The sequence below is a fragment of the Carassius gibelio genome, chromosome A15 (assembly GCF_023724105.1).
Source record: "Carassius gibelio isolate Cgi1373 ecotype wild population from Czech Republic chromosome A15, carGib1.2-hapl.c, whole genome shotgun sequence".
NCBI classification, from domain to species: Eukaryota; Metazoa; Chordata; class Actinopteri; order Cypriniformes; family Cyprinidae; genus Carassius; species Carassius gibelio.
In genome coordinates, this window is record NC_068385.1 from 5,043,249 (window position 1) to 5,163,327 (window position 120,079).

General features: G+C 35.4%; 6 protein-coding genes and 2 long non-coding RNA genes across 18 annotated transcripts; 5 read left to right on the forward strand and 3 right to left on the reverse strand.

Annotated features, from left to right (window-relative positions):
* Nucleotides 1–7,364: 7,364 nt before the first annotated feature.
* Nucleotides 7,365–13,995, reverse strand: LOC128028576 (myelin-associated glycoprotein). The gene is made up of 9 exons (XM_052615840.1): nucleotides 13,868–13,995; nucleotides 13,609–13,675; nucleotides 12,990–13,352; nucleotides 11,930–12,217; nucleotides 11,441–11,692; nucleotides 10,009–10,260; nucleotides 9,640–9,903; nucleotides 9,410–9,551; nucleotides 7,365–8,691 (listed from the first exon to the last, which is right to left on the reverse strand). The coding sequence occupies exons 2-8, from the start codon at nucleotides 13,652–13,654 to the stop codon at nucleotides 9,424–9,426; spliced, it is 1,593 nt and encodes a 530-aa protein (XP_052471800.1). The 5' UTR covers nucleotides 13,655–13,675; nucleotides 13,868–13,995; the 3' UTR covers nucleotides 7,365–8,691; nucleotides 9,410–9,423.
* A 5,190-nt stretch (nucleotides 13,996–19,185) lies between these two features.
* LOC128029005 (myelin-associated glycoprotein) lies at nucleotides 19,186–28,431 on the forward strand. The gene is made up of 13 exons (XM_052616438.1): nucleotides 19,186–19,284; nucleotides 20,901–20,960; nucleotides 21,788–22,168; nucleotides 22,267–22,563; nucleotides 22,669–22,768; nucleotides 23,001–23,039; nucleotides 23,944–23,976; nucleotides 24,067–24,114; nucleotides 25,789–25,815; nucleotides 25,956–25,997; nucleotides 26,722–26,790; nucleotides 27,014–27,032; nucleotides 27,204–28,431. The coding sequence occupies exons 2-13, from the start codon at nucleotides 20,921–20,923 to the stop codon at nucleotides 27,264–27,266; spliced, it is 1,158 nt and encodes a 385-aa protein (XP_052472398.1). The 5' UTR covers nucleotides 19,186–19,284; nucleotides 20,901–20,920; the 3' UTR covers nucleotides 27,267–28,431.
* Nucleotides 21,801–98,075, reverse strand: LOC128029007 (uncharacterized). The gene is made up of 2 exons (XR_008187285.1): nucleotides 97,782–98,075; nucleotides 21,801–22,014 (listed from the first exon to the last, which is right to left on the reverse strand). It is a non-coding gene; the product is annotated as an uncharacterized LOC128029007 (long non-coding RNA).
* LOC128029008 (uncharacterized) lies at nucleotides 35,667–37,807 on the forward strand. The gene is made up of 3 exons (XR_008187286.1): nucleotides 35,667–36,660; nucleotides 36,777–36,832; nucleotides 37,586–37,807. It is a non-coding gene; the product is annotated as an uncharacterized LOC128029008 (long non-coding RNA).
* LOC128029002 (sialoadhesin-like) lies at nucleotides 38,560–45,274 on the forward strand. Its single transcript, XM_052616429.1, has 18 exons — nucleotides 38,560–38,634; nucleotides 38,868–38,919; nucleotides 39,718–40,101; nucleotides 40,226–40,513; nucleotides 40,606–40,899; nucleotides 41,182–41,217; nucleotides 41,307–41,645; nucleotides 41,748–42,044; nucleotides 42,215–42,317; nucleotides 42,550–42,597; nucleotides 42,732–42,758; nucleotides 42,839–42,901; nucleotides 42,985–43,029; nucleotides 43,146–43,172; nucleotides 43,256–43,300; nucleotides 43,454–43,522; nucleotides 43,910–43,928; nucleotides 44,032–45,274. Exons 2-18 carry the CDS (start codon nucleotides 38,886–38,888, stop codon nucleotides 44,080–44,082), a joined length of 2,169 nt encoding a protein of 722 aa, XP_052472389.1. The 5' UTR covers nucleotides 38,560–38,634; nucleotides 38,868–38,885; the 3' UTR covers nucleotides 44,083–45,274.
* LOC128029004 (sialic acid-binding Ig-like lectin 14) lies at nucleotides 55,786–64,877 on the reverse strand. 2 transcript variants are annotated; one of them, XM_052616437.1, is made up of 12 exons: nucleotides 64,788–64,877; nucleotides 60,872–60,931; nucleotides 59,832–60,212; nucleotides 59,439–59,735; nucleotides 59,184–59,283; nucleotides 58,897–58,935; nucleotides 58,394–58,426; nucleotides 58,248–58,295; nucleotides 57,089–57,130; nucleotides 56,547–56,615; nucleotides 56,331–56,349; nucleotides 55,786–56,160 (listed from the first exon to the last, which is right to left on the reverse strand). In XM_052616437.1, exons 2-12 carry the CDS (start codon nucleotides 60,909–60,911, stop codon nucleotides 56,086–56,088), a joined length of 1,143 nt encoding a protein of 380 aa, XP_052472397.1. In that variant the 5' UTR covers nucleotides 60,912–60,931; nucleotides 64,788–64,877; the 3' UTR covers nucleotides 55,786–56,085. The 2 variants fall into 2 exon arrangements, with proteins under 2 accessions (XP_052472397.1, XP_052472396.1); XM_052616436.1 differs by lacking the exon at nucleotides 64,788–64,877 and adding an exon at nucleotides 61,253–61,489.
* Nucleotides 80,683–94,879, forward strand: LOC128029003 (sialoadhesin). Of its 6 annotated transcripts, XM_052616430.1 has the most exons (16): nucleotides 80,683–80,900; nucleotides 81,143–81,194; nucleotides 87,487–87,864; nucleotides 88,373–88,660; nucleotides 88,759–89,040; nucleotides 90,171–90,203; nucleotides 90,347–90,685; nucleotides 90,815–91,111; nucleotides 91,247–91,358; nucleotides 91,999–92,040; nucleotides 92,151–92,177; nucleotides 92,252–92,284; nucleotides 92,702–92,746; nucleotides 93,299–93,367; nucleotides 93,891–93,906; nucleotides 94,037–94,878. In XM_052616430.1, the coding sequence occupies exons 1-16, from the start codon at nucleotides 80,856–80,858 to the stop codon at nucleotides 94,097–94,099; spliced, it is 2,121 nt and encodes a 706-aa protein (XP_052472390.1). In that variant the 5' UTR covers nucleotides 80,683–80,855; the 3' UTR covers nucleotides 94,100–94,878. The 6 variants fall into 6 exon arrangements, 5 of the variants coding, with proteins under 5 accessions (XP_052472390.1, XP_052472393.1, XP_052472394.1 ...); XM_052616433.1 differs by lacking the exon at nucleotides 92,252–92,284 and having other exon boundaries at nucleotides 94,037–94,879; XM_052616434.1 differs by lacking the exon at nucleotides 91,999–92,040 and having other exon boundaries at nucleotides 94,037–94,879.
* On the forward strand, nucleotides 96,350–103,957 carry LOC128029006 (sialic acid-binding Ig-like lectin 14). 5 transcript variants are annotated; one of them, XM_052616439.1, is made up of 9 exons: nucleotides 96,350–96,659; nucleotides 96,816–96,949; nucleotides 97,070–97,129; nucleotides 97,555–97,935; nucleotides 98,104–98,400; nucleotides 98,468–98,570; nucleotides 98,862–98,940; nucleotides 99,826–99,915; nucleotides 102,632–103,957. In XM_052616439.1, exons 2-9 carry the CDS (start codon nucleotides 96,940–96,942, stop codon nucleotides 102,641–102,643), a joined length of 1,032 nt encoding a protein of 343 aa, XP_052472399.1. In that variant the 5' UTR covers nucleotides 96,350–96,659; nucleotides 96,816–96,939; the 3' UTR covers nucleotides 102,644–103,957. The 5 variants fall into 5 exon arrangements, with proteins under 5 accessions (XP_052472399.1, XP_052472401.1, XP_052472404.1 ...); XM_052616441.1 differs by having other exon boundaries at nucleotides 96,816–96,905; XM_052616443.1 differs by lacking the exon at nucleotides 98,862–98,940 and having other exon boundaries at nucleotides 96,352–96,659; nucleotides 102,632–102,781.
* The last annotated feature ends 16,122 nt before the right edge of the window (nucleotides 103,958–120,079 follow it).

The following is a 120,079-nucleotide window of genomic DNA, read 5'->3' on the forward strand; positions in this document are numbered from 1 at the left end:
ATGATTCAAATAATGAATAGGCCTTTTTTAAATGGATTTGAATTTTTTTTTTACAATCGGTCACTAGATGGCTCCCATTTATTTTCATACTAGTATGAAATGTGACAAAAGGTTAGTTTAGGGAGATTTTGCTACTGCAGGGTGTTATATGAGAATGTTCTCTTGTAAGTATCTTCTGCTTTTGATGTATTTGGAAATAGTGATGGTTAACACTAGGCTAAATGTGATTTCTTTCCACAGTAAAGGAAAAAAGAGCTGACTTTATTTCCTTAAAGGGGGGGTGAAATGCTATTTCATGCATAATGAGTTTTTTACACTGTTAAAGAGTTGGATTCCCATGCTAAACATGGACAAAGTTTCAAAAATTAAGTTGTACGTTTGAAGGAGTATTTCTGTTCCAAAAATACTCCTTCCGGTTTGTCACAAGTTTCGGAAAGTTTTTTTCGAGTATGGCTCTGTGTGACGTTAGTTGGAGCGGAATTTCCTTATATGGGTCCTGAAGGCACGTCTGCCGGAAGAGCGCGCGCTCCCGTATAGCAGAGCGCTGAGAGCACAGACATTCACTGATCAGAGCGAGAGCGTCGCGAAATGTCACAAAAGAAGTGTATTTTTGGTTGCCAGGGCAAGACAATCCTGCACAGATTACCAAAAAAAAAAAAAAAACAGCATTAAGGGACCAGTGGATGGAGTTTATTTTTACAGAGCATCAATGGAGTTGTGCAAGTGTTTGTGTTTGTTCCCTGCATTTCGAAGATGCTTGTTTTACAAACAAGGCCCAGTTTGACGACGGATTTGCGTATCGTTTATTTCTTAAGGATGATGCAATCCCAACGAAAAAGGGTCACGAGCGTATGTTGGAACCGCAGGCGGTGAGTAAAACTGCTTCAAATATCTCTGCCTCTTTGTTAGTGCGTCCGCCTCCCATACTGAGACCTGGGTTCGAGCCCCGCCCGGAGCGAGTCGTTGCTGCTGCTGCTCTCGTTCAGTTTCAGCCTTGGGATCTGATTCTGGATCATAAATAAACGGCTGAATCTGACTGTAAGCCATGGTTTGTTTTGGATGATGGTTTTTTCCTCACGGTAAGGTCACAGCTTCCAAACGGTTTCAATGCAAAAGCCTACTGGCGCTCGTGATTCTTTAGCTCCGCCCACACGTCACACCTCCAGCCGGTCGTGTTTTTCCGGGAAAAATCGGTACAGACTATCTTTCTCTTATGAATACTGTATAATAAAACCAAAGACTTTTTGGAGTTATGAAGGATGCAGTACTACTCTATAGGTACTCAAGATTAACAGGATATTGAGTGAAAACGAGCATCCCCCCCCCCCCCCCCCCAAAGTATTTAGCAAATATACCCAGGATATTAAGTAGTCAAATGTTAGTGAAATCTATTAACTATGCAAAATAATAATACCAGATATGGGTATCAAGTAAATATATATATATATATGACTATACTGACTTTGTCTTTAAATGTGAATTTCATAAATTTCAGTTAAATTCAATTCAAGTTTACTTGTATAGCGCTTTTCACCATGTAAATCGTTGAAAAAAAAACTTTACAGAAATGTTGTTTTTACAACATACAGGTGAATCTCAATAAATTTGAATGTCATGGAAAAAAGTTAATTTACTTCAGTAATTCAACTCAAATTAGGAAACTCGTGCATTAAATAAATTCAGTGCACACAAACTGAAGTAGTCTACGTCTTTGGTTCTTTTAACTGTGTTGATTCTGTCTCACATTTAACAAAATCCTAACAATATCAACAAATTAGAATATTTTATAAGACCAATAAAAAAAAAAACACATTCACATTTTTAGTGAATTGTTGCCCTTCTGGAAAGTATGTTAATTTACTGTAAATGTACTCAATACTTGGTTGGGTCTCCTTTGGCTTTAATTACTGCCTCAATTCAGCATGGCAACTTTTGGTTCTTTTGGCAGTGTGGACAGGAGCCAAATCCTGCTGGAAAATGAAATCAGCATCTTAAAAAAGCTGGTCAGCAGAAGAAAGCATGAAATGCTCTAAAATTTCTTGCTAAACGGGTGCAGTTCAAAAAGCAAAACGGACCAACATCAGCAGATGACATTGTACCCCAAATCATCACAGACGATGCTTTCCAAATGAAATACAAAACTTGCTCTCATCTGAAAAGAGGACTTTGGACCACTGGGCAACAGTCCAGTTCTTCTTCTCCTTAGACCAGGTAAGACACCTCTGAGGTTAACACCTCGTCTGTGGTTTAGGAGTGGCTTAACAAGAGGAATACGACAACTGTAGCCAAACTCCGTGACATGTCTGTATGCAATGTGTCTGTACGTCTGTATTCCTTGACACGTCCGTATGCCTAACATTAGTGTTACGCATTAAAGTTAACATCAAAGCATTAACATTTTCGTGGAGAAATCAGTTACAGTGTAGATAAGCAAAAATGGTTATATAGTTAAAGGGGGCCATATAACGTTTCTAAAAAGAATATTATGTTGTGTATTGTGTGTAATGCTTTTATGTGGTTTAAGCTTAAAATAACACATTATTTTCCACATATTGTAAACTTGTTGCTCCTCTATGCCCCGACTTTCTGAAGCGCATTGATTTTTACAAAGCTCATCTTTCTGAAAAGCGATGTATACACTGATTGGCCAGCTATCCAGTGCATTTTGATTGTGCGAATACCTCAAGTGTGTGACGAAAAATGTTAAGAGGCATTTGTAACATCCAGTGGGGACATAATTACGGATTATAATGACCTATACTGTGTTTTAACATGTTGCATTGCGTATCGCGCCACGGAAATATAAAACCATTTCTACATACAGTATGTGATCGAAGAAACCAAAAACAAGTTCTACTCTACATTGCTAAAAATTCATGTTTGAATCATCAGTGGCAAATTATTTAAAAATATAAATTTACTTACAGTCTGTGAGTCAGAAGTGCCAGACTGTCCTTGCAAAGTTGGAACTGCCCCACTTTATAAAACAGCCTTCAAGCACAGACCCATTGTAGGCTATTCTGCAGGGTCAGGAAACAGTCCTCCATAGAATGTGTCACACAGCATCACACACTGCAGGCTTGAGTGAGGAATGGCCGGTGGGCTATAGAAAGGCATGGCCGGCAGGCTTGCGGCAACTACATGTGACGACCCCAGACTGGACTCTGCTTCGTCCATGGTGAAAGCCGATTCGGCGATCCACAGTGCAAAGTTGATGTATTTCCTCAGCAGCTAGCACAGATCAGCTCTAGGCATGACAAATCGGATATCTACCTCTTTTGGAAGGCCAAAAAAAGCAGTTTCGCTTTCACAATGAAACACGCAGCATCTCCGCAACATGGTGGCAGCCGCAACAACAATACTACAGCAAGAATAAAAGTTATGCCTTCTTTGTGAGAAAATGTGTGTGGTGTTATGCAAATCTTCCCACACAGTGACATAGACATGTGGGGGTGTGATTAAACAAGCATTTTAGGAGGGTGTGGATGTCTTAACTTTTATAAAGAATATCTCTTTGCATTTGAGACTTTAGTCTTTGCAGCTTTACATATCTTCTTTATGCACCAAGAGCTTTTAACACTCCAAAGAGATATATTTTTTTTTAATCATATCATATGATCCCTTTTTAAAATACAATTTTGGACCAGCTCCAACACACCTGATCCAGCTTATCAAGCTCTTCGGGACAGTGGCCCTCCAGGAACTGAGTTTGACACCCCTGCCCTATAAAGTCATAAGAACAATATTGCACATACTGTACTTTACTTTGCAATCATTCACAGCTCTAAAACAACATGAGCCTGGTTTTGTGTGTAGAAGGTCTGTTGTACTGTAGGTCTGTTGTACATGTGAGCTTTCAGTGACATGCATTCTGATTTAAATTAGTAATTACTATGTTAACAAACTGACCTAATGTACAGTTCAGCATGCAGATGATTTATATGAATGTATGATCACAAGCTTGGATCTCAACTTTGTCTTTGATCTGTCAGTGCTTGAGGAAGGAAAAGTAAGTGGGGAACTGAAAAAAAAAATGAGTGAGCATAAATAGCACTCTCATTTGAGTAAACTTCTGGTTAAGTTTGAAACAAAGCCAACACTGAGCTGTTGCAGGGGTTTGAATTATATTTTCTTTTGATCTGCTGCCAATAACACCAAGTTGATTCAGGGGTTTGGTTAATAGCTTTCAAAGGTCAAAGTTGACAGAGAAAGTTCATGAGCTGTCTGATTGCATTGGTTTGGTTTTGTCAAATTAAAACTACTCCTGTAACCCTGAGTTTGTTCAGCTACCTTCTTGGTATAGGTCATTCAGCAGTTTAGCAGTACAAGTCTTATTTCCTAGCATTTTAATACTTTAAAGGGGGGGTGGGGGGGTTGGTGAAATGCTCGTTTTCACTCAATATCCTGTTAATCTTGAGTACCTATAGAGTAGTACTGCATCCTTCATAACTCCAAAAAGTCTTTAGTTTTATTGTATTCATAAGAGAAAGATAGTCTGTACCGATCTTTCCCGGAAAAACACGACCGGCTGGAGGCGTGATGTGTGGGCAGAGCTAAAGAATCACGAGCGCCAGTAGGCTTTTGCGTTGAGAGCATTTGGAAGCTGTGACATTACCGTGAGGAAAAAAACATCCAAAACAAACCATGGCTAACAGTCAGATTCAGCGTATATTTATGATCCAGAGGCTGAAATTTAACAAGAGCAGCATCAGCAACGACGTCTCTTTGTGGTATGTACTGAAACTGTATATATTTGCTTAGTGGTTTTGGAAAATGACTAAGTTCCACTTTATGTCTTCTTTTTTTTTTTTTAAGGTGTACATGTGGAAAGTGCAGTTTGATGACAACATCGCATGTTGTTTACTTGATGTGCTTACGCGCCGATAGCTAAGTTAACAACACAGAGATATTTGAAGCAGTTTTACTCACCGCATGCGGTTCCAAAACACAATCGTGACCCTTTTTCACTGGGACTGCATTATCCTTAAGAAATAAATGATGTGCGAATCTGGCGTCAAACTGGGCCTTGTTTGTAAAACAAGCATCTTCGAAATGCAGGGAACAAACACAAACACTTGCACAACTCCGTTGATGCTCTGTAAAAATAAACTCCATCCACTGGTCCCTTAATGCTGTTTTTTTTTTTTTTTTTTGGTAATCTGTGCAGGGTTGTCTTGCCCTGGCAACCAAAAACACACTCCTTTTGTGACATTTCACGACGCTCTCGCTCTGATCAGTGAAGTCTGTTGTACTCTCAGCGCTCTGCTATACGGGAGTGCGCGCTCTTCCGGCAGAAGTGCCCTTAGGACCCATATAAGGAAATTCCGCTCCATCTAACGTCACACAGAGCCATACTCGAAAAAAAACTTTCCGAAACTTGTGACAATCCTGAAGATTGAAGATTTTTGTTCCAAAAATACTCCTTCAAACGTACAACTTAATTTTTGAAACTTTGTCCATGTTTAGCATGGGAATCCAACTCTTTAACAGTGTAAAAAACTCAGTATGCATGAAATAGCATTTCACCCCCCTTTAAAAAAAAATATATATTTATAGGAATAGTCCACCCCAAAGTGAATATTTTGCCATAAAACACTCCACACCAGCGTAGAGCCATTTTGGAGAATCTGAGCTGTACACAGGCAGAATACGCTCTTTTGTGTGAGCCGTCCCACAAGAATACACTTTCTAGGTATATTTACAGTTTAGTTTGAATTAAAGCATTGCATCAGTGCAGCGTGGCTGACATTGAAGAAGGTAAGGTGCCTGCGTACTAGTCACATTCTCCAATAAAAGCTAATTTTGTTTTCCAATGACGGATTTTGACAACAAAGGTCTGTATCTTAAACCTGCACGGTTTTTAACGCATATTTCACGTGCATTTAAAATGTTAAGCTGATTTTTCACACGCAAACAACATTTATTTAAACGTGTGAAATACACATATGTAACGTGTTTGTTGACGGGTTCAAATTCACCTGTTTTTGGCCCTTTTGGCTTTCCATAATGTCTGCTCTGTTTGAATGGGCACGATGCCTTATAGCATCAAATACATACCAAGATTTAGCATTTTAACTAAAATGTATTTAGAGTTTTTTTTTATTCTTTTAATTCAGTTATTTATGATTGAATATCTATTTAATATTTAAATTATCTGCATATATTGTACACTGCTAAATACTATTTTGACATTTTCCTCTAGTGCATACAGTATACTCAAGTAACACTAAACCCCTTCCTCTAACAATACACTGATGAAGCACCAAATGACCAGTGCAGACTTTAATGTCTTTGATGGTTTCCTGTTTTGCATCTGAACGTTCATCAGCCAATCCCATACTGCATACTGCGTACTGTGTTACCTGAGTATATGCACTCGAGTAAAAAGAGTCAAGAGTCATTTACAGTGCACCATATTTGCAGAACACCCAAGTTAATATAAGGCCATTTCCTGATTTCCCCGGGGAACCAAGAAATACACAATGCACAAAATTAGAGTCAGCAATCTCCTGTTTAAGAAGAAGAAAAGGATATATATATACACACACACACACACACACACACACACACACATATATATATATATATATATATATATATATATATATATATATATATATATATATATATATATATATATATATATATATATATATATATATATATATATATATATATATATATATATATATATATATATACAGTAAATGTATTGTTCTTGGCTAATTGATTGCAAAGTTTTTTTTTTTCTTTTTTATCATACAATCTCAGAAAAAAGCCTTCACTTGGGCAGTACCCTAAGTTACTAAACTAAAAGGTTCAAAACCCCTAAATGTACTTTAAAAGTACATTAGCTTTTTATTTAGGTTTAGGTTTAGTTTGCATAGATATGTGCCATAAGTGATTTTTTTTTTTTACTTTTATTAGTTTTAATAATTACAAGGAAGGCTCAGGAATTTATGACTCATGCTTTATGTGCTTCTTATATTATGGAAGTGCTGATTTAGTCACAGAATTTCACCATGAAACTGAATTTGCCTCAGTTGACTGGAGACAATAATTAACTTTCACTTTAATTTCTGGAGAAAATATCTGTTTTCAGAATCTTGCAGGCACTTGAGTCACAATCTTGAGTTAAGCCACAATAAATGCACAGACAAAATACTTTAATACATTTTAGTAAGGATAGAGCTTTAGGTCACAATTGACCGTTAAAGACCATTATAGTACTGTGTGATTGTGCTAGTTAAGATGAGTTTTATATAGAAATATATACAAAAAATAATAGAAAATGAAACTGTTAATTTATTTAGAAACAGAAATGTTAATTTGGAATTACATAACATTCTGGTTCAGAATTGAGTATCCAGGAAACACTTAATATTGGATTACATTGAATTATTGCATAGAAGATTGCATATAATTGAACCTAATAGCAAGTCTTTAACAAGCTTGATGCAGAATTCATGCCAGGAGGTTTTGGTTTAATATTGTGTTTTATTTTCCTCCACAACTAAGCTAACTAAAACCACATAACATTAATTTACATTAAAGGAATAGTCCACCCAAAAATGACAGTCTTACAAAAAAACAAAAAACATCTTGCGAACATACAGCTTTTTACCTTGCACGGCATTAATTACTGGACTGGTGTGGATGAGTTCTGGATTATTTCAGTGTTTTTATCAAATGGTGAGCAAATTATGTAATGCTAAATTTCTTCACATCTGCTCTGATGAACACACAAACTCATCTGCATCTTGGATGGCCTGAGGGGGAGTAAATGTTCAAGAAATTTCCATTTTCGGGTAAACAATTCATTTAATGAAATACTTGTTTGTTCTCCATTTATTAATGTAAATTTTAGTCCTCCGACCCAGAGATAATTTAAGTAATTAAAGTCACATTATACATTTTATTGGTGCAATATTTTCTTTTAATTGTAAATGTTAAGGCACATGCAGTCTCCAGAGTGTTTTTATCAGTTTTAATAGCTACTGTAGCTGATGTGTGAAGGTTTCTGTTATAATGAAGTATATCCAGGTTATTGACGTGCCTCACCAGAACCCATCGCAACGCTGCGTGAATATACTGTCAGTTATCAAATCAATGGTCTGAATAGCAATGATGACATATATCTTGTATAAACAGCCCTGCAATAAGTATTGTCACAATGTGTAAAATTAGCTGTTTTGTTCTAATTTCCTGTGTTGTGCCATTTAAAATCCTTTTCTGGATTGTTAAATATGGTTTTGGTAATTGAAATGTAAACTTGCAATGATATTTTGGCTTTCTCTATCAAGATTTATTTATTTTTATTTATAGTGTTGTTTTAACATGTTTGTGTATTGTCATTGATATTCTGGATCGACAGAAGATAAGCACAGAATACTTGTGGATGTACCTCAGCAAGTTCTTTTATGGTTGTTTCCATCAAAGTGCTATGCAGGCATAATGGGAATGACTGTAACATTGTGGAGCTTGGACAAATTGTAAATGAATTTATTTACTTTATAAGTGCACATTTATTTGAGTTCGATAACTGTTAATACTGTAAGACATATTTTAACACTTCCCGTTGTTTTGATCAAAGCACACAGGTTCTGAAGAGGAATTCATCAAGGACATGACCGCTGGCATTATAGTAGTGGGTGACCAAAGTGAGTACCATCAATCTGCAGTGATGTGGTCCTGGTAACAGAAGAATAAAATCTTGGTTATCTGTGGTTGTAACACATTCAATATAGTACATAGAACGTACTGTATGTCATAATACACATTACATTCACAATACTAAAATAAAGCCAAAATAGTGTGAAAAGGATAGTTCACCCTAAAATAAAAATTTGCAAAGTGTAAGTGGATTTTTTTGCCTGAAATTGTGGTACTTGGTGATTCATTAAAATTCATTTTAATGTCAGTTTATATAAGATATTTTATTTATTTTATTTTATTATGATTCATGTTTAAAAGTTATTTCACAGTTAAACTGATAGTTCAGTTACTCATCCTCATGTTGTTCCAAACCCATAACATCTTCTAGGTAGAGCTCTTCACAGTGCATTCGAGACCCGACACCCGGGACCCGTACGGGTCTATATTTTAAATGAACAGCCGGGTCCGGGTCGGATCTGAATCTATTACTTTGGGTCCGGGTCTGTTTAACATTGTGTGTAATACCTGTGTGATCGGAGTCATCGGACTCGGAGAACACTCGGCCGTGATCAGACACTGCTCGTGTTCTGACGTGAACTGTCACATGAATGTTTTATATGACACTCAAATTGTGTTAAAAGGCATATTTTAGGTTGATCCAGCTAGCACGCATGTGCAGTCTCAAGCACATGTACATGTATATACATTTTTAGTTTCAATGAACTCTACATTTTAAGGCAATCAGGTAACTTACTTTTTTGAGTCAAACTATGATGTGTAGCTTATGAGAGAGTGACCGAGAGAGCGAGATCGTTGCCAGCGTTTTCTCACAACATACACTAAAATGCAGACTAAAACAACTGCAACAGATGCAACAGCAATGTGTATCATAATGCCTGTGAAACAAACACATATTTACAATGAATTATTTTGCAATAAAACAATGATAGAGTGTTTTAAAAAAGACTGAATATGAATTCTCACCATTTTGAGGAGCTTCTAAAGTTATGTAAGAATTTCCCAGAGTGTTATTGGCGAAGCACTGGACAGTCTCAGGGAAACCCAGCCAACCCTGGAGGGTGAATATGGTAAAAGACTCAGTTTGTTTAATGCTGGTGCTGGAGAAGGTTTCCAAGGAATCTGGACCAAACCACTTGACTTCACTGGGGGGGTTGGAGTCCACAATGCAGTCACAGACAGTCAAAGTTTTAGTCTGGCAAGAAGATTCACTTTTAATCTCAGGAGGATCTAGATAGATAGAATCAGTATTAGCTATCATAAATCATGATGATCTTCTTTTCACTAACGGTACCAATCTAAATGGTTGAACTGAGGCCTTTCACTTATACTTACACAGTATATTAAGTTTCTGTAAACCAGAACTGTTTTTTCCCTCTGTGTTAATGGCGGTACAGGAAATGGCCTCAGTATGTCGGGATACTCTCTCCAGTTTGTAAAAGGGGCTCTTTGCTAACGTTGCTCCATTTGAGCTGAACCACTGGTAGCTGTTCGCAGGAGGGTTGCTGTTACTAGAGCAGGTCAGTTCAACAGAGTCATTCTCCTTCACTGAAGGTTTAGTGACCACGTTTACATTATATGGAGGATCTGATTGGCATAAAAGATTGATAAAATTTCAAACATTCAGTCCATTTAATATGTGTTTTTACTAAAATCCATTTAAGTTAGTATGTAGAAGTTGTTTGTGGCCATAAATGCCAATGAAGTTTTACTTATTTATTTATTTTACAAATGTAGCAGCCTTTTACTGATTCAAATGCTGCAATAAACACACCTTAAAGGAATATTCCAGGTTGACTTTAAACATTTTTTGGTAGACTAAAAAGCAGTATATAAAATAAAATAAAATAAAAACTGGAAGAAAAAAAATCTGGAAAACAAAAACAAAAACAAAAAACTGTTGGTCCAGCTCCCACACACAATTTCAACATTCACCTCACTTTGTTGCAGCAAGCAAAACGGATGTGCTTTTTCCACGCTGCTGTGTTCAAATGAAAAACATTGAAAATATCCAGAACTGCGTATGTCAACTGTTTATTTTGTTGCACAGTAGACAGATCACTGATAACATTACAGACATTAAAAACATAAAACGTGACCCTGGACACAAAACCAGTCTTAGATGGAATTTTTTGAAAATTGAGATTTATACAGCATCTGCAATCTGAATAAATAAGCTTTCATTACACATGATGCTATTTGGTCGAGATTGAAAATCTGGAATCTCAGGGAACAAGAAAATCAAAATACTGAGAAAATCACCTTTAAAGTTGTCCAAATGAAGTTCTTAGCAATGCAAATTACTTATCAAAAATTAAGTTTGAATATATTTTTGGTAGGAAATTTACAAAATATCTTCATTGAACATGATCTTTACTTAATATCTTTATGATTTTTAGCATTAAAAAAATCGATAATTTTGACCCATACTATTTATTTATTTATTTATTTATTTATTTGCTTTTGCTATTGCTATTGCTACAAATATACCCCATTGACTTAAGTTTACCCGAGTTTTGTGGTCCAGGGTCACATATTTGAGTAACTTCTATTTTTCAGTTCTTTCTACCACTTCCTGTGCACTTGTGGGTCCAGTGGGAACGCAGACCACTAAAACAGATTTACAGATTAAATCAAGTTGAACTTTGACTAATCAGCTGAGTCTGAAATATTTCTTAAAATTTGACTTGTATCTTCTTCCATGTAAAAAATATTTTCTCAAATCAATAAATTGCCAATCACACACACACACACACGCTCTACTTACACAGCACATTAATTTTCTGTGGACCAGAACTGTTTTTTCCCACTGTGTTAATGACTGTACAGGAAATGGCCTCAGCATGTCGGGAGACTCTCTCCAGTCTGTGAGTATGTTCGTTTGCCAACAAAATCCCATTTGAGCTGAACCACTGGTAGCTGTTTGGAAGAGGGTTACTGTCACTGGAGCAGGTCAGTTCAACAGAGTCATTCTCCTTCACTGAGGGTTTAGAAACCACTTTTACATCATATGGAGGATCTGATTGAGACAAAATGTTGATAATGCTATTTATTACCTCAACAATGGTCTCATCAGGATTACCCTGTGCCAAACATTTATTTAATTTCATAAGACTGTGGTTTTTAACCAGGAGGCCTATGCAGGCTTTGCATAATTTGGCCACAGGATCATTTAAAAGTATTGATATTAATATATCAAAAGATACGAGTAAGCATCTGATAATTAATTTGTCTTAAACTCACATAGTCAACTTACATTTAACATTGAGTGTTGTGTAGTTTGTCACGGTCTTCCCTTTAAACGCCACAGAGCAGCTGAGATCTTTATTATGGTCTTCTCTAGATGGGGTGAAGGTCAGGGTGTAAAATGTAAGCCTCAACTGCCCTGGAATTTGCGGCTGTGATCGACTCGAGTGTGTGCCGTTGTGGTTCCAGGTGACACGGGGCAGGTTCGAGGGACAGGAATGATACACGGCACAGGTGGCAGTCACTGGTTTCACTGATGTCACTTCCTCTTCTACAGAGATAGGGATCTCTGTTGTTTCTGGTGAAGACACACAATAGGTTTTCCACCAGTTCACATACCTGACACATTGATTGAAATATTAATTTGGATAGTACACAACAAATCATTGTGATGAACCCTCATGTTGTGATCCAGTCATTTTGATCCGGAGAGGAATTTGTTCTTCCAGAAAATTCTAGTTAATGTTATGACGGGCCTCCAAACTAATTATTTATAAATGACAGATTATGCTACAGTATATTATTACCACTTACCATTATCATTTAATCTTATCAAATAGTTTTCTTAAAGTAAGCACAGGTTTTGTATTTCTATTTTGAACTGACTGATCATAGACCTAATTTTTCCTTCCTGTAGTTCTTACAGTAGAGCATGGCACTAGCATTAGCTAGGTTGTGGGTTTGATTTCTAGGCAATGCATAAACTGAAAAAAAAAAAAAAAAAAAAAAAAAAATAAAAAAAAAAAAATATATATATATATATATATATATATATATATATATATATATATATATATATATATATATATATATATATTTAATTAAATAAATACATAAAAAGTATAGCATTGAAAGCTATGTAAGTTTCTTTGGATAACAACATCTGCCAAATGCATGAATGTAAATTGGGTGTATAGATATTGAGTGAATATTGCCAAAAAAATTCACAAGTAGTGCTGTATTTTTTACTCAAAAACTACAGATGCACAAACTTAGTTCCAAAAAAGAAATGCAAAACCTGTTCTAATTGAAAGAAAACATTGGCAAACAATTGGACACATTTCTCTTACCGTTAACTGTTACAGAAGTTATGTTCTTGACATAGGTGTACTTGTCCAGATCTTTAATCTCAATCCGGAACATGAATGATCCAGCGTCACTGCTGCTCAGAGAGCTGATTTTTAAAGAACAGTCATTTTGACTCAAATCACCAGTGAGACTAGTGCGACCTTGAAATGCGCCACTGATTTCTGAGGTGTCTGTATGGTATACTGTTAATTCATAATATCCTTTGTACCAAATCCCTGTAAATTCTGTGTATGTTTTTCCATCTGCGGGGTAGCTGAAAGTACAGGGAATCACCACACATGATCCAGACAAACCCACCACTGATTCTGGCATTTCAGCACTCCATTCTGCAGCAGTCTGTGACACTAAAAGCAGAATGAATAAAATGTTGTTTTACATTTTTTTCCTTAATTTAATTGGTCGCTAAATTGTTATTTTATATGTTACAAATTTCAATGTCATACCTGTGATATTACATCATATATTTTTTTTTTTATGAATTTTCTTTCCCTAAATTATTTTCCAAGACACTGTAAAATTCACTACATAAAAAGACTAAACATTATTTACAACATAAAACTGTCATGCATAACCATTTTTATGTAGTTAGATTTTACTAACCTCTGAGCCAGAGAAAGAGTGACAGTAAACAGCTCCAGAAAAGCATCTCTGCATCAAAGTTCAGCGCCTGGGAATAAATGTTGTCATTATTAAGGGCTTCAGTTCCGAGTAATCACTAAGTAATGTTTTGGAATGACAGAGCATAGTTTCATTTCTCGCTGTTTACGGAGCATGTGCAGTGCAACATTTGCAATAAAGTAGCTATTTAATAAGGGATTTATAGTCACTGTGTAGAAAATAAAATAAATGAGTAACTTACTTAATGTTGTGTCCTCTAATGTTGCCTGAGATCATTAAAAGAAGACTGATGTGCTAAATATCCTAGAGCTTCTTTCTCCCTATATCTGGCTGAACGTGATGCTTGTGATAGTCTGGTCACTTCCAGGGCGGTGCTAGAGGTGGGCTAAGGCGGCTGAAGCCCCAGATATTTTTATTTCCATGACTTGTGCGCATCAAGACTGAGTGTAAATGCAGTGTAAATGTATGCAAGAGCTCCTTTAAAATATGTGTAGAACCCTGCCTCTATGCAAATGTAACTTTTAAACATATTTTATTTAAAGTGTATCCCCTGTATTCTTACACATGCATGGATTTCTCTGGACTCAGTTCCTATTTCAAAAACTGACTGTACACATTCAGCATAAAAGTGTCCTGAAATGTGTGCGTGGTGTGTGTATGTGTAAGCCATATATATATATATATATATATATATATATATATATATATATATATATATATATATATATATATATATATATGTTATGTTAATTCTATATAATAATTTTTTTTTTTTTTTTTTTTTTTTTGAGTGAATGCATTTGCTAAATGTAGATTAATAAGTTTTTTCAATCAATCAGTCAATGGATTCCATGTATAGTAATTGCTACCAGAATCATGAGGCACTGTGTTTGCATGTAGTAGGTGCCAAGATTTTGCTATTCAGTTGCTTAGGTGTACCTAATGGTTTTTACTACATGCTATGGGGTTGCTAAGGTGTTTTGGTTTGTTGCTTGGTGTACACACAATTTGGTTTTTAACGCATTGCTGATTGGCAAGAAGGCTATTTCAGGTGTTTGCTAGGGGATATTAGCCTTAGGGGATTGCTAAAGTCTCTCTATAGATCGAAAGATGAATGAAGATGCATGGTATTTCCCTGTGTTTTTATTACACACTGTTATGTAATTCTACAAAGGTCAGATGAAAGATATTGATTAAAACACCATTGAACAAACACAAGATGTGTAGCCTATACTGAGGCTAAAACAGGATGTATCTGAGAGAACACAGAAGGTAAATCTGAAGGGTTTTTTTTTTTTTCAATATGCATCACGGTTTTAGTTTAACCACTGTGTGGGCTTGAACTTAACCTTTGTCTTCATTTTAACAGGATGTGGACTAAAAATGATATCTTGTCATGTGACGGTATTTAATGTTCCTTTGTTCTTAAGATGTGCATTATCCAATGGCCATAAAATGTATTTGCAACACTTAAAGACATCAAACAAATTAATTGTATAATAATAATAATAAAAATATATACAAAATATTGCACCTCCACCAAAATTAATGCATATAGTAATTCATCTTTGAGAATTTAAGATACATTTAAGATTTTTTATTTATTTATTTTCCAAGATGGTTATTTTTCAGATACAACATAATTTTAATGCTGGTTTGAACAGTGATGGCAGAAATTACATTAATCTGAATTTATTGCTTCAGCTGTCAATGACAAAGTGAAAGGTCTGTTTTAAAGACAAACAGAAACTGCTCAGAAGTTATTTAAATGTTTAAATGGAACGAATGTTTCTGAATATTTCCAAAAATATTTCCAAATCACATAGTCATCTAAATCTTTTAAGAGTTTCCACGAGGTCCTTACATTTCCATTAGGCGTCAGTATATTCACTGTGAACTGAACAAGGTCTGTCAGCTTTGTGGATTTTTCTCATCTACAAATGCAAGGTTGCACTTTTCCCAGCTCTGCTTTGAAAATTGTTCCAGGTTAGACCGTGCTGATGATAGATGGCAGTAACGGATGTGATTGCTTCTTGGAAAATTTAATTTAACCAAACTATTGTCTTTCGTGGATGTCCGTTTGTCTTTCCGCAGGGCGTCTGCAAAACAAACTTCATCATCTGGGTCATGCTCAGTGAGCTTTTTATTTCTCCTTCTAATATTTTTTCCTGAGTCCTGGGTCATCAGAGGCCTTGATTTTCCATTGCCCATGATATATTGTGAAATGTAATGTTCTGAGAGGGAGAGAGAGAGAGAGAGAGAGAGAGAGACAGAGACAGAGAGAGAGAAGGAACACAATAAAAGAATTAAAAAGTTCATTTAAATTCATTCTTGCACAGTGATTATAAAACATGAACATACATACATTCAAAAGTAAAAAAGTAAAAGTGACTTTACCTGATTTTATTTTGAATTGATGTCTCTTTTGGTTTACAGTCGGTTTTGGATTTATATAGTGTTGAGTAGGCTACCTCTGTTTATTCTTTACTTCCTGTATCAGCCCTCAGTGAGTGATTTGAACAGCTTTGTGTTAGATAAGATGTTTCTGCTCTTTGACAGAATTGTGAAAATTAAATGAAGAATAGGATTAAAGAGCACAATGGATCTTCTGATCGTTTACGTCAACTGGTCAGTGATGAAGCATTATCCTCACAACCATTGATACTGTAGTAACATTAATTTGAACTGACACTGATTTAATAAGCTCTGTCTAAACATTGACTGGCTGATGTGATTGCGTCTGAGTTTTCAGAGATGGTCTTATTCAGCAGTTACATGGTGTCTACTAACCTCAACTGAGCTGAATTAGGGAAATTTAGTGCAATTTCTTGCTCAGAAAACCTTAGATCAAGAGTGTTTTTAATAAACTAAACAGTTTCTTATGAATAAATAGATGTTTCCTAATATTTCAATGTTTTTATTGTATATAATTCACTAAAATGTACAACTTGATTTACAACTTAAAGCAGCGGTCATGCAAAAATAACCAATATCTCGTTTCATTTACAGTAAATAACTTCTGAGCCAGAGAAAAACAGACATTTATGGCAAATCAGTTGCTACTTTACTACAATTTCTAATAAGCATTGAGTTTCAGAATTCCATTGTTTTCATTTTTGTTTAATTTCTCACTGTTTATAGAGCACAGTGCAACAAGTGCAATGCATAAGTTGCTTATTAAGGGATTTGTATAGACACTGTGTAGATAAAATGTGAAATATTGTCAATTAATGCTGTATCCTCAAACAGTGCGGTTCATCAGAAGATGACTGATGCTCTGAATATTTGAGAGCTTCCTTCCTCTTGTATATTGCTGAATATGACACTTGTGATCATTTGTGCACTTTCTATTTCAAAGGCTTCTGAAAGACTGGATGTACCCATTCAAACAAGTGCCCTGAAGGGTTTAATTAATTCTATATTAATACAATAAATTAATTAAATATATAGAGGAAGTTTATATATCACATTAAACCTAGCTTTGCATATAAATAAACAATAAATATAAAAAATATATTGAAAAAATAAATAGAACTGTTTAGTGGTCTAGTGGTTCTTTCATTTGGCACAAAAACTTTAATTATGTCTATTTAGGCCTTTGGAACTTCTAATGTTAGCAAAAACAGAGAAGAAAAATTTAGAAATGGTGTTCATTTAAGAAAACTGAACCTACAACTAGGCTACACATAATCATAATGCTTTATGTATGAGCTTAATATGTCTCCTTAATTAAATTTAAAGTTAGATACCGGTAAACTGTACATGGATGGATTAAATTTACAAACAAATGGCCAGCATTTTTATAAAATCAAACTTTATGATTTTTTCCGATCTGATCCTGATTAACAGCAGTATAACTATAGACAATGTGTCAAGAAGCCCATCGATACAGAACTGCATGATTTAGGAGCTATAACTGTCCAGCTGGACAGAGCAAAAATACTTGTAGGGTCAGTAATCAGTTTAATCTTAATTATATTTTCTGAAGTAAATGTCGGTACGTAAATCACCACCCTGGTATGGAATTTCCAGGGTTTTGCATGAATTTCAATGAAAGTAGATTTTAAACTCATATGTTGAATATAATTTCCCCAGCTGCAACTGTCTCCTGTTCAGACTTCACTTTTTATTGTGCTGTCTTATAATATACTGCCTAGAACACCAGAACATGACTAACTTTCATACTGATCTTGCCTGATCAGTTAGTTTCTTTTTTATTTTTCTACAGTATATTTCATTTATCTTAAAAACATTTCTGCTGTTGTTCACTGTGTGTGTCGTGGTCAGAGTGAAATTGCACAAAAATTGGTGGTACACCACAAAACATGACTTGACGCTGATTGAACTATAGATCCAGAGGCAGAACAAGCAGTGATAGCTAGCATAACACCATGGCTGAATTTGATAGAAAAAAAAATAACAACCTCTTTTGCACCTGGATGGTGTGTCACCTTGTCGTCCTAATGAAGAAACTGCACATGTGAAATGTTTTAGCATAGTGACAGACATAGTGTGAGGAAAAGCAGTTTGTCAGATTTGTGGCTACTGCACAATGAAAAAGAGGAAGTTCCATTTTTAAGACAAACAATAACTTCTCAGGATTGATTAAAAAATTTGAGTGAAATTTTCTGAAATTCATATTACACCTGACTAAATCTACAGCTTCGAGAGCTCCTCGGTATACTCATTGCTTTATGCATTTTTTCTCCTTTACAAAGGCAAAGGGTTGCACTTTTCCCAGCTGTGCATCGAAAATGGTTCATGATCAGTCTCTAGTGTTGATATATATATATATATGTATATATATATATATATATATATATATATATATATATATATATATATATATATATATATATATATATATATATATATATATATATATATATAGCTTTACTTGTTTTCTTGTTTCCTGTCTTTCTACAGGGTTTCCTCATAAGGGAATTATTTTGACACTCTTGGTGTGCTTTTCATTTGTTAAACTTATTCCTGGGTCATTTGTTTCATTACTCTTGATGTATTATGAAATATGATGCTCTAAAAAAATTACACAAAAAGGAGTATGAGTTCATTTATTTTCTTGCACTGTAATTACAAAACATGGACATGCTTAAACCATTCACAATGACCACACACTCATTACATGCGAAAGTAAATAAGTACAAATTATTCACTGACTATTTTTAGTACTGTAGCCTAGTTTTAGAGCTTAAAGTTTGAAGTTTTCAGTTTGAAATAGTTTTAGTTTTAGTTTTAATTTAGCAGTTTTAAAAGATAACAAAAAAAAAAAAAAAAAAAAAAAAAACTGGTAAAGCTAGGTAATTCAGCAAAATTATAATAATAATAATAATTAATTGTTATAATAATAATATTTATTATTTACATTGTTTCTTTCATTGTTTCATATTCTCTTCATTTCAAAGTTTGTCAAGTCAAGTACACATTCATTGACTTTTAGATCTGAACTTAAGCTCTGATGCTCTTCAGCACAGCATCCTCAAATACGAGAAATGAAAGAAGGGTCTTAATTCTCAGAGGTCTGTGGTATTAAACGTACTTCCTGTTGTTTTTTCAGGCAGTTTATATCTCTGGTTTGCGTTAAAGTTCAGTCAGTCATTCAGTCAGTCAAGGCACAATAGTCACAATCTAACAGATAAGGTAGGCTCTCTTTCTTTTTAATACTTTGTGTAATAATTATAATCATGCTAAAATAAATTGAAATTTTCCTGATAGTAAGGATATAGTATAATGCTAGTTAATGCACTAGTTAACATGAACTAACTATGAACTAACAATGATCATCTCCACTTTTCAGGATTCAGTAATGTTTTGTTAATGTTAATTTACACATTTACTAATGCATTTCTTCACAATCACAGAAAGTGTTACCAATAAATTATAATCTAGTTTAATTCATATAAGATGCATATTTATCATTCTTGCTTTTTGTTTAAAAATATTGTTTGCTCACATACATATTTCTAGAGAACTAAAAAAAAAAAATGATTTAAAACAAATAAAAAATAAAAAATCAGACTTGCTCTCCCAAGGGAGGCCCATATCTATCTTTAACCTGCTCTTGAATGGTGTTAGACTTGTATAGACTGTCTGACTCATTAGATCTCATTGGTATTCTCTGGATTCACTTCACGTAATCACTGATTACTATTATTGTTATTCTTATATCAAAAATATCACTGGTCAAAATGTTTTATTATCTACTGATTCCAATTGCATCATTACAATCAATAAATGATAATTCTTCAATTCCAATTTTTATCTCCAGGGAACCCGTTTTCTTTCTTTTTTCTTTTTTTTCATGTATCATTGAGACACTATTGTAGTTTTTATTCATATTTTGAATTAGTTTAAAATAATGATAATAATAATAAAAATATGTCCCATAATTTTGAAGTTACCGTGATAATAGTAAGTTATGAATACATAGTTTTAATGTAGTTTTATGAGTTTTTTTATATCATTTTAGTTTAGTTAGCAACTGTGAAATCTTGCAAAATAAGAACTAACTGAAATAAGACCCCTTAACTGTCACTTACATTTTTGAACATAGACTTTGTAGTGCACGATCCAAACTTAATTTTTATAATTCATGAATGAATAATTTTTTTAAATATGATATCGATGTACCATTTACATGATAATGCAATGTCTGATTTTAAAATGAGTTTTAAAGGATGAATTTTGAGATTTTAAGTTTTCAGTTGATATATAATTTCTAAAATGTGATAGAGAAAAAGACAACAACGAAGTCTTTTTTTTTTTTTAACAAAGGTAAAAACTCCTATTATGATGTAGATTTTTGACGGGTGCACTCTTGTCATAAATTAATCGATTACTTTTCCTACATAATCTTTAACAAAAAAAAAAAGCATTGGTAAAATATATATTTTGGAGTCTTAGACCTTTCCAATGATATAAAGTTTGTCAAGATTAGATTAGATTTAATTGTAATATAGTGAAGTAAATATAGGTGTCCCACATAGGGGACAGGTGACAGTTAACATTAAATAAAAAAGGATATGATATATTTTATATGTATATAATTATATATAGTTCATAAATGTATATTATGTATGTAGTAATATTATTTATTATTAGTTTTAGTTCACTATAGCGTCCCTGTTTAACTCTCAGGTTCAAGTATATAAACTCTATATAATTATCTGACCGGATGATTACTGTCTCTCCAGTGCCCTAGACAAAAATGATTGCAAGTGCAAATAAAATCAATATTGTTTTTTTTTCATCTTCAGTTTCTAGAGTCCAGTCCATCATGGATGTGCGGGCAGGAATTTTTCTCTACTGGCTTCACAGTATGTTAAAGCTTTCTTTCCATTCATTATATGAATAAATTATTCAACAACTTAAGAATGTTATTAGAAATATTTTTTTCTATTTCTTATTATTTCAATGAAAATGTAATCTCCTTTACATGTTTTTTTTATTTTATTATTATTATTATTTATTTGTATTTTTTTATTAAAGGAATATTTACTGTTAAATTACTCTCATTAACCCTGAGGCCATTCAATATAATTTTTTTCAGTGCAACAGTAAAGAGGATTTATTGTGCAAGTCCATGGCTACCATCACTTTAGAATAAAAAAAGGCAGATACAAGAACAATAAATGAATCCCCTTAACTCCATGAGATTTATTGAGGTCTTATGAGGCAAAAGGATAATTTTGTATGAGAAACTGAACATTATAAACAACATTGTTACATAATCCAGCCTCAGGCAAACGGTTCTGCAGGCTCACGCTCATTATGTACTGTACAGTTCGTTTTGCATATGAATTTTTAAAAAAAGAAATCAAAATATTGTTCTGTTTCTTTCTTCAATCAAAACAATCAAACTGATTTTTTGCTTCATAAGACAAAGTGATGGTAGCTCTGGACTTGCATTTTATGAATCAATAAGTACCACTGGGTTCAACTAAAAAATACTTTACTGTTGTAGTGAATGAAGAAAGTCACCTGCATCTTGTGTTGACTAGTAAATCAAAAGCAAATTGTTATTTTTTGGGGGGGATGAAATATTAGAAATCAGAAATTTTCACTAATTTTAAACTTATTATTTTAGTGTTATTGAAATGTATTTTATTTAAGTTTATTAACTTTTATCATTATTATTTTGCAGTTTTTTGCGCTGGCGTGTTTGCTGATGTCTGGAAGGTAACTGTAGAGCCTGAAATGCAGGCTCTGGTCTCATCTTGTGTCGTGTTGCCCTGTTCATTCAAATACCCCGTTCAAGAACAGCCCTCTGATCGTATTAGAGCTATGTGGCACAAGAAGGACAACTGGGATGATATTATTTTTCACAAAGACACTACGAGGGTTAAAGACAGTTTCAAGGGACGTACAAACCTGATTGGTTCACTGGGTGGTTCCAACTGCTCCTTGGAGATTGATGAGGTCAAAAACCACGACAACGGGCCGTATTGTTTCAGGGTGGAATTAGAAACATCTCAAAAAGACAAGTACTCCTTTGTGGAAAACTGTGTGTCGATTAAAATGATCGGTAAGTAAGTGATTTTTTAAATCTGTGATTACAACAACTAAAGAGGAAACAAAATAAGAAAACAGCCCAAAATGTGAATCATTCCAAATCATTTACAGAGCAAGCATCAAAACCAGAGCTGCAGGCCGAGCAGTCTGTGCAGGAGGGTGAAACTGCCGTCTTCACATGCTCTGTCCGGCACACCTGTCCGTCCCACCAGCCCACTCTCACCTGGAACCACACTGGAAAGGACATCAGGAGCTACAAGAACATCGGTCATGGAAACTGGGAAACACAGTCTGTGCTGACCTTTATCCCTCAAAAAGAGGACGATCACAGCGCTGTCGCATGCACAGTCAAGTACCACGGGAATGTCAAGGGAGAAATGACAGCGACTCACCGTATCTTTGTGAAAGGTATAACAATAAAACTATTCTGTGTAAATAATGTTTATATTAGTAGATAATTATTTCTAGTTTATTATTATTATTATTATTATTATCATTATTTATTTTAACCAGAACAAGCGACTCTCAGTCACATCCTCATTCCAACCATCTCTGGTCTTGGAGCTGCTCTTTTGGTTGGAGTACTGTGTTTCCTCATTGTCAAGAGATACAAGTGAGTCTGGAACTAACTTATAAATAGCATAAATATCAGTTTCTGTATATATATTTAAAAAAAAACACATTCTTAAAACTGTTTTACACTGTGAATGAAAACGATGTACAAATTAATAATTCTGTTAAAATATGTCACTTGTATGTGAGAATTTGAGAATGAATTATGACATTCTTGTATGTTTCAGTGGTTTTATTTATTAATGTATTTTTATGTCTTAAATTATATCCAGGAAGCGCATTGCAGATCTCGAATCCAGAAATGACAATGGGTGAGCATTACCAGCGGTTCTTCCTTGGAACATTATTGTTCCTCGGTCCGACTTTAAAATTCTTTTAAAATTAGGCTTTCTTGAGTCAATGTCGGTGAACTTTGAACTTTGAACTTTGATACACCATGTATATATCATCACAACTTATTATTTTGGTCCCACTTTATATTAGGTGGCCTTAACTACTATGTACTTACATAAAAAATAAGTACAATGTACTTACTGTGTTCATATTGTATTGTAAAACACTTTTGCTGCTATTGAGGTGGGATGGGGTAAGGTTAGGGAGAGGGTTGGAGGTATGGGTAAGTTTAAGGGTGGGTTAAGGTGTGAAGTATGGGTCAACAGTGTAATTATAAATGTAATTACAGAAATTAAATACAGTTGTAATTGTATGTCTTTTTTTTTCAAACATAAGTACAATGTAAAAACATGTATGTACACAATAAGTACATTGTACAAAATTATTAATTAAAATGTAAGTACATAGTAGTTAAGGCCACTTAATATAAAGTGGGTCCATTATTTTTTTAATAGAAAATTAATAGAAGATACAAAGGGAAAAAATATTGAATTCATTGGTTTATTAATACCTGTTACAATAGAGCAAAATGTATTAGTATATTATTTTTCTGTTATAAAAATAGATAAAGACAGATATTAAACTACGTTCTATGGTGGTGTGCTATTTTGAATGGGGTGGAGAGGGGAAGTACATTGTTTAAAGATGCTTCCTGCTGATAAAAGCACACAGATCTCTTTTCAATATCTAATAAAACAGTTCTTAATTAGAATAGTTAAAACACAACAATAAAACATGACAATAAGACACTGTACGTTTACAATGTGACTTAAAGTAAAAATCATCATTATTGTTTTACTAAGTCTTAAATGTTTTTTTTAGAATGTGGGGTCGACTATCAAGACTGTCTCGCAGGTAAACAGTATATATATATGATTGTTTTTAAACTGCATTGCATTGAGTAGCCTCCATCAGTTATGAGTGATCTTGTCATGTGATCACCAGGTTTCGTCCAGGTGACAGTAGCAGTGTTCCTGGTGGCAGAGAGCAGAGGCAAGTACACCACAGCTTCTAATGTGTTCTTCTGCAAAAAAAAAAAAAAAAAAAAAAAACTGGTTATAACAGATCCCCTCAAAATTCAAAATCTAAATCCAAAAAAAATACTGAATCTATGGCATGTTTTGTGTTTTAGGTATGGTTGTTTTATACAAAGACATAGTTATGTGGTATGTTGAAAATTATTAGCAGGAGTTGAAGGTGCAGGACACACTAATTATTTGAGATTAATAAGGCTGAACAAGGACAAGGGCCTCCCGTAGATAATTTATGTGTTTCTGGAAGAAAAATATCCCTATTCAAAACATAATAATCACGTTAATCTAGCTTGCCCTAACTGTTGTAAAATGGAAGCAGTTCTGAGGGAATGACGGATGAGGTCAGCACTGTGCATGCGAAGGTGAGTGCCGTGAAAACCAACATTGGTTAACAGGAGCAAAAAAGGCAAAGTTTCCTTACTTTAGCAAAGGAAAACCAGTGTTCTCTTGGCTTATATCGTCATCCTCCAACATTCCTCTTTACAAATCCTCGTTTTGAGCTTCTGTGTTTTGATCTCTCCGCTGTCTTTGTGTGTGCGTCACTTCTGCGTAAAGCTAACCTCATACGTCATTCACCAGGAACTGCTTCATTTACAACTGTGAGCGCAAACTAGATTGAAGTGATTATTACATTTTGAATATGGATTTTTTTTTTTTTTAACAAAAACTCATCGATTCACTACAGAAATCCTTTATTCACACCTCAGAGCTGTGCTAGACACTTTTTTCTTTTAATGGATGAGCTTTTTATTAAACTTCTCATTGACCAATGCAGTGCAACCCCTGCTGAGTGGCATCAAACAGCTTGAAAGATCAAAGATATATATATATATATATATATATTTTTTAATTACTCCAATTGGATCCGTCTGAAAGAAGAAAGTCATATGCACCTAGGACGACTTCAGGGTGACTGATTTATGGCTTAATTTTCATTTTTTTGGGGTGAACTAACTCTTTAATATTATATCCCATGTCTGTAGAATTAATCTATTTCTAGTAAATGTAATTTTATTATGAACATAGTGTTTATGTCTGTGTGCAAAAGATTGTTTTATCATTAAATTTGGCATACAAACAGTTAAAAGCTGTTGCAGTAACACTTTATTTGAGGCTATCTTAACTAGTTGCTTATAAGCATGCATATAACTAGAATATTAGCCATTTATTAGTCCTTATGAAGCACATATTTATGCCTCATTCCACATGACCTTATTATACATCCCTAATCCTACCCAATACCTAAACTTAACAACTACCTTACTAACTATTAATAAGCAGCAAATTAGGAATTTATTGAGGGAAAAGTAGTAATAAATAGTGAATGTGTTCCTTGTTCTAAACTGTTACCCATGTTGCTTACAGTATTTTTAGTTATTGAAATAGTCTCCCCAGTGCTGTTCTAAAGAAGTCTATATGCAGCACAGAATACAGCATTAGTTTTTAAATAGATATAGAAATGTTTCACTACTGTTTCACAAGCTGTTAAATTAACACTTTTCGATGTCTATCATTGTAGCTGTGCGTGGTAGCTGTCAAACATTAATCTGTAAATGATGATATGACTAGATAAAATATAAAAATGCATATTTTTTTCTTCATTTGCATTTTTCTGTTCCTCTTTTCGATTTAGGAGGTCTATTTGGAGTCGATTTTCAAGGTACCCACATACTGTCAATGTTTCCAATGCCTTATATATATATAATATAAGGCTGAAATCTAACTGAAATCAGTTGTCATGGAAATATATATTTAGCTTATCATGAAGTCTAATATTTATTTTTTCCCTTTATTTTCAAGGAGAGCTCAAGGGCATCAAATTGACAGGAATTTTGACAACAAGTAAGTTTCTCCATAATTATTATAGATGACTATTTGTAAATGATATACATTTTTTCAAGAATTATTTACCAGATTTGATTTATCATAGTATTATTTGTTAATAAAAATGAGGATTGATGCCAATAAATGTTTTTGTGAATGTTGTGTAAAACGGTAAAGTAATGTAATGGGTTCGCTTCTCAGAGAAGAATGCTCTGCATTTAACTCATCCAAAGTGCACAATCACAGCAGTGAACACACACAAACCGTGAACACACACCCGGAGCAGTAGGCATCCATTTATGCTGTGGCGCCCGGGGAGCAGTTGGGGGTTCGGTGCCTTGCTCAAGGGCACCTAAGTCATGGTATTGCTGGACAAAGACTCAAACCCACAACCCTAGCGATAGGAGTCATACTCTCTAACCACTAGGCCATGACTACCCCTCCCCCCACCCCCCAAAAAAAGCATAAACTCATGAAATGGTATATAAAGGAAATGTGTGTATAGATAGATAGATAGATAGATAGATAGATAGATAGATAGATAGATAGATAGATAGATAGATAGATAGATAGATAGATAGATAGATAGATAGATAGATAGATAGATAGATAGATAGATATTTATTTATTTATTTATTCATTTATAAACTTCCTTCTTTTTTGGTTATGGATAGTTACTTCAGTATACCCAAGTATTTTTTGTCATTCCTGGAGTATAACAGAGGTTTCTGAATCTTAACAGGGCAAACAACGTATGTACAGTGTCAGGAAACAAGCCTTTCTCCAAAACTCGAATGCCATCACCAAAGAGGTATGAAGCATCTCTTACTTATTGGAAAGAATCATGGCATTGAATGACTCATATTTGTACTCAGTACTCAAATATTCTCTTTAATACAACAGTCGTATCTTGTTTAAATTGATTTTTATCAGCATTTTATTTTTATTTTATTTTTTTAAGCACCCAACTGCTGTGATCAATGTATTTTTTTTTTTTTTTTTTTACAAATTCCTTTTCACATGATTCACCGCAGTGGGGCCAAATCATATTCTGTGAGTACATACTTTATCATAACCATTCCATTACTAATCTTTTTAGTATTGTTAATATCTGTTGTTTTACTGCTTGATTTCTTCTTGGTCATACATATAATCTCATTACTCTTAACTGTAATATGTTAAGTCCTATTAAATCTGATTTCTGTATCTCTCTTCTCCATTAAGGAACCCAGTTACGATGATGATTACACCAATACAGCAGACCTCAACTTATATGGAAATATCTGATGAATATGACAGATTTTAGATGAACACAGTAGACTTGACATCAGGGGAGGAACCTGTTGTATAACTGAGTGTTGGATTTTTTACTTATTTTTATGATTCTTTAATTGCAAAGTTATAACAATTTACATAATAGTTATATATAGTGCTTACATACTTTTTAATATGTGAGAAACATTGGAACTTTTAGCTGAACTTAAGATGAAAGTTAAAGGTATCACCTAATTTCCAGTTGGTCTTTTGATATATCACAGCCCAATGAACTATAAAAACATCCTGTAAGTTTCAGAACTTAAAACTTTCTTATTAGTTCAAAAACAGCTCTTATTGAAACATCATATAGTGCAAGGAAAGATCGCCTCTGCAGAAGATCAACAGCAGTTTCTATATTATTGCCTCTTTACATCCATGTAGTAAGAGAACAGGAAAAGCTAGAGAGATGAAGACACAGGATTACTCCAACAAAACCATAGAGAGATGCCTTTGTGGATTACACAATGCTGTGTAGTGTTAGTTGTGAGAAAAAAAAGTTTTATTTTATGTTATGTATTTTATAAACTTCTGTGTGATTCTAACAGCCTATTTAGCCAATCATACCAGCGAGCAATTACTTGAATGTCTTGAATGTCTATAAAAACAGACTGCTCTACAATAGCCTATTACTTCTAAATCGTTTTTTTTTTCTCGCTAACAAAATAAGTAGACCCTATGGAAGCCTTTTTCTGCCAATAAATGAACAAATATAAAACAAGGTAATTGCACCTTTTTTATTTCAGAATTGTGCGAAGAAATTGTGAGTTATAAAGTCAAAATTGTGAGTATAAACTCTTTAAATCACGCAACTCTGACTTTATAACTTGTAATTGCTTTTTATAAAGTCACGATTACCTTGTTTTATTTTTTTATTCAGTGAAAGAAATGGGCTTATAGACCTAAATGAACTTTTAATTAATAGTTTATGACACATATAGTATTTTTATTGTCATTTTTTATAAATCATTTGTGGGCCCTATTAGAACATTGCATATATGTTTTGGTGTGTTTATTTTAGTTAATTTATGGACTAAACAATACTGATATATATATTGGCTCACAAACATCTTTACATTTAATTTGTACCATGTAGTCTAAAGGTTTAATAAAGCATGATGCAATATATTCACTGTTAATCTTTTTTTGAAAGATTTCTCTTTCAATTTCACATCTTCGGTTCATTTGGTTCGAATCTAAGGCAAACAATTATACATTGTAGAATTTTCCAGCTTTTTTGGTTCATTTTCACACCACACTGATTGCTTTGGCCCGAACCAGTTGAAACGACCCAAAATGCAGTCACATGACAACATCCACATCACTCATTGGCCATGTCGTATTTCCTAAACTGCTTTTCGATTGGTCAGAATTTACGTGTGGGAATATTCCAAAATAAGAGAGAAGGCCAGCAAACAACACAGAGACAACACAACTATGGAGAGACGACTGCGCGGGGTGGTTTTGTCCTTGGCCATAATCTAGTACATTGTTCGTATACACCACAATATGCAAACAATACATTTCTATAATGAAGTGCGGATGCGGCTTGAAAACAACGTTCTAATGCACTGCAAACGGCGAGTGGGCATCGCTGGTAACTTCAAATGGGGGTGTGCATTAATTCTTCTTAACTCTGACATATTCATGGTTATCTGACCAAATTTTTATGAGGCTTCGCACCTCCTCACTACTCCAAGTTTGTCCACGAGCTGCCATGTTAAAGTGCAAACTGTCCATAGACAGTAAAAGAAATGGACACAGAGACCCCATTGGAACTCAATTGAGACAAGTGAAGCCCATTTTTAGCGTTTTTTTCGCTCTTCCGTTTCTGACACGCAGACTCAAACTAAGCCTGATGATGTCAGCAACCTGTCTGACAGATGTATATCTTCTAGTAGCTGTGCGTGCAAACTGCCATCGTTACAGTTTTTCTCAGTCACTTTGGTGCATTTTTCAAAACAGAAATGAAATTCTCAAAACTACTTGTACAACCTCCACATCATCTAGTCATTTATACACATCATAAAACCAGTTTCTCATTCTTTTGAACAAGTTGCGATTGCTTTTGTACATTCATGCAATTGATTATGCATGTTTATCGGCAGTTTCCTACATTATCAGTTGCTCATGTCATGTTGCTCAAAACGTATTGCATAGTTTTCTGTGCAACAGTCTTACCCTTCAAAACATCTAGTCTTTAGTTCATCATATAAGTCATTAAATGCAAAATGGTTAATCTAGCTGTCAAAAACTGCCTAGCACACTTTTTATATTTATTTTTACACATTATTATTAGACTTTTTGTACATTTGGCATGAATTGTCCAAGTGAATCTTGACTTATGAAGAGAATGTAGATGATAAACCAATGATAAACCCTTTCTCTGAAATAGCTCAAAGGTTCATCTCATGAATCTTCAGTTGAAAAGCTTACAGTTTTTCTCAGTCACTTTGGTGCATTTTTCAAAACAGAAATGAAATTTTCAAAACTACTTGTACAACCTCCACATCATCTAGTCATTAATACACATCATAAAACCAGTTTCTCATTCTTTTGAACAAGTTGCGATTGCTTTTGTACATTCATGCAATTGATTACGCACATTTATCTGCGGTTTCCTACATTATCAGTTGCTAATGTCATGTTGCTCAAAATGTATTATACAGTTTTCTGTGCAATAGTCTTACCCCCCAAAACATCTAGTCTTTAGTTCATCGTATAAGTCATTAAATGCAAAATGGTTAATCTAGTTGTCATAAACTGCCAAGCACACTTTTTATTTGTATTTTTACACACTATTATTAGATGTTTTGTCAATTTGGCATGAATTGTGCAAGTGAATCTTGACTAATGAAGAGAATGTAGATGATAAACCAATTATAAACCATTTCTCTGAAATAGCTCAAAGGTTCATCTCATGAATCTTCAGTAGGAAAGCTTATACTGTATAGACAAAGGACAACACAAGAGTTACAAATTCTGAAAATGGAATTATTTTCATCTTTGTTCCCATATTTCCTTTTCTATATCACAATGGCATTGTAAAAGTATTTTTTATTTTTTTATTTTTTTGGTCAGACCACTAGTAAAAGTGTAACTGGGAATTCTATCCAGTCTCTTTCAATCAACATCCCACAAACAGTAATGTGTAAATGTGTAGTTTTGAAATGGATATATGGCATACATAAGCATATGGCATACTGTTCAATACAGTAGTTTACATCAGAACATCCCTCCACTGTTAAATTGACAACATGACTAAGCAATTTGACTGTCTTATCCGTAAACTATGACACAAGGACTTGACATTCTGATGGCACTGACATGTTCATTGACACAGATATTTATTTTTGAGAGATGAACTAAGGATTTTGAGCAAGAGACTGGCTTTTGCAGGTCATCCATTGTGTTTTGATATCTGTACGAGTTGTTTTGAGAAATGCACTTACTGTTTTGCAAATCTCAAGAATGATTAGAGAAATGTACCAAAGCGACTGAGAAAAACTGTATACTGTATAGACAGAGGACAACACAAGAGTTACACATTCTGAAAATGGACTTATTTTCATATTTGTGTCCATATTTGTTTTTCCTTTTCTATATCACAATGACATTGTAAAGGTTTTTTTTTTTTTGGTCAGACTTTGTAAAAGTGTAACTGGGAATTCTATCCAGTCTCTTTCAGTCAATATCCCACATACAGTAATGTGTAAATGTGTACGTTTGAAATGGATATGGCATACATAAGCATATGGCATATTGTTCAATACAGAGGTTTACATCAGATCATCCCTCCAGAGTAAACTGTTATATTGACAACATGACTAAGCAATTTGACTGTCTTATCCGTAAACTATGACACAAGGACTTGTCATTCTGATGGCAGTGATATGTTCATTGACACAGATATTTATTTTTGAGAGATGAACTAAGGATTTTGAGCAGGAGACTGGCTTTTGCAGGTAATTCATGGTGATTTGCTATTTGTACGAGTTGTTTTGAGAAATGCACTTTATGTTTTGCAAATTGTGAGTTTGCTTCGAGAAATGTACCAAAGCGACTGAGAAAAACTGTAATCTTGCAGAGACGGCGAGCTTGAGTGGGGAGTTCTTGGCGTGAGTGAGCAGGAGTAAGTATTCGGATTTATTATTTTGTATAGTATTTTAAAATGTAACGCCAGTACGCCATATTAAGTTAATTGCCTGCCAGCTTCTCCTCCTGTCTGTACGGTAAAACGACAGAGAGTTGTGTGGTTATGACGCAATCGTTAGCCTATTTTTACAAAAACTGTTTCTATGGGGCCATAATGTAACATAGAAGGTACTGGAGCCCTTTATAAATTGTCGTGTATCTTTAGAAATAAATAATGGACAAACGGAGTCTTTAAACGCCTCAGATGTAAAGTTATTCGCTGTCAAAATGACACCAAAATGAATGGGAGTCAATGGGAATGCTAACACAAGTGAAGTTCTGCTACAAGATGGCGGCACCCGGCCGACTTCAACTTCCGGTCGACTTCCTTGCCGCCTGAAACTATTAAACAACAACTTCCTCATCCCATAATGCACAGCGCAGCTGGCTGAGGGGGCTTCTCTGGGTTCAGTTCCTGGTAGCAGGGGCGTAAGCTATAAATATGTGTATATGTTTTTGTAATTTCGGACACACCTGAAACGTCATACCATTGATATTACCTAAGAAGTTAAAATAAATAGGCTACAGTAGAAAGCTGCCCACTTTCAAGGACGCGCATCTAATACATGGGCGGAATGTAGTCGTACACCAGAGAAGCGCCGCTCATTTAGAACAACTCACATGTATTGCACCCAATTCAAGAAAGTAGTCCAAAACAGTATAAGTTTACTTCAGGAATTAACAAAGTTGCATCGATGAGTTTGAAGTACGGTTATTGACAACAGAGTAAAGGGAAACAGAAAGCGCAATCTTTGGCTATTATTAGCTCCCTATATGCCTAGAGCACGTACAGAAAAAGGTTGTGCGGAAAGATTCACAATATCTTCCAGCCTATGATAAAGTCATTATGTACATTACAAATAATTTGGAACAAATAGGATTTTATGATAAAATATGTAGCCTAAGTGGCACTCTGTGGTGCAGATTTGGAACAGTAGCCTATATCCTTAGGCGCCGAGGAAAGTATTTAACCTTAAATTAATGTTGTTCAACTGAACAGGCACGTGCACAGGTAGGGCTCAACCTGTGCAGAGCACATGCCCTTTTTGCCCTTACACTCCGAAGTGCCCTTTTTTTTTGGTGTTTTTTTTTATTATTATTTTTTTATCAATGCTATTGGTCACCCTTTACGTCTGTCTGTCTGTTTTACAAATATTTAGCAAATGAAAGTTCTTAAAACGAGCTTGTGTAAATCTTATTCGATCCTCAAGCTGTCAGTAAGCTGATAACTCCGCCCCTCTATATGCATTGAGTCAACACACAGTACAGTAGACAACAGCTGAGCTGAACAAAGTTTTGCGAAGGGTAAATAAATATCTTGTTGTTTGAATAAGTACTACTAAACACTATGTCTATAAAGGCTCATATTTTATTTATTGGATGTCTGTCTGACTGACTGAGACATGTGGGACGTCGCCTCAGAGAGAGGGCTTTATTAACATTTAGGCTAATCATGTTATGGTATACTCTCCGCTCGTCCTCACATGTATAAAATGTTGTAAAACATGGTTTTACTACAGTAATGTAGTAGTAACTAAAATAAAGTTACAGAAGATCACTGTGAAATCTTTATATTTCATCACGCAGAATGTAATTCATGATTCATTCCAAGGCTTCATTTATTTGATCCAAAATACAGCAAAAACAGTAATATTGTGTAATATTTTTACAATTTTAAATAACTGTTTTCTATTTGAATATATTTTAAAATATAATTTATTTTTGTGATCAAATCTGAATTTTCAGCATCATTACTCCAGTTCAGTACTCTTCAGTGTCACGTGATCCTTCAGAAATGCTTTTCACTGCAACTGTACTTTTCACACTATTTTTATTTATTTTTTCATTGCTGGCTTATTTTAGGGAAAGTGTAGTGAATAAGAGACCTTCAAGAGTCCAACATCCCTGGTCCACCACAGTATAATATTTTTGCCAGGTATGCAGATACATGTTGGATATGTTATAGTAACGGTATGGCTATAGTCTCTTACAATCTGGAATTGAGTTGGACATAATTACTTAAATTATATTTCAAAAAAGTTTGTCAAAAATATTTGACTCATTGCTCACCTTCCCCTCTTCTCAATGTCATTCATAATCATGTCAACCAAATAATACAAATAAGCTTATAAAACCAAACAGAATAGCTAAAAAAGAGAATATATATAATTGATATAAAAATGGGAGGGGGGGGGGGTGCCCTTTTTCAGTTTCATCACATGCCCCTCAAAAGGTCTGTGCACGGCCCTGCAACTGAATGTACAAATCAAACTGTTGGCTGAAATATCCAGAAAATAAAAAACAACAACACTGAAATAGCGTGCTGTTCATCGTTCAATCAGTTCTGCAAGAAAGTGTTTGTTACTACAGCAACAACGTGTCCTTTCAGAATCGCTCCTGGGTCCAATTCGATATTAAAATAAAGTGATAAGTGATAAAGACTCCCAGCTCTCTGATGCTGATGTTGGCTCACAAAATAAAAATTGTGCAATTATTGTCTGTTGAACAAAATTATTATTGTTATTATTGTTATTATTATTATTATTATTAATAATAATAATTATTATTAATAATAATAATAATAAAACTGTTTAGGAGTTAGGAATGTGTTGGCAAGCATACATGGGGACATTTGGTGACGTGAAACTATGATCAAAAGTCTATAGAAAAATGTGAAAATGAAAAAAAAAAAATGCGAAAATGACTGGGTGTTTAGTGGGCGGTGGGATGGAGGCGGAGTGGGCGGTATTTGGGGGTACTTGGGTTAATGTCCTCTCCAATGTAAAAAAAAAAAAAAAAAAAACTACGCCCCTTGTTTGGTAGTTTAAGGCTTTATGGTGGACGGTTTTAGTAAGACTGCTTTTTAGGAGCACGTGTATTTAATATAAAATGCACATGCGCATGCGCATGCGCATCCGTGGGCGTTTGTGGAACTAGTGTAGTGTGAGTCGGAGCGTGACCGTTTTTTTTTCTCATCTTTACGGTCTGTTACTTTTCTTTTTTTTTATGTGCATATTGTTGTTATATCTTGTTGTTTTGGTGTGTGAGTGATTTCTCAAGGGAAAGGCGGGTTTGGCTGGGTTACACAGTTATTTTTAGCCATTGATAGCTCAGTGGAAAAAGTTAGTATAGCCATTGGAAAAGCTGTTGGATAAGTTATATGGTCTCCATCAAGGATGCAGCATGCCTGTCTTCATTTTAGCAAATACTGACAAAGTAAATTAGGTTGTTGAAAAAGGAAGAACATTGAACGATAGCTTTGTGAAAGTAATCCTCTTCTTAATCCAGCAAAGAAAGTTTTGTTGTCAAATGTCCTTTCATTATAGAAAGGAAACTTTCAAGACATGGTCTGATTGTCTCAGCCATAAAAAGATCCCTCTAATATGGCTGTAAATCGCCATTATTGAAACGTTGTTTCGTTTAGAAGACAAGTATACATGGTACTGAAGAGTGGTGAAGTGGTGATATGATGTTTTGAAAATGAAAAAATCTAGCATTTGTTTAAAAACCTCATAGCACAACAGATAATGTAGTAGAGTGGCAAAAAGAATGGGATGGTCGTATCTGTCTTAGTCATAAAAGTGTTTTTTACTGAGTTGGAATTGAATTTTCAAGGAAAAATAATAGAATGAAGATTATTAAAAGTGACAGGGAAATATGAAAAGATGACACTTAAATTGATTAATGTGTGTGCACCAATAATATGAATATTTTTTTTTTTTTGATTCACTTGCTAACACAACTCAGCAATGTGAAGATCATTATTTGATACCTGGTGGAGATTTTTAAAGGTGAAGAATGTTACAACTCATTGTATCAAATGAATTCTGTGATATTTGGAGAAATTTGCATAACAATATAAGACAGTATACACATGTAAGAGAAGATCGGATAGATTCTATTGTTATAAATTACCATATCAGTGTTTAAAAAGTCATATGTTTTACAGACCATTCTTTGGTGATTTCTTCTTTTTATATCGGTTCTATAAGAAATAAAAGTGCATATTGGCATTTTAATTGTGATCTTGTTGAAGATTTTAATTTTGAGTCAGAGCACAAGGGGCAGCTGTGGCCTAATGGTTAGAGAGCCAAATTCATCTTGTTCAAGTTTCGGTGCCGGCAGGAGTTGTAGGTGGGAGGGAGTTAATGAACAGTGCTCTCTTCCACCCTCAATACCCATGGTTGAAGTGTGGCACTTAACCCCCATTTGCTCCCGGGAACTGGATCTATAGCTGCCCACAGCTCTGGGTGTGTGTTCACTTCTCACTGCTCTGTGTGTGCACTTGGATGGGTTAAATGCAGAGCACCATTTACAAGTATGGGTAACTTTCACTTTTCACTTTCACTTTCACAAGGGGGTTTGGTGAGATCAACGTAAAGAAGTGTTTTGGACAGATTGTAAGAGAAATGATTGGAAAGAAATTTTTTTATGAAGGAGTTCGGAAATCATGGTGTTTGATGAAAATAACAAGGTCTATTGATGTAAAATATTTACATTGGTTGTTAGAACCATTTGATTAATGGGTCTAGGTTGAATATGTCTTGTGAGATACCATCATGGTTTGAACAAAAAATTAAAAATGCACAGATAATAATAATGAAGGACTTGGTGGAAGTGGCTGGAAAGGATTTAAGTAATATTTTTGCATTGACTCATGAACTTGGACTTCCTTCTGAATTAATAGATTGAGAGATGTTGGACAAAATGTTAAGTTCCATATCTGAAGAATGGATACTTCTATATGATTATTCAATATTACAACAAAGACCAGAAGCAGAAGACAATTTTCCAGCAATGATTTCTCCAGACTTACCATACACTGAAATTAACTGTCCTTTGACAGTATCAAACAATTTGCAGGATATAAATATTAAACTTATATTTGGGAAATAAAGTATGTTTAAAGTTGTTGAACAAAAAACAGCTGGTACTGTATATCGTTCTGATAATTCATTGTGAAAGACATTTATGTGTTGCTTCTAATTTTAAACCAATGTGGGGTACACTTCAAAAAGTTTTTCAAGCAGTACGTCATGCAATTAATTATTTGTCTTTCAATTAAATTTACCATCATCTGTATGCAGCGGACAAAACTGCGCTTGAACCCTGTGTAATTGTTAAGTTAATTTTACTCATACAACGGAGGCGAGACGATGGTGGCATTAATATGGTGAGTGCAATAATGTAACGACCATGTTTAATAGGCATGGCTATTGTTTGAAAGTAAATTTAAAGTAATTAAGGGTATAAATACAAAATGTATAAGTATACATCTGTTCTATCTAGGTTCAGAGGCCTCTTAACGACTTTTTTGATTTAGAAGGAAGAAATGCTTTGGTAGTGTAACTGTGAAAAGAGAGCACAGCTAATGTTATATTAAAATTATCCCCCGGTTTCACTGACAAGTTTCAGACTAACATGCATGTTCAAGCTGCCTTAAATATCTTGTACTGGCACAACTTAAAATATGTCTGTGCTATTGTCGTTTTTCAAGATGCACACCAGTAAAGTTCTAAGGCATTTTTATAGAAGTTATTTAAATATCCTGATATAACTAAGACCTATTCCTGGCTTAAGCTAAGCCCTGTCTGTGAAACCCTGTTTCTATGTTCAGACATGGAATTTATAACAATGTCATTGTTCACATCAGGCATGTTCATACTGTACATTTAAATTACTTGCCACCTCACAGCAGAACTCCAGATCAGCTGTATGTCGTGTGGGTGGACTGAGACCTGTTCTGAGCAGGATCACCTTATTGAAAGCTACACTGCACAAATAAATGTAAACCCTTCAGTCGGATGCTCTTATAAAGACTGTAACTTTCAAGTTTTTTTTTTTTTTTTTTAATTTGGGAATTTTCTGAGAGTTTCTACATGTGGTACAACCACATGACCACTTTACCTGACTGTTGCAGATTAATTTAGGCCTCAATAGTGATTCCATAGAAACACACAGTTCCCGGTCCAAGGACATGAACTGCTTTAATTAGAACATGGTGTGAACGGCCGCAGCATATTGTCTTGAGTATTTGCCAGCAGCATTATCTAACTGGCTTGATAATGTCTTTATCAATCTGTTTCTTCCATTGTTAGGATGCAGCTGAAAAGACAGACTCCATGTAAGAATCCTCAGCGTTGATCAGGCAAGTCCTCATCTAACACATCTAGAGTGGGAATCATCTTAGAAGAAACTTTGTAATGGATCAACCGACCGTTCTCAGGCCTTCTATGTCCATGTTTTCAGACTGATTTATGCCCTGCACCTGGACTAAGTGTTTGAAAAGCACTTTTATTCAGCAGGTATGCTAAACCTTGGAAAAGGTGAGTTAGCACCTAAAATTCAGTAGTGCCAATACTGTGGAATAAAATCATATGGTTTTGATGCCGTTTGATTCTGATTCTGAGATAATCTTTTTTATTTTAGTTTGTTAAACATTCTTTTTTTTTCATGTTTTATGGGGAAATGTTAGGGCTGTGCAAAAAAGGAGTCTTTTTTTTTTAAGGAGTCTAAAGTAAAGAATTAAACAATTTATGAAAAAAACTACTGGATTTTGAAATGATTTGGACAAATGGAGAAGTACTCTGTAAAGTTGAAAAATTATATTTTAATATTTAGTGATATTATAAAATGATATAATAAGTGAAATAATTTAAATGTATAATAAAGATTTTATTTTTTATAAAATAAATCTCATTCCTGCTCTGTTTTGACAGGTGGTTTCAGGATAGGATTTTCACCAAGCAGAATGTCATAAAATCTTAAATTCTGGACATTTCCGAGTCAAAGATTGTACCTGCTTTTTAAAATCACAATTAAAATGAGTTCCAAAAAATAACGCATGAATAAACAACCAATCTATCATTTGTATATTCACAACTGTCTAGATCAAGACTAGAACATTTTATCTGTTTGATCATGATGCAAGACTATGTGTGACAACCTTATTTGGAAGAAAATAAAATATTCCTCTCTCTGTCACTCTCTGAGTCATAGTAAAGAGTGTTCACACCTCCTTTTATAGGTTCTTCTTCATATAACTGTGTAGTCTTTTTGTCTTTTACAGTCTCCACATTCTGCAGCGCTTGGTATAGATCTTTTTTTATCCAATCCATGTGTTTGTGAATAAGACTTCACTAAGAAGGTAAGAATGAAAATAAAAGTCTATTACATTTTATTTAACCAATGTTTTAAGGTTTCATTTTCCACACATTTTAACCCAATTTGTCTCAATTTGGTGGCTCCACTTACAGCATAAAGTGATGGAAAACAACAATTTAGCCTTGGGGGAAATTTGTTATAATCTGTTGGTCAGTTTTTTTTCTTTCCTTTGTTTTTGTACAAGTCAAACAACAGTTGTTTTTGTTTTTACTTAAGGGTTAACCCAGGAACGTGATGGGACCTCTGCTACTTAAATTGCTTTTGCACGGTATAGCATCAGTTTTCCCTCTCTTTTTCTTCATACATGTAGATGCTGTCGATAATACAGTACATAAATCTAAAAAGGCAATTTAAGAAATGTATTTAAAGCGGTGGCTTTTTTTGTGAAGGCTTTTGTTCTTTCTTTCCCAAGTGCTACTTGTGGTAATTTAACTGTTTAAGATTGTGCATAAAATCTATGTTTGCAGATAAGAAGATAAGCTATTTATATTAGATAAGGCAAGGAATTTGACAGCTTCTCAGATATTTCCAGACTGCAGACAAATGCTGATTCAACACTGGCAAAAACAAGTGCCGAGCAATGCCACCAGTTACTGATGAGGAAACAAACTGACACAACAACATCTGAAAAAAAGTGTCTGCTGCTGTTGAATTGACTTAAAATATTATGTGATGAATGCTATAATACTGATTAAATGTTGGGAAGTGTTCAAGATATAAGGTGGCATGCAATAACCAGTATAAATATAAATGCAGTAGTAAAAATTTAGTTTTGACCGAACCAGGCTAATAAGGTCATACTTCCTGGTTCTAGAGAGGACTGTAGCTGCTGTATTTTGGACCAGTTTATTAAGCGTGCAGGGCAAATCAAAATGAGTAAATAAATGAATGGTTTTTTTTTTTTCAGGTAATTTTCAACCACCACCTGACATTTGTCATTTTTTTCTGTAATAGTTTTGGATGTGCACAATATTGAGAACTTGTGATTAAAAAACTACAAAGAAATACTTTTGAAAAGTTAGTTTAATCTCCCTGCCATTAATGTTCTCCAACTTTTGTTCCACAGGTGTTCTGCTGTTTGATACTTTGGCATGGTATGTGAGTATGCCATCGGAAATTCACGGCCTCAGAGGTTCTTGTCTGGTCATACCATGTTCTTTCTACTACACATCATACCCACCCAAAGACCCACATAGGGTTGTGTGGTATCAGTGGGTCTCTAGAGGTTATCCTTTAGTTTATGATCCATGGTATCCAAGTGATGTCATTGAGAAGTTCAGATGGAAAACTGATTTATATGGTGATCCATCAAACAGGGATTGCAGTCTGTTGATTAAAAACCTAGACCTGTCTCACCATGGAGAGAAATTATATGCATGGATTGACCCTGAAAATGTTGGATGGCGCACCTACGCATTTTATGATGTCACCTCAACTATTTTTGTTGACAGTATGTAAATATTCTTGTGGTGGTCAATAATAATCATAACAATAGACCCATTGACTTTTTTCTAACCAATTTTTGGGTTTAAACTGATATGATTTTTTAATTCCAATATTTCTGTCAATTGTAGCACAGCCACAGCAGCCCAGCATTTATATTTATGGAGGTGAAAGGACGGGTGACACAGTCACAGTAGCATGTTCAGCTTTCCACACGTGTCCAAACAGCAAACCAACAATAACTCTGAATGGTGTAGAAGGATCTGACAAAATCAGCGATGAGTCTATTAAAAACAATCTGTGGAAAAGAACTCTGACACGCACAGGTGTCATAATGACAGAGCACTCGACTATTAAGTGTTCAGTAACACATTATGGTGGTATAACAGTGACCGCTACAGAGGACAAAAATGCAGAATGTGAGTAAACAGAAATTCAAACTGTTATGTAGCTATAAGTTCACTATCAATGTCACAGTGGAACCTATTACAAGTTTTCAGTTCAATTTCAGGTGTTCATTATAAAATAACGATTGAGCCTGAACTGGCAGATGTCACAGAGGGCATCGCAAAAAACTTCATTTGTAGCGTCCATCATTCCTGCCAGAAAGAGAATCCAACCATCACATGGAATTATGAGAACATGCAGGTCACGACGAGGAACAAAAAACTCTCTGGTGTAAATCAGATCAGCTATTCCAATATAACCTTTCTGGCTGCAAAAGAGGACAATAGAAGTCAACTGATTTGCACCGTAAAATTTTCAAAAGCAAACTTTAACACATCTGTTGTTTTACGTGTACAACGTGAGTAATCTTACATTATGTGTCTTGTTTTTTTTTTTTTTTTTTTTTTGATTCATTTTGAATATTATAAGGCCTGAAAAAGATATGCAATGCAAGTATATGAACACAGAGGCTTCAAGCTACTGTATGAAAGCATGTGTGCAACCAATTGTTCACATACTTGTATGACATACTGTATGTTTCTAGCCTAAAGCACAAATACAATATTTTATGTAAGAAGAACTCAACAATAAGTAAAACTCTATAAACCTAAGGCTATTTTTTCTACTAATTGTCTTACAGAGTATCAAAAACCAGCCAGTCCAATGCAGAATGAAAGTATGTATTTATGTACATTCTCAGATTTACAGTATGATTAGAAATGTAAATTTCTGTGTAAACCCATTAATCCACTCATATCATTTTAGCCTATTTCCGACATGTGGCAGAAGTGATACCCAAGATCACTACACTGCATCGTTCATGTGTGGTAATACCGTGCAGTTTCAAGATGGAGGAATATGTCACTCGTCTTCGGGTTCTTTGGGTCACTGAAAGAGGTGGCTACATGTTCCACACCGACCCAGTCGATGTCTTGGACAACTTCAAAGGACGCACAAGGCTCCTCGGAAACCCAAATGAACATAACTGTACTGTGGAGATGGATAATGTGCAATATCATGACAACGGGCCATTCTGCGTCCAAGCAGAAAGAGAAAATGAGAGATACAGCTTCAACAACAGCTGTGTGTTCCTAATAATCCGGGGTGAGGAAATATAAAGAATCACTTGGGTTCAAATACTGAAAGTGTTTTTCATCCATCACATTCCAGAACTAATTTAAACATTTTGTGATTTTTATTAAAAAGCATCTCCTGACAAACCTGTGATGTCATCCCTCCCTGAAGAGATCGAGCCCGGGACACGAGTCCCCATCAAATGCTCAGTCAACCACACATGCTCCTCTCACCCTCCCCAAATCATCTGGAGCGTCCCAACAACCCGAGAAACTATCAGCCACCGTCACATGGGTGGAGGCATCTGGGAAACAGTGTCCTCTGTGACCTTTATTCCAACTGGATATGAAGAGAAAGATGAAATTGTCTGCACTGCCAACTTTTGGGGCGGTATAACACAGGAAAACACTGGCTTCCTCAGTATTAGACGTAAGTACAGACTGAGTAACATCCAATATGTTTTGGAGGATCTTTGCATGTTCAAAATGTTGATGCTACCGGCTCATACATGTTTTCATATCACTGGTCAAAAAGAAACTGTACTTCATGATTTGTAAGAAATGTGACTTTTAACATTTTCAAAAATCGAATTATCATAGGAGTTCAAGGGGTTGGAATTGGGCCTTATGTTATTGGAACGTCACTTGTGTTCATCCTAATTTGCATATTTGCTGGAGTCTTCATTTATAAGAGACAACACAAGTAAGTTTACTTATTTATTTTTGGCTTATGCTTATTCTTCAAAATATCTGTTGTAATTGATTCTGTATCTTAAACAATCTAGCACCACTAATATTTCAGAAGTGCACCGTTTTCTGCTTATTACTCAAAAGTACACAGAGACCAATTTTACTACAGTTGTGCTTAGTTTCTGTTTTTATCAGTCAGCATTGACAACTTCTCGTTGTCTTCACATTGTCATTATCAATTATAGACGGCCTCATCAGGATATGCAAGGTTCACGAACACGATCTGAGCCAAGGTATGTATGACATACTCATTTAATTAGTTTTTACACATTGATTCGTGTTCATGAAAGTCTCTGTATGAATGTCAACAGTAAAGATTTTCTGATTTGTAGTACACTAGCAATTTTAACCCTTTTCTTTAAAATAGGAGATCAATGTGGAACAGATTCTCAAGGTTGGACTTTACATTTTCTCAGCTTTGCATCTATATCTTTTATTTTCTTATCCTGAGACTATTTTAAAATTCTCCCCCAGTCGTTTTAGTATGCCTGAAGGGAGAGCACCTTGGATTAACAGGGGAAACAGGAGTGATACCAGGCAAGCAATTTATGAAAATATAATAGAAATAAAGTCTGGTTAATGTTGGTTCTCTCCAGTGAATTAACTAGTGTTATCTACAGGTACACTGGAGATGCTCCAGGAAGACCACCAAAGCCAGAGCAAAGGCAGGTTGAAAATGTATTTAACGTAACTAAAATTAACCATAAATTACGTTAACAATTAATCATATTATATAGTACATTAACTGATTAAACATTACATCACACACACATCTCAACAGACGGAGCATCTGGAGCCGATTTTCTAGGTAATCAGTATTCACCTTTTTTTAATCATTGTGTTTCAACAAAACCCTCAAATTTGTTCATTTTTTCTCTCTTTTTGTTTTAGACACCAATCACCCAGAACCAATACAAATCTGAGAGCAGAATACAAGTCAGTATTTTATTGTTAAAAAAATGCATAATAATATCAGTTATATTTTACACTATAGAGTTTTAAAAATTAATGGTTGTCATTGTATATTAAACGGAGATGAGAAAGTATTTTCCCAAAGTGGCATTACTGATGAACCTTCTCTCTTCACAGGGCAAACAACACACATGCAGTGTCAGGAAACAAGCCTTTCTCCAAACCTCATATGCCATCACCAAAGAGGTACAGTGCATTTCAACCACATACAGTATGAATCCTTCAGTATTTACATCACACCACAAAATAATACTGAATAAAGTCAGAGTGTCAAATTAAACATCAATGCCACTTCAGGATTCCTTCCACTTCCATCTTTATAACTAAAAAAAAAATAAAAAAAAATAAAAACTGATAGATTTTCTTTAAGCTGCAGTTTGGTCATTATAAATGTACCAAATGAACACAGTTTATTGTAATATCAATGTCTTCATACATTATAATACATAAACACTGTGTGTGCCGGTCTATGAATAGTCTATTAAATGCATATAGCTTAACGGTTGTTATAATTCAAATATGATAAATGCAAACATGTGATTTTTAAATTCTTATTTTCCCCATGCACTTCAGTGAGCCAAAAACCTACCATGTGAGTACATTTATTTATGTTTGCATGAATTTACTTATGTTTACAAACATGCTTAGTTTCTTTGATTTATATGCTATTCAGTGACTTTAAATTTTCCTTTAAGGGTCATGATTATGATGATGGTTTCACCAACCTATATGGAAATGTCTTATGAAAATGTTACATCAGGGCTGTACATGTGCTCTGACAGGTGGATGACATGTCCAGATTGCATAATTTCCTCATCCTGTTTCCACTGTTCAACATTGTTTAAACACAAAAAAATATTCTGAAATTAAAAAACAGAAAAAGTCTTTTTATTGACTTTAAAATACTTGTATGTCTTAACCACTAAACAGCTTGATTGCTAAATAAATAAATAAATAAAAATAATAAATAAATAAATAGATAAATTAAAAATCTTGAGCACTTAATCAGTCAAACTTTGAATAAAATAACTTTTCGGTAAAATGGCCAGAAAGTATAAAATAACCTTTGTTACTTAACTTTTCCAAAATACACAATTTTCAAAGTTTGGATACATTTATTTTTCAAATTAAATAAATTCATTGAATTACTTAAGAATATGGAATTCTAAATACCACAAGAGAGTCCCAAAATAGCCAAAAAAACTAGAGATGTAACAATCTTAATTTTTTATATTTATTTTGCCCAAGCGTCATTTCATGTTGATTATGTGCAGATATAGTCCTGATCTGATGTTTGTATTTTCGTAGGGTTGCCTGATAACAGCTTTGTAATTTCAGGGCATTTAGTGGTAATGTAATGTCTTTTTGATAAAATGTGTTATTATTTTTTTCATTTGACATTTGAAAACTCATGTCTGAGGAATCAGTGATGAATTATTGTGTTTAACTGTATTGTGAACAGAGTATTGATTTTTTTTTTTTTTTTTTTTGTAAATACTTTGTGCCTCATTTGAAAACAAGGCAGCAAACTTTTTGTATCATTAAAATCAAATGTTATTGTTTTTGTGTAAGAATCTTCAGTGTGTTCATAAGCGACTAACACAATGTTCATTTATTTCTAAATGTTTCACTACATTTCTCCAGCTTGTGGTTCTATAAATGAATGCTCATCGGAGCAGTTGTAGGAGGTGGTTATCACACATTCATCTGTAGAAAGATAGCTATGATTAAATGTCAAACTGCATTATTTACATTTTTCAGTTCCTCGTTTTGATTTAGAAAGTCTGTTTGGAGTAGATTAAAGTACCCACACACTGCCTTGTCAGTTTGTTAAGGGCATTGTCTTGCTTGTGTCATACGCAAGAAAAGGCTTTCTATGTGAGCCTGGTATCTGCTTCTAGTCTGAAAAACAAATAAATAAATAAATATTAAACACCGGGTCACTATTGTACCAAAAATGTATTTATTTAATTTTGTTTAGAAATCAAATTAGATTCTAAAGCATGAACAATAAGCTATGCAGGCAGCCCAATGATCCTACCCGGAGAGTAAAACAAAAAACAAAAAAACTAATATAAAATATTGGTATAATTGAGCGAGTCTGATAACAGTAATATCAGTATTTTCCTCATAAAAAAATATTTGACTTAGTATAGTTTATATATATATATATATATATATATATATATATATATATATATATATATATATATATATATATATTAGGGGTGTAACGATACGCGTATTCGTATTGAACCGTTCGGTACGACGCTTTCGGTTCGGTACGCGGTACGCATTATGTATACCGAACGGTTCGTTGGAGTAATTAATTATATTTGGAAAAAAAAAAAAAAAGAGAGAGATAGAAATATAATGATATGCGTTCAACAAGGTAGCCCAATAACCCAAACAATGTAACAGGCAACGCCCCTGACACTCCCGAAGAAGAAAAAAACACCATCTTATATGTTTATGTTAGGCTACTCAGCAGGCGCTCGCTCACTCAGTACGCGCTGAAGGCTCGTTGCAAAATAGCCAATGCGTTTAACAGACTAGAAATGAGAAGATCCCCCAATAACCAACAGGTCTGGTGTTTGGGTGCACTTTGGATTCCCTTTAAGCTATAATGGTGATGGCAAGAGAGTGGTGGATAAAAAAACAACGGTATGTCGCATCTGCAACATGACAGGGTACACCAGCGGGATTACAAAAAAAAAAAAAAAAAAAAAAAAAATACCAGCGGGTATATCTGGGATATATGCGTCAGTACTATCTGGGAAAAGACGAAAAAAAGGAGAAACATGCACGCAGCAAACTATCCCTGCAGCATTTAGACACTATAGCTTACAGGGAATCCAACCCAAACACCAGACCTGTTGGTTATTTTAGGATCTTATATTTCTGGTCTGTTAAATGCATTAGACATTTTGCAACGAGCCTTCAGCGCGTGCTGAGTGAGCGAGCGCCTTAGGGGCCGTTCACATATCGTGCCTAAAAACGCGTGGAAAACGCTAAGCACGTCTTTCTCCTCCTTTCCAAAGCGCTCGGGCAGAAGCGCTCATGAGGCGTCTGTCTTTGCTAAGCAACAATGACGTGCTCTCTCCATGAGACGCGGAAATTTCAGCGAAGGATAAATGGATTTGCAAGCTCTAAAAATCGCTTGCAGTAGCTCTGCTACTAAATTTATTTCAAAATTGCAATCCATATACAACTATGATCAGCTGTTCCTTCATCTTGGCTGAGCTCTCAACCTTGTTACGGGAAAGGATGAAGCTGATTGGTTGGTTCTTGTCACATGACCCGCGGTGCGCTTGCGGCATTCTGAAAAGTTGAGATGTTTTTACATTTTGCTGTATCTAAAACGTATCGAACCGAACCGAACCGAACCGTGACATCAGTGTATCGTATCGAACCGAACCGTGAATTTTGTGAACCGTTACACCCCTAATATATATATATATATATATATCACACTACTGTATGTACATACATATAAAGTCTTACATATGAGTTTGGTTCCAAAACATTTCATTTTGGAAATTTTGTGTTCTAATGTGATATGGCTGTTCATGTTCTTGTTCATGGTGAGATTGTCTTTTACTGCTATAATTAATTTATAGTATTAACAAGATGACCCGTTTAATTCATTTTGGAAGCGATGACTGATGGATGTATTTTTAGTCCAGTATCGATTATGATATATATATATAATCAAAGGTAATGTAGAAATAGAATAAACAGTTCTATTGTATTAGGGTCGAGTGTGGAAAAAAGTGTCTTTAGCCATTTCTTGAGGATGCTGCAATCAGATCAGGCTGGTGGGTCAAGCCACCATCAGGGAAACAAACGTTTCACCTCAAAGCCTTCCTCAATGTCCAAAGCAATTGAAACCCTCCACCCCCTTTTTAAATCACTAATTATATTGATGTCATCATTCATTAGCCAATGTTCAATTACTAAAATCATTTAATCATTTCATTTAAATATTAGACAATTTATCGATTATCACCTCCAAAATTACACCACACAATATATCTGTAATAAAAACTAACAATATCTGGGATCTTATATTTATAACTATTGTAAATAAACAACCATTAGTATCTACTCCACAAATTGATTTTAATATGAAAAATTCAATGATTTAAAACTTTAGGGCCCATATTCATAAAGATTCTAAGAATCCTCTCAAAAAATTCTTAATTTAGCTTAAAAACTTTTACGTAGGAGTCTTAGGTTAAGAGCGATTCGTGGCTGATCTGAGAGCAACTCTGAGTAAGGAAAAGACAAAAACTTTCATCTTAGTGAGGAGGCGGGGTTTACACCGTTGCTATGTACTGTATGACACAATCTTTTGAAGACTGTGATTGGTTGGTTGTCCAAGCACTTTGAATTTACATGCATAATTTTTCCTATTTGACAGTTCTCTCTTTCTCTCTTTCACACACACACACACACACACACACACACACACACACACACACACACACACACACACATTATATGTGTGTATATAAATCCTTTTTTTTTATTTAACATGCTTTTAATTTCCTATAAGTTATTTGATTGGCTTAGAATGATAAAAATTGTTCCACTCTTTCCAAGAAGGGCGAGAAAACCGAACTGGACAGAGGAACAGTGTTTACTGTTAGCCCAGTTAGTGGATGAACACAAGGCCATTCTTAAAGGAAAATTTGGGCCAGGAATTACAGCAAGGGACAAGAAGCAGATATGGGAGTATATAGCACAAACTATTAACGGTTCGTTCCCCCTGCTTGTGCGCACCTATAAGCCTGCTATATTCATAAATGCAGTTTTTTGGGCCTGCAAGGTGGGAATGTCCAGTGGAAACTAAATGAACTGCGACACAATTAGATGTTCTGAAAGTGCTGTAATTTTTTGTGTGATCACTCTGCTTACAGAAGGTTGTGACAGACCAAAATCATCACTATTGCATTGTTGCATTTTCCCATTTGCCAAATATCGTAATGTAGTGATTACTTTAATTTCTGGCGCCATGGCATTTCTGTGCTGTGTCGGAGATGTTAGCACGTCTCTAATAAGATCAGTCACAAACATAATCCCTGCATGATCTAATCTATAGCGTCTTATTAACTCACTGTCATCCATTGTCTGCAACACATTTCTTCTGCCTCTTCGTCTTTCTGCCATTTTCTCCTCTGCTAAAGAAACTCTTAAGCCTCTTAAAAGTCCTCGTCTGTCCTAACAAGTTTGACCTTAAGACCTCTTTTAAGGGTTAAGATGCTTTCTGAATTACTTTTTTCTTCACTAGGATTTTTTCTTTAATTTTAAGAGTAAACGCCCACATTTCAAAGAATTTTCTTAGAATTTTGTCACTAGGAGCTAATTTTTGCATTTTAATTTTTTTCTTTATGAATACGAGCCCAGAAATACATCGCCATAAACAATCATTGTTTTCCATGCTGCAGTAGACACTCAAGATTTATTGTACAAAATATTATTGATGAATTCGTCCAATTATAATTCATTAAAGGAAGACAGAGTTCCTCAACAGTGCAATTTGGGGTCAGTGACCTATAAGTTTCTGAATACAAAATGCTTCTCGTTTCAATAGTCCTTTATTTATATTAGCTGATCTACATGACCCCAAAACTTCCTTGATTCCAGTTTTGTTCAGTCCTTAAAATTTCTCAGTGCAGTCTTACCATGTCTGTCTCTTATTCATCTTAATAACAACCCAAGTTTGTTTTTCTTAAACCTTTTTGGTATCCAACATATAACACATAACACAGTGTCATCTTGTGGCATCTTAGAGTAAATGGCACACTCACTTGATAGCATTACACCCCCCTTTTTTCAAAAAAAAAAATATATATATATAAACAGTGGCCTTAGTACAGTATTATTTTGTAACATCTTATGTTGCACTCAGTATAACATTTTAACTCGAAGTTTATGTTTGCACATTTTATATAGTTAATACAAATTATTAATTACCAACATGAAATTCAGCTTTTTCTTACAGATTTAATTTATCCATTTTTTTAATGCCTCTTGTAGATCTAAGTGTGAATGAATGGCAGTTTGATGTTTGTGTGCACTGCATATGTTCGTATCAGTTTTGCAGTCATTTGTTGTGTACAATGCAGTTGATTCTGACTTCACATTGCATTGATTTGGGTCATTCACTTCTTTTTCAGTCTTTTAAAGATCACATCTATTCTGTCTATTTGTCCATCATCTGTTTTCACAGTGTAAAATCTTAGAGCTACTTCTTGCATAACTGTGGCCTTCTTGCTCCAACTCTCGTCACTTTTGATTCTGTCAACATCATCCCTCACCAATGGCTGTAGATGCTTTGCAGCCATGTCATAGTAGAACTTTTGTCACACTTCAGTTGCTTGAGTTCCTGCTTTACTTTCACATTTGCTTTTTGTTTTGAACAAGAGAGCAGTGTAGTGCGAAGTTTCTGATTCACCATCATCTCGGCTGGGGCCATACCACACTCTACAATTCAGGGCAATTTGAGTAGTAATCAATCACCACTAGGTAGTTATTGACTTTCGGATGGAAGAGATCCATTCCCACCTTCTCCCAAGGTGATGTTGGTAAATCTGCTATTGTAATTGGCTCCTTAGTTTGTTTTTCAAAATATTTAACCTGTGTCACACTGTCTCACCATCTTTTCAACATCTTTGTTTCTTTCAGGCCAAAAAGCTGCATCTCTCGCTCTCCTTTAAAAATATTCTACACCGAGATAACCTCATGAATTCTGTGTAGTATGTCCTGTTTTAAGCTTTGTAGAATAACAAAACAGATTTTTTATTTATTTATTTATTTATTTATTTATTTATTTATTTATTTATTTATTTATTTATTTATTTTAAGAAGGATTCTATCCACCACACATAGATCACCTCTGATGTCTTGGAATCTTGGAGATGAACTTGTCGGCAACTCAGCATATTTTTTGGTTTCTTCAGCTATTTGTTTTGACTTTGCATCTGAAACGGGAAATGCAGTGCACACCATTCTCACATGAGTCTCAACATCCCCTTCTGTTGCTTTCTCATTATTTCTTGTGGGTGCTCGTGAGAGGGTATCTGCCAGAACTAAGTATTTGCCAGGCGTATATACCAAATTGAAATCGTACCTCTGCAGTTTCAACATCAGTCTTTGAATCCTTGGTGTCATTTCATTCAGATTATTTTTTATTATTGCAATTAATGGACAATGATCAGTTTTTGCAGTAAAGGGAAAGCCATATACTGTACATAGTTATGAAATTTATCCAGACCAAAAACTAATCCCAAGCACTCTTTCTCAATTTGTGCATATCGACACTCAGAATCAGTCATGGATCTGATTGCCTATGCTACTGGCTTCCAGATCTCATCATCAGCTTGCAATGACTTTGGGAAGTCGTGGCCTAATGGTTAGAGGGTTGGACTCCCAATCGAAGGGTTGTGGGTTCTAGTCTCGGGCCGGACGGAATTGTGGGTGGGGGGAGTGCATGAACAGTTCTCTCTCCACCTTCAATACCACGACTCAGGTGCCCTTGAGCAAGGCATCGAACCCCCAACTGCTCCCCGGGCGCCGCAGCATAAATGGCTGCCCACTGCTCCGGGTGTGTGCTCACAGTGTGTGTGTGTGTGTTCACTGCTCTGTGTGTGTGCATTTCGGATGGGTTAAATGCAGAGCACAAATTCTGAGTATGGGTCACCATACTTGGCTGAATGTCACTTCACACTCACAATAAAACTGCACCAAGACCATTCTTGGAGGAATCTGTGGAAACTTTTGTAATACAGGTGCAGAGGTTAATGCTATTTTCAGCTTTTGCCATTCACTCTAATGTTTGTCTGTCCATACAAAGTCTGTTTTCTTTTGTAGATGTTCTCGTAGGCATGATTTTTTTTTTTTTTTTCAGAAAGATTCAGAATGGACTTTCCTACATAAATCACCATGATGCGCTGCACTCCTTTCCTTTCTGTGGGACTTTCCATTCTTAAGAGAATGACATTGATCTTCTCACCATCTGAATGTATCCCTAGAATTGACAATTTTTCCCCAAGAAATATACTGTAAGTTCTTGCACACCAAACTGACATTTGTTTTTGTTTAGTTTCAGTCCACTCAGTCTGATTTTCTGCAGCATTCTGGTCAATCTGCTGTTGTGCTCTTGAAGCAAAGATCCCCATATGATGATGTCATCAATATATGCTCTAACACCAAGTCCTTCAATGATGTTTTCCATCACTCTGTGCAAGATTTCAGAAGCATTAACAATTACAAAAGGCAGTCTAAGAATGTAATATCTCCCAAATGGGATGTTGAAGGTACAGTACTTTGTGCTATCCTCGTCTAGACATATCTGCAAAAATCCCTTGTGAGGCATCAAGCTTAATGAAATATTTGGCACCTGACATGATTTCATTCATTATTTCTTCGCGTTTTGGTACTTGATAGTGCTCACACTTTATGTTTTCATTCAGATCTTTCGGATCCATGCACACTCTTAAGTCTCCATTCTTTTTCTTGACACACACCAAGTTCACCCATTCTTTTGATAACTCCTAATGTGTTCATTCTAGCCGCGTTTCCACCAGGAAAGTTCCGGGGGAAAAAAAAAATCCATCTTTATTCCACTCCTTGGGAAGCTCTCCCAAGTTCTTAAATCAACTTTTCCTGATAGCCTTTCCAAGGCTGTGTTCATCTCTGTTGCTTGTGAACGTTTTCCTCCCACACTTTTTTCATTCCAGTCAACTTTCAATAAATATGTTATAGCACTCTGTGAGCATCCACTTCTTTTAGAAATGACCTTCTGCAATAAAAAAAAAAAAAAAAAAAAAAAGTTCCATGAAGAACCAAAAAGGGGGTTATGCGTTGATGCCATAAAATAACTATTTTTGGTTCCCTGAAGAACCATTTTGTGAAAGGTTCTTTAAACTGCATTTCATTAGCTCTGTACTTGTACTCTGCATAATGACAATAAAGTTGAATCTAATCTAATCTAAAGAATGGGTGTTTTTCTTGGTGCCATAAAGCAATTTTTCTGTTACGACAAATCCTTTTTATAGGTTCTTCAAAGAACAACTGATGAATAGGTTTTTTATGGCCCCATTTCTTCCAGATCGATATCCTTACATTTATTATATTATCAATTATAAATCAATAATAATAAAAATACAAATATAAATCCAGAAGTAAGAAGACTTGACAAGATGTATGATTAAAATGTTCATTGTATTTACAGTATATATCAATGCAGTATATATCATATCTCAATACTGTTTATATGTGTTTAATAGGGATGTGCATAAGTATAGAGTACTCAGACCAATACTGTTTATATGTGTTTAATAGGGATGTGCACAAGTACTAGAGTACTCAGACTTGACAGCAATAATTCATCCTTTTTTTAAGTCACTACAATCACTGGTTACTTGATCAACCATTGCAGTCAAGTCTGAGTACTTGATGATAACCTGTCTTTATATATTTCTCTTTTTCTGACTGGCAATGGCAGCATTTTGGGTGGTACCTGAGCTCTGACTAGTTTGTGTTAGAACAGCATTTCCAAGACCATTTCCTTCAGAAACCTAGAAATTTTGGAGCTTCTCTTCTGTTGTAGAGATATTATATCATCACTCCTGAAACCACAAAACAATTTTTATCAATATTTGTTCACCATGAAAGATAAAATCATACTTCATGCGAGTATGTGAACATTTGGTTGCACACATGCTTTCACACATCAAAGTCTCTGTGTTCATATACTTGAATTGCATATCTTTTTCAGGCCTTATAATCTTCACCATCTTCATGGCAGTCAGCACATCATTTGTTTCTTGCTTTTGCAGATTCAAAATAAATTTTGAATTTTGTACTTGTTGTGACCTGCATGTTCTCATAGTTCCATGTGATGGTTGGATTCTCTTTCTGGCAGGAATGGTAGACACTACAAATGAAGTTGTTTGTGACACCCTCTGTGACATCTGCCAGTTCAGGCTCAATCGTTATCTTATGATGAACACCTGAAATTGAACTGAATACTTGTAATAGGTTCCACTGTGACATTGATAGTGAACTTATAGCTACATAATGGTGTTTACTCACATTCTGCATTTTTGTCTTTTGTAGCTGTCACTGTTATGCCACCATAATGTGTTACTGAACACTTAATAGTTGAGTGCTCTGTCATTATGACACCTGTTCGTGTCAAAGTGATTTTCCACAGATTGTCTTTAATATACTGTATTTCTACACCATTCAGAGGTATTTTTGGTTTGCTTTATGCAGGGTTGCCAACTCTCACGCATCTGGCATGACACTCACGCTTTCAGGATCAATCTCACGCTGGAGTCCAAGCGTGGGTGTCACGCCAGATGCATGAGAGTTGGCAACCCTGTGTATGGACACGTGTGGAAAGCTGAACAGGCAACTGTAACTGTGTCACCCGTCCTTTCACCTCCATAAATATAAATGCTGGGCTGCTGTGGCTGTGCTACAATTGACATAAACATTGGAATCAATGCATCATATCAGTTTAAACCCAAAAATTTGTTAGAAGAAAATCAATGGGTCTATTGTTATGATTATTTTGACCACCTGTAACACCAAGCCAGCAGAGGGAGCCCTCACCCAAGTACCAACCGTGCTCCACTCCCTCTGCTTTCACTTCCTGTTTGACTCTCATTTAAACTGATACCTGTCCATGTCCGAATCACAAATTATTTCCAGTTCATCTGCCTTACCAAGCGTTATTCTAACACTGTTACTGATTGCTTACCTGTGTATGATGTCTAACCAAACTCCAGAGTCTCTGGAGTCTCCACCACAATAATATATACATACTGTCAACAACAATAGTTGAGGTGATGGTATAAAATGTGAAGGTGCACCATCCAACGTTTTCAGGGTCAATCCATGCATATAATTTCTCTCCATGGTAGAACAGTTCCAGGTTTTCAATCAACAGACTGCAAACTAAAGGATAACCTCTAGAGACTGATACCACACAACTCTACGTGGGTCTTTGGGTGGGTATGATGTGTAGTAGAATGAACATGATCTATGACATGATCAAACAGCAGAACACCTGTGGAACAAAAGTTGGAGAACATTAATGGCAGGGAGATTAAGCAAACTTTTCGAAAGTATTTATTTTTGTTTCTAGCCACATATTCTCTGCACATGTTCTCAATATTGTGTACATCCAAAGCGATTACAAAAACAAAAAAAAATGTTGAGTGGACAAATGTCAGTTGGTGGTTAAAAATTACCTGAAAAATTTCACTTATTCTGATTTGCCCTGCTCGCTTAATAGATAATAGCCTACAGCTGGCCAAAATACAGCAAGTAGAGTCCACACTAGAACCCGGAAGTATGACCTTATAAAATGTATGGATATTTAAACCTTAAAGCATTTTTTAAATAAAATGTAATATACTTTTATTTTTATTCTTATCTTCTTAAAGAAGTCTCATTCACAAACAAATGGATTGGATAGAAAAGTTCTATGCCAAACGCTGCGAAATGTGGAGACAAAAACTCTACACAGTTATATGAAGCAGAACCTATAAAAGGAGGCGTGAACGCTTTTTTCTATGACTCAGAGAGTGTCAGAGAGGAACATTTTATTTTCTTCCAAATAAGGCTGTCACACCTAGTCTTGCATCACATTTTAGTCAGTCTGCTAATTAAAGCTAAGACAAACCCTTTAGATGCAAATAAAGAATAAAACAACATCAGTCATCACTCTGGTTAAGTAAGTTTAGGGATGTATGGTACATTTTACATGCTAAACTTTGACAGTTGTTAAATTGATTTGATGAGGTGTTATAAGTAACTGAATCACAAAAATCCCCTAAGATACATGTAAATACTTTTTAGTTGTGTTTAGAAAGTTGTAATGTGGTGGTATTGCTAAATGAGGTAACAGATCAAATGTTCTGGTCTTGATCTAGACAGTTGTGAATATACAAATGATAGATTGGTTGTTTATTCATGGGTTATTTTTTGTAACTCATTTCAAAAGTGATTTTAAAAAGCAGGTACATTCTTTGACTAAGAAACGTCCAGAATTTAAGATATGACATTCTGCTTAATGAAAATTCTATCCTGAAACCACCTTTGCTTCCATAGGGTCCACTTATTTTGTTATCAAGAAAAAAACTAACAATTTAGAAGTAATAGGCTATTTTCGATCCTGGTTTTGACCCTCTGTATAGCAGTCTGTTTTTTTTAGGTGGGGCCCATTCAAGAAATTCAAGTAAATGCTCAATGGTTTGATTGGCTAAATAAGCTGTTAGAATCACACAGAAGTTTATCAAATCTCCACAGAGGCATCTCTCTATGGTTTTGTTGGAGTAATCCTGTGTCTGCATCCCTCTAGCCTTTCCTCTTCTCTAACTACATGTGCATTTCAGAGGGTGGATGTAAAGAGGCAATAATATAGAGGTAGCTGTTGGTCTGCTTCTGCAGAGGTAATCTTTTATTGTAAATATATGATGCCATAATGGGAAAAAATTCCAGGACAAGACAATATTAACTCCAGCTAAAAGTTCAAATTTTTTCTCACATATTAAAATATTTAGCATTATAACTATTATGTAAATTATTTTATGCAATGTAAACATCATAGCAATATGTAAATACAGCAATACTGTAGAATATGCATGTGTAGGCATTTTAGGTCAGGCTTAAAAAGCGACACTTAGTTATAGAACAGGCTCCTCCCCTGATGTCAAGTCTACTGTGTTCATCTAAAATATGTCATTTTCATATAATTTCATATGAAGGTCTGCTGTGTTGATGTAATCATCATCATAATTGGAATCCTTAATGGAAAAGAAAAATACAGAAATCAGATTTAATATGAAATATCAAATTACAGTTAAGAGTAATGAGATAAAATGTATGAACAACAAGAAATCAAGATCTAAGCAATAGATGTTAACAATACCAAAAAGATTAGTAATGGAAAAGTTATGATAAAGTATGTACTCACAGAATATGATTTGGCCACACTTAGGTGAATCATGTGAAAAATAATTTTTAAATAAATAAATACATTGATCACAGCAGTTGGCTTATTTTTATTTATTTTTTAGTGGAGGAGGGTACAAAGACATTCTGAATGTAATTAAAATAAAACATTGATACAAATCAAATTACACAATATGTTGTAGTAAATTCTTTTCAATCAGTAAGATATGCTTCATACCTCTTTGGTGAAGGCATTCGAGCTTTGGAGAAAGGCTTGTTTCCTGACACTGTACATATGTTGTTTGCCCTGTTAAGATTCAGAAACCTCTGTCATACTCCAGTAATGACAAAAAAACAACAAAAAAACTAAGGTATATTGAAGTAATTGTCAGATGTGGAAGGAAAAAACATTTTTATATATTCATTCTGTTTATATAATCATACATTTCCATTATATGCCATTTCATCAGTTCATGCTTTCTCTGAGAAGCGAACCCATGACATTGGCTTTGCTAGGGCCATGCTTTACTGTTTTACAGGATAAACATTCACAAAAAAAATTATTGTCATCAGACCTCCACTTTTATTGACGTATAATACTTTGATAAACCAAATCTGGTAAATAATCCTTGAAATATATATATATATTTATATATATATATATATATATATATATATATATATATATATATATATATATATATATATATATATATATATATATATATATATATATTTACAAATACGGTACTCATCTATAATAAACATGCAGATACTTACTTAACGTAAAATTTCCTGTCAAATTGATGCCCTTGACCTCTCCTTGAAAATAAAGGAAAAAGTAGACATAAGTGTTTAGGATCAGCAACATATTAATACTTTGCTGTATGTCACGTCACTTTCACTTTTTTTTTTTTTTTTTTTTTTGTCACTTTATAAAAAAATTCATTGTTATATTTAATCTAGTCATATCGTCATTTACAGATTAATATTTGACAGCTACCAAGCACAGCTCAATGATAGACATTGAAAAGTGTTAATTTAACATCTTGTGAAACAGTATAGTGTAACATGTCTATCTATTTAAAAACTAATGCTGTATTCTGGGCTGTATATAGACTTCTTTAGAACAGCTATGTGGCCACTCTTTTAATAATTAAAGATACTGTAAGCAGCACATGTACTGTAACACATTATAATAGGGAACACTCATTCACTATTTTTCCCTCAATAATTCCTAATTTGCTGCTTATTAATGGTTAGTAAGGTAGTAGAACAGAGGTAGGAATATGGATGTAGAATAATGTAGAATAATAGTGAATAAGTGTAGAATAGGGCTGGCCGATATATATAATGATATGATCATGCGCACCTAGTCAGTAAATCCGGTTCCCTGATTATCGCTAAATCGCCATCACCTGCTTTCAAATGGAGCGGCATTTAATAGACAGAGCCATAGATCACTGACAAGCTACACAATATCGCGTTCATTATCGAAGGCAATTCATCTTGGATAATGAACGTAATATTACGTAGCTTGTCAGTGATCTACAGCACTGTCTATTAAATGCCTCTCCATTTAAAAGCAGGTGATGACGATTTAGCGGTAATCACGGAACCAGATTTACAGACTAGGTGCACATGATCATATCGTTAGATATATCGCCCAGCCCTAATGCAGAACAATGCATAAATCTGCTTGAAAGATCAAAGACCATTTTTAAAATAACTGTATTCTTTCATAATCATATGAAAGAATAAAGTCATATACACCTAGGATGACTTCAAGGCTAATTTTAATTTTTGGGTGAACAAACCCTTTAAACTTTAAGTGCTATTACTTTTGAAAATTACGTCAACTTTAAAAGCAAATATCAAATAGATCTGTTATGTTCTGGTTTGTTGCAGAAGAACACATTAGACGCTGTGGTGTACTTGCCTCTGCTCTCTGCCACCAGGAACACTGCCGCTGTCACCTGAACGAAACCTGGTGATCACATGACAAGATGACAAGATCATTCATAACTGATGGAGGCTACTCAATGCAATGCAGTTTAAAAACAATCATATATATATACTGATTACCTGCGAGACAGTCTTGATAGTCGTCTCCGCATTCTAAAATACATTTAAGACTTAGTAAAACAGTTATGATGATTTATACTTTCAGTTACATTGTTGACGTATGGTGTCTTATTGTCATGTTTTATTGTCGTGTTTTAACTTTTCCAATTAGGAACTGTGTTATTAGATATTGAAAACAGATCTGTGTGCTTTTATCAGCAGGAAGCATCTTTAAACAAAGATGCTCTTGTTTAAAATATCACACCATCATAGACCATAGTTTAATATCTGTCTTTATATCTTTTTATAATAGAAAAAAAAAATTACTAATACATTTTGTTATATTGTAACATATTAATAGCACAATTAATTTGATATTTCTTTCGTATGCATCTTCTATTCATTTTCTATACAAAAATTAAAAATAAAATAAAAAAGACTCAAAAAAGCCTCATTTAAAAACAATTTTAAAGTCAGACTGAGGAACAATAATGTTCCGAGGTAGAACCGCTGGTAATGCTCACCCATTGTCATTTCTGGATTCAAGATCTGCAATGCGCTTCCTGGGAATGATTTAAGATATAAAAATAGATAAATAAATATTTAAAATCACTGAAACATACAAGAATGTCATAATGCATTCTCAAATCCTCACACAGAAGTGCAGTCTTTTAACATAAATTATTCATTTGTACATTGTGTTTATTCACAGTGTACAACATGTTTGATAATGTTTGTGTGTGTGTGTGTGTGTATATATATATATAAGTCAATTATATTTATGCTATTTATAAGTTAGTTCCAGACTCACTTGAATCTCATGACAATGAGGAAACACAGTACTCCAACCAAAAGAGCAGCTCCAAGACCAGAGATGGTTGGAATGAGGATGTGACTGAGAGTTGCTTGTTCTGGTAAAAGTAAATATTAACAATAATACAACTAATAATAATAATAATTGTAATTATTGTTATTTTTATTAATATAATATTTTTATCATAATAACCTAGAAATAATTTTCTAATAATATAAACATTAATTACACAGAATAGTTTTATTGTGATACCTTTCACAAAGATACGGTGAGTTGCTGTCATTTCTCCCTTGACATTCCCATGGTGTTTAACTGTGCATGCGACAGGGCTGTGATCGTCCTCTTTTTGAGCGGTGAAGGTCAGTACAGACTGTGTTTCCCAGTTTCCATGACCAATGTCCTTGTAGCTCATAATGACTTTTCCAGTGTGGTTCCAGGTGAGAGTGGGCTGGTGGGATGGACAGGTGTGCCGGACAGAGCATGTGAAGACGGCAGGTTCACCCTCCTGCACAGACTGCTCAGCCTGCATCTCTGGTTTTGATGCTTGCTCTGTAAATGATTTGGAATGATTCACATTTTGGGCAGTTATTTTGTGTCCTCTTTAGTTGTTGTGATCACAGATTGAGAGCCCAAAAGCAAACTTACCGATCATTTTAATCGACACACAGTTTTCCACAAAGGAGTAATTGGTTTTTTTAGATGTTTCTAATTCCACCCTGAAACAATACGGCCCGTTGTCGTGGTTTTTGACCTCATCAATCTCCAAGGAGCAGTTGGAACCACCCAGTGAACCAATCAGGTTTGTACGACCCTTGAAACTGTCTTTAACCCTCGTAGTGTCTTTGTGAAAAATAATATCATCCCAGTTGTCCTTCATGTGCCATATAGCTCTAATACGATCAGATGGCTGTTCTTGAACGGGGTATTTGAATGAACAGGGCAACACGACACAAGATGAGACCAGAGCCTGCATTTCAGACTCTACAGTTACCTTCCAGACATCAGCAAACACGCCAGTGCAAAAAACTGCAAAACAGTAAGTATAAAATTACTGAAAAATTCAGATTTCAAATAGATAAATAATTTTTACAAAAAAAATGCTGTTGATTTATTAATCAACACAAGATGCAGGTGACTTTCTTCATTCAGTACAACAGTAAAGTATTTTTTAGTTGAACCCAGTGGTACTTAGTAATTCATAAAATGCAAGTCCAGAGCTACAATCACTTTGTCTTATGAAGCAAACAATCAGTTTGTGAAAGAACATTATTTGAAATTTTCTTTTTTCATATGCACAATGTACTGTTCAGTACATAATGAGCGTGAGCCTGTAGGACCGTTTGCCTGAGGCTGGATTATGTAACAATGTTGTTAATAATGTTCAGTTTCTCATACAAACTGATCCTTTTGCCTCATAAGACCTCAATAAATTGCCAGGAGTTAAGAGGATTCATTTATTGTTCTTGTATCTGCCTTTTTGACTCTGAAGTGATGGTAGCCATGGAAATCCTCTTTACTGTTCCACTGAAAAATGTAATCTTGAATGGCCTGATGGGAATTTAACAGTAAATTTTCATTTCTGGGTGAAATATTCCTTTAATAAACTTTTAAAACATTTCAATAGAAAAAATATTTCAAATAAATTCATTTATTCATATAATGGGAAGAAAGCTTTAACATCATACTATGAAGCCAGTAGAGAAAAAGTCCTGTCAGCACATCCATGATGGACTGGTCTCTAGAAACTGAAGAGGAAAAAACAATATTGATTTTTTTGCATTTACAATAATTTTTGTCTAGGGCACTGGAGAGACAGTAATTACACTGTCACATAATTATATAGAGTTTCTATACATTAACCTGAGAGTTAAACAGGGACACTAATAAATAATATGCACTTATGACCTATATATATATATATGTGTGTGTGTGTGTGTGTGTGTGTGTGTGTGTGCTTGAGAAAGCTGTTAACTAATTCCACATTGCACAAGGTGCAAACAACCTTATGCCTGTTACACACATACTCCGTCTGCAGTGCGCTTGCATTTCATATTTTTTTTACTCACCCATGTTAACAGATTCCAGCGTTCAGGCGGTTACAGTTCGTCAGTGCGTTCCAGGAGTGGTGCATCTGCAGCAGTGCAGTAATCGTTTACGTACCGAGTAGCGGACTGCAAACGCGTCCTGTGTGAAAGCACAATGAGTATGAGTCCGTGCTGCTTCTGCACCACATACGTAACGCACACGGACTGCATATGCACTGCAGACAGATTATGTGTGATACAGGCATGAGTCTTGTTGAGGTTTCCATTGGGAGGCTTCTTAAACAAAACAATTTCCCTGATGCAAACCCGGCGGCTTCAGCTGCATCCATGTAAACATATATATATATATATATATATATATATATATATATATATATATATATATAAAATAATAACAAAAAAATAGATTCTCGCAGAAATTTGTAGATGTCATGTATTTATTGGCTTTTTCTGTTTTCTGAGATTTTCAGAAATTGCAATAACCCCTAAATTAAACTCCAAACTCCACCTGACAATCTCTGAAACAATACTATCGCTTACTTCATTAAATAAAGTAAGATGGATCAAGACAGGAAAGGATGTAAAAACACGTAAAAAAAAAAAAAATCTCCATTCTCAAATTCAGCCTCATCAGGCTCTCTTTTTTATGTCCAACTCCAGAACATTCAAACTAAATCTGTGCTGGACCCTCTCTTCGTCAACGACTTTTGGTTCCAAAAACCCTTATAAACTGATCCTTGCTCAATCAGGCTTACCCGCAGAAAAATTTCCCAGCCACTCATTTCACATCGGGGCAGCAACTTCAGCAGCTCAAAAGGGCCTCTCACAAAATCAGATAGAGGTCATTGGTCATCAGACATTTAAAAATAAAAATAATAATTTCAGCGTTTTAACCCATGTTGTTTACTTGATTAATCAGAGGCTCTCCCTCCCAATGCAGCCAGTTATCGCTTCTCTGGTCAAAGTAAGGGCCCTCCGGCCATCGTTGCAAATCTCCTCGCCTATTCAGCATCGGACAGGCTCTCCCTTCTGGTGCAGCAGGGAAGTAGCTCCCTTCGATCGCAGTGTGATCCTTTCGTGTGTTATTGAGTTGCACTGCATGCTCAGTGGCAGACGGGGTTCTCCCTCCCAGTGTAGTAGAGCCACAGGCCCCCTTCGGTCGTTGTGGCAGCCCTCCATCCGATGCATCAAATCACACCTCATATCTAGTCGCAAGGGGGCTCTCCCTTCTGATGCAGCAGAGTCGCAGCTCCCTTCGGATGCAGCGAGAGTCCCTCCATCAGTCGGGTTTCTTGCTTACTCAGCATCGGACGGGGCTCCCCTACCAGTGAAGCAGACCCACGGCTCCCTTCGGTCGCATGGTGAACCCCCCGTCTGAGTTATGTTGCATGCTCAGTGGTGGACTGGGATCTCCTTCCCGGTTGAGTAGAGCCGCTGGTTCCCTTCGGTCCCAGTAGGAGACCTCCATCCAACGCATCAAACCACACCTCGAATCTTTTTGCCTATTCAGCATCTGACGGGGCTCTCCCTTCCAGTGAAGCAGACCCATGGCTCCCTTTGGTCACAGGGTGAACCCCCCGTCTGAGTTATGTCGCATGCTCAATGGGGGCCAGGGATCTTCCCCCGATGAGGTACAGCAGCTGGCTCCCATTGGTCGCAATGGGAGACCTCCATCAGTAGCATCAAACCGTGCTTCGTACTCCGCCACAAAGGGACTCTCCCTTCCATTGCTGCAGAGCCGCAGCTCCCTTTGGATGCAGCAAGAGTCGCTCATTTTTGATATCCGGCATTGTGCTCCTCTCATAGCGGCACGGAGGGCTCGCCAGTAAGACTTTGCGAGCCACAGCTCTCGTCGAACTCTGCACGGGCTCTCCCTGTTGCTCTGTGCTTTTCTCAGCATGCATATTTTGGGGGGCAACTAAATTTAGCTCTCTGGCTGTTGTCTTATGCCTTTTAAGCTTCTTTTCGGGAGTTCTTTGGGTTCGGGCTATGCTCCGGGCCCGGACCCCTCCCCCAGGACAGCACGCCAAAATATGATTACTATTCGCTTTCAGATTAGATGTAAGGGTGAACTCGTGAAATGGTGTTTTATTAACAAAGTTCAGGAGGAGCACGATCAGATAATCATCCAATTTGGCAAAGGTGCATCTCGTTTAGCTAACCATCTTAACTAGCACAACAAGTTTATATATAGATCCAGCCTTCCTACCTCCTGCCCACGACGTATTTTCGGCATCCGTCCTCCACCCCAACTCCTCACTTCTAATCTATTTTATCCCAAATTAGGGATGGGGGAGTTTTTTGGGTTTGGGCTATTCTCCGGGCCCGGACCCCTCCCCAAGGACAGCACGCCAAAATATGCTTACTATTCGCTTTCAGATTAGATGTAAGGATGAATTCTTGAACTAAAAATAAAATAAAACTCATAAAACTTCATGAAAACTATGTATTCAGATTTTTGACATTCACAAATGACAAAAACACAACTAACATCACTATAACTTTAAAATTATGGAACATTGTTTATTATTTTTATTATAAAAAAAAAAAAAGAATAAAACACTACAATAGTATCTCAATGATACCAAAATAACAAGTTTGGTCATGTTTCCTGTTCCTGTCCTAAACTCTGTTAGTTCCCCGTTTAGTTAATTTGGTTCCAGCTGTGTGTCATTTATTCGTTCATTTTTTTCCCAGGTGTGTCCCACTGTGTCATGTGTTCAAATAGTGTTGCCTGTGTTTAGTTCTCGGCCCTCCGTTAAATGTCAAATTTTTTAGGTCCTGTGTATGCCTGTTGATGATTAAATGCTATATCTTGAAGAATTTTACTGTGTCTCCTAATGCTTTCTCAAATGAAACGTGACACACTGCTTCCCTGGACATAATAATTGGAACTGAAGAATTATAATTTATTGATCATAATGATGCAAGTGGAATCAGTAGATAATGAAGGATGTTGGCCAGTGATATTTGTTGATATGAGAATAACAATAATAGTAATCAGTGATTACTTGAAGTGAATCCAGAGAATACCAAGTCTAATACAAGTCTAACACCATTATTTTCAGTTCTCTAGAAATATGTATTTGAGCAAACAATACTTTGCAAAGAAAAGGAGATGATAATTAAAGAAAGAATGATAAATGTGTCTCTAATATGAATCACACGCTAGATTATGTTTTATTTATATAGCACGTTTTTAAAAAAGGGGACGTTGACCAAAGTGTTTTACAAATCAGATAAAACATAACTGCAATAATCCATAAGCAATCAAACATGAGATAAATGAAATGGAAATTAATTGTATGATATTAATGTGTTTAAATATATGAAATGACTGCTATGTTTATTTAGAATTTTCTCATTCATCACATTTAATTACTCATAAAATAAGATAGATAGATAGATAGATAGATAGATAGATAGATAGATAGATAGATAGATAGATAGATAGATAGATAGATTCATATATTCTTATCATCAGAACAAATGTCCATTTATTTTACCACAATTTTAATAATTATTACACAAAGTATTTAAAAGAAAGAGAGCCTACCTTATCTGTTAGATTGTGACTATTGTGCCTTGACTGACTGAATGACTGACTGAACTTTAACGCAAACCAGAGATATAAACTGCCTGACAAAACAACAGGAAGTACGTTTAATACCACAACTCTCTGAGAATTAAAACCCTTATTTCATTTCTCGTATTTGGGGATGCTGTGCTGAAGAGCATCAGAGCTTAAGTTCAGATCTAAGAGTCAATGAATGTGTACTTGACTTGACAAACTTTGAAATGAAGAGAATATGAAACAATGAAAGAAACAATGTAAATGGAGAACAAGAAGACTGAGTTTGTTATGTCTCTTGAAGCTGCACACATACAGACTTGCTATTAAAAACTCAAATTACATTATTGGTGGCAAAAGAGATATTTTAGCAAAAAAACTTTTTTTTAAATAGTTTACACATCCTTATATCATTCCAAACTTGCCTGACCAGCTGGTTTTACCAGGTTTTAGTTGCTGTTTTCTCACAAAATCAGCTGGGTTTACCTTTATATATATATATATATATATATATATATATATATATATATATATATATATATATATATATATATATATATATATATATATATATATATATATAATTGGCTGGTTGTTTGCAGTTTCTATTTATTTGTATTGTTGTGCTGTGTTTAATTAATCAGCTGTTTTTTTTTTGTTTTTGTTTTTTGCTGAATCAACTGGTTTAAGCAGGGGTTTTTTTCAGCTTTAGCTGTTTTTTTTTTTTTTTTTTTTTTTTTTTTTTTTGCTACATTTATATTTTATCTTTTAAAACTACTAAATTAAAACTATTTTGTTTATACTTAACTATTTCAAACTGAAAACGGAAAACTTTTAAAACTAGGCTACAGTACTTCAAACTTTCTGGCTAGGCTTTTTCAAGCCAACTTCAAACTTTTTTTTTATCTAGTTGGGAAACTAATGAGAACATTGGTCAAGTTGAATTAGAAAACACACAAATATATTTACTGGCAAGTCCTATCAAAGCAAACATAGTAAGCAATGTTTTTTTTTATTATTAACCTAAAATATTGGGGGGGGGTTATATGTGAAAATAAAGATGTATCGTTTACATTCATCAAGAAAATGTGTGTAATACTCATCAAGAATGCACACTTTATTGCTATAGTAACTGTCAGTCTACATGGGAATAAAAAAAAAACTAAACTAAAATTTATAAAAATGTATAATTTGGAATGCTCAACACTATATAAAACCTAAAAGCAAATGTCAATCTAAAATAAACCCAGGTAAAGTCAGTGAATACCTTTTTTTTAATTTACTTTTGCATGTAATGAGTGTGTGGTCATGCTGAATGGTTTATGCATGTCCATGTTTTCTGATTACAGTGGAAGAAAACAAATGAACTTATAGTCTGTTTTGTGTCATTCCTTGATTCTCAGAGCATCACATGCCATCATGGGTAATGAAACAAAGGCCTCTGATGACCCAAGAATAGGTTTTAAAAATTAAAAAGCTCACCAAGAATGTCAGAATAAATCCCCATTTGAGGAAACCCTGCAGAAAGACAAGAAACAAGAAAACAAGACAAGCAAGAAAAATTAATAAATCTGCACTAGAAGACTGAGCAAGAACCATTTTCAGTGCACAGCTGGGAAATGTGCAACCCTTTACCTTTACAAAGGAGAAAAATGCTTTAAGCAATGAGTATATTGACTGTTGTAGGAGCTCTTGAAGCAGTAGATTTAATCAGATGTGATACAAAGTTCAGAAAATTATGTTTCACTCAAATCTTTAAATCAGCCCTGAAAAGTTCCTGTTTGTCTTAAAAATGGAACTTCCTCTTTTTCATTGTGCAGTAGCCACAAATCTGACAAACTCCTTTTCCTCACACTATGTCTGTCACTATGCTAAAACATTTCACTTGTGCAGTTTCTTCATTAGGACGACAAGGTGACACACCATCCAGGTGCAAAAGAGGTTGTTATTTTTTATATCATATTCAACCATGTTGTTGTTCTAGCTATGACTGTTCTGCCTCTGGATCTATAGTTCAATCAACATCATGTCACCTCCCCTTTTTGTGCGATCTCACTCTGACCAAGAATTGCCCAGAGTGTTCTCATAGACTTCCATACAAAGATTGATTGTTTCTTTCTGAACTGCAGGCCCTGCAATGAAATCTCTATGGGTTCCGGGAGGGCTAGCACTGACATGCTTTCTCATCATAAATAACCTTAAATTGTGCAGCGATTGGTGGGAACAAAGGACCTCTATTAATAATTTTTAGCAGGAGGCCTCAAGTTTAGGTCCTTGTCCAACAACTTATCAAAATTCTCAGGCTGAGTCTGTCTGGAGCCTGTCTTTCTCTCTCTCTCTCTCTCTCTCTCTCTCTCTCTCTCTCTCTCTCTCTCTCTCTCTTTTGCAGAAGATTAGAAGATTGTCTAGTGGCCGTGAGTGTAGTTTGTCTGAGCTAGGCAAGGCGAGGATCCCTGTTGGATGATTTCAGCAACAGTGAAGTGGAGATTGCTGAGATAGCAGCTTACGAAAATTACATGCCTGTAATCACGCAGCAAGAGTTGAGTTCAGAGTAGATTAATGTAATAGAGGTCCATGAGGAAGGGTTTAAAGTGCTTGGGGATTTCATTGGGAAAATCCATCATATGGAGAAAAATTGGGAAGGTTTAATTGACAAAGTGTCTGGCCGTTTACATAAGTGGAGGTGGATTCTCCTAAATCTCATATAGGGCTAGAGTGCTTATTATTAATAACTTGGCAGCATCTATGCTGTGGCATCGGTTAAATGTACTCGATCCACCAGAAAATCCTATTGCAACATCTGCAAAAGATTTTTGTTGATTTTTGGAGGGACCGTTTCCCCCTGCAATTATTTACTTGAAGGAGGTCAGGGGTCGATCAATTTAGCAGACAAAGTTAAAGCTAAGAGCCTGAAAGTTACTCAGACTTTACTTAATAATAGGGAGCTTTCTACACCATGGGTGTCTTTTGGCTTTGTTTTGCTTTAAACTTTTGGTGGTTTTCCCCTGACAAACAATTGTTTTTGATGTCCCAGTATAGTTGGAATTTTATATCCAATGTAAACTTCTATGTCTCCGTTTAAAATGTCTGGATCATTCTTAAAGGATTTTGATAAGAAAATTACCACTTTTGCCTGAATGAACCATTATGTTATAAACCCTATCTTGGTGGTAATGTTTGTACATCTAACTAGAGCTGTGCAATTAATCGAAAAAATTATTCGATTTCGATTTTGGCCTCCAACGATTAGGTAAATCCAATAATCGAGATAAAATGATTATTGTTCCCCATTCCTTCCCATTTTGCAGCGTTGTGCTTTTGTTCATCCATAAAAGCCCAATTTCCCATGCAAATCAGTAAAATCAATCTGTCTCCAGTGAGTGACGTAAACTTTAAATAGATGCGTATGAGTTGCGACTGATGGTGACTGAATGAACTGTAGGAGAGTTTTTATTATGCAGAAGTAAATAAATAATTTGTGACTTTTTAAAATGATTACTTTTTAAAATATTTACTTATGCCAAAAAAGCTTACATTCCTCTGCAATGCATGAAATGTGAATTTTATGTTAAAAATTGTGCATGGTTCCTTATAAATAAATAAATGAATAAATAAAATAAATGTTTGTGTCTTTTTGATAGCTGTAGCAGCCATGCCACCGAGATAATTCATACCCCTTCATTTGAAGTGTGGTCCTGAAAAATCTTGGTTTGAAGGGCTATCTGGCCCTTCCCCTTACCCTTACCCTTACCCCTCCAACCTAAAGAGAATCGAGACAGGAAAGGGGAAGGGCTAAGGGGTAGAATTGGGATTGGGCCTTAAAGTCATCTTTAAGCTAAATCGGTCAAGCACATGCAAAAATGTGTCAAAATGCTGCGCTTGGTGTTTATTCATGTATACATTCGTCGGTCATGTAATAAATTAATGTAAAGAGTTGAGAATGAAAATACGCTTGTAACAGTAATTTGGATCCGTGTGGCTCTTAAAGTGACAGCAGGCTATATTTTATTTTAAATTTGATTATTCATTTTCGGTACCACCCCTCATGAAAATTAACCATTTTCCTACAAATAAAACCAAAAAACCATAATTACTATAGTTAAACCATGGTAACCACAAATTAACCATGGTTCTGCTATATTAACCATAGTTTAACCATGGTATTTGTAGTAAATGTGTGGTTATACAAACGGTAGTCAACATGCCAAAAAACTATGGGTTATTTTTCGTAAGGTACACTACATGAATCTTTTCATATGAACTGCAATAAATACAAAACTAAAGCCAAACTTAAACTGAAATAAGACATTAATAATAAATGGTATAGTAAATAAACGAAATAATCAAACCGCTTGAGACTTGCATAAAAAAAAAAAAACCTTAAAGCACAGTTTGTTTAGTTTGTATCTTTTTATTCTATTGTATTTGTTCCTTTGCTTTTTTATTACTGACAGTTTATTTATTTTCAATAATTTTGAGGACTTTTTGTTTGTTTGAAATTCCGCTGGTCCCTACAATGTAGTCAAGTCAAGTCTGCTTTATTGTCAATTCTTCCACATGTACAGTACATGCATACAGAGAATTGAAATTGCGTTACTCTCAGACCCTTGGAGCATAAAGATAACACTAACAGTAGAACATTAAATACAGATAATAAAATATAAAGTACAACTATACAAATAGGTCATTTAAAAAGAAAGACAAGTAAAGCAGCACATGGTAGATAGAGTGCAAACCAGTGAAGTAAACAGTGCCGATATAATGATTGTAGCAACCTTATTTACAGGAAATACATATTTGATATGTATCACTATCTTTAAATAAATCACTCATATAAATGATTATTATATAATGATTACAATATTGACTAAAATAATTGTGATTATGATTTTTGCCATAATTGAGCAGCCCTACATCTAACATCATTGTTAAAACATTTATGGAGAAGTGTTTGACAAAAGTTGCACATCTGATTGATATCGATTCCAGAAAATGGAGACCAACAATTGAAATTTATGAACAAGTGGGTTTTAGGTCTGTCAAGATGGTGGAACATTTAATAAACGCTCTGAAAGCTGCTTTTTCTTCCCAATTCCTACATTTTGTATGTTTTTCATTGTAATTGATGCAATGTTACTTCCCTAAGTTATTTTTGTCCCCAAAGGGTTGCACAGACAGTGACAAATAGGGGAAGTTGTTGAAGTTCAAGGGGATACAAGTGCTTGATTTTCAAGCTGTTGGAAAAAAAACTGACTTTTATGAAATGTGTGTAAATATTGATTATTTTGAAGATATTACTCATAGATGTGATACAAAATGGAAGGAACATCTAAAGGTTTCTGATGATCTTTCTCCTTCTTGGAGATTATTGTATAAAGGTTCACTTCCCAAATGCTCTGGAGATTTGCAGTGGAGAATATTGCACTGTTTGTTAACTACAAATAGTTTTGTTTCCAAGTTCAGAATGTCTGTTTAATCACCCTGTATTTTTGTACCAAACCAGACACTGTGTTTCATGTTTTTGCTGAATATTCCAGGCTAGTGCCACTGTTTACAGTATTCGAAAGAATACTGTGGATTTAGGTTTTTGTTTTAAAAAGATGTATTTTTAATTTATGAATGCAAGTATTCGAAAACAAACAAAGAACAGTGTATTTTGGCAAATTTCATATTTGAACAAGCTAAATTAGCCATTTTGAAGACCTATATAATGGGTCTTATCAACCAATGACTGCAAATGTTTACTGCTTTGGTTGAATAGCGGGTCAGGGTGGAAAATAAATGTTATTAAATGATAAAGAATTTACTTGAATTTGAGTTTTAATGGTGTGTGAGTGGTGCTTTATTGTCAGTATGTGAAGATGAGACTATAATGTTTAACTGGTAATGTTTGTGTAACACACGGACACTGGGGCAGAAGGTAAAAGCGAGTTAAAGTTTATTGTGGGTGTTTTGAGCAGAGTATGGGAGAGATGCAGAGCATATGGTAAACTGATGAAGCTGGTTCCGGTAATAGGAATAGGATGGGGATTTCCAGAGCCGTCGGTGGGGTGACCAAGAGAACAGACACGTTGCACACACCTTGGAGAATGGGTCACAGGAGACACTCGGGAGAGACACTGGAGAACCACAGGGGTCGAGGAGAAGGAGTCAATGAAAGGTAAGTAGCAAGGTTTGTAGTGAGTCAATACAAGTAGCTTAACAACAGGAGAGGTTCCGCTATGCACCTACGAGATCGGACAACTGAGTGACTGAGGTGTGTTTTTATGTGGAGGTGATCTGATGGGACAATTGTGCACAGGTGCCAGTGTTTAGAATTCTGGTGAATTTTATTTATTTTATATACATATGTATATATACATACATATTGTTGCAGCCATGAAAAAAAATTTACAAAAATGCTTGGAGCATTTTTTGTTTAATTAAAGTTTTTCTCTTTTAAAATAACAAACAAGAGGCCTATGGAATTACATCTGCTTCAATAAAAATGAACGAAACTTTATAAAACTGAACGTAACTTTTTCAGAAATTATCAAAAATATGCCATTATAAAAGAAGAAAAACAGTATGAAAAAAAAAAAAAAAAGAACTCAGTCGCACAAATTTAAAAGGCTCTTCAAATATGCTTCATTCTTTGTTAATGTTTTTCAAAGATTCGTTTTCGCAAATTGTGGATTCTGATTGCATTGCCACAGATTACGCTTATGCTTCACAGTTTTTCTTTTGATGTTTTGACACAAACTTCTCGTGGGGGCGGTGTTAACAGTGATCTACTCTGATTGGATAGTGAGCTTTTGATGGACAGGTGCTCTCTGACCAGGAAGTAGCCTAAAGACGTCACTCAGGGGCGCGCATATTGGAAACCTCTTGCCGTGATTTGTATTAGTAAATATGTAAATAATATTTGACCTTCAATCGTCTCAGTCTGTAAAGATGAGCTCCTGTCCTTCAAGGCAACTTGAAGTAAGCTTGTGTTACTGAATGACAATAATAACCCACAACAAACTGTAGCACACTGAAACATGAAAAACTCGTATAAATGTTATTGGTTACTTCAGTAACACAAGCTTACTTCAAGCTGCCTTGAAGGACAAGCGGAGGAGGAAGACGATGCCGCTCCGTGTCTCTCCTGAGAGCTCATCTTTACAGACTGAGATGATAAAAGTTCAAATATTATTTACATATTTAGTAAAACAAAGCACGATTTGTATTGCATACAAATCACCGCAAGAGCTTTTTTTTCTTTTCTTTTTTTTTATTAATGCAGAGAACAAGAAAATACAGAAGTATAAACATACATCACATAATATCAACCACAAAAAAACAAAAACAAAATACAATAAAGATTAAAATAGAACTAAAGAAAAGAGGGACAAAATCTAAAGAAAATTACACAAGGAGATCAAAGGCAGAGCAAATTAACAGTCCTTATAGATTTCTTATTAGTAGATACTGAGATTACATTCAAATAGTTTTCCATTTCTTTTAGTAAAACAGAGAAGACAGGTGTACAGTTGGAGAATTTGCATTTGTGAATGTGAAATTTGTTTAGAACATTTTTAATTATTAACAAAACTGATATTTCCATTGGTGGGGTCAGAATCATAATACCCAAATATAATGTTTTTCATATGTACTGAGAAGCCTGGCAACATCTTACACTACCAATAGTGACAAACACACCAATATCATCCCACAGTTTCTGAGTGTAGTGTCTTGACCAAAATAAGTGTAATGTTTCTTCAGAACCGGAACAAAAAGAGAATGTAAGACGAAAGATGAAAGACTTCTTTACAGGGTAGAACCTGTGTATAAGCTTAAAAAAAATTAATATCACTTTGTGAAAAATAATTTTTGCGGTAGAGACCAGATTTTATCAACACGAGAGCTTTTCAATATGCATGCCACTGGCATCTGTACTTCCCGGTCAGAGAGCAGCTGTCCATCAAAAGCTCACTATCCAATCAGAGTAGATCACTGTTAACCCCACCCCCACAAGAAAATTTGTGTCAAAACACCAAACGAAAAACTAAGAAACGTAAGCAAAATCTGTGGCAATGCATTCAGAATCAACGATTAGCGAAAACAAATCTTTGAAAAACATTTACAAAGAATGAAGCATATTTGAAGAGCCTGTTAAATTTGTGCGACTGAGTTCTTTTTTTTTCATTTTCATTGTGTTTTTCTTCTTTTTGTAATGACATATTTTTGATAGTTTCTGAAAAAGTTACCAACAGTTTTACAAAGTTTTTTTCATTTTTCTTGAAGCAAATGTAATTCCATAGAGGCCATGGGCATGGCCAACAGTGAGTTGACAACATTTGATCTATTAAACCTCTCAAATCAACACTTGACCCACCCAAAGAGGGAGTGTAAGGTGTGTATGTGTAAATCCCTCCACCCCCTTTACAAACCACTAATTATATCGATTGAGTAATAATTTATTAGTTTTCCTCTACTTTAACTTTAAGTACTGGGTTTGTGTAGCCTACTCTGTCCACCAGGAATGCATTTTTCTTAATTAATTTCTCTTCCCATTGCTAATGATGGCTCATTTTTCAATCTTTTGTATTCTACATTCTTACCCAATTCATTGTTTGAGCAGGGAACTAAGAATGGTAAAAAAAGAAAAAAAAAAAAAAGAAAAAGGAAATTCTGTTAAATTTAAGCAAAGGACATGAGTAATAATTTATTTTGAAGCCACATTCGCTTCTCAGTATTGCAGTTTCTGATGGTTACAGAGAACAACTGGAGACCAAAATAAAACCGAAGATAGGCAGAAAGTCCCTGCAATTTAATTGGTAAACTAGTGTTTCTACAGGCGAACATTTCCATTCTTAAATCAGCAATTCTGAGAATGACAGGGCATTTGTTACTTTATTTAATTTATCAAAGTAGAGTCAGTTTTCTTTCACATTTACATTCAAAAACTTTATTTTAAAGTGTCTTTATTACACATAACATGTACTTACTATTATGATAACAATTCATTATGCATAAAAAACACAAGTAAACCTAAGACAAACCCTCCTAACCATATAGTAAGTACATGTACTTAATTCATATTACTCTGTACTTAAATGTATAATTTCACTGTGTAACTTTAAATTTTTAGCTTCTGTACATTTATTTATCCAATTAAATGATAACTAGAATGATAAATGCCACATATACAGTATAAGTGCAAAATAAAAATGCAATAATGTTAATAACAGTTCAGAAAACAATATAAACTATTCAAATGACTGCTGACTTGAATTAAGAATTCATTATAATAATTACACACTTGAAACTTTGTGTTTGCAGTGGTCACTTTTCAGCTTGCTATTTTTCATATTGTAGTGTATTATTCTAATAATAAAAGTAGTTATAATACCAATGTTATTAAACTGAATGTAAAAACAAACAGCTGCCATCAATGCTCTCCAACATCCCACATGTGTTCTGCTGTATGATGCTTTGGGATGGGAAAAAAACATTGGGAAAATCAAGGCCTCAAAGGTTCCTGTCTGGTCATACCATGTTCTTTCAGCTACACATCATACCCACCCAAAGACTATTGTGTGGTACCAGTCTGTCTCTTATGGATATCCTTTAGTTTATGATCCATGAATCCAAATTATGTCTTTGAGCAATTTAGAGGAAATAATTATTTATATGGAAACTCAAGTTGGCATTGCAGTCTGCTGATAAAAAACTGGATACGTCCCACCATGGAGAGAAAAAATATGCTATGATATGATAATGAAATGGACAATGAGTATTTTAAAAATGGCCTTTGGAAAATCACTCTAACGTGCACAGGTGTCATAAAAACAGAAAGCATTAACATTCAGTGCTCTGTAACATATCATTGTGGCATAACAGTGACAGCTACAAAAGACACAAATGCACAGTATAAGTAATGCATGAAGATACTGTATGTGGATTTTTGCTGTCAAAAATCCACTATTAGACATGTGTGTTACATTGATCCATCACTCGTGTTCCTCCTCGCTTGCTGTTTGTGTTTGTTTGTTACTTTAGGCAAACATTATGTCTTCATTAATTGAGAGTAAAGTAAATAAGTATTTCTCTTATTTATTATTTAGCTTCTCATATTGCATTTATTGATTGTAGACAGCCTATTAATGATACGCAAGATTCATTAGAACCATTTGAACAGAGTATTGCATTCACTTCTTATTAAATTAATTTACTTGAAAACCTATAAATCAACAACCTACAATTTCAAGTCATACAGTATTTGAAGTTATCCTAACAGGAGTAGGAGGGCAGTTGTTGAAGCATATTTTATAAATTAATTGTGTTCTGAAGCACAGTGTAGAAAACTGCAGCTGGAATCGCTTGCCAGGTCATTGCTGAACATGGTATGGATCTGTCTCGGACTGAAAGCGCTCTCTGCAAGTTTCTCATCAGCAGAAAAAAAATAAAAGGCACAGTGGAACTAGATCACACCAGCACAGTGTGAGAAACTAGTGATAGCCTGCGGCCGCAGATGTCCTTAGGTCATTCAAAGCAGGGGCCTCCCCTTATGAAACAAAAATACATTGCAGTATATTGGACAATATCATGTAATATATTAGGCATATATTCTTATATATATTTATTTTTTTCCAATATATTGCAATATATTGAAAGTGGCAATCATTTGTATATTTTGCAATATATTATATAATATATGTTTCATTAATATATTATTAAATGTATTCAAATATATAATATATTAGGAAATAAAAAGGGAAAATTATATATTACAATATATGACAATATATTTTAAGAAATATATTGGTAAATATATTTTCCTTTCGAATGGGTCTACACTTTCTACTAATTTCTGAAAGCGCTCCATAATTGTAGTTGTAATCTTTTTTCGTGCTACAGTGGTTACTGTTTTCTAGTTTTGATCACTGTTTCTTCCTCAAAACAAATATTTTTCCAGCATTTTATTTTATTTTGTCAAACATGTTAGTGGAACAGTGGTATACCAACAGCTAATATTCCTTTAAATTTTGAGTGATTGAGATTAACAATATGGAGTTAATTGGTATTAACAAAAGTTCGGAACAGGGGCACACCCCAAACAATCACCTGACTTCTAAAAACCTCCAGATATTGAGAGTGAGGAGTCATGTGCCGATTTGGGTTGATTTGGGCGGGGTCTGAGCCGGTCTGCCATGACCGTAGGAGATGCTATCGATTGCCTGGGGCAACTCCTTCAGAACTTCACAGAGGCATGATTAAAAATTCCAGAGCTCTTGGGTGGACGCAATCACTGAGATTCCAAACACAGTATATATTTGGGAGCGGTAATGGGGAACACCTGGTGGTGATTAGCCCTAAGCATGGGATTATGGGAAATGGAGTTGGGAATGGAAATACAAGAGTCCTGAGTGGAGTGCCCTCTACTGGAGTTCATGGGCACTCTAGATGATGATCGTGATATAGCCCATCAGGGTGGAGCAGAGGACAACCACAGCTGAGCAGCTTGGCCCGAAGCCCACCAGGGTGGAGCAGAGAACCTCCATAGTGGAGTCGATGGAACAGGAGAGCAAATCTGGTCAGGTACGACTGAAACGGAGAACATAAACAGATTAATGACAGCATCCATGGCCATGGCCATTAGAAGGTTATTAGAGAGCTCCCAAACGGCCTCCATACGAGCCTCGCCACGATTTTAAAACTAAATGATTTTCGAAAAGACTTTGTTGAATAAACTTGAGCATTTACTGGACGTTTAAAATAATAATTCCTTACATTTATATGTTTAAATATCAAAACGAGGCACAGGTGTTTTTATATCACTGTATTTCTGAAGTAAGACTTGCATGTTATATGCCTGATAAAGCAGCGTTTGTGAGCTCAGCACTGCTTTGTTTACAGCGGTTTCTGGGAAAACCTCTATTTCTCACTCTTTAAAGCATCTCCTGCTTAACATTTCTTCCATGTTTTATTTTTAATAGTAAATCCCCTTTGTTTACCAAAAAATTAAGTTTGCTTAATTTTCAATATTTAAAAGAGAATCTAAATTAATGTTTTATGCCTTCATTTGATAACCAGAAAAAATGTAAATACACAACATAATTTCTGAGGAAAAAAAACATTTCATAAGGCTATTTTAAGAAAGATTGAATAAATGAAGTTGTTTTTATTCATTTAAATAATGACACATTCTAAAAATATATATATATACACAGTATTGTTCAAAATAGCAGTACAATGTGACTAACCAGAATAATCAAGGTTTTTAGTATATTTTTTATTGCTACGTGGCAAACAAGTTACCAGTAGGTTCAGTAGATTGTCAGAAAACAAACAAGACCCAGCATTCATGATATGCACGCTCTTAAGGCTGTGCAATTGGGCAATTAGTTGAAAGGGGTGTGTTCAAAAAAATAGCAGTGTCTACCTTTGACTGTAGAAACTCAAAACTATTTTGTACAAACATTTTTTTTTTCTGGGATTTAGCAATCCTGTGAATCACTAAACTAATATTTAGTTGTATGACCACAGTTTTTTAAAACTGCTTGACATCTGTGTGGCATGGAGTCAACCAACTTGTGGCACCTCTCAGCTGTTATTCCACTCCATGATTCTTTAACAACATTCCACAATTCATTCACATTTCTTGGTTTTGCTTCAGAAACAGCATTTTTGATATCACCCCACAAGTTCTCAATTGGATTAAGGTCTGGAGATTGGGCTGGCCACTCCATAACATTAATTTTGTTGGTTTGGAACCAAGACTTTGCCCGTTTACTAGTGTGTTTTGGGTCATTGTCTTGTTGAAACAACCATTTCAAGGGCATGTCCTCTTCAGCATAGGGCAAGATGACCTCTTCAAGTATTTTAACATATGCAAACTGATCCATGATCCCTGGTATGCGATAAATAGGCCCAACACCATAGTAGGAGAAACATGCCCATATCATGATGCTTGCACCTCCATGCTTCACTGTCTTCACTGTGTACTGTGGCTTGAATTCAGAGTTTGGAGGTCGTCTCACAAACTGCCTGTGGCCCTTGGACCCAAAAAGAACAATTTTACTCTCATCAGTCCACAAAATGTTCCTCCATTTCTCTTTAGGCCAGTTGATGTGTTCTTTGGCAAATTGTAACCTCTTCTGCACATGCCTTTTTTTTAACAGAGGGACTTTGCGGGGGATTCTTGAAAATAGATTAGCTTCACACAGACGTCTTCTAACTGTCACAGTACTTACAGGTAACTCCAGACTGTCTTTGATCATCCTGGAGGTGATCATTGGCTGAGCCTTTGCCATTCTGGTTATTCTTCTATCCATTTTGATGGTTGTCTTCCGTTTTCTTCCACGTCTCTCTGGTTTTGCTCTCCATTTTAAGGCATTGGAGATCATTTTAGCTGAACAGCCTATCATTTTTTGCACCTCTTTATAGGTTTTCCCCTCTCTAATCAACTTTTTAATCAAAGTACGCTGTTCTTCTGAACAATGTCTTGAACGACCCATTTTCCTCAGCTTTCAAATGCATGTTCAACAAGTGTTGGCTTCATCCTTAAATAGGGGCCACCTGATTCACACCTGTTTCTTCACAAAATTGATGACCTCAGTGATTGAATGCCACACTGCTATTTTTTTGAACACATCCCTTTCAACTAATTCAACTAATTGCCCAATTGCACAGCCTTTAAGAGCGTGCATATCATGAATGCTGAGTCTCATTTGTTTTCTGAGAATCTACTGAACCTGCTGGTAACTTGTTTGCCACGTAGCAATAAAAAAATATACGAAAAACCTTGATTATTCTGGTTAGTCACATTGTACTGCTATTATTTTGAACAATACTGTATATATATGGTGAAGAAAAAAAAACATTTCATAGGGCCCTAAACATGTAATTTTTTTTTTTACTTTTAATAAATAGCTGTGAAAATGTATAAGTGTTATGATTTAAATTAATACAATTAAATTTAACCATTAAAAAGGACTTGATAAAATAAATCAGAAAACGATTGAATCCAGAATTGTTTTTACGGAAAACGGAATTTGGAAAAATTAAATGGATTTTATAGGGCCCTAAAAAAAGTAAACTAATGTAATAAGTAGTGAAGTTACTTTCCATATGCAGTAACTAGTAAAGTAATCTCATTACAATTTACAGAAGTAACTAGTTACATTTTTTTGTAACTACCCCAACACTGTCCACTGTACAATGAAATGAGATGCATTGGCACTGCACAGACCAATCAGTGTATGACAAAGTACCGTGAGCATGATTAAAATGCTCAAAGAGTCATCCGCTCTCCAATCACTCTCGCAGAACTTTGTCATACACAAGTGCAATGAAGATTTAATGAACCAAGTTCACAACAGAACATCAGAGAATAAACAGAAAGCCACACGAAACCAGACAGCAGGAGAGCGTGAAGCAGGGACTGAGATGGGCAATCCTGAGGTGAGTTGAGGAGGTGACAAACAAAGGTTTTCTAAACATCATATGTCATCACCAAAGAGGTACAGATGCATTTGAAACACATTTGTTACACAGCAAAATAAGACTATTAAATTTTTAGTTTTTGAACCGTTGTAATAAAAATTACTGTACCACTTCAAAGAGTATTTACCATAACAGTTGCCATAATGATTACAGTAATTTATGTGAATTTTTGTATTTTGTATTTATTTTTTATTATATTTCACCATGCACAGCAGTGAACCTAAATCCTACTCCGTGAGTATCCCATTATTAAACAGTCAAAAACTTATTCTGATTATATGATTTCAAATGCTGCCATAAAATATGTTATTGGCTGACCTCTGTATCCTTTTTATTTTCACAAATATATTAATGGTTATGATTCTGATGCTGAATACACCAACATGGATGGACTCAACGAAACGTCTAATGATGATGAAGTGTGTCACAGTTTTATTTTTTATTTATTTTTTTATGCTCAAAATACATACAAACGGAAGATGATATATATATATATATATATATATATATATATATATATTTTTTTTTTTTTTTTTTTTTTTTTACCAATCAGCCAGTCTGCTTTTCTTACTCTGTCAAGATGGTTATATTGAGTTTGTTGTTGACTTGTGTTGATTTTACATCGCTGTTGTTGTCTCTGCTATTTGCTGCTTTTTATCAATGTTTTCCAGCATATTTGTGTGAGAACATAACCATAAGCATAACAATAAAAACAGATAAGAACTTTCCATCCAAAGTATGTGGTATATATATATGGTAATACGGTCCAATTCTCACTAATAACTAGTTGCTTATTAGCATGCCTATTGTTAACATTTTGTTAGTTTATATAGTGCAGTAAAACTTTATATAGTGCAGTCAAAATCAAATTATTGGCCTACTTGTTAAAATAGTTAGATTTCACGTTCCATTTTAAGTTTTTTGGCCCCATCTTCTATATATATATAATCAGTGCAGATTGACACAGTCAAATTTCACACGCTCCGTTAAAGACTTGTGTTTCCGTCCATCTTCCATCGTATGTCAGATGAAACTATGGTATTCATTTACACAGACACAACATGCAGACTTGTTAGTAACATACACTGACTGGTTGTTGCTTTTATTTATGCTGTTTACTGTTAGAACAATTCATAAAGAGTAAAAATGTCCAAAGTTTATAATTGTTATTGACAGTTTTACTGTGATTTCAATATATCGATTTTCACCCAGCCCTAGGCCAATTAGAGCAAATTTGCAGCAAAACTTCATCCACCACTGGATGCCTTCATTGAGGCAGTTGGGTGGACCATAAAAGAGCATAACTTTTCACTTCTTCTTGTATTCAATGCATATTCAGTGTGAAAATGAAGTTGTGCAGCGTCAGGAAATTAGGCTTTATAACCTTATATGCCATCGTCAAAGGCCTTTCTTGTAATATGTATAGCTTCTGTCATGAGTAACTTTTTTTTTCAGCAATTCTAACACCCCAGCCCCAGATAAAAATAAAAAAAACACCAACAAACCCCTTCTCTATTTTCTATGACTCGGAGTCTATAGAGGTCACACTTCTTGATATTTTTTTCTCACATTTTGCAGTAGATGTTTCATCCAGTTGACTTATTTGCAAGTCAGACTGCCAACAAGGTATGTATAAAAATGATAAGAATATATTACAATTGATGTATCATTTTAAAAGTGATTTTTTTTGATAACGTAGGATAAACAAATTACTCAAGATTTTACTTTCTATAAATTTTAGCATCCCGTTTTCTTGATTTTGTGGTCAAAATTCTATTGATAGCATTCAAAAATTGAAAAGAACCATTTAGGATGTGCACCTAGACATTGTCTCTTTAAAACAACAATTGTTTTTGATTTCACCTCAGGGCCAACCTGGAAACATGATGGGACCTCTGCTACTTCATTTGCTTTTACAAGGTATAGCATGTTTTCCTCACTTCTTCATATAATAAAGGCAGCTGACAAGTGTATATAGTATTAAAAAGAATGTTGCTGTAGACTAGCAGACTAGTAAGTCTGTGGCTAAATTTAAGGCCATGCATTATTAGAATGTTGAAGTTGGTTGCTAAAACAATTCTGTATTTATGTGAGATCAGCCAAGGAATTCTTAGCCAACATAATTTTGATTTAACATAATAACACTGTACACTCTTAAGAAAAATGGTTCTAAACAGTACCAGAAAGGTTTCTTCAGCTTGTAACAATAGCAGAACCCTTTTGTGCTAAATAGAACCCTTTTTATAGGCTTCCATAAAGAACAATGAATTAAAAGTGCTACAAAGAACCTTAATGGTGCAATAAATAACATTTTTAATGATAGCTTATTTTCATTAATATTAGTATATTAGTATATTTATATAATTAATATTAGTTTTATTAATAATATTTGAATAAATTGTTTATTATGATTTGTTGGTTGTAGGATATGACAGCATCTGAAATGCTGAGTTTAGAAAAATTGAGTTTAGAGTTACAATGTGCCTCCTTCCATTTGTTTATTTAAAAACAATTGTTTATGAAGGCCAAAAGTACCATGTGAGCACTACACAATGTTGTGTTTATGCAAAAATAAATAAATACATTCAAAATAATTATATTTAACAATATGGACCAAAAAATAAATATAATTGTTACTTACTGGAAATGGAGAAAGTAGCTATCATTAACTGAACAGAGCTGGTCACAATTACACGATATTTTAAACAAAAAAGAGAAAAAGGCATGATTGGTAGGAAATCTGTTACAGTCTAAATGTAAAATAATAGACATTTAAAGAGTTCATTTGATGCTTTTTAAAAGATCATTATTTTGTGTATTTAGTGTTATAGAATATATTGACATGCTTTAATGTAAAAAAACAACAACACATCATTGTCCTTAGTTTTACCATCAGCTCAAGCCCGAAAGAGGAACAGAGTTGCGTGAAAGATGCAGTGAGGAAGCTCGTACTGTATGTGTTTGCAGTACACCAGCCACAGACATTTAAGACCGCTGATTCTACTGTGTGACCCTTTCTCTCTCACACACACACATGCACAAAACTCTGCATTTGAACATTCAATAGCAAATACTAAAACTTATAACAAAACATACTTACAGTAGCTGATTCAGAAGCGCTAGATTGTTCGTAGCAAAGTCAGAATGATCTCCTATTAGGTTCACAAGAGGGTTGTCCATAAAATATGTTGCTGTTCTGTTGTAAGTAATTATAAAGATTCCTTTCAGAGGCAAAATAAAGTGCTTTTGCTCTCACCCTAACACACAGCATCTACCTGACATGGCTGCTTCAACACTCACTGTGGTTACTGAAACCACATCTTCTTTCTTTGCGTGAACATTTGGGTGGTATTACGCAAATATTTCCACATAATGTAGCAGACATGTGGGGGTGTGTTTGAATGAGCAAATTTAGGGGGTTTTCCATCCTTGAACCTTTGTACACTGGTGCCGAAACTCAGGAAGGAAGAAGGGCCGCCACCGCCATGCAAAACCCGTCCTCCACGCCACTTGCGGACATCATCGCATCCCTCGCGGTCCTGCATCGTGAACAACATCCTAAGGTCAGCGGAAACATGCGGGTGGCCCCGCGAACAGTGGCCAATGCGCCTCATCCCCCTGCTCTCGGGCGAGGCCCAGGTGGCCGCGCAACATCTCCCGGTGGCGAACCTCCTGGTCTTCAACGACCTGAAAAGGGCCATCATCCAGCGTGTCCAAAAGCTCCGGGACTCCTGTCTTCCTCTCTCTCTCCCCCCTCCTTCCCTCTCTCGCCCTGTCCCTCTCCCTAGGTCCCGGCCACCCGGTCCACCATGGCCGCCGCAGGGGACAGCGCTTCGGTTTCTCCGCTCTCTCCACTCCAATCATTCAACTCACTCCCTGTCGCTGGGGCGGGGGGAAGGTCTGGGCTGGCCTGTTGGTGTTGCAGGGATCCGGACCATTTTGTGGACCAATGTCCAATGATGGAGGTGGGGACAATGATTCGGGTCCCGGACGTCCTGCAGGTCACCCCCGGTCAGGCCGGCGAATACCAAATACCTGTGAGTATCAAGGGGGGTATATTTTCGGCCTTGGTGGATTCAGGATGTAACCAAACCTCGATCCATCAAAGCCTGATTCAACCGGGGGCATTGGATACCAGTCGCGTGGTTAAGGTGCGGTGTGTACACGGGAATGTAGTGGAATATCCAGTAATGCCTGTCGTTATCCAATTGCAGGGTCAAAAGCATAGCTTCGAGGTGGCCATTAGTCCGCACCTCTGGCATCCGATAATTTTGGTTACGAATTGGCCTGCTTTCGCGGCTCTATTGGGGTCTCTGTGCGCAGATGCCTCTTGGGGAAATAAGCCCCGGAATGGGGGCACGCAGGTTCAGGTGGGAGAAACTGAGCCGGGACCGCCGGGCTCTGCTTCAGGGGAACCACGTGAAGTCAAGAGATGGGGTCTCTCGGAGCGCAATGACTTTCCCCTGGAGCAGTCTAGGGATGAAACATTGAAACATGCATTCCAACAGGTCCGTACCATCAACTTTTAAAAGATCGGTTGTATCGGGTGACCCAAGACGCTCGGACAAAAGAAGATACAACCCAATTGTTAGTTCCAAGGAGCCGCAGGGAAATGCTTATCCAGGCTCATTCTAATCCAATGGCGGGCCACCTGGGACAGGCTGCCACACTAAATCGCCTCATGACCCGTTTTTTTTGGCCGGGCATTCACGAGAATGTGCGCAGGTGTTGCGCGTCTTGTCCTGAATGCCAGTTGGTAAACCCACCGGCCACCCCAAAAGCGCCATTGCGCCCCCTCCCATTAATGCAGGTCCCCTTCGAGAGAATTGGCATGGACCTCATTGGGCCATTAGAGCGATCCGCAAGTGGACATCGTTTTGCATTAGTCATAGTCGACTATGCAACACAATATCCTGAAGCAGTGGCCCTCCGCAACATTTCGGCTAAGAGTGTGGCGGACGCACTGTTTCTTATACTCTCCCGGGTGGGGGTTCCAAAAGAAATCCTCACCGATCAAGGCATGGCATTTATGTAACGTACATCACACAAACTTTATGAATTATTGGGCATTAAATCGATTCGGACCAGCATTTATCACCCACAGACCGACGGCCTGGTCGAACGCTTTAATTGCATGCTTAAGTCAATGATTTGTAAATTCATGCAGGAAGACACCAAAAATTGGGATAAGTGGTTAAAACCCTTGTTGTTCGCCGTGGGAGAGTCCAGCAAGCTCCACTCCACGGGGTTTTCCCCCTTTGAGCTTCTCTACGGACCGCAGCCCCGAGGGAGAACAAAACTCCACACTTTGGGGCGGCTATCAAGGGAAAATTTGTTACAAGCTCAGGACAAACAGAACCAGCTGTACAACAGGGGCACTAAGTTACGCAAATTTGCTCCGGGAGAGAAAGTACTTGTATTGCTCCCAACATCAAGCTCCAAATTAATGGCAAGGTGGCAGGGACCGTTTGAGGTCGCACGACAAGTCGGAGAGCTCGATTATGAGGTTATACGGTCGGATAGGAATGGGGCACGTCAAATATATCACCTCAATCTCCTCAAAAAATGGAAGGAGGTGGAGCCAGTGATGTTGGCGATGGTGATTAGTGAAGAGGAAGATCTTGGACCAGAAGCAAATGTCAAATCTCAATCCCTCCCCCTGGCCCCAGGTGGAGATCACCTCTCGCCGTCCCAGCTCACTGACGTAGCAAGACTGCAGGCTCAGTCCATTTCTGTGTGGATTACCGCAAGGTGAATGCTGTGTCGAAATTCGACACGTATCCAATGCCGCGGATTGACGAGATGCTAAAAAAGGGTTATTGGCAGATCCCCTTGTCTCCTTTATCTAAAGAAAAGACAGCTTTCACAACGCCGTTTGGTTTACACCAATTTGTTACCCTTCCGTTTGGGTTGTTCAGGGATCCGACCACCTTTCAGCGGCTCATGGACAAGATCCTGCAACCCCATGCTGCATATGCAGCTGCCTACTTGGACGATATATTTATAGTAATGATTGGCAGCGGCATATGCAGCATTTGAGGGCGGTCTTGAGGTCACTGAGAGGGGCTGGACTCACGGCCAACCCGAAAAAGTGTGCGGTTGGGTGTGTGGAAGTAAGGTATCTGGGCTTCCACTTGGGGCATGGGCAGGTGCGTCCCCAAATTGACAAGACACCCGCGGTTGCGACCTGTCCACGTCCCAAGACCAAAAAGGAGGTGAGACAGTTCTTGGTGCTGGCGGGATATTATAGACGTTTGTGCCTAATTATTCGGACCTCACCAGCCCCTTGACTGACCTTACTAAAAAGGAGGCACCAGATACAGTCCAGTGGACGGAGCCGTGTCAGCAGGCCTTTACCCAAGTGAAGGCTGCTCTATGTGGCGGGCCGTTGTTACACGATCCTAATTTCTCTCTCCATTGCAGACAGACGCGTCAGACGGGGCTGGGGGCAGTCCTGCCACAGGAGATTGAGGGAGAGGAACGGCCGGTGCTGTACATTAGTCGTAAGCTCTCTTGGAGAGAGACTAAGTACAGCACCATTGAGAAAGAATGCCTTGCCATCAGGTGGGCCCTCCCCACCCTCTGCTACTATCTCCTGGGATGAGAGTTCACCCTCTGTTCGGACCACGCCCCCCTGCAATGGCTCCACTGCATGAAAGATACCAACGCGCGGATCACTTGGTGGTATCTGGCTCTACAGCCTTTTAAGTTCAAAGTGATCCACAAACCAGGTGTTCAGATGGCTGCAGCCGACTTCCTTTCCAGGCCTGAGTCGGGCAGTGGGGGTATGTGGAGGTGGAGGCATGGTTTAGCGAAGCCTGCAGCATGAGAGAGAGTCGGGAGACGAACCGTGAGTGAGCGGGTTGAACGGAAATAATCAACACCTGTCTCTTGTTTTAGTAATTGGCGTGGAGAGAGTATTTAATGCCAGGGGAAACCGGAGTAGTTGAGAGAGAGAAGGACTGCTGATGAGCGCACGAGCCGGAAGCCGCAACCCAGAAGTCTGAAGAGTTTTTGTTGTTGCCGGTGTGAGTGACACCGTTTAGATAATTGTTTATTTTAATAAAACCGTAAGAAGTCAAGCCAACCCCTCGTCCTCTTCCTTTCCATCCTTGAACCTTTGTACAATAATAATTAATAAAATGACTAAAGTTTAAATTAAGTAACATTAATTAAGTAAAAATGTGTTAATTGTGTATATTTACAGACCTCTGGACGTTTTCTTCATGTTAGCAAGTCCTCTGATAACATAGGCCTTAGTGTTAACCAGCATTAAAATCTGACACAGATCTAAGGATCAATAAAAACCCAAAAACGCAAGTACACAGTTTAATAAGAAATTATTTTATTAGTAGAGCAGTTTGATAGCTCAGTGTGACATACCTTAGTGAGGTTTTTGTGGATAAAAGCAAGCAGTCTGTATCTGCATTGACCGTCTTGACATCTTCAGTTCTGAACTCCAGAAAAAAAAAAAAAAATGACGGACGTGACCGGATTCACTCTGTGAGTGTAGTTCCCACCCACTGAATACGTGCCCGGGCTGGATCCGTGTTACAGTGATTGTAACGTGGATTTGCCGGTCTGAAAATGTATCTGGCTCGGATTTATCTGCTGTCTGGATCGAAATAAATTGCTTTCAAACTCTCTTGTGTGTTTTTGTGTGCACGCTCTAGTTTTAAATGATAAAACCAAATGTTTCTATTTACAACGTGTTTTTGCAGCATTGAGTATTGTAGCTAATCACAGGCATCTCTGTTGCAAGTACTGGCCAATCAGAGCTGATTATATCAGAAGTTTTCACGTGATTGAGCTCGGCCATTTGTGCTATAAAGGAAGTGCCTACTCAGTGTCTTTACATACTTACTACTACAGTTTGAAGAAGTTATGTTTGTCTAGGGGCCAAACGTCAATGTATACTGTTTCAGGAATGCCAAATGCGAGTGAAAAAAAAATTGCAAGTGTATCTGCTAAATTACACGGTGAATCATTTCTATGATTGACAGTGATAACTAGCAATAGACGAAATGGAACATCTGACAAGCCGATGTCAAAAATAGAGCTGTGCATTAAGGGATATCAACTTTTTCACCCATGATGAGTCCATGGATGTTTCTAATCCATTTATTCATAGCCTATAATAATTACAGAGAGAGACATGCTGTTTTCATTAATCTACCACACTTGTAACACACTTTAAACATTTGTCCCACAGGTGTTCTACTATATGATGCTGTGGGATGGGAAGTGAGAATCCCAAAGGAAATTCACGGTCTCAGAGGTTCCTGTCTGGTCATACCATGTTCTTTCAGCTACACATCATACCCACCCAAAGACCCAAATAGAGTTGTGTGGTATCAGTGGGTCTCTAGAGGTTATCCTTTAGTTTACGATCCTTTGCATGCAAACAATGTCATTGATAAATTCAAAGGTAAAACTGATTTATATAGAAAATCAGGTGAATGCAGTCTGCTGATTACCAGACTGGAACAGTCCCACCATGGAGAGAAAATATATGCATGGATTGACCCTGAAAATGTTGGATGGCGCACCTACGCATTTTATGATGTCACCTCTACAGTTCTCGTTGATGGTATGTAAATATTCTTGAATTACTTACACAATAAAACCTGTGACTGTTGCGAAATATTGTGTGTTAGTAACAATTGACATAAGAAAATGCTTCTTCCAAGTTTATGTATTTTCAAAACATCAAACATACCGTTATAACATTTTATGGAATTAATTTAAAATGTAAAGCAAAATATTGTTCAAATGAATACAAAGAGTCTTGGATACTTTCGCGCTGTACAGCTTTGTAAAAGGTGTTCATATGTTGATTAATAGAGGAACTAATTTCATACATCATGAAAAATGACCTCAAGACTAACTGGTAAAAATAATAAAAAATGAAAAACGTGTCTAAGAAAAGGGAAGTTAGTTCTTAGAAAATCTCTAGCCAAATGTATTTATTTATTTATTCCTGGTAGATGCCGATCAGTCTTGTATCTAATGCAGTGAAATTCAGATATGTGTCTAAATACTTGTTGGGGCCACTTTTTTAAAATGATATAATGTACCAATGTTTCTGTAAATTATAGCAAGTCCACAGCAGCCTAGCATCAGTATTTATGGAGGTGAGAGAATGGGTGACGCCATCACAGTAGGATGTTCAACTTTCCACACGTGTCCATACAGCAAACCAACAATCACTCTGAATGGTGCAGAAGGATCTTATCAAACAAAGGATGAACATATTAAAAACGGCCTGTGGAAAAGAACTCTGACACGCACAGGTGTGATAAGGGCAGAAAGCTTGACTATTATGTGTTCAGTAACACATTATGGTGGCATAAAAGCGACAGCTACAGAGGTCAAAAGGTCAAAATGTAAGTAGGCACAAATATGAACTGCTTTGTTATGTTAGTTATAAATTCACTTTAAATATAGCAGTTGGACCTTTTACAAGATTCCAGTTAAATTTCAGGTTTTCATAATGAAATAACGATTGAGCCTGAACTGGCAGATGTCACAGAGGGTGTCGCAAGGAGCTTCACTTGTAACGTCCATCATTCCTGCCAGAAAGAGAATCCAACCATCACATGGAACTATAAGAACATGCAAGTCACAAAGGGGAACAAAAACAATCAGAACAGCTATTCCATCATAACCTTTCTGGGTGTAAAAGAAGATCATGGGAAGAAATTGATTTGCACTGCAAAATTTTCTGGAGGAGACGTTTCAGCTTCTGTTGTTTTACGTGTACAACGTGAGTAATTTAGTCTTTGTAAATCTGTCTTTGTTTTCTAATTATTTTGATTTCTACTTTTATTTTTTAAAAGATATAAAGAACTAAATGTCACAGTCTTCAGCTGGTGTGGCCTAAATGGCCACCAGAGGACACTGTCTTTGTGAGAGCACATTGTTTGTTGTGTGTTTGTTTGTGCCACGTGCTCTTCTGTCTATTATCTGACCCTGCCTATCTTGTTACCTCATTATTGTTTCAGTGATTCCATCTGTGTCTCTCTCATTACCCTCCGCGTTAGTCTCCCTATTTATTCTCTTTGTGTCTGCTGTCCTGTGCTGGTTTGTTAATTGTTGACTGATGTATGAGTATTGATGTTGCTACCTGTTTGGTGCTGCTCTGCCTGATCCTGCTTTGTTGTGTTGTGCCTTATTTCTGACCTGCTTACTTAAACTATAACACATCTGGCTTAATGTCACAGACATTTAAAGGAAACTCTTTCGCCCTCTTGAGTATTGATGCGTGTTAACTGTGTTCACATACTTGTGTAAAGTATGCTTTCTAAGGTTTAAATAGGACTATTTTCAGAAAGCATGGCCCTGCTAACATTTTTTAGGACGCATGGTTTGTTCCATTTCTTTGCAGATGATACTCAAATCTGTTTGCCCTTAAAAACAGAGTGGTATTGAAACACAAATTACTTGCCTGTCTGATGTGAAAGCTGGGCCGTAAAACTGAAATAATTTTCAATAATGTGTAGTCTTGTCTCTCCGGTCATCCACCCAGAGATTGTTATGTATCCCAAAGTCGAAGCTAATGTGCAGGGGTGACCACGCTTTCTTATTAGCTGCCACCAGACAGTGGAATGCTCTACCCTTCAGGATTAGATCGGCATTATCGCTATCTGTTTTTCTTTGGTTTAGCATATTATTTATGATAATTACCTTTTTTTGTCAGTATTCTCTATCATCTGTTATGTCTTTTTCTCTGTTTTATCATATTCTTTTTCATTGTGCATCAACTTATGTTGTGCTTAATAGTGCTATATAATTAAAATTGACATTGACATGACAATTCATTTGCGCCAAAACCATAAATACAACCGCCTCAGAAAACTTATTGTTACTTATTGTTTTCTACTGATTCTCTCACAGAGTATAAGAAACCAGTCCAGATCCTGAATGAAAGTATGTGGGTTTTTCCCCCGGCACCAAATTTTCTTATTTATTTTATTGTCCTGTACTCATAGGCCATTTGATAATAAAAGCAACAATACCTTCAGTTATGTAATAATATTTATTAATCCACTATAATATATATATCATTTTAGCTCATTTCCACTATGAGGCAGATGTGATTCCCAATATCACTGCACTGCCTCATTCATGTGTGGTAATACCGTGTAGTTTCAAGATGGAGGAATATGTCACTCGTCTTCGGGTTCTTTGGGACACTGATGGAGGTGGCTACATGTTCCACACGGATCCAGTTGATGTCTTGAACAACTTCAAAGGCCGCACAAGACTCCTCGGAAACCCGGATGAACATAACTGTACTGTGGAGATGGATAATGTGCAAACTCATGACAACGGGCCGTTCTGCTTCCGGGCAGAAAAAGGAAACAGGAAATACATCTTCAACAACAGCTGTGTGTCCATTATTATGGAGGGTGAGGAAATATAACTAAACATTTAGGTTAGCATACTTCTGAAAACTTAACAACAACCTTTAGAATAACTGTATTTCATGCATCACATTCCAAAAAAAATATAATGTCTTTGTGTCTTTTAATATAAAGAATCTCCCGACAAACCTGTGATGTCATCCCTCCCTGAAGACATCGAGCCCAAGGCACGCATCGCTGTCAAATGCTCAGTCAACCACACATGTTCTTCTCACCCTCCCCAAATCACCTGGAGCGTCCCAACAGCCCGAGAAACTATCAGCCACCGTCACATGGGTGGAGGCGTCTGGGAAACAGTGTCTGCTGTGACCTTTATTCCAACTGGATATGAAGAGAAAGATGAAATTGTCTGCACTGCCAACTTTTGGGGCGGTATAACACAGGAAAACACTGGCTTCCTGAATATTAGAAGTAAGTACAGACTGATGTTAATGGGATTGCCTTGTGCATGTTAGACGCTTTGGTCCATTTATAATATGATTGGTCAAATAGAAACTGTATTTCATGATGTGACTGTCAATCGTTTTAACAATAATTGTATTATAGGAGTTCAGGGGCTTAGATTGGAGACTATTGGGTCTAGTATCATTGCTCCCACACTTGTGTTCGTTCTCATTTGTGTACTTGTGGGAGTCTTCATATATAAAATGCGACACAGGTATGAATTATTATTATTATTATTATTATTTTACTTATATTTTAGAATGTTCTTACATTTTTAAATAATTTTAGGTCTCTATAGCCTTATCCAGATGGGAATAGTTTTACATGGAAAGGTGGGGTTGAACAGTTATTACTAGAGCTTCTAAGATGTGCAATCTCAGTGGACCTAACTGATATAATAAGCAATATATTATAAACATCCTGTATTATAAGCAACTTAGTATATACAGGAAGCAATGTGGAATGCACATGATGACAGTGAGGAGACGGCGGTGCACATATGAAGTTACCCCTCCCACTTCTGGTAGTAAGAGATTTCTTAACCTTTGTAAATTGGTTAATAACATGACAGACAGTAAAATTGCTGCATCTACCATTGTAAAACTAATCTCCTCCAAATGGAGCTTAAGTCAAACCATCTAGAGCCACCAGCAGGTCAAAGTTGCACTGATTTCTGCTTGTAACTTACATTTTGTCAAAGACATACTTTTTGGAACTCTAGAAACTTTATCAGATCATCCCGAACTTTGGGTCAAAGAATGTGAGATGGTACCATTCTTAACCATTCTAATGTAACAGCAAGAACGCCAAAGTAAAACTGTATTTCACTTTTACATTCTCATTACTGATTGTAGACAGCTTCATCCAGATATGCAAGGGTCACAATCTGAACGGAGGTACTGTATGTACAGTATGACATTTAATTGTTAATTTTCCCTTATTAATTAATGTTAAAACCTTTGGATTTATAATACACTAGCAATTTTAACTCTGTTCTCTGATGTAGGAGGTCGGTTTGGAACAGATTATCAAGGTAACTTAACTTATATTTTTCTCTTTGTATCTTTGTATTTGTTCCTGAGACTAAATTTAACGTTTCTCTCTCAGTCGTTTAAGAACGTCTGACAGAAGCGATAAAAGGCAAGTATACCAGAGAAAGGTCAGAAAGGTTAGTGTCAGTATTTATTTCAAATGAACTAACTGTGGGAAGTCGTGGCCTAATGGTTAGAGGGTTGGACTCCCAATTGAAGGGTTGTGAGTTCTAGTCTCGGGCCGGACGGAATTGTGGGTGGGGGGAGTGCATGAACAGCTCTCTCTCCACCTTCAATACCACGACTTAGGTGCCCTTGAGCAAGGCATCGAACCCCCAACTGCTCCCCGGGTGCCGCAGCATAAATGGCTGCCCACTGCTCTGGGTGTGTGCTCACAGTGTGTGTGTGTGTTCACTGCTCTGTGTGTGTGCATTTCGGATGGGTTAAATGCAGAGCACAAATTCTGAGTATGGGTCACCATACTTGGCTGAATGTCACTTCACTCACTAACTAGTGCCATCAACAGGTACACTGGAGATGCTACTCGAAGACATATGAGGCTTGAACAAAGGCAGGTTGAAAATATAATTCTACGTATAATTATAATTTGTATTACATTTGTACTCAAACTACTTAAACGATACATCTTTCATCATACGGAGCGTCTGGAGCTGATTTTCTGGGTTATGAATATTCATATTTTTGTATTCATTTCATGCGTTTCATTATTAAAATCTTCAGGACAGTATTTCATTAAAAAATAATAACAAAAAGGATTTCCATAAGAAAGTAGTTTTTATACATAAAGTACACATATGACTGATAATTAACGTTAATAAAATGTACAGGTGAATATTGATTCAGTTATTGATTGTGCTGTACATTTAATTAACTATGAAAATCATTTCTTCATTTTCCTCGCAACATTACACTTCAGCCACTCAGGCCGTCATTTCGCACCACAGTGTTGAAATATTAAGAGGAAATCATTTTTTTCAAATGTTCTACAATTGCATTTGCACACTGAACAGAGAAAGCATTTAAACATGTTAAAAACAATCCCTCACAGCATCACACATTTTTTGCATCTATCCCCCACTGACTAATGAAACTCTCTTCACAGAACAAACAACATTTGTACAGTGTCAGGAAACAAGCCTTTCTGCAAACCTCTTATGCCATCACCAAAGAGGTCAGTGCATTGAACCACATCTATGTTTCTTAAAAGGGCCATGAAATGCATTTTTTCTTCTACTTTTTATAATGTTCTTTGAGGGCCAATTACAATGTTAGCAAGATTTTTTCATCACTTAGAAGTAATTTAGAAGTTCTGTCCTGTTTTTGAACCTGGATGCGAGCACAGTAGTGCAGTTCAACACCAACCAATTACAATCATGATTCTGTGTACACTGGATGCAGCGTTGCAAATCTCCAACACTACACAGATGCCCTGTTCTACTTCTGATGCTCATGCTACTGTACTTAGAACATAAAGAAATAGATTCTGCACTAATGAGGAACTTTGAGTTCTGAAACTTACTGATGTTTTTATATCACAATGACCCTTATGTGGATTGATTTGTCAATTCATGACCCCTTAAAGGCCTAAAATCATACTTTAGTTTCTTCCTGATAACTTTAACTCAACAGTTGCCATGATGATGAATACAGACATTCATGTTTTTTTTTCTATTCTTTTTCACCATGCACCTCAGTGAGCCAAAATCCTCAGTGAGTATATTTTTATTTCTACTTATATTCAACTGGAAATGATTTCTATGATTTCAAAAGCTGCCCCAGAATATGTTATTGACTGACTTCTTTGTCCTTTTTCTTATTTTTATTTTTATATTACATTAAGGGTTATGATTATGGGGCTGTTTACTCCAACATGGAAGATCTCAACGTGTATGGAAATATCTGATGATAATGAACAACACAAAGTTCAACAAAGTTTTTTTTTTTTTTTTAATGCTCAAAATAATATTAATCAGACTGTATGCTTTCAAATGTAATCACTCTTTTTGACTCTGTAGCTTGTGTTGACTTAACTGATTTTATTAATGTTGTTGTCTCTGTTCTACTCTGCCATTTATCAACACTTTCCAGCATTTTTGTGAAAAAATAACTATAAATATAAACATTCCATCCTATATAGCATCTTGATGATTTATCAGCTCATTATACTTACCAATATCATTCTGCATGCTAAGTTTATAAAATATGCTGCATGTTGTGAAACAAATTTGCACCAATGTATAAAATTCTTACACTGTTAGTATTGACAGAAATCTGCATGAACATAATGTGATTAAACCAAATGTTTTTAGAAATAATAATCTTTGTTACCATGATTGTAAAAGGAAACAAGTATAAACCCATCAGGCACAATAGCAGCTCCAGAATGAATGAAAAGTAGAAAGGTTAGTGAAAACAAGATTAGAAACAGGTTTGCAACCTAATCAGGAATGACAACAAATCAGGGACAAATGAAACAGGAACGAAACATGAGAAACTGAAGGATGTCAAACGTGCTGAAGTGCTTAAGAACAGGACTGAAGGGGTGAGAAAAATAGAGTATAAATGAATATGGAAATCAGCAGTATCCACCCTGTTCCAAAAGAGTGTGTTTTTAATTAAGGGTGGCACTTCCTGTTTACAGGACTTCCATAAAAAAAAAATTACTGAAACAAATAATTACAAAGCATACCCAGTGCTCACTGGACTGGAGACTATTGGTCTTTACATTGTAATGCCATCACTTGTGTTCCTTCTGGTTTGTATACTTGTTGGAGTCATCATATACATGAAGCAACGAAGGTAACTCTTTGTGCATGTTTTGTTAGGCCAGGCACTCCTAAACTTTTATTTTATTTTTATTTTTATTTTTTTCAGCTGAACCCCTTAGAGGTAAAATATTAAATATTTTTAAATATTTATTTCTGTTTCTTCTTTTAAAACTTATCATTTAACATAGGTTTCAATTACTTTGAGTAATACTGATATGATGATACTTGATGATTACTTTTAGTCAATATGCAAACAATCATGTGGATGTGGAGCAGTCAGGAATGAAAGGCACACATATCATCAGTTCTCACATATGGCATCTGTTTCCAGGTCAAAAGATGCAATGTCAGGAAACGAGCCTTTCTCCAAACCTTATATGCCATCACAAAAGAGGTACAGCACATCTGAACCCATGTACATTATTAATAATAAGATGTTTTTGGTATTTAAATGTAATAGCAACCTCAGTGATTGAAAATCCTGCTCTGCGAGTATATTATTTGCATGGCAGTAAACATCTTTGAGAAATTATTATCGAAATATGTTATTAACTTATACCTGGCTATCTGTCCTCTCTTTAAATATTTCTATTAAGGGTAATGATTAAGCTGAATACACCAACATGGACGAACTCAACATGTATGGAGATATCTGATGAAAACAACATCAATACAGTGTGCTTTTTTTTTTTAAAGATTAAAAATAGAAAACTCTAAACATAAGTGTCTTTTTTAGAATTCCAGCAAACAAGCAAAACAACTACTTTTGTTTATGTTTATGAATTATATATCTATAAGCAATATTATACTGAAGGTTTTATTTATTTATTTTGTTACTACTTTTGTACCTGACTACTAAATATGATTGAATACTATTATTACGTTCAGACAGTGACATACCAAACAAAGAGTTAGGCTTTATCTTATAAATGCTTTTAAGGAATTGAAAGAAAATAATGTGAATGTTGTCACCAGCCTGAGAGTAGCAGTAAGCGGACAGCGCCACCTACTGGTCAAGAAATCATATAAATTGGACATTCGGCGTAAATTAAAAAAACGGACCTGACACCTCTTTTTCGGTTTTCATCAGTCATCATGGCCAGTGAATTATTATTAGTCATTGTAGACACGCCATTATATGGAAGGGCACACACATAATCATACATGATTATGTACCTTTTTTCTGATGTGTCTCTCTTGGCAGGTTGTGGTGAGAAGGGATACAGCACAAACCGGAAGTATACTATGCCTATTGGATTGTATTTTATGAACGTCTACACCTACCCCAAACCTAAATCTAACCCTTAAAATAATGCAAAAAAAAATAAAGTTTTACAAGGCGGGGAAAATTGCGCTATATTGATGTGCGCATGCCCAGCAGTTTTTGTTGTATCCCATCTAGCCAGAGGGCATGTCTCATACGAAGAAAAAAAAAAGAAAAGAAAAAAAAAAACTTTTGTACGCGATTACAACCAAAGTTTACAATCAAACAAAGAAAACGTACTTATGTTGTTTTTATTTATTTATTGGATTTCATTTTGATGGCGTAACGGGGGAAATAATAACATTTTGGACCACTTCAGTTTTGCTTTCGGTTCGGTTCGGTTTTGATTTCAATAGCCTACTTACTGACTGAGCGCAGTAGACCCTGATTTACTGTTGACGTGGACCAAACAGTTTTGGAACGACACAAAGGTGAGTAAATGAAGACAGAATATTCATTTTTGGTTAAACTATTCCTTAAAATATATTTTTCAGCTCGTTTGTATATTTTGTATTTGCCCCTCTCGCATGCAAGTATAATTCCTAAAAACAAACCAGAATATGTATATTTGTGATTTTTCTTTACAGCAAAGCTTGTCCGTCGACCGCTTGGTAAATCCGCTATTCTGGAATGTGAAAAAAGGGCGTTCATCCACACTTTCCCAGCAAACAGCGAATGTTCGTATTTGGAAAATCTAGGGAACTGATCTAGATGTTAATAGGTTAATATATCTGAACATTACTGAAACATATACAGTGGCAGTGTCCTTGGAAAAATATATGTTTTGTTAAGAAATCAATAACCTAACTTTTTTTTTTTTTCTGCGTTTTTGCCTCTTTAGTTTCTAGAGTCCAGTCTAGCATGGCTGTGCGGTCAAGTGTTCTTCTGTACTGGTTTCACGGTATGTTTATAAATCATTCTTTTCATATATTATATTATTTTTAAATGTTGTGCACTGTAAATTAAAAAAAAAAAAAAAAAAAAAACACTGCTAATCCGATTGCTTTAAACTAATTTTAAGTTAATGTAATGTATTCCAATAAAATTTACTGCAGTTTTTTAGTCGTATTTACTTGAACTGTGATCAGATTTACTTATTAAAACCATGCAAACCGATTGCCTTTAAAAGACTAAGTAGCAGTACACATGCTAACATAACCAAAATATATAGAATATATATATATGTGTGTGTATATGAAAAATCAACTAATTGTTGTACTTCAAGTAAATTAAATTAAGTCTATTAAAAAGTGTTGGGACATTTGTTAGTGTTATTGAAATGTATTTTATTTAAGTTTATTAACTTTTATCATTATTATTTTGCAGTTTTTTGCGCTGGCGTGTTTGCTGATGTCTGGAAGGTAACTGTAGAGCCTGAAATGCAGGCTCTGGTCTCATCTTGTGTCGTGTTGCCCTGTTCATTCAAATACCCCGTTCAAGAACAGCCCACTGATCGTATTAGAGCTATGTGGCACAAGAAGGACAACTGGGATGATATTATTTTTCACAAAGACCCTACGAGGGTTAAAGACAGTTTCAAGGGTCGTACAAACCTGATTGGTTCACTGGGTGGTTCCAACTGCTCCTTGGAGATTGATGAGGTCAAAAACCATGACAACGGGCCGTATTGTTTCAGGGTGGAATTAGAAACATCTAAAAAAGACAAGTACTCCTTTGTGGAAAACTGTGTGTCGATTAAAATGATCGGTAAGTGTGCTTTTGAGCTCTCAATCTGTGATTACAACAATTAAATGGGGTACAAAATAAGAAAATGGCCTAAAAATGTCAAGTGACTAAATAATTATAAGGTGATCTTGTTTCTGCTTTTATTTACTAAGTGAAATATGTGTTTTTTCATTCCAAATGCATTTACAGAGCAAGCATCAAAACCAGAGCTGCAGGCCGAGCACTCTGTGCAGGAGGGTGAACCTGCCGTCTTCACATGCTCTGTCCGGCACACCTGTCCGTCCCACCAGCCCACTCTCACCTGGAACCACACTGGAAAAGTCATCATGAGCTACAAGAACATTGGTCATGGAAACTGGGAAACACAGTCTGTGCTGACCTTTAGCCCTAAACAAGAGGACGATCACAGCACTGTCGCATGCACAGTCAAGCATCACGGGAATGTCAAGGGAGAAATGACAGCAACTCACCGTATCTTTGTGAAAGGTATCACAATAAAACTGTTCTGTGTAAATATTGTTTTAAAGTAATTAAGTGTTTTTCTTTCTACCAGAACAAGCAACTCTCAGCCACATTCTCATACCAGTCATCTCTGGTCTTGGATCTGCTCTTTTGTTTGGATTACTGTGTTTCTTCATTGCCAAGAAGAGATACAGGTGAATCTGAAACAGACTTCTACATAAATATCACTGACTAATATTAGAGAAGACTTCCCTGAAAAAGGTTTACACTGTAATTGTAATGAATGAAAATGAATTAATTTGCATTTTAAAATCAAAGTCTCAAAGATAAATCTAACAGTAAAATATGAAAATATATCATAACAAATTTGGGCTCATCTGGCTACAGAACTGCTCTTCCAACATTTCTTTAGATACTCCAAAACAAAGACAAAACATTTTTCAAATGGAGGCATGAACTAACAATTAGGATTTACCATAATCAAGGTCCAGACCTGGACAGTTTACACCTCAAGGGGGACAGAATGTAATCACCAGGAAATCACAGGAAGACACACACTCCACAGTAAGCAAAATATCTCAAAACTAAAATCTTTAATACCTCATGATTTACTTCTCTTGGGATGAAGACAGGGGCAGAGTGGGACCAAAAAATCTACTGGGAAATTCCCTCGGTGCATGGCCAAAAAAAAAAAAAAATTTTTTTATATATATCAAGAAAGCCACCACTACTGGTCACATCTATCGTTAGATGCTAATTCCCATCTGTGCCTAGCTTTGACAACATCTGCTTCAGTTTATTTCACCTGTAGTATCTTATATTAGCCCAGATGGTGTTGCTAATATAATTCGCAATGTATAACTATTATCAGACCGGCCCACCAGGAAAAGTCCTGACTCTCCCGATTGCCACTCCGCTACTGGATGAAGAAGACATTACCTTTTCAAAAGGAACTAAAGTGTACACTTTAGGTACTAAAATGAACCCTTTAGAGATAAATAATATACACGTTTGTTGCCACAGTTACAGTTTCTGCACCTTTTTTCTGAGAGTGTAGTGAGTGTTAACAATTAGCAATAATGTAGATTTTGGGCAAGTTTCGGGTGATTTTAACATTTACAGAGAAAACAGAGTGTAATTGCATCTTGGGTGAGAATACTTATTTTGCAAGATAGTTTTCAAATTCTAATTTCCAGAAAAGTCATTTTCCTTCTCAGAGAGCAGCCCTCTCTGGGTGTGAGCTTTGCTCCAGCCTTACAATATAATAATACAGTCCCTAAGAAGAATGTTCAATGTAACAATAAGAACACATAAGTAAAAAAATAACTGAAAGTAAAAGGCCATCATAAGTTTTTTTATAATATGGAATCAACAGTCAAGAATGTCTTTTGTGTGTGTGTGTGTGTGTGTGTGTGTGTGTGTGTGTGTGTGTGTGTGTGTGATCACCAGGTTTTGTTCAGGTGCGAGGGAACAGAGGCAAATACCCAGCAGCTTCTAATGTATTCTTCTGCAACAAACCAGGACAAAACACCTCCTCTGGTGATTAAATACTGAGTCTATGCATGTTTTTGATTATATTCATGGTGTAGTCCAGTTATTTTATGACTGTAGTAGGAATTGAAGATGTAGGATTGGAAATCATCTGTAATCCATTATTTGCATGGAAAAAAAATGGTTTGTCAAAAGTTTATGTATCAAGGAATTATTTTAGATTAATCTGCTCTTCGTGCTCAGTTATACTTTTCAAAAAAAAGAAAAAAAAAAAAAAAAAAAAAAATATATATATATATATATATATATATATATATATATATATATATATATATATATATATATATATATATATATATTAGTGCTGTCAAAATTAGCGCGTTAACGCATTCGATTAATTTGAAATATTTAACGCGTTAAAAAAAAATAACGCAATTAACGCGGTTGCAGTTTTTTTTTATTTCCAGTTGTGGCCTATGTGTGTTCAACGTGCAAAGAAATATGGATAAGACCAAGGAAGGACTTTTAGACGGAAAGTTTCAGTATAAAACTCTGCCGGATTACTCTTCAGTCTGCCACAAGAAACATTACTCTTCATTCAGTCTGCCACAAGAAACAGCAACATTAAAATCATGAACTCAAATGTCATTGTTTTAAAAAAACAAAAAAAAACAATGACTGTAACAGTGCGTAAATCAGACCTTTCTGTAACGCTAACGTTAATAAGCTTAGACGAAAATAACGAAATAATTGTGTAGCGGAGTATTTTTTGTACACAGTGCCGCGAACTGTCAATCACTCCTGTGCGCGTGCATCACTGTCCTCCTCAGCTGCAGCAACTTGCGCTCTCTCTCTTCATCAAGCTTTAAAACAAAAAGGGGACAAAAAGATCATATTGTCTTTGTGCATAGGCTATAGATTAATTCGATAAATGAATATCTAAATTTGTGCCTTGCCGTCTACGGTATTTTTTTAGAACTTAGAAAAAAGATGCTGCAGCCAATGAACAGCCAGCGGGGGCTGCAGGACGACTCAACCTCCGCAGACAGTTTGTAATGTTTATCAGACAATAAATACTCAAGATTTTGCTTTAGTATAACTCACAACGAGTTTCACACACCTTCTCCGGCCACGTTGAGTTGTTGACACTTAACAGTGGGAAAAGCGACACATGCGCTATTCACTTGTATAACTTAAGGGTGAATGGGTAATGTAGTTTCTGCTCTGGGTGGGATGAATTAGGAAGCTTGCATTGTGAAGGGCGCTCTGAAAAGCGGCAGTGCAGGTAAAATATTAAAACCTCTATTAAAACAGATGTCCAAATGAGCGTACCGGTACGCTACAAGCACGTTCTGGGCGCACGGAGAGGTGGCGGTACGCTCAAGAGCTATATTTGGAAGTGGCGGTACTGAGTACCAGTGCATACTGGCCCACTTAAAGCACTGGCAATGACTATACTTTGGAATTTTTTTGCAGTCCACTTAGAATTCAACATGGAAATCATTTTTGTTTTTTATTGGCATTGATTGTTTTGAAATTCAAATGGTACTTACATGCCTGTGTTTTTATTTCTGTAATAAATATGGCTTTCAAGCCAACAGTTAATTTGGAGGATATTGATGGTTTATTGCAGGTATGTTGTTTACATGAGAAAATCTGTGTTACAAGTTAAACAAAAATTCCAATAAACAATCATATTTTGAATTTAAATAGTTTCTTTGTCTTGAGTTTACATTAATTATTTACATTTTACATTTACATATCCAAAAAGTTTCAGTCTTTTAATTGCGATTAATCGCGATTAATTTTAAAAAAATTGTGCGATTAATTAGTTAATTTTTTTTAATCGATTGACAGCACTAATATATATATATATATATATATATATATATATATATATATATATATATATATATATATATATATATTTATATATATATATATATATATATATATATATATATATATATATATATATATATATTTATATATATATATATATAAAACGGTCAGTCACATTAATAACGGTCATGCAGTTTGCACAAAAAGGTGTTGCCAGCACTGCCCTGTCAATTTTATCAGTTGGCTTATAGTGTAGGAACTTAAAAGCAACACATGACATTTCTCACTAGCGATGTAATAACAGCGCTGTTTAGAGACACTGCTGCAGAAGAGTGTACAGAGATGCACAGAGATACATTCGCCTAATTCACACAAGCTCTCTCTCTATTGCCTTCTCTTTTCTCTCTCTTTCTTTCTCTCTCTCTCTCTCTCTCACACACACTCAATTTTTTTAATAACTTCATTAATAACTGCATTAGAATGCTATCAAATGGCTCAAGCCTTCGTTACCAGCTTTAAAACTAAATTTTTGTACTAGCAAAAGAGGCATTGGATGAGATGTGGAAGAAATAGTCAAACTTACAATAGAAAAAAACAGAAGAATCCCTTTGAAATAAATCATCGAACCAATGTCTTGAGGTGTGGTGACCGTAGTATAAGCAGAATAATTGACTTTGGACCGTTGAATTATTAGAAAAATAATTCAGCGATCCATCGTCAATCATTCCTTTTATATATATATATATATATATATATATATATATATATATATATATATATATATATATATATATAATTTTTTTTTTTTTTAACTAAATAAGCACAAAACCACCAGACCCAAACTCAGTAGTCTGTGTGACCTTAACTTTACTGCATTCATAGCAAATAATTTGTTTTCTCATTACCCCAATCCTCTCCCCAGATTACCCTCTAGGGCACTTCCCTGAGCTTCCCTCACCTCCTAGGTGTCCTACGCCTCCGCTGGTTCCTTCCATCCCTTCTTCATCTCCTGAGCACCGCGAGTTAATCCCACGGCGGGCTCCCGGTCCCCAGTTAAGCCCATAGCCACTAGACTGAACTATTCTCGCCATCAGGAAAGTCTGGGAGCTCCAGATAAGCAATAGACGCGTTTTGATTAGAGCATGCGTGTGGTGGCTGACTTAAGGCCTGCTAGTTAACCCTGCATCCTCTGACTTGAGATCAGACCATGACATCCTGACAGGCCATGTGAGACTTGTGCAACATAACGCCTCTAACGAATGGATAATTAAAGAGAATTTACCATAATCACAGCAGAGTTTAAACATCATTTGAAATTGGAGTCGGATCAAGCGTGGAGCAAATATCAAATTGAAACTGAACTCTAATTAAGTAACTTTACAGAAGTGCAAGATATACACACAGTGTACTTTAGGGTGGTACAATGGGTGGTCTTTACAAATTCAAAACACCTAATCAACTAAAAAATGGCTTCAGCAAAGAAAGATTAATATTTTGGAATGGTGTGTCGCATGTACATCATCTCATACATTATGTTTTATTGTATGTGGGTTTGTATGCATCTATATAATGTGATTCTGTTCCATATTATACAATGTTTAAGATTCCTTCAACAAAGTAATAATTTGTACATAATTACTTGTATTATTTTGATTAACATCTCTATGTGAAAGAAATTCTCTATATCGAACATTTAAAGTGTTTTAGCAGATATCAGTGTGAACTATGTACTAGCTTGTTTTATTAATTCCTTTATTAGAGTGAAACGTGTATAAAATAATTGAGCTTTAATGCTTTGTTTTGTACTTTGTAGATGGCTGATCTTGCATAATCACTCAAGCATATACTGTTAACTTGCTGTAAGTAAATTGACAGACAGAAATCGAAAGTTCCACACTGTAAAAAATAAGTGTAATTTTTACTTAAAAATTGTGTAAAAATACTACGGGACAAAACTGTTAATAGGTTAACAGTATATATATTCAGGGAAAAACTAAAATCTAATCAGACATTTAACAGTAAAATGCAGTTAATTTTACAGTTTTTAGAAGTAAAAAACAAAAAACTAATCAATGTACAATTTCCAGTCAAATACTGTAAAATTATATTCCCAGAATTCCCTGTGTGACACTCCACATTTGAAGTATTTTGTTTAAATAATCATGTTTGTAATAGTTTTTGTTATCAGTTATGCACATTTGGGCTGTATGTTACATCTTCTGTTGTTTAATTAAAGTTTATTACATTATTTAAGTATCGTGTGTTACCATGATTTTGAGTTTGCATGAATGACTGTGCACTTTCTGTATATTAATATATACTTCTGCTTGTGGTCTTGATTATTCATGTGGCTTTCTCTTTTACCTCCTGCATTATTATGGTGGTATGTTGAAGGTACAAAACAGATTTTAATAGCAATGTGCTTTGTTGAATTTTCTGGTTTACATTCCAATTTTCAGTTTTTGCCCATAAATGTTTTTACAGTTTTTCTGTATTTAATAATATTTTATAATCATTCTGGCAACCACAGCTGGCAAAATTATTTTGTAATTACTACAGATTTTTTTACAGTGCAGATAACATGCCCCATGCATGCTCCATTTATTCATGGCTTTTATTTTCTCCTATCCTCGACACAGATTCATTTTGATCTTTTTGGCCAAACAAGACATCGTCAGGTGGTGCCTGTCCGTGTGTTCATAAAACTCCCAAAAATGTTCTCCAACCTCTTAACGTATTCTTTCAGAGCAGTTTAACTGCCAACAAGCAACAGCAAGTTGAAACATTGATACAAAAAATGAAGAAAATGACAAACAATAGGGCAAATACAATAGAAACAAAATATACAAATAAAATAAACATAATAGCCAATAGATTCAGAAATTGGTTAAAGTAATCAAATGTAAAAATAAAGCACAGACTTCACCATATAAATAAAATTTAAATAGATTCATAATTGTTCATAAGTGTTGGGGAGTGTCTCTTCGGCAACACAGTGAACCTTTTACCTTTATTTACTTTTTTTTAATCGAGCAAGGCCGTTATATTATTCGGCTGATTTGGGTGGTACGTATAAAGAGCGACAATGCACTGAATTAAAGGAAAGGAACATGGTTTTATAACCGCTGGCCAAGCTCCCGGTACATTCCTGAGTGAAGCAGGATATAGGTGTGGTCTGTAAAGTACTGTACAAAATCAAGTGCATAAACACTCAATTATTCCATCCAAATGCTTCACTCTTAAAAAAGATGCCAAATAGTGCACACTGAGCCATGAAACACACACTGTAAAAAATAAACTGTTGAAAATACTTGAAGAAAGGCAGCTTGATGCAGTACTGTTGAATTTTCTCAACAATAGATTTTTAGTTCTGCTCAATAATACCGCAACTTAGTTGCCCTTGAGCAAGGCACTGAACCCCCAACTGCTCCCCGGGCGCCGCAGCATAAATGGCTGCCCACTGCTCCGAGTGTGTGTTCACAGTGTGTGTGTGTGTTCACTGCTCTGTGTGCACTTTGGATGGATTAAAAGCAGAGTACGAATTCCGAGTATGGGTCACCATACTTGGCTGTACTGTATGTCATGTCACTTTCACTTTTAAAGAAACTTGGTTGAGCCAATGTAAATTTGTTTGCTCATGCAATGCAGATTGTCTTAATTTACTAATAGAAAATATCTTGTCACATGAGCTGAAACATCTACCATAATCAAGGTCAATTATCAATTACTGTCATTGAGGTAATTCATTTTTAATTTAAAAAAAAATCACCACATTATCGAATTTATATTCGTTTACACATGACAAATGTGAAAGGCTTAGAATAAATAAACAGACAATGTTGCCTTTGTTTGTGAAACAACTATAGACTAAGATAAAAGATAAGTTAAAAATATCTACAGTACAAAAAATACCTAAAATAATGATAAACCAATAACACAAAAGTTTAAATGAAGACAGCAAAAGCAAAAAAAATAATGCTTTAACAGTAACTGCATAATTTATCCATGCTGCAATTCATGCTGGGAACTCACAAAGCCTTTACATTTCAACGATGTGAAATTCTTTGTTCAGACAACTGTGTTTGACTAGCTGGGGCAACATTTTGGGTAATTTTGTTGGTCTGATAAAGATTTTTATGTAGTTTCAAGAAAATAGCATTTTTTAGTCACTCAAGACTCAAAAGGTTTCGTAAACTAGAAAATGAGAAGTTTCATTTTTACAGTGCTCACAAACCATACTACTTTTACCTGCTAAAAACATTTGTTAGTGCAAAATTTATATATATATATATATATATATATATATATATATATATATATATATATATATATATATACTAACAAATGTTACACAAGTTATTATTCTTAACATTAATATTACCACTGCTATTATATATAATAGCAGTGGTAATATTAATTGCATTGGTAATATTAAGTTCCCAGCATAAATTGCAGCATGAATAAATTATGCAGTTACTGTTATAGCATTATTATTTTTTTTTGCTATTTGCTGACTTTTAGCATTTAGTTTCAAATATCCTGGACAGCAGACACAAACACAATTTGAGTTTTTCCAGAGCTCCCTATAAACATTACATGCCTGAGTAATGATGCAGAATATGGGGCGTCTACAAAGTAAGAAACCAGAGCATAAATGCTCAATTAAATGTCAGCCAGAAAGATAAGGCCCTTGCTGTGTGACCAAGGAGACAAGTTAACCCCTCAGGCTACTTCAAGGACAAGTACCTTTACTTATTTTTACTTATTTTTAGTGGCGGGCCATTATCGGCGTAGGAACGGCGCATATGGTCACCCTATTAAGAAAGAGGAGTTGTCGTCATAGCACAGAGCCCCTCCCCTCGATATCACAGTCTCCGCCATGTTGGCAGGACACCAGTGGCGAAACATGATTGTTTACATGTGTTTTTAACTCGGTAGTAGAGGAGGTTCTCGCAATTCTGCACTGTTTTACCATGCCTGAAAGTTACTGCTGCGTTAAAAACTGCTCCAGTACCTCACACGATACATATGGAATGGAACACATAGGAACAGTGGAATACAGTTATTTTAGGTTACACCAAGTGCAAAACAGCGTACTATCGACCCATACAAGCTCCCTGCAGCGGAGTGGCACAGAGACCTGGACCATTTACCTCCACGCACATATACATTGTGAATAAAGTAAGTTTATTCACGTGCGTTTTAGCGTGTTGTAATTACATTGCTTTTAGCAGACACTTCTTGACCAATATGACAAAGTAACTTAATTAACTGCGACTGTTTCGTACAGACTAGATTGTAACAAGATGTTCAATGTACACAAACATTTCCAACATGTTTTGATGTAGGCTAAAGCTGTGTATGTTTAGCTATAATTTGATTTTAGCCCAATGACACATATTGTACCAGGTTTTGTGTTGGGGGCTGCAAAGTGGACAAAACAGTTCTGGGTTAGCTAGGGTAGTTAAATGTGTGATTGCAAGATGTAAATGTGCTGGTTAGATTAAAGCCATTAAAGTGTGAATGCAAGGTGACTTACACCTTAAACAAGATAATTCACAATGTCTATATGTTCATGGAGGTAAATGGTCCAGGTCTCTGTGCTGCTGCAGGGAGCTCGTATGGGTCGATATTTTTGATGCCTGAGAGCTTCTGCAAATACCGCTGTTGTGCGCGTGGTGTGAGCTTGTTCCTGTAAGGTCCCCTTTCTTTCACCTTATCTTTTTGCATTGCTTTACTTTCTTCCTTTTGTTTAGTCACGCCTCAGTCAAGTTCTGAAGGCGTTGCCCCTGGCAACCGATAGCGTGTCCTTCCATCATGGCCGACCGGCTCAGACCCCTCCCAAATCAACCCAAATTTGGCACGTGACTCCTCACTCTCAATATGGAATACAAGCTGTACATGATACTTAATGTAAGCTCGCTGATTGTGCCCAAAAGCATGATCAATTTAAGTCCACATTTCAACAAGAAACTATGTGCTTCTAACCACGGCTCAATAGATGTACTTCTAACCATGTAAGTTTGCAATGTTGTTTGCAAATGTTTATTGGAACTATTTGGTTTTAGCCAAATCTCTGAACTATGCCAGTTATGACTGAACTTGTAACAATAGTTGGCAAACAATGCCTTTGGGAAATGTTTGGGAAAGACCAGGATTGGAATCCTCTGTCTTAAGAGAAGTTTATTGAGTTTAATAAATGTTTTTCTTGATCTAGTGGTGAGAACTCCATTGAGAGCAAAAAGATTTAGAAAGTCCCTATAGGGTGACATTTCTGCTGATTTAAATTATTTTCACTTTGCATTAAAATGTTATTATTATTATTATTATTATTATTTGTTAAACAATAGTTTTTTTTGTTTTTTTTTTCAACTTTTATTTCAAGGGCAAACCCAGGAACATTATTGGACTTATGCTTTTTCAATTGCTTTTACAAGGTAAAATAATCTGTTTTCCTCACTTCTATTGTACCTATAGTGGATGCAACTGAGAAGGGTATACATCATGATAGCTGTCACTGATTTTGTAAACTGCCCCTATTATAATACTAATAAAAAGTGTAATATTTTGAAGCCATATTGACTTTATTTGAACAATGTTTTTAAATAACCTCAAAAAAAAGTCAATGCAATAGATCCTGATAAACCACATTTTAATAATTATTTCTTTTTTATCTTTATCTAAAAACAATGGCAAGCACTGGCAAATTGGAGTTTGATATCCACTGCAATATCTTGCTCAGTGTGAAGCTACAGCTAGTCAGTTTTTTCTTTCCATACTGTCATTTTTGCTGTTTGCTGAAACAGGTGCTGGTCATATAATTACAATATCATCAAAAAGTTGATTTATTTCACTAATTCCATTCAAAAAGTCTTGTATATTATATTATTAAGTCTTGAATCTTGTATATTATATTCATTCATTACACACAGGTATATTTCAAATGTTTATTCTTTTAATTTTGATGATTATAACTGACAACTAAAGAAAATCCCAAATTCAGTATCTCAGAAAATTGTAATATTGTGAAAAGGTTCAATATTGAAAACACCTGGTGCCACACTCAACCTCAGCATTGTGGAAAAGTATTAAAGCTCAGACACGTTTATGTAATGTTTATATATTTCTAAATTTCTTAAATGACTATAATCATGACTAATAATTGTTATTGTATTTTTTTTAGCAAAATAATTGGAAATATTGATTTAACCATTATTGTTCAGCCCTTGCTTATTTTACCATGACATGACATGAGAGGAACTGACTTCAAAAAATGAAGCCATGACCAGTTAGTTGAAACAATAGTGGCCCAACAAAGGGAAGAAAATTATGGAAAAGGACACTTTTTATCTAATGCAATTCAGACATTTTCAAAATACGTTTTGGAGCCACTGTATGATATTATGTAACAATTTGAATGTTTTTTGTGAATTATAGAAAAGCCACAGGAGCCCAGCATCAGTATTTATGGAGGTGAAAAGATGGGTGACGCCATCACAGTAGAATGTTCAACTTTCCACACGTGTCCATACAGAAAACCAGCAATCACTCTGAGCGGTGTAGAAGGAACTGATCAAACAAAGGATGAACATATTAAAAACGGCCTGTGGAAAAGAACTCTGACACGCACAGGTGTCTTAAAGGCAGAAAGCGTGACTATTCATTGTTCAGTAACACATTATGGTGGCATAACAGTGACAACTGAAGAAGTCAAAATGTGAGTAAACTAATATGAAATGCTTTGTGTTATGTTAGTTATAAGTTCACTTTAAACAGTTGGACCTATTACAAGTTTTCAGTTCAATTTCAGGTGTTCATTATAAAATAATGACTGAGCCTGAACTGGCAGATGTCACAGAGGGCATCACAAAGAACTAAATTTGTAACGTCCACCATTCTTGCCAGAAAGAGAATCCAACCATCACATGGAACTATGAGATCATGCAGGTCAAAACGGGGAACAAAACACTTTTAGGTTTAGATCGGATCACCTACTTTAACATAACTTTTCTGGGTGCAAAAGAAGACCATGGGAAGAAGTTGAAATATATTGCATATTTTACTGGAGGAAACATTACTATATCTGTTGTTTTACATGTACAACGTCAGTAATGTTTTAGCTTCATGTATGATATGTGCAGAGGCAACCTTTCCAATTCGGAGGCAGCACTTTCTATCTATCTTTTTAAACAGAACTATTTTAACAATCATGGACAAAAACAGTGTTCCTCTCTTAGCCCCTCAGCTCTAAGACAGTGTGATGACCTGTCCTTGAGAGCAATGAAATAAAAAATAGAGAATAATGATTAGATTTTTTTTTTTTTTTTGAGCACAGGTGGACTCCCATTCTGATGTAAGGCCCATTTTAAGTGAAATGGCTGAGAAATAGCAAAGGCCCCTGGATCGCTCAACACGTTCTAAACTGCCATCAGGCAGTGAAGCCACCAGAAGTCACAGCTAAAACAATGACCTCAAATCACCCGATGTGAAGCAAATCAGTCAAACGGGATTAGTTTTTATGTTATGTCAATGTGAATTAATGTTTACTTCAGATGTTATGTGCGGTGTTCACGGTCTTTTGGGGCAGGATAAGCGATATATTTAAACCGTTTAGGTGGATGTCTGCAGCGCACTGACGACACATGTAACAATCCTACACAAAATATAGCTTATTTCTTTATGAACATGATTATTCAGGAATTATTAAACATGAACATTTTAGTATCAGTAATGAATTTTAATTAATATATTACAATAAATAATACAATAGCCTCTATTAATATTGCTCTATAATGAAATGAAAACCTTAACTTACTATCTTAGGAATAAAACTTTCTTTTTCTATAGGAGTGGTCAAATAGAAACTGTACTTCATGATACTGTATGTGAGAGATATGACTAATAATCCTTTTATAATTATATCATCATAGGGGCTCAAGGTGTTGGATTTTGGCCATATATTGTAGTATCTTCCCTTGTCTTCATCCTTATTTGTGTAATTACTGGAGTCTTCATATATAAAAGGCGACACAGGTTTGTATGTTTTTTGGCTTCTATTTATGCTTTAGAAAAACAACAAAAATATCAAACACATCCTGTATTGAGCATTTATCAGATCATCCCAAATCTGGGTCAGACGATCTTGAGACAGTTCTGGTCAAAAATGAGTAATTTCAGACCAAGACCATAACATCAATGATCCCAAACAGAAAGGGAAGCTGTATGTATGTAATGTACCATACTGTATGCATATAACATGATATAAAAGGGCCACAAACACAATCTGAACAGAGGTATGAAAGATAATTACACAAAATGCGATATTTACCTCATGGGGGTCGTTTCATGTTTAATCATTAAATAATATAATTCTTTTTTTATTTGATTATAATTTTTTTTTTCCTTTTCTTTTTTGCAGGCACCAATCCGACAGAACATGTGCAAATATGACAGCAGAATACAAGTGAATACTATTTTTTTCTTAATAGTAAGAATACATTAGAATTTCATTACATATTTCCACCAAAAAAAAAAAAAAAAACACTTGATAAGTAACATTAATATTTAAATATACAGGTGAACATTGATTCAGTTATTGACTGTGACAGGCCATCATTTTGATATCTGCTGATGTAATGAGACAGAGACGTTCGGATCCGTATGCAGAACTTTAATTATGAGAATAGTCAGACAGGCAATGATCAGTAACGGCATCAGGTACGTTAGGGATAACCAGAATCGATAACAGAAACAAACAGATGTCGGGGCAGGCAGCAGAGAATCAGAGTAGGTATAAACAATCCAAAGGTCAGGTACAGAAGGAACAAACACAAGGAAAAATGCTCTGAAATGTCAGACTGGCTAAACAAGACTTCACAATGTGGCTGTGTGTGAGTGCTGCTTATATGTGTGTAAATGAGGTGCAGGTGTGGCAAGGAAGTTGGCTGCTGAATGAGGTGCAGGTGTGGCAAGGTGATTGTGATGCAGAGACTCATGGGAGATGTAGTTCGGGTGCGGTGCAACAGTATGAGAGGTGCTAGTGTCCAAGTGATGATATGGTGACATCTGGTGGTTGATGGGTGGAATGGTACTGAGTGGAGTGCCTTCTACTAAAGTTTGTGGGCACTCCAGCTAATGATCGTGACAGCTGACACATTTGACAAATGTTTTACAGTTGTTTTTGCATACTGAAGTAAAATTCACAGTTTCACTCATTCTTTCTTCTACACACCAATCATCGATAAACCTTCTCTCTTTACAGGTCAAACAACATTTGCATTGTGTCAGGAAACATGCCTTTATCCAAGCGTTTTATGGTGTCAACCAAAGAGGTACAGAATATTTGAACCACAAATGTCTAAATTAATTAAACAATGTGTTATACAGCAAAATAATAATATTCAATATACAGAATGATAAACATAATACAAATTCTGATGCTACTTCAAGATTCCTTTTTCTTTAGTGTGTTATGTAGCTGCAAGTTATATAGCTCAGTCTCTTCGGCTGACTGAAATCTGCCGAAAATGCCCTCAATGGATTCTCCCTCAAATCTCTATTTGAAAATATTTACACAATTTTGACCAAACTTAAACGCAAAGAAACATTAAAACATAAAAATATTTTATTACACCAAATACACAAAACAATGATCTTTGAAAATAGAATCATATGACACCTTTAACTTAACAGCTGCCATGATAAATGCAGATATACTGTAAATGTGATTTTAGGGTTAATCATACTCAGTGAGTGCATTATTTATTTTTACAATCATTTCATTAAAATGTGGAAAACATTCAATATTCTGGAATAAGTTGTTGTCTGACCTCTGTGTTATTTTTTTTACATTAAGGTTGATTATGAGGCTGTTTACAACAACATGGGCAAGCGCAGCATGTATTAAAATGCCTGATGATGATGAACAAAACAAACTATGCTCAGCATAATGCACTGTAAAAAATTATTTAGCAGTTTAGTTGTTTCAATGAATTTTTTTATGTTGACACAACTTGCAGTTACTGAATTTGTTCATTCAACTAAAAATTTTAAGTTTTCAGTGTCTCAACTAGTTTGAAAGTTGACTGAACTAGGTTATTTGTCCTTATAACTTAAAAAAATTTGTTGACTCAATTCAATAGCAATATCACATTCACAACATCACTTATCGCGAGATCTCGTCATTCTTGTGAATGCTGTTGAAGACAGAAGAAGGTCGTCAGCCATTCTAGTCAGTTTCTCCTCAAAGTTTGGACATTTGACTAAAATACAACTTTGGTAAGTAAACTATTCGTATTTACTGGCTTAATGTGTAAAATTACATTTGTTGTCTCAGAAGAGTAAGTATGGTTATAGAGTGGTATATTCTGTATGTAAATTACTGTATGTAAATGTTCGTTTCGCGGCACTCTGAAGCCTCAAAATACAGGCAGTTCCACAGTATTTTCCTTATAAATATTAAAACATATATTCTCCCATGCGGGACAGTGGAGCTGAACTTATGTGGAGAACGATAAAAATACAATTTGAATGTATTATTTGAGCCCAGGGCTGCGTTAGAGACCGTGCAAACAGAGCGCGAAAGCTCAACGCGGATCACTGTATGGATTAAGAACGGCGGGAATTTAAAAAAAAGGAGCTGCTCTAAACCTGACAGCGTAAGACATCCGTCAGAATATACATCGATGAAAAATTAGGGGAAAAAGAGATTCCTACTCGAACTGTGTCTTTTCTCCATGTTATAAAGGAAACGAATGAGCAGCACAGATGAGCACCTCCCTCAGAGTTCTTCTGGAGCGCGTATCTTAACGTTACATTTGATATCGCTGACAAAAGCTTAGTTCTGATGATTTTTTTTACAGTCTACGGTTCAGATGAAGTTCTGAAGGTAGTGTTACAAACTCTTCTTTCAGTTTTCTGAAGTAACGTTAGTCATTCAAGTGCCTCACTAGAACCTAGAACCCAGTGTAATACTGCGTGAATATCTGTTTTTATACAGTCTATGGTGAATATACGGTCATAAGTAAATTGCATACGTTCAAATATATATATTTTAGAATAAAAGCATATATCTTGTATAAATAGAGATACAATAACGATCGACACAAATGTGTTAAATTTCCTTTTATTGTGTTATAATTCTGTGTTGTGTCATTTAAAAGCATCGTCTGGATGGTATAGTTTGTCTTTGGCATTTAATACAAACTTGTCAATACATTTGACTCTCTGTAAAGATTTATTTATATGTATGTTTATTATTTTACAGTGTTTTAACATGTTTTTGTATTTTTCATGTTTATGATATTTTGGGATGACTGAAGATTCAGAGCAGAATTCAATAATCCTGTGGATGGACCACAGCAAGTCCATTTGCAGTTAACCATCAAAATGATATGCAGACATAATGGAAATGGCATTTACACAGCAGAGCTTGGACGAAGTTGTAAGTAAATTTATTTATTTATAAATGCACATTATTCGGAGTCTATATGCTTTACGTTTGTAAGGCCCTGTTTAATGCATCCATTTGTTTTTATTATAGCACACAGGCTCTGCGCAGGAATTCATCAAGGACATAACTGCTGGGATTACGCTTGTGGATGACCAATCTGAGCACCATCAGTCTGCAGTGATGTGGTCCAGGTAATACTGGGACTGGGACTAACAGAAATAAACTAATTCAGGTTCAAAACAACTTGAGGTTTAGTAAATGACAACTTCCTTTCTTTTTCTTTTTTGGGTGAACCCTTTACGAAAATGTAGATATTTGCATTGGAAAACAGCTTCAAAATTTAGAAAACAATTTGACATTATTTTCCCTTCAGTTTTATTCCGTGAATTTTCTATAATTGGTATTTAAAGTGTTGAATTTATCTTCATAAAACCACCAGAAACCCTGTTTATGGACATAGCCATTCTTTATTATTTTGCTGAGTACTGTTTTGAATCCTGAAAAATGTTCAGTTCTAGCATATTGGCCATTAGCAACTTTGCTTAAAGGATTATTTCACCAAAAAATTTAAATTAGGCCATGTTTTACTCATTCAAAGGCATCCTATGTGTATATGATTTTCTTCTTTCAGACAAATCTGATCTGAGTTGAATTAAACATTGTCCTGGCTCTTCCAAGTTATTTAATGGCAGCAGACAGGTGTGTTTTTTTCTCAGCAGTCCAAAAATAGTCAAATAAAATGCACCCATCCATCAATAAAACGTGTCTCACATGGCTCTGGGGGGTGAATAAAGGCTTCCTGTAGCAAATCGATGCGCTTTTGTAAGAAAAATATCCATATTTAAAAAGTTGTAAACACTTTTTTTCTCTTCCACTGACTATCATACCTGCAAGCCTAATTTTGTGATTCTACTTCGTGATTGGCGTATTGTTGTCTCTCCTCCGCTCTTCCGTGTTCGTCACTAATCATCGGTGCATGCATGACCCCTATGTCCTATTTTCATCCACCCGGAATGGCTCTCACGAAAGTGAGAGAAAAGTGTTTAAATATGTTTTGAATAACATTTTAAATATGTATATTTTTTTTACAAAAACACATGGATTCGCTACAGGAGGCCCTTATTCACCTCTCAGAGCCATGTGAGGTACTTTTTATTATGAATTGATGCACATTATTTGACTACTTTTGGACTGTTGAAAAAAACACCCACCTATTGCCATAAATATTTTTTTATATAATCCGACTGGATTTGTCTGAAAGAAGAAAGAAATACACACTAACGATGCCATGAGGGTGAGTAAAACATACATGGGTTAACCAACCCTTTAAGAGTCATGCTTTACTCTGAACATGCAGTGCAACAGACTATTATTTAAAAGGAATACCCATTTACACCAATATATTTTCTGATCATTGTATAAATGGTGTGACAGATTAGACACTTAGAATTGGATTAAGAAAAAAACCTGAATGTTGTATTGGTTTGTCACATTTTATGTCATTCAGAAATCATGTAGAATACCAGTGAAGAAAATAATTTCCCCCCATTTTTAGTATAGTTGTTTCTGGGGGTGTATTTTACACTTATCTTCCCATGGGATTTTAAACTCTTTGTGTTCAGCAGAACAAAGAAATTTGTACAGGCTTTTAACAGTTTAATACAGGAAGTTATTTTGAATGGTTCTAAACGAAACCGTTGAGGAGCACCATTTACTTTTGACTTTCATTTTTGGTTAAATGTTTCAAAATATCTTCCACTTGAAGGTGAATTACACTTTGCATTAATTGGTAGCTGTGCTTTTAACACACAACTTTAATAGTGTATGTACATATGTGTGTTCATTTGTTTATAAATCTATTAAGTAATGTAATATTTTTTTTCTTTTCCCAGCCATCCAGTGACATTAAGGATGTTGAGAAAGAAATTGAAGAGGGCATTCTGATTGTAACTGAGGAGCAGCAATGTGATGTGCTTCCCAAGGAATAACCAACATTGGTCTCATTTGGACATCCTGTCATCACTGACATCTCCCATGTCCCCAAGGCATTTGGACTCCTAATGGGTCTGTATGCAGTGAACATCCACTACCTCCAGCGCATTAAATACACCATCGAGGCTCTGCAAAAACTTGTGAAGACCAGCTGCTCCCACCATGTGCTCGCTACAGCGGCAGGAAATGTAGGTGTGGAGGAGTGAATGTCCAGCGCTCTCTCCACCCTCAACACCACAAATAAGGTGTCCTTGAGCAAGGCACAACTTCTCCCTGGGTGCTGCAGCATAAATGGCTGCCCACTGCTCTGGGTGTGTGTTCACGGTGTGTGTTCACTGCTGTGTGTGCACTTTGGATGGGTTAAATGAAGAGCACAAATGTATGTCATGTCACTTTCACTTTTCAGTGTTCATGATGTGTCCATCGGCTCCACAGCACTCTTTCTTAAAAAGTAGTGTTTTTTTTGGTTTTTTGTTTTTTAATAAGGAAAGGTTCTTTTGTGCCTTTCACTACATTTTAGAATGTACATTAAAGTTTATCATGTCATAACTTGGAATATGCATTTTCTCATGTAAACAAATGTTGTTTCCCCTCTCATTTTCTTAAACAGTATGTACACATTTTCAGTATGTAGCATTATGATGGGGTACGAGTTTGGAAACTTTCAAGATCCTTCTGATGTTAACACCTCTGTCTGGTCATGTTGTGCTGTGAAATTTAGAATCTGACTGTTTAGATCTTTGTGCTTCCATTAATTCCATTTATATCTTATTATACAGAAGTACGGTACACTAATTTTTTGTAACTAATTGTGATGTTATATAAATATATCTTGGTTTCTCATTTTGACCATGACTTGCATTATGGTGGGGGGAGTGCATGTGAACTTGTGCGGGGTTAATAATCAGAGTTCAACCTTCTGATTTTCATATTGAGTTATGAAATTAAAAACAATCCCTGTGGTTTTGATCTGATGAATTGAAATGCAACTATTTGTTTCTCAATCCCATGCCAATGTTATTTATTATACATCACACTTTCAAGTGTCAGTTCAGATCTTTAGACGTGTGTTTTTATATTTTGCTTTTTTTTGTTTTGTTTATCAATTATCAGTTGATGTGTTGACGGCAAATTGCTTGTTCAATTTAAATGTGAATGAAAGTGTTGTCTCTATCATTAAATAAATTACATAAAAAAAAGTGTTTTGTCATCTTTATTTAAACATTTAAGGCAGTGGGGTAAAATTTGTTTATGATTATTGATCGAAGTAAAAAAAAAAAAATCCCTGTTGACACAACATGATTTAGTTGACTGGACTAGAAAATATTAGTCAAGTCAACTTAAAGAATTTTGTTACCTGGACTAACTCCACTCTAATTTGAAGTTGTTTAAACAAGTTTTTTTTTGTCAAGATAACAAAAAAATTTTAGGCAGCGGGGTAACAAAATATTTTTAGTTGACTCAACAAATTATTTTTTACAGTGTGTATGCTTTAAGAAATATATAAGTATGTAGCAGGTATTGACTTTATCAATGCTTTCCAGTATGTTTGTGTGGGAACATAAAGGTTAAAGAGATGGCTCTTCAATCTAGATTAAAAAATGTATATGATGTTTATTGGCAGCCAGTGCAGTTTTTACTGAACCAGGCTTTTTTTATATGACCATAAGTCTAGCTTCTGCATTTCGGATGAGCTGGAGTCTGTTTATTAAGAACAACCACTCAGTAAAGCATTACAATAATCTAGCCTTGAAATCATGAATTCACTTTTTGGCATTTGACATTGAGAGCATTATTTAGAGATTTTGTAAGATGGAAAAATTATTGCATTTACAATCACTGTAAAGCTGCTTTGAAACAATCTGTATTGAATGATGTGCTATATTGATAAAGGTGACTTCACTTTTGATTATTATGTGTTTTATGTATGGACTTTCATTTTAGAGGTATTGCATGTATCACAGGACAGTTTTGAATTAATTTGAAGATATATTTGGAAATCTAAACTATTTATTAGAAGCATTTATCTTAAAGTCAATCTCTCAACAGACGAAGCATCTGGAGCCAATTTTCTAGGTAATGCATAAAAAAGTTTTGAGTTTATTCCCTATGCTTTATAATTAAATAATAAAATCATCCAATTTGATAACCTTTTCCCCCCAATCCCCCAGAACCAATGCAAATCTGAGAGCAGAATACAAGTCTGTATTTTATTCTTATGTTTTCATACATTGCTTCCGTGCATTTTCTAATTAAAATACATTAAATTGACCCCCCCCCCCCCCCCACCACACACACACACACACACACACACACACATCTCCCTCTCAAAGCCTAAACTCTTTACAAGCCATTCAATCTGTGAGCAGAGTGTCATAATAAAAGTTCCTGTGCTACTTGCTGATTCCTTTGCATTGATAAATGCAGAAATCTATGTGTTGTTGTTTTTTTCCACCATGCACCTCAGCAAAGCAAAATCCTACTTAGTAAGTGTTTTATTTATTTCTAGCATTACTTTATTAAACTGTGGAAAACATAGGCCTATTTAGATGTTGTGGTTTAAAATGCTAATAAGTTATTGACACCTCTGAGTCCCTATTTTTTCTTGATATATTACATTAAGTATTATCATTATGAGGCTGATTATGCCCACATGGATGATCTCAATGTGTAATTAAATATATATATATATATATATATATATATATATATATATATATATATATATATATATATATATATATATATATATATATATATATATATATTTTTTTTTTTTTTTTTTACTTTCATGCTCAAAATAAATACATACAGTATATTGCATACTATCAGAAACATAGTCTGAGTCTGTAGCCTGTATTGATTTTATTAATGTTGTTGTCTCTGCTGCCATTTATCAACACTTCCCAGCATGTTTGTGAGAACATAAGTATAAATAAATATGACATTACAAATTCCCATCCAGTTTAGCACCTCGATTTATATATTAATCCATCTATCACCCATAACTAATTTGCATTTGTTCCACACATTAATAGACCAAAATGCGTGGTAGGTGTTAATGACATCAGTATCATTTCATAACTGCTCACTTTCCATTGCAGTCATAGACAGTCCTCTATAGCAACCAACACTGCTTGTTTTAGGCTTACATTTAGGCTTTTAAATGAATTTGCCAGAGAAGAAACACCACGTGTCAGTCACATTCAACACATTTCCCAACAGATCATCAAAATAGCTTTCTTCCCCAAAATATTTTTAATTGACCATGATAATACACAAAGTACTTTTTAACATAAAATGCAAACTAAATGCAAACTGAAACTAAATCTGCAAGAAAAACCTCAGGATTGTTGAAATGTAATAAAGCTCAGACACATGCTTGTGTGAAAGTGCAATAAAAAAATTTTATTTAAAAAATGACTATAATCAGGATTAATATATGTTTATTGACATTTTTGTGCAAAATAATTGGGAATATAGATTCAACCATTATTGTGCAGCCCTTGCTTATTTTGCCATGACAGGAAATGAGAGGAACTGACTTCATACACGCACATAAACAAAAAAAGACCTCATGACCAGTTGGTTAAAACTATTTAAAAAGTGGCTCAGAAAAGAGAAGTTGATTCTGAGAAAACCTCTATTACTATATTTGTTTGCAGATGCCACTTTTTATCTAATGCAATTCAGAAATTTTCCAAATTCATTTTGAAGCCATTGTAGTTATCAAGGTGATATGATGTAATAATTTGAATATTTTTGTGAATTATAGAAAGGCCACAGCAGCCCAGCATCAGTATTTCTGAAGGTGAATGCAGAAACCTCAACTCTTGAGTGTTTAGGAACACATCATAGTGGCAAAGCAGTGATAGCTTCACAAGACAAAAGTGTCAATGTGAGTAACAGCATGCTTTATGTGCCATT

Excerpts from the sequence above, each read along its gene's own strand:
- LOC128029003 (XM_052616430.1), top strand. The coding sequence starts at position 80,856 with ATGTTTCATCCAGTTGACTTATTTGCAAGTCAGACTGCCAACAAG. Across the intron at positions 81,195-87,486 it reads ACTTCATTTGCTTTTACAAG|GTGTTCTACTATATGATGCT; the intron begins GTATAGCATGTT and ends TTTGTCCCACAG. Across the intron at positions 91,112-91,246 it reads TGGCTTCCTGAATATTAGAA|GAGTTCAGGGGCTTAGATTG; the intron begins GTAAGTACAGAC and ends ATTGTATTATAG.
- LOC128029006 (XM_052616439.1), top strand. Across the intron at positions 97,936-98,103 it reads TGTGTCGATTAAAATGATCG|AGCAAGCATCAAAACCAGAG; the intron begins GTAAGTGTGCTT and ends ATGCATTTACAG. Across the intron at positions 98,571-98,861 it reads ATTGCCAAGAAGAGATACAG|GTCCAGACCTGGACAGTTTA; the intron begins GTGAATCTGAAA and ends ACCATAATCAAG.
- LOC128028576 (XM_052615840.1), bottom strand. The coding sequence starts at position 13,654 with ATGCTTTTCTGGAGCTGTTTACTGTCACTCTTTCTCTGGCTCAGAG. Across the intron at positions 13,353-13,608 it reads ACTCTTTCTCTGGCTCAGAG|TGTCACAGACTGCTGCAGAA; the intron begins GTTAGTAAAATC and ends TTCTGCTTTTAG. Across the intron at positions 11,693-11,929 it reads CACAACACTCAATGTTAAAT|ATCCTCCATATGATGTAAAA; the intron begins GTAAGTTGACTA and ends TGTCTCAATCAG.
- LOC128029004 (XM_052616436.1), bottom strand. Across the intron at positions 59,284-59,438 it reads TCACCGTATCTTTGTGAAAG|AACAAGCAACTCTCAGTCAC; the intron begins GTATCACAATAA and ends TACTTTTACCAG. Across the intron at positions 57,131-58,247 it reads CCTGGTGGCAGAGAGCAGAG|GAGAGGTCAAGGGCATCAAT; the intron begins GCAAGTACACCA and ends TTTATTTTCAAG.
- LOC128029002 (XM_052616429.1), top strand. The coding sequence starts at position 38,886 with ATGGGACCTCTGCTACTTAAATTGCTTTTGCACG. Across the intron at positions 42,045-42,214 it reads TGGCTTCCTCAGTATTAGAC|GAGTTCAAGGGGTTGGAATT; the intron begins GTAAGTACAGAC and ends GAATTATCATAG. Across the intron at positions 42,759-42,838 it reads ATGTGGAACAGATTCTCAAG|TCGTTTTAGTATGCCTGAAG; the intron begins GTTGGACTTTAC and ends ATTCTCCCCCAG.
- LOC128029005 (XM_052616438.1), top strand. The coding sequence starts at position 20,921 with ATGGATGTGCGGGCAGGAATTTTTCTCTACTGGCTTCACA. Across the intron at positions 22,769-23,000 it reads CTCATTGTCAAGAGATACAA|GAAGCGCATTGCAGATCTCG; the intron begins GTGAGTCTGGAA and ends AATTATATCCAG. Across the intron at positions 23,040-23,943 it reads GAATCCAGAAATGACAATGG|AATGTGGGGTCGACTATCAA; the intron begins GTGAGCATTACC and ends TGTTTTTTTTAG.